This window comes from Schistocerca cancellata, chromosome 6 (assembly GCF_023864275.1).
Source record: "Schistocerca cancellata isolate TAMUIC-IGC-003103 chromosome 6, iqSchCanc2.1, whole genome shotgun sequence".
NCBI lineage: Eukaryota > Metazoa > Arthropoda > Insecta > Orthoptera > Acrididae > Schistocerca > Schistocerca cancellata.
Genome location: NC_064631.1, coordinates 209,800,148 through 209,944,326, shown reverse-complemented (window position 1 = coordinate 209,944,326; position 144,179 = coordinate 209,800,148). Strand labels below are relative to the sequence as shown.

Genomic DNA, 144,179 nt, shown 5'->3' with positions numbered 1-144,179 from the left:
TTGAGGAATCGTGTTTGATAGGCAAAGCATACATTCGAGTGGACGCTACACAAATTCTCCCCTGGGGTAATCCCTTGCACAACGCAATCTGACTTTGTTTACATAAATCCACTCCCACGCCCAACTCTTTTGAAACAGAATCAATTGCGATCAAGTATACCACAAGCTATGGTTATCATTTAACAACCCTACGTCAGTGCAGCAGCACTTTACCCTTTCAGCTTGAATTAGGCGGCAGCAGAAAATGGCGCGCTGTGGGCAAGGAGTGATGCACTGCGGCAGCTATAATGTTCTGAAGAGTTCACGAAAATATGCAAACTACGCGACTTGAAGTTCTCTTCATCAGAACGCAGGAGACTACCCTATCAGAGGTCTGAAGTCTCGGCAGATTGCAGTCTGAGGTGCATCCGTTCGCTGGTCTCACCAAACCAATTTGACTCTCAAGCACGAGAGTGCCTGCTGAAACTGTCAAACGTCAGACGACATACACGATATGTACGAGATGATATGCAGTTACAATGTCGGTACAGTTGGAAACTCCCACAGTCCCTTAGTCCGTCGCAAGATATAGACCACAAGCCTCACCCACTAGGGAAACACCTAAAGGTCTCCACCGGCGGAGAAACAGGAGGCGAAGAAAAATGGATAATAACCAGTTTCCATCAAGACTCGGTACAGGAGCCGAATTAGCAAAAAAACCGCCCTCCATTGCAAAAACCAATCGAACTATCCTCTACTCATTGAATCTCGCCTGTTGACTTTTCTGTTGGCCTGGTAGCCAATCCGGACACAGCCTCTACCTTGCATATCCTGAGAGGAGCCATCAGTGACTCCATATCTCTTTTGTCTGAAAAAAGAAGATTTTAGACTAGGTAGCCGTCTTTCTCACGGGAGGCACGACCATGTTTTAGCAAAAGACATCTACCTAAAAGGACCACGGTCTCTCATTTACGGAGTGATCTCATTTTTCCAGGCTGACCATTTCGTTTCTGAAAGAAGGCTGTTTAACTTCCCAGACAGTAGTGCCCATGAAATACATGGTTTCACCACTCGCCAAAGGAACTTTGTGACTTACTGGCGTCATAGGGGAGTTACAGTCCTACCTCCACTAAACACGTACACCAGCCGCTCTGTCTGTATCGTCCCAGCTTCTAACATGATAACGCTTGGAATTTTATGGACTTCCCACCATTTGCACAAAAGCTCTGTTTACAGCAGTCTCTCTTAAATGGCTCCCTCCACCCACTTTCAGCCCTCTGACCATCTTCGCAATGGACTAGCGCCTGGCCCAGGTAAAACGTTTTGCGAACCGGCGCCCTTCTGTCCGACCCTAAGCGGAAGTAGGAGAGAGCTTCAGCCAGAAGTCCCTCTGCAGGTAAAATCCACTGAGTCCACTGAATGCTGATTCACAGAATCACTCACAGAGCCAGGTCGATGCACTCAGCATTTATGGCCGAAATTCACGTCTCTCGCTGTCCTCTGTCACCTATTCTTAATATGAATGACAGTGTTGTTAAGGTAAGAGAGTGGCATGCCACCTCTCAATATTTCCATCGCACCAGAGATGATCGGGTCTCTGAAAAGTGTAATAATCGTAAATGACATCATGGTAACTCTTTGACTGTAAAATTATCAATTGTACAACTCAATGTTGTTATTTCAGCTGCCTGGCCATTCTCAACTGTAAATAATAGTGCTCTAGCACCTGTAAAAACCTAAAAATCACCTCACATGTACGTCATCGTTGGGTGTTTAATTTTACATATTTTACATGAATATAGTGATTATTAAATTAGTTAATTTGTTTATTAATTTGACTTCTGAAAGTCATAGGTCAACAAAAGTGCCATGAGTAACTTCATTAATTCACATAGAAAACTCATATGAGTAGCACACGATTTGACGTTATTGCCAAGATAACATTTTTCTTTATGTAAAGACTACAACATTTATCTTCACTATGACGTATATTTATGATTAAAGCAAGCGACAGCATGCAATAGTGCAATTCATCATATCATGACAGAATAACGCAGATAAAGTAGAATTACAACTTTGAAAGTAAAACTTGTATTATATATATTAGCCTTACCAAACAGTCGTCTGTTCAAAACATTGTTTTTTGATATTCATAAAGTTTAATATAGTTTTTCAGTGTACATGGCGAGCCGAAATACGAGGGCGTGCTGAGAAGTAATGCCTCCGAATATTTTGTGTGGAAACTCTTAAAGATTTTAAAGAAAACAAACGTTATGAACATTCTACACCTTTAATCTTCATGTTTACAAACAGGGTGACAATTATTGAATTACATGAAAAAAAAGTTTAGTTACGAACTACGGCATCCTCACACTTTATTCAACATGTAAACGTCATTACAGATACTCGGTTTTAAGTAAAGACGTGTTCAATATGCCTACCATCATTGGGCAACGATGTGATGCAGACGAATAGCGAAATTCTGCATGACCCGCTGAAGTGTCGGAACATCGATGCTGTCGATGACCTCCTGAGTGGCTGTTTTCAGATCAGCAATGGCTTTGTGATTGTTGTTGTACACGTTGTCTTTAATACAGCCCCACAAAAAGGTGTCGCATGTGTCCAGATATGGAGAATATAGTGGCCAGTCGAGGTCTATTCCAGTGGCCTCTGGGTACCCTAGAGCGAGAATGCGGCCCCAAAGTGCTGCTACAGGACATCACACACCCTCCTGCTTCGATGGGGTCGAGCTCCGTCTTGCATGAACCACATACGGTCGAAATCAGGTTCACTTTGTACAATGAGAATGAAATCATCTTCCAAAACCTCCACGTACCGATCGGTAGTCACCGTGATATCAAGGAATAGGGCACCGATTATTCCTTGACTGGACATTGCACACCACACAGTAACCCGTTGAGGTTGCAGAGACTTCTCGATCACGAAATGCGGATTCTCAGTCCCCCAAACGCGCCAATTTTGCTGTACCGTGACATTTTCACTTGCAAATGGCCGACAACAACAAGACGTGTGCGCATGCGCATACTGATTCCCGTCATACCCTGTGGCCAGCCTTCCAGTTTGAACGTCCTAACGCAAGCCGTTCAGAAGTTATGACGGTTTTATTTCATACATTTCAATATTTGTCACCCCGTATCAGCAGCCCTCTGCCAATTGCGGTTTCCGCATAACAGCTTGTGCCATATAAGTTGTGTGATGTAACATCTTCGGGGCATGAGGAACAGCGTTCTGTTACCGAGTTCAGAATTAGAAGAGTTCCTACACTTATGGAATTCCATCACCTTCAGCATGACAACGGCAGACCACGCATGAATGGTACGACAACAAGCCGAAGCCTTGCGTTTACTGTCATCGATCATCATCCATACAGTCCCGGCTTGGCCGCACCCGATTTTCGTCTGTTTTCAGAACTTAAAGAGCACCTTCGAGGACTTCACTATGACAGTGGTGAAGTGGTGCAAGTAGAGGTAAGGTTGTGGCTCCGTCAACAAAGTCAAACATTCTGCAGTGACAGTATCAACAAACTAGTTTCTTGTTAGAAGAAATGTGCTCGTCCCCAAGGTGATTTTGTTGACAGATAAATATGTAGACATGAGAATGAAAATGTAGAGAGTTCATAACGTTTATTCCATTTAAAAGGCTTTAGGAGTTTTCATATTAAAAAATTGGATGTATTACTTTTTCGCACTCCCTCATAATGTGACCACCTGCACACTGGCGTAATGGTCCGCGAAAAGCAGCAGCGATTCTACATGGTATGTATTTGACAAGTCTTTCTTATATTTATTGAGTTGTGTGGTCCAATCCATTCATAGTCATGCACTTCCCGTACGTTAGTAACCTATGTTCTGTGGTCGCGGAACTGGCGCCCGATAACGTCCCAATCTCTTAACATCAGGCGAATCAGATGGCCAGCGCATCATAGTGAGTTCACTATTATGCTCCTCTAACCACTGCAACATCATTCTGGCCTTGTGACACTAATAGTTATCTTGATGGAAGGTGCCATCGCCGTCTGGGAAGACATTAAACACGAAGAAATAACGTTCAAATAGTCCACAACTGTCATGCTCCATTTGAATAGTTCCACAGGTTCCATGGAATCCCAATTGAATTTTCCCTATAGCATAATGGCACAATCATGTGTGGTGTCACCGCCAGACACCACACTTGCTAGGTGGTAGCTTTTAAATCGGCCGCGGTCCGCTAGTATACGTCGGACCCGCGTGTCGCCACTGTCAGTGATAGCAGACCGAGCGCCGCCACACGGCAGGTCTAGAGAGATGTCCTAGCACTCGCCCTAGTTGTATAGCCGACTTAGCGAGCAATGGTTCACTGACAAATACGCTCTCATTTGCCGAGACGATAGTTAGCATAGCCTTCAGCTACGTCTGTTGCTACGACCTAGCAAGGCGCCATTACCAATTGATGGAGATTGCAGTTATGTATAATCAAGACCTATGTTCACCAATTATGGAATAAAGTTAAGTATTACTTCAACGACGTACTTTATTTGCTGTATTAATAACCTTGTAATGTTCCAGACCTCACGCCAGTCTGCGTGAGCTTAACACGTGCATTTCGGCCTCCTCTAACTACAAGGTGTTGGCACTTCTGCCAACACTTCATCATGCTCAGTGACAAAATTGCTCAACATTGTATACGAACAGTCGCGCCACATTTTATTACGACAGTCGGGAAACACCAATAAAACATCGCGGAACAGCCCTGTAGCTTGTCCTGCGATTCGTTTCCAGAACTTTGTTGCTATGTGTGCACTCGGCTTAGTACTGCTGCCCTCCCCCCCTCCCTCCCTCGCCCCCACCCCCACAACGGTCAGCATCCGCGACGAGGGACGAGTAGCCCATCTGAACATGATCATCCACTTGCTGTAACAAGAAAAAAGAGACACACATTCAGCAATGTATGCTGATGGGTGTGTTGAGATACACTTGTGTCTGCATCAGAATAATACTCTGTGCTCATATCAGCCACAGAACACGGCCTCTCTTGCTTTAAGAGCGGGCAACCCTTCAAGCTCCACGTTCTGTGGTGAAGCTTGGACGTCCAGCAAATTGTCGCTTGCTCATGACGTCACTGTCCTTCTACGAGTTTCCGTGCATGCCACCGTCAGGAACAACGGACCTGCGTCGCCATTCCCGAAATGCTCGTTTCTAGGCGCCGGCCCATAAAAATCTGCGCTTTGTCATAGCTGCTTATGTCAGGTGAATACTACACTTTCGACACATATCGTCACTAGAATGATTCCCCATCCATTTCTGCCTAGTTCAGTATCAGATGTTTCCCGGGTACGTATTTATTCCAGTCTTCTATTAGTCCACCTGCTCCCTCCCCCCCCTCTCATTCCATCTTCTTCACCGCCTCTGTCCACCTCTTCTACCACCTATGTCCACTTCCTCCACCCCCTCCCCCCAGAGGAGGAGAAGAATGAATTAGTGTTTAACGTCCCGTCGACCGCGAGGTCATCAGAGACGGAGCACATGCTCGGATTAGGGAAGGATGGAGAATGAAATCGGTCTTGCCTTTTCGAAGGAACCATCCCGGCATTTGCCTTAGGCTATTTAGAGAAATCACAAAAAACCTAAATCGGGGTGGGCGAATACAGGCTTGAGCTGTCGTCCTCCAGAATGCTAGTCCAGTATGCTACTCACTGTGCTGTCCTGCTTGTTTCCACTCGTCCCCTCCACCCCCCAAATCTCTGTCGATCTTCTGCTGACCCTCTCTCTGTGCATTTGCTCTTCACCTGTACTCTGTCCATCTGCTCCTCCCCTCTCTCTAACCATTTACTCCTACCCCTCTGCGTATCTGCTCCTTCATCCTCCTTCAGCCTCTCCCTGTCCCTCTCCTCTTACCCTCTCTCGCTGTTCATCTCCTCCTTCCTCATCTGTCTCTCCATCTCTCCTCTTTCCTTTTTATGCCCCTCTCTTCCCCTCCCCTCTCTCTGGCCATCTCTTCCCTTTCTTCGTCTGTTACCTCCTCTGGCACTCTCTGTCCAGCCCCTTTACCCTCTCTCTCTGCCTGCCTCTCTCTTCCTCCACCTCTCTAACTCGTCCTCTTTCCTTTCTCTACCCCACTTCCATTTCTTTTCCATTTACTCCTCCCCATTTGTTTGTTCATCTCTTCTTTCCCCATCTCTCTGCCCATCTCTAATTCCCTCTCTCTTTCCAGCTCCTCCTCTTTCCTTTCTCTGTGCATCTCTTCCTCTCACCTCCCATTGTCAGTTCCCCTCCACCTCTCTCTGTCCATATCCTCTTCCACCCATATATAGCTCCACTTCCGTTTCTCTGTCCATCATCTTCACACCCCTTCTCTCTCCATGTTGTCACATCCATCCCAAAAGGAGCCTGGTGGTTCTTACCGTCTCACACTTTCCAGGTAATGACTTATATGTGTATCAAATTTGACTGAAATCGTTCCAGAGACTTAGGACGATCTTTTTACCCACGGTTTTGCCCACATATGCATATATTTCAAATATATTTGACATATTTCATATGTTACTCTACCCGTTTCTATCCCATATCTTTAGCGAGTTTCGCCCTGCAGTATCATTTTCACGCAACGTCATTTAAGTGACTTATATCTCCTAAATTAAGTGCTGTACAATTATGTAATTTTACGAATGCTTCCAGCAGTATTTGCGGCCGCTGTCTGCGAAATGGGTTGCGAATAGAGGTAGTAGCAAAGAAGTAATAAATTTAAACATCAAGCATCATGCAGCAATTTTCCTGCGTTAATAGCAAAAACATAAAAAGCGATAAATATTTTTCCTTTCATTATTTTGTGGGGGTTGTCAGCGATAGCAAGTTTCGTAAAGGCTTGAAATTATGTATAAAGTTTGTCGCAAGTCACTAAGTGTTATCAAACAATGAATGATAAATTCTGAATATTCGCCCGTCTTAAGACACACTTCATTTCCACCTCCAAACCAACCCCTTTGATAAGTATGTGGTTCTTATCCCCACGTCCATTCCTTCCAGACAGTAAGTGATACATTTACCAAGTTTGACTGAATTGGTCAAGTGGTTTCGGAGGAGATGTGGAACATACATTGAAACACGTATGTAACATAGCAGCGATGGTGAGGCATGTTAAAATCTTTGACCAGAGAGCCTATAATCGTAGTTAGTCTGCGCTTGACCGCGCGAGTGTTGGGCTGTACTCAGTCAGTAGTCGTCATGCAGAGCAGTCGGTCAGTAGTAGCAGCCCAGTGCGGTTGTGTGATGTAGTCTGTCGGCAATTCTGGTCAAGATGCTGAATGAGGTATATTGTTAATTAAGGTAATCATCTGATAATGTAAAGTTTATTTATTGTAATTAATTTCCAACAAGTGCCCCAATAATAATTTTGATTTCAAAAGCAATTTTACAAAAAAATAATTTATTTAATTGAACTAACGATTTCGTTCCACTTCCCTTAAACAAAAGTTTCAGTTTAATTACAAAAAAAAAAAAGGAATATTATTATGTGCAATGCAGTTCCTCCAAGCTGTGCGCAAGAATAAGAGCAGAAATTTGACTAGCAGTTACAAGAGGTAAGGATTTAATTCTGATTTTTGCACAGGGCCAAAGACCGATATTTCGGTTTAATTGAATTATCATTATCACTGACATTTTCTTATCACTGAATGGACTTTCATTTTTTGTGAGGAGCTTATAGTTGGGTCAGATTGCGATTCTCACATTTTTATTGTCATATTTTTGTCTTTTCTTTTAAAATTTTGTGGGGAGGTTACACTTGGCGACACCCAGTCCAGGATCGTATTTCGTTGAGAGTCTTTTGAACAACAGTCAGATATCTGCTCTTATTTGCTTAGATATAATTAGGATTTGGCGCAACGCTTTTACTAATCTTGTGACTTTCTTTCTACAGGTCAACGGCAATTCGTTGCTCTGTTGTATTTGTGTGTTGTTTTTGCATTTGTGCTTAGTTTTGTGAATATTAGTGACTATTGTAAAAATGCCGCGAAAGACTATGAATAGTGTATCGCGAAGTATTATGAATGAAATTACCGACTCAAACAACGTTACCCATAGGACTTGTGACACGCAGTGTAATGATGGCAATCCTGCGTTTACTAACAATCAGTGCGTTCCAACCACTAATGATGACTTTCGTCTTAATGATGAACAAACGAACTCAATTGTCTCGTCTGTTAATTTGACGACAATTGATGTCGCGGAACGCTCTATTGTAACGAGCGCTGCCCAGCTTAACACACCCGGTTTGGAAAATTCAAGTAACGTTCAGACGAATTTTTATAATGAAAATGAACAGGATACACAAAGTACGACGGATCCATTTAATTCCGAAATAGTGACCGACAGTGTACATTCGACTGGCAAACCTTTTTGTAAGTCTCTGAATAACCAAATGGTTACAGAAAGCGAAACAATTTCAGATCCACCATTAATTAGCACAGAGAATAGAGCCGGTAATATTGGCTTGGAGCAAATGATGGCACTATTGCTACAACAAAGTAAAGAAAATTTCAAACAACTTAGTGAACAGGACAAAAAATTTAATAAAATTGATGAAAATTTCAAACAACTTAGGGAACAGAACGAACAGCTAAATGAAAAATTAGACGACAATTCCAGACAGCTTAGTGAACAAATTAGAGCCGTTGCCGCGCAGTGCCATGACACTAAGGAACAGTTGCGCGTGGAAATTGAGGCTTGTTCAAAAAAAAGCAGCGAAGAAATTAGGTCTGTTGCTCAGGAATTAAGGGAAATGCAAACTGCCGCAACAGAAACACTTAGAGCGAAAATTAGTACGGTCGCTAAACAATGCTCTGAAAAAGCTACACAATTACGCGACGAGTTTAAAGCAATGACAGCAAAACTTTCGCGCACAATGGATGAAAAGATCGACGCGAAATTCGACCAACAGAACACTCAGATTGACGAGCGCTTTAATCAGCACATACAGAACAGTGATACGCGTTTCCGTAAATTTATTCAAGATCAAAATAAAGTCAAACGTCAAGTCATGGAAACAATCACTGCACAGAGACAGGAAGACAAACGTAAAATGTTCGCGAAAGCGAAGACGTATGTAGACAATAATATTACTACAGTGTCCGACAAAATTAATACCATAGAACAGTTGAACGCGGAATTACGGGATGAAATTTCTGATCTTAAATCAAAAACAGATACACACACAGTAAATATTCAAACAGTGACAGACAGATTCGAACAATTACAACTAACACAGGATTGCGATGTCATCAAAGCTGATGTTAAAAAACTGAGCGAAACTACGCGTAAGTTGCAAAAACAGATTAATGCATCCGATTCTAAAACCGATGATCAGGCAAAAATACTGACTGAAAAATATGATGAATTGGCCAGTTGTATTGATGTTATTGAAAGTAGTAATGATAATAAATCAGACGATACTGCACCGATTTCATTTAACCAAACACCTGAATTTCAAAATTTGCAGCAGACAATTAATGAGATCGACTCGTCTAACAACACGTTGCGTAGAAAACTGTCGAGTTTACAGCAAGAAGTAACAGAGATTAAAAATATTTCAGTTAATAACACATCACAGCAGGCGCCACTTTTCGAACATCTGCCAGACTCACGCAACGCGTATAATTTGAGTAATCTACAGAGAGTACGGGACTTAGATTCCGAACAACCACAGTTCAATAGATACTCTTACGATCCTGAACCTGTTGCATCACACAGAGATGATAATTTTGATTACAAACATTTTCTGTCAGTGAGAAAGTTTAAAGTTTTTAAAAACGATAGAACGCAGATTCACCCACTGGACTGGATTCAACAATTTAGCTTTGCTCTTCCACCGACTTGGCCTGTAACGCATAAACTTGAATTTATTTGCAGCTTTTTGGAAGGCGAACCGGCAACACGTATGAGACCGATCGCGAGACAGTGTTACTCGGTAGAGGAATTTCAGAATGCTTTTCTGTCAGCGTACTGGTCGAAGACGACACAGCGCGGAATTAAAGATCAGTTAATTAGTTTGCCAAATTATGAGAACTCCAATTTTCCCAGTGTAACGCAATTTTTTGAGCACATGGTACAACAAAACCAATACTTGAGTGAACACTTATACAATTATGCATTTCCAAATTACCACGGTCATTACGAGTGTCACTTCTAACGGGCCAGCAAAAAGAAAGCATTTCAGCATTCAGAGATCTTTTGCAGCTTTTAGAAGTACAGCAATCTGATTATTCATTTGTAAACAAAAACTTTTCATATAATAACCAAGGTCAACAAAAGTACAGGAATTATGATCAGACACGTAATTTCAATAGAAGGGATAACAGACGCTTTAGAAACGATAACTACCAGAACTTAAATCACAGACAAAATTCAGATTATCAATATTGTCAAAATTTTCAGCAACAGGAAGCACATTTTGGTAACAATAGAAGTTTTCCACCGCAACAGCATGAAAGTCAACCGGTTAGCATACGTAACCAACAATGTAATGCACAAGGTCAACCAGGCTTTAATGTTCCGCCGCGAGCACGTATAGTCCCTGATTCAACAAATAGTAACACACGACAGCAAGGAAACAACTACGTACAAAGAAGACAATATTTCAATTCCTATCGCAATGCACCGTATCGGAATGACTATCACGACAGACGTAAAAATGATGAACACAATTATCAGCGTACATATAATAACAGCCGGTCTTACCAGCAACAAAGTAATCAACAAGAACATATTCTCATGAATGAACCCGACAGTAGGTACCATCCAGAGCGTAATACGTCTGGAAGAAGTAATAGGACAGTTCAAATCGTCGAAATGCCACAGAATCCTCCTAATAATAATAACACGTCAGATAGAATCTGACTAGATACTGTACAGGACGCATCTTCCAATAACACAAGCACTACGTTTGACACGCAAAATGTTGTTCACGAAAATGTAATTACTTTTGACGATATCAGAGACACTCTCTTGCAGGAAAGACCATTTGTTCAGAAAACTATTTCACATCCTGTCATCGAAATTAAAATTGGTTCATCAAAATTCTCAGCAGTAATCGATTCCGGATCACCTATATCAGTAATAAATGAGGAGACTTTTAACGAGTGCAACAAAGAAAATACTTATCCGACATTACCTTTAGGCAAAACAAAAGTGAAAGGAGCAGTATCGAGTAAAGGAGTAGGCGTTAAATTACAGACGCATTTATCATTTTGTATTGGAGGTCATACTTTCCACTCTAATTTTTGGATTGTTCCTTTATTGACAACAGACGTAATTTTAGGTACGAATTTTCTGGTACAACACGACGCAGTTATTGATTTTCAGAATTCTTATTTAATGTTAAAGGATGAAAATGTACAACTTGCTTTAGAATTTCAGCACTCATTATCTGCGGAAGAACAAACAATTAACCGCACAGAGGTCATTTCCGCAACACGTAACATAGACTGTAATCCCACATTGTTCACGGATACGTACGTACACAACTATAATACTCCAGACGAAGTTGACTACGACGTAATGCAAATGATTTCCGATAAAGTTAGACAAAGCAGTGCAACTACAGACGACGAACGAACGCAATTACACAAAATTCTTTTACAGCAAGCTCCAGTTTTTGACAACATTCCTGGTACTATGTCCGGATTTATGTATGAATTTCAAGTCAAACAGCACGATACATTTAAAGCAAAGCGTTATCCTATTCCATATATCCACAGAGAACAAGTTAAGAAAGAATTGCAGGATATGCTTGACCAAGGAATTATAGAACCAGCAGTTAGTCCGTACATAAACCCGCTACATATTGTTAAGAAAAAAGATGGCTCACTTCGCCTTGTACTTGATTCACGTCACATTAATGACATAATTATTAATGAAACAGATCGACCACAGACATTAGAGGAACTGCTACAGAAATTTCACGGTACTGCTATTTATTCTACATTAGATTTGAAATCGGGATTTTCGCAAATTCAACTTCATCCAAATTGCAGAAAATATACAGCTTTTCTCTGTTTTGGCGACTGTTATCAATTTTGTAAATTACCATTCGGCTTAACTATTTCTTCTGCAGCTTTTATTCGCGGTTTGAACACAATACTTCCGACAGAACTTAAGGACAGAATTACGACGTACGTAGACGATATTCTTATTGCAGAAGCTAACTGGTCTGAACACAATCTGATTCTTGAACAACTGTTACAAACTTTCCATGCACAAGGACTCACAGTTAATCTCAGTAAATCGCACTTTGGCAAAACTTCTATAAAATTTCTTGGACACGTAATTTCAGCGGAAGGCATTGCACCTGATCCGGAAAAACTTCAAGCTCTACGTGACATTACTGTTCCTACGACAAAGAAACAATTACGCAGCTTTTTGGGCTTAATTAACTTTTTTCGTAAATTTATTCATCACTCTGCTTTAGACACACCTAGATTATGTCAACTGACAGGTAAAAACAGTATTTGGTCTTGGGATAAGCAAGCACATTCTGAATTCATGAACCTGAAACATGCTCTGTTGAATGCACCACTTTTATCGCACCCAGACCTTACTAGAAATTTTTCCATTGCTACCGACAGTTCTAACACCGCTTTAGGCGTACACATTTTCCAGGAAATTGAAGAAGATGGTTCAATAGTAATTAAAAACATCGCATTTGCAAGTCGCATTCTGTCACCTGCTGAACGAAATTATTCTGTTACAGAACTGGAAACATTATGTGTTGTATGGGCTTTTACGAGATTTCGGCACTTTCTTTATGGCAGACATACCACCGTGTACACAGACCACAGAGCTATACAATTTTTACTTTCGGCCAAATTCACGCACGACAGATTAAGCAGATGGAAGCTTTATTTACAGGAATTTAGTTTTACAATAGTTCACATTCCCGGTACCCAAAATGTTATAGCAGACGCACTATCGCGTTCTCTCGGCAACAATCAGCAAGACGTAGCAACCAACTTCTGCAAAACAAATTTCAGTGTCATGTACATTCAGCAAGTAGCATTTGAAAATTTTATTTCATCGTCATTACAGGACATAGCACAAGAACAAAATAAAGACAACGTGTGGAAAGAAATTAAACACCTTTGGCAAGATAAGAATAATGTTACGATTAGAAACCATTACACTGTACGCAATGACATTCTGTTTCGCCGCTCTCATCCTGACAGCAACAATTGGTTATTATGCATCCCTGATGAACTTGTTAACAAATTAATCTGGTACACTCATTTAAGTTACGCACATTACGGAGCACGAAAATGTTTTCTTATACTAAGACAGAACTGTTATTTTAACAACATGGAGAAACGTATACGACGAGTTTTAGCGTCTTGTAAAATTTGCCAGAAAGCTAAATCAGACACCACTTCACATATTCCTCCTTTATATCCCATTGTACCTGTTAAATTAAGACACATGGCCGCAGTAGATATTTTTGGTCCGATTCCGAGAACTAACAGAGGTTTTTGCTACATCTTTGTCGCTGTTGAGCTCACTTCAAAATTTGTTGCTTTCACTCCGTTACGCAAAGCTACTGCTAAAACTGTTTCGAAAGCATTTGTAAAACATTTTCTATTTCATGTAGGGCATGTGATGAAAGTAATTTCTGACAATGGATCTCAATTTCGTAGTAGCATATGGACACGCATGTTACGAGCTAGAAACATTTCTCCGATCTATATATCCAAGTACCACGCTTCTTCGAACCCCTGTGAAAGATTAATGAAAGAAATTGGTAAGCTGTGCCGAATATACTGCCACAAAAGACATATTGATTGGGATACACACATACTCTCATTCCAAGATGTAATTAATTCCATTCCAAATGAATCCACTATGCTATCTCCGTCTGTTATACTGAAAAACGTTGAACCACCAAACAAAATTAAAGAATTTGTAAATTTTCCTACATCTCGTCGCTTACGACACCACGAAATAATCGACATTGCGCTGAACAACATCAAACGTGCCGCAGAGCGCCGGAGAAGACAGCAAAAACAGGTTTGTACACGCCGCGACTTTCACATTGGACAGAAAATATTAGTACGTACACACTATTTATCCAGCAAATTAAAAGGTAAGTGCAGTAAATTCGAACTTCTATACGCAGGTCCATATCGGATTCGCAGCATCCCTCACCCCAATGTTGTACACGTCGAAACTTTGAAAACCAGAAAATCGAAAGGCAACCACCATATCTCAAACATTAAACCGTTTATTGAATGAAATCACTTTATGATGTAACATGCTATGATGCCATTTACTAATGCAATTATATTCACCTGACTAATCACTGATGATTATCGTATTTTTTCTTGGCAAGTGCCCGGCAAGGTAAGGTTAGCAGGTCGCTTTTCTTGTCGTTACACATCAGACCATGCACATTTTCCACTTTTTTATGTACGATTGTATTCCAGTTTTGTCTATATGCACTGTGAAATAGTTAAGATATAACACATACCAGTCGACTTTGACATTTTTTGGCCTTATGACATCTCAACATCGTGACTTTTACATTTTTTGCTGCTGCATTGTGATATTCTCTGTACATTTTGGCTTTGAACACTGTCAATGTCTTTGACATATTACGTTGTCTGTAATGTTATGCTGTATGGTTAATTGTGTCACCATAAACCAGTCATTATTTAATGGGTATATGATTTAAATGCAAGACGTTAATCTCTGTTCATCAATTTCAGAAAGAAATGATGCGTGTAAGAAATAAATTCAACAGAAATTGGAATTTCACCTATGGAATAAACGATAGAAGATGCAATAACTTTATGAGGAAGAGTAAATGGATCAGGATTAACAAGCATTAACAAGAATATACTATACTCATCGTAGAATAGCAGTCTTAACTAATTTTTTCTTTCAGAATACAAGGTGATTGATGCAGGCTGTCAGACAGAACTACACATCTTAGTTTTAGTGATGAAATATGTTAGAGATAAGGAATAGTTGTGTAATGAGTAATGAAGTGATTTTTTGCAGATGATAATGAGTGATGATGAATAATGATGAAGAGTGTGCTACTATGGATAATGAAGTTTTTCTTTACAGGTGATGATAATGATGGAGTTATGAATAATGAAGTGATGAATAATGAAGTTTTTTTCTTTGCAGATGAGGATAATGTTGAAGTTATGTGTTTATGCTATGTAGTTATTTAAGTATTTGTTGCAGTTTGTTTTGACAGCAGGTGTTATATTGCATAGTAGGATGTTGGAAAGTTTTGGAAAGGACAGCTATGGAACACATGTTTATACACATTTCACTACTTGTTAATTCGAAGTTCACTACTTTTCAGCATAGTGTGCGTTTCTTCTTTCAGGTCAATAATCCATTTTGTATTTTTTCCAGGAGAAGTTTTTCGTGATACTTACTAAACCTGTTACTTATTATACCTGTTCTAGTACTTGCATTTATATTTTTTTTACCCATTTGTGTTTATCATTTATACATGTGATCACATTACTGCCTTGTTTCACAACCTTGCTACAGCTGACTCATGACGAATGACATTACACATTTTTCATTTACAGGAACAACCCAGAACCAATTTTTTTTCTTTTTCTCTTCTTGCTTTCCCTTATAATAACTCCACTGTTTATTGTAATGAGACTACTTATAATATGTATGATTATTAATGCTATGACTGTAATTAGCTGATTTTTAATAATGACTTCATAATGATCTGAATGTCACTCAATGAATTGTTATTACTTCTTAATGATCTGAATAATACTGAATGAGGAACAATGTTTTATACTATTCGATACTTGATGGCCACTGAATGCGAATAATTGTCACTCACTGAATTAGGTTATTAATTATGCCATTAATTAGCTCTTGTTTTCAATGTTGATACTTTGTAACTGGAAAAGAATATGATTCTTACTATATTGAAATGACAAATGATTAACTATGCTTTGTAACTGGAAAAGAATGTGACTGTTTAATAATGCTTTGTAATTAGGAAAAGGCTAATGATTCTTACTGTGTTGGAATGACAAATAATTAATTAACTATGCCATACTTTGTAAATGGAAAAGAATATGATTCTTACTATATTGAAATGACAAATGATTAACTATGCTTTATAATTGGGAAAGAATGTGATTGTTTAATAATGCTTTGTAATTAGGAGAAGGCTGATGATTCTTACTGTATTGGAATGATCAATTAATTATGCTATTCTTAATAATGCTTTGTAACTGGAAAAGAATGTGATTGTTTAATAATGCTTTGTAATTAGGAAAAGGCTAATGATTAATACTATATTGGAATGACAAATAATTAATTAACGATGCCATACTTTGTAACTGAAAAGAATGCGATTGCTTCATAATGCTTTGTAATTAGGAGAAGGCTAATGATTATTATTATTGAAATGACAAATAATTAATTAACTATGGTATACTTTGTAACTGGAAAAGAATGTGATTGTTTAATAATGCTTTGTAACTAGGAAAAGAAGGTTACTGATTCTATGTAAAACAATTAATGAACATTTTTCTGTAATACTACATACTTGGTACAGAAATGTTCAATCACTGGGCTATGAATGCCCCAAACTACTAATGAAGACTGTAATTGTCAATATTATGTGACTTAATGTCCTTCACCTCATGAGCTAACTACCCTGAATTACTGCAATGTCCATTTGTCCTGTCTATCCTAGTGATCATGGAGCACTATCTTTGGTTTTGCACTAATTCTACGTTGGTGTGCCTTGTAAGAGCGTGGTGTTGACACGACATGCTGTCCACCACCGTGAGCGATGAAGACGTTATTATGGTCCCACTGTTTGGTGTACCTAATGTACTGCCAAAATGAAAACATGGAACATTACTACGACAGTTCAGTGTCTTGACTACACTGATAGATTCTGATGGGAAAAGAACTGCAAATTGTGTCACTTGGTGTTGTACTTCTGTGGAAAGATATGGACTTTCAGAACAGCTGTGTGCAATCAAAAGTGCTAGAACCATGATGCAATCCTTCCCTTTCGTATCCTAATTCTTGTCACATAGTGAAAATCATTTTTTTTTGCTAACATTATTTATGTTCATGAGTTAAAAATTTTCTTTTTTTTGATTCGCTGAACTCCAGTGCGAGTACACTTATGTCACTTGTCGATATGATTTTTGCCATTATGTTTATTTATTGCAAAAATGCCTAAGACATTTTTTTTCGATTTGTTCTCAAGTACAGTATGTGCACTCTTGTCTTTTATATTGTATATACATTTTTTTTTATTTATTATTTTATTTTAATGATATGTTCTGAACTACAGTGCATGTGCACTTATGTTGTGTGTTAATATGTTTTCTACTGAACTTCAGTGCCTGTGCACTTTTCTCATTTTTCAATATGATTTGTACTTATTCTGTATATTCAATACTTCAGTACGTATGCACTTATGTCATTTGTTACTAATTGTATATACATTTCGTAAATTGCTAATATGTTCTCAACTCCAGTGCGAGTACACTCATGTCACTTATCAACACGATTTTTTGCCATTCTGTTTATTTGTTCTGAAAATGCTAAAGAATTTTTTCAGTGTGTGTGCACTTTGTTTCTGTCAAATAATTTGTATATACAGTTTTCTGATTTACTACTATGTTTTTTACTCACATCCTGTCTTTGTCTGATGTATTTTGTACTCGGTGCATGTGCACAACATTTAATTTATGTACTAAATTTGAATATTCTGTAAATTGTAAAAATTTCTTGCGATGGCAAGTCCAAATGACTCACCATCGCTGCCAAATTTTTGCCCCCCCAGTGGAGGGTTATGAAACACGTATGTAACATAGCAGCGATGGTGAGGCATGTTAAAATCTTTGACCAGAGAGCCTATAATCGTATTTAGTCTGCGCTTGACCGCGCGAGTGTTGGGCTGTACTCAGTCAGTAGTCGTCATGCAGAGCAGTCGGTCAGTAGTAGCAGCCCAGTGCGGTTGTGTGATGTAGTCTGTCGGCAATTCTGGTCAAGATGCTGAATGAGGTATATTGTTAATTAAGGTAATCATCAGATAATGTAAAGTTTATTTATTGTAATTAATTTCCAACAAGTGCCCCAATAATAATTTTGATTTCAAAAGCAATTTTACAAAAAAATAATTTATTTAATTGAACTAACGATTTCGTTCCACTTCCCTTAAACAAAAGTTTCAGTTTAATTACAAAAAAAAAAAGGAATATTATTATGTGCAATGCAGTTCCTCCAAGCTGTGCGCAAGAATAAGAGCAGAAATTTGACTAGCAGTTACAAGAGGTAAGGATTTAATTCTGATTTTTGCACAGGGCCAAAGACCGATATTTCGGTGTAATTGAATTATCATTATCACTGACATTTTCTTATCACTGAATGGACTTTCATTTTTTGTGAGGAGCTTATAGTTGGGTCAGATTGCGATTCTCACATTTTTATTGTCATTATATTTTTGTCTTTTCTTTTAAAATTTTGTGGGGAGGTTACAACATACATATATTTTTCTAATGTGTATGGGTACCATATGCCCATACTGCTAGCAAGTGGCGCTAGGTCTCGTGATGGGCAGTGTTTTGGCTGATCTGCGTATGTGCCCTATGAATAAATATAACTTGTATTTCTGTGGGTGCTGTTGTTGTATGGGAATAACTAGAAAGTATTTAACGTCAAATATCATACATCTCTATTTACACGGAATTTATGTATCATGGAAGTTACATAACACCTGTTCTTAGCAAAGTAGTGATAGTATTCAGAAACGTCGTTTATTAGTTCCCCACAACCTCCCAACTTGTTCTTTCTCCAGAGTCAGAGCCTGCTATATAGGTCTGGCGAAATGTCTCCTAACGGCAGATGGCTGTTGTTAGAACTCCATTTCTGCCTTCGTTCAGGTCTTGCACTCTTGCCTTTTTCCAACGTGCCGTGGGAGAACTTCTTGCAGAAGGGGGAATTCACCAACTCGGATCCTCGCTGTTCCTTCATTTGAGCGTTAGACTTCGTAAAAGTTTGGCAAGAGCATGAGATATTCCTTACTTCAACGCCTCCAGAAATCTTCTGCTGTTTTCCGATGGAGTCTCGTCAAACCTGTTACGATCAGTGGCTTGAATCCTATTGGCAATGTACTAACTCTCTCGACGAAGAGGAAGTGTGCTGGAATGAGGACTTCAGTTTGAGAGATGTGTGGTGTCACCGCCAGACACCACACTTGCTAGGTGGTAGCTTTAAATCGGCCGCGGTCCATTAGTACATGTCGGACCCGCGTGTCGCCACAGTCAGTAATTGCAGACCGATCGCCACCACACGGCAGGTCTAGAGAGACGGACTAGCACTCACCCCAGTTGTACGACGACTTTGCTAGCGACTACACTGACGAAGCCTTTCTCTCATTTGCCGAGAGACAGTTAGAATAGCCTTCAGCTAAGTCCATGGCTACGACCTAGCAAGGCGCCATTAACCATATTTAAAGTGTCTCATTTGTATCGTCAGGAGCGATGTACCACAAGGATGAATTAAAGTTAAGTATTAACGCAGCTACGTACTTTTCTTTATAGCATTCATTACGTATCCTGTTTCAGACCTCACGCCAGCCGGCGTGTGTGTACGCGTGCATTTCGGCTACTTCTGAGTGGCGTGGCTGTCTTGCAACGCCACAACAAGATGGACCTCGGCTTCAGGGCTGTTTCAATATTCACTTCTACAGTTTGCAACCATTCTTCGTCCGCAATGAACCGTCTGAACTTTTCGGAGACATCGTTTGGTTGGGCCAACCATTCTCTCCCAGAATCCTCTCCACTAAGCCGCACGTGGAGCCATAAAATTTCAAGTTATGCCTTGTTGATCCAGGTATTGATGTGTCTTATAAGCAGAGATGGCTGTCCTTAATTCTGTTATCTCTTTGTTGGCTGCGTGGAACGTTTGGGCGCTGTCATTGTAGACTCTGTGTGAATTCTGCGTCTGCCAATAAATATTTGAAGTGTCAACAAGAATCGATCCATTGATGCATTGTTTTATGTGAAGGGCTATAATCACAGCACAGGTAAATAGTACAATACAGCATACTGTTGTGATACTTCCGACTTTGGCATACAACGACAGTCAGTTGTAAGGCCTTGCGGTGTTGTCTGGTCGGCTGGTAGTGCAGCTTTTATACTCTAAATCAGAGAAAAATGCCTCGAAGGGATTATCTAAATGGGACGGAATATGGTAGATGTGATGTACATGTACAGACAAACAAATGATTACAGTTTCAGAAAAACTGGATGATTTATTTAACAGAAAGAGCTTCACAAATTGAGGCAACTCAATAACGCATTTATCCACCTCTGGCCCTTACGCAAGCAGTTATTGATATTGATTGATAGAATTGTTGAATGTCCTCCCAAGAGTTATCGTGACAAATTCTGTGTAATTGGATGGTTAGATCGCCAAAATCTCGAAATGATTGGAGGGTCATGCCCATAATGCTCCAAACGCACTAAATTGGGAAGAGATCCGGCGACCGTGTTGTCCAAGGAAGGATCTGGCAAGCACGAAGACAAGAAGTAGAAGCTCTCACGCGTGCCAGCGTGCTTATCTTGCTGAAATGTAAAACCAGGATAGCTTGCCACGAAGAACAACAAAACGGGGCATAGAATGTCGTCTGCGTACCTCTGTGCTGTAAGGGTGCCGCAGATGATAACCAAAGGTTTCCTGCTATGAAAACAAATGACAACCCTGATCGTTGTCGGGTCGTATGGCGGGCGACAATCAGGTTGGTATTCCACCGCAGTCTGGGCCATCTCCAGACAACGTCTCCTGCCTGAAAACTCATTGATTGGTATAGAGCTGTCTTCAGTGTCGAGTCCCACTTCCAACTAAGACCCGACGACCAGCGAAGATGTGTCTGGAGACGCCCCAGACAGCGTTGGCATACGACCCTGACTGTCGCCCCCCATATGGCCCGATAAGCAGAAGTGATGTTCTGGGGTGTCTTTTCATTTCATAGTAGGACCCCTTTAGTTTTAATCTGCGGCATTCTTACAGCACAGTGGTACGTCGACGATATTCTATGCCCCTTTTTGCCCCTTTTTGTTGTTCTTCGTGGCAAGCTGTCCTGGTTTTACATTTCAGCAAGATAAGCACGCCGGCACGCGTGAGAGCTTCTACTTCTTGTCTTCGTGCTCGCCGAACCCTACTTTAACCAGCAAGGTCGCCGAATTCTCCCCAACTGAGAACGTTTGGAACAATAGGGGAAGGGTTCTCCAATCAACTCGGGATATTGATGACATAATTGGACGTATATCCTGAGGTGGACTAACGCGATAGTGACTTGCTCAGTTTGTGAGGCTCCTTCTCATGAATAACTTTTTTTTCTCTGAAAGTCATCTGTTTCTCTGCCCATAAACACCACACTTACAGATTTGTGTCCCATTTGGATAATTCCTTTGTGGTGAGTTTTATTTTGTATTTTATTTATTTATTGATTTATCTATTTATTGTTTTAGAATGAATTTCTTGATCAGCTACACAGCGGGTATTTTCCATGGTGGGCGGCGCAAGAAGGAGATGCGAAGCTCTACAAAGCACAATTCTAATTTCAAGTTGATGTCGACGTACGTGACTGAGTTAAAGGCTTTGTGCAGTAATGGTGTCTCCGTCCAGGATAAGTGGATGTCGTTCTTACGTGGTAATTTTGGTGTAGACGTCCACCTAGACGCAACAAATTGGCATCATAAAAGATGATGATTCATTGGATGGTGGAGTGATGTCCTTCAGAGCTTTGACTTATTGGAAAAGCACTTGGGATCATCTGAAATGACGGCAAAATGTTGCATTCTAAAGCGCATGAGTGCTGCAGTTACATGGGCAAGAAGTTTATGCACTGTTTTCAAGCCGTCATTAAGCGAGGGAGAGCCCTTTCCGTGCGAACGTCTGTCGAATACTATTCGCCACATGGTGCTTCCGTGTCTCTTTCTCGTCATCAATTGATGATGGAAACATAAGGTGTCCGCTGAATTTGGTAGTGGAGCCAGTTCGACGAGATCATTTCTGATCTGATTTGACATCTGAGTGTCATATGCGGCACTAAGGACATCGTTCTTCTCTAGACGTCTCTGCAAAGTGAGGAGGCGTTTTCAGCATTGGGGATGTTATTTGGAAGAACGGCTGACGATTTTAGTGGGATTCTGACTATTCTTTACTGATCCTCACTGAGTGGTGATCGATCCTGGTCGACGCGTATTCTCTCACTCTTTTTTTTTTTTTTGGGGGGGGGGGGGGCTCATCAGTCTTCTGACTGGTTTGATGCGGCCAGTCACGAATTCCTCTCATGTGCTAACCGATTCATCCCAGAGTAGCTCTTGCAACCTATGTCCTCAATTATTTGCTGAATATATTCTAATATCTGCCTTTCTCTACAGTTTTTGGCCTCTACAGTTCCCTCTAGTGCCATGGAAGCCTCTAAGCCAGCTAACGGTTTGTCATTTCCTCTTACAACAGCCAAAGTCATCCATGAATTACCAGTCACAACCTCATTCGTAGTGCAAGAAAAATTAATCTTACAACCTACAAAAGTGATTGGACCAGTAAGAAGTTCCTGTTGAGCAATTCCATTTGGTGTAAAATCAAAGCTGTCAACTGTCTTGTACACAGGCATTCTTGAACGACGATATACCCTTCTCCTCCTGTAACGCATTGCTGTGTGCTGCGTGCGGCTGCCTCGAGTCGAATGAGCATACTGTTGCCTCACAAGCAACATATACAGTCGCCTGACGTCATAGCGATATGGTTATCTGGGCGTGGCAGGAAGTAAGCCCGCGCAGTAGCGCAATAGCGGCACCGGAAGCTGAGTTTTCGTGCGGGTCGCGCTCTGTTAAAACTAGAGCGCGATCCGCCGCGGAGCTGCGGCGGCTGAGCGAAGCTCGTTCAAGGTCACCCGCCAAGATGGCGGCGCACACAGCAATGAACATCATGTCTTAAACGATGTCCTATCATCCTGTCCCTTCTCCTTATCAGAGTTTTCCACATATACCTACCCTCTCCGACTCTGTGCAGAACCTCCTCATTCTTTACCCTATCAGCCCACTTAATTTTCAACATTCGTCTGCAGCACCACATCTCAAATGCTTCGATTATCTTCTATTCCGGTTTTCCCATAGTCCATGTTTCCTACCATACAATGCTGTACTCAAGACGTACGTCCTCAGAAATTTCTCCCTCAAATTAAGGCCTATGTTTGATACTAGTAGACTTCTCTTTGCCAGGAATTACCTTTTTGCCACTGCTAGTCTGCTTTTGATGTCCTTGCTCCGGACGTCATTGATTATTTTACTGCCTAGGTAGCAGAATTCTTTAATTTCATCTACTTCGTGACTGTCAATTCTGATGTTAAGTTTCTCACCGTTCTCAGTTCTGCTACTTCTCATTACTTTTGTCTTTCTTCGATTTACTCTCAGTCCATATTGTGTACTCATTAGATTGTTCATTCCTTTCAGCAAATCAATCACGTAATTCTTCTTCACTTTCACTCAGGATAGCAATGTCTTCAGCGAATTGTATCATTGATATCCTTTCCCCTTTCAATTTTAATTCCACTCCCGAACCTTTCTTTCCTTTCCATCATTCCTTCGTCGATGTACAGATTGAAGATTAGGGGGAAAGACTACATGCTTGTCTTACACCCTTTTTAATCTGAGCACTTAGCTCTTGGTAGTCCACTCTTATTATTCCCACTTGGCTCTCGTACATATTGTATATTACCCGTCTCTCCCTACAGCTTACTCCTATTTTTCTCAGAATTTGGATCATCTTGCACCATTTTACATTATCGAACGCTTTTTCCAGGTCGACAGATCCTATGAACTTGTCTTGATTTTCCTTGGTCTCGCTTCCATTACTAACCGCAACGTCAGAATTGCCTCCCTCGTGCCTTTACTTTTCCTAAAGCCAAACTGTACATCTAGCGCATCCTCGATTTTCTTTTCCATTCTTCTGTATATTATTCTTGTCAGCAACTTTGATGCATGAGCTATTAAGCTGATTGTCCGATAATTCTCGCACTTGTCAGCTATTGCCGTCTTCAGAATTGTGCGGATGATGCTTTTCCGAAAGTCAGATGGTCGCCAGACTCATATATTCTACACGTCAACGTGAATAGTCGTTTTGTTGCCATTTCCCCCAGTGATTTTAGAAATTATGATGGAATGTTATCTATCCCTTCTGCCTTATTTGACCGCAAAGCTCTTTTAAATTCCGATTCTAATACTGGATCCCCTATTTCTTCTATACGGACTCCTGTTTCTTCTTCTATCATATCAGACAAATCTTCCCTCTCACAGAGGCTTTCAGTGTATTCTTTCCACCTATCAGCTCTCTCCTCTGCATTTAACGGTGGAATTCCCGTTGCTTTAATGTCACGGAAGGTTGTTTTGGCTTGCCCGTATGCTGAGTCTGTTCTTCCCACTATCTAAAATGCAACTTATACGTCTACTTACATCTGTGGTTCCTGTTACATACACACGGGCCGTCTGCCGGTAAGTGAATCCTAAACATCCGGTGTTCACGTTGTCGTCTGAAATATCTTCAGTAGAAATAACCGACGAAGAAAAATGTTAATAAGTTCTGCAGGCTGTCTTTCTCGCAAAAGAGACAAAATAGTTGTCCCCTTTGAGCCGTGCTGAGGCTCACGTTGGTGATGTTTGTAGGTTTCCGTCCTCTCTTAGAGAACAGACGGTATCGTTTAGTTGGCATGGTGTGGCTGTTTGTCTTTTTTTCGTGTTGACTGGCGCCACTTGGGTACGCAATCGTGTCCCGTCCGCTAGTGGCAGAGCAGCGGCGGATATCGATATGTAGTAACTGTTCCCCTGTCTTTGGGGTGACGTAGTTGTTTTTCCAGGTCGTGTGAGTGTGCGAGTTCGGTTGGGGACTCAGGAGGAGCCAGGTCCGTGCAGTGGAGAACACGCATGGACTGCCGGATGGAAGGGCTGTGGTCACGAGGGCGCACGGCCTCGTCGTAAACCGGATCCAGCAAGCTTTACGATGGGTGCATTTCAATCCAAGTTGAGAAACCTCCACCACTGTGATATCTCACTATTCTCCAGTGACCTGGTTTCGTGTTGCTGCTCGTAATGTCGCCGAGGCAAAGAGTAGCGAGTGGAGTGCTTGGGGAAGGCGGATCTGATTAGCTTTCCTCGACTCTTATTACTATTTACTGCGTTCATCTTGTTACAATTTGTTCAACCAGCGGTAATGTTTCTTGCCTCATGTCCGCTAACGCCCCAGTTACCTGCCCTGGGGCCCGCATCTCGTGGTCGTGCGGTAGCGTTCTCGCTTCCCACGCCCGGGTTCCCGGGTTAGATTCCCGGCGGGGTCAGGGATTTTTTCTGCCTCGTGATGGCTGGGTGTTGTGTGCTGTCCTTAGGTTAGTTAGGTTTAAGTAGTTCTAAGTTCTAGGGGACTGATGACCATAGATGTTGAGTCCCATAGTGCTCAGAGCCATTTGAACCATTTGAACCTGCCCTGGGGGTTTGTGTATGTAACGGTAGTGTACGTTTCCTGGTTTCCTTCTTCTACTCTAGTGGTAGAGATTCCTTTCTCGTTCCGGGCGCTCTAAACACAGTATTCTGGGGACGTAGTGCAGACCGCCGGTTACGGCTTTGGCGTATTGTTCCATCCTTGCATTTGGTTTATCGGACGTCAGGTAGCTTCAGCAAGCTTATCAATAGTCATTCGTTAGACTGCCACTAGTCTGAGTTACCATCTTGTCCAGTGAATGAAACTCTTGGCTGCCTATCTCATTGCTCGCGAAAGTGTTTGTTGCCGGACCTTCTCAGAGGTCGATTCCTGGAGCACCATCTGTGGCCCCTTCGTTCTTGTAAGACATGTGTGTTCTAAAAGGAGGTCTGATGGCCAGTAGTTCAGTCTAACGCTCCTTCAGCTCACGCTTTCTGCAGGTATAATCTGCCTCAGTACCCTTTAAGGAACTTACGTACTGGTCCTTGTGTTTTATTATTGTATTTATTATAACAATACCTTGTAGTGTCTACATTGAAGGTTATGTATATCTAGTTAATAGTTCTGGTCGCCTTCAGGAATAAATCTAGCAGTGTACTGTTCAGTGGATGTTAAGGGCCGCGTTACAATGTTCACTATCATCTTATGTCACCCGTTTGGTGATAAGCTGCTTGTTTCTTAATGAACCTTTGGTAGTGTATTTGCTGTTTTACAGCAGGTTTCTAAATTTTTTTGTATTACTGCCGTTCCTGCCGTGTAAGGCCTTCAGCCGTGATTGTGGTCATTTGCCTTAAAATTCTTATTTGGTATTTGTATTTTAGCAGTAAGCCTTAAAACCTTATTTACTCCCATTCCTGGCCTGCTGTGTTTGTGGCGACGTACCTTTAATATTTAAATACCTGTAAGTTGTAAATTGCTGCGAGTTCTTAAACAATTCTTGATTTATTGCCATTCTTGGCGTGTAAGGCCTTCAGCCGTGATTATGGTCACTTGCCGTAAAATTCTAATTTGGTAGTTGCATTTACGCAGTAAGCATTTAAACCTTATTTACTGCCATTCCTGGCGTCTGATACCTTTTGCTGTGTTTCTGGCGACTTGCCTTCAATATTTCAATACCTGTAATATGTAAGTTGTAGCAAGTTTTAAAATATTCATAATTTATTGCCCTTCCTGGCGAGTAAGGCCTTCTGCCCACATCACAGTGGCTTGCTTTTAAAACATTATCTGCCGTATTTGTATTTAATGGTGGTTTGCTAACTTGTAACTCATTGAAAACACTATTATTTACACAGTTGTTTATTCCTTCATGGCCGGCCGGAGTGGCCGTGCGGTTCTAGGCGCTACAGTCTGGACCCGTGCGACCGCTACGTTCGCAGGTTCGAATCCTGCCTCGGGCATGGATGTGTGTGATGTCCTTAGGTTAGTTAGGTTTAAGTAGTTCTAAGTTCTAGGGGACTGATGACCTCAGAAGTTAAGTCCCATAGTGCTCAGAGCCATTTGAACCATTTTTTTTCTTCCTTCATTAATAGCGAGTGGTATTTTTTATTTATTGTTGAGTCTGAAAACACTATTATTTACACAGTTGTTTATTCCTTCATTAATAGCGAGTGGTATTTTTTATTTATTGTTGAGTCTGGAATTACTGGTTTAAAACAAATTGTGTGTAACTGAAAAAGGCAACCAATGGTAACTGATTGTGGCCCCGTCCCCAATCGTAACCGAATCCCGCCTTCTTTTGACTAGCAGGTTTCACCCTTTTTCTATAACTTTTTACTATGTGACCCTGACTGAAGCAAAGAAAAAGCACCGATTGCTAGATCGCAAAATCTTGAGGCTATCATGGACGTCCTTCACCTTCTCACAGTATTGAGCCCAGTGACCACACTGTTCGTAAAACACACAACAGGCTTCCACTTCCTGCACTGACTAACGTGGTCGAACGTTGACAGCTGCTGTAGTCAGCGCAGTTTTAGTTATTCCTTTCAGCTGTCATTGCACCATCTACCTCTTCTGACCACAATTGTATCAGTTTCAGGACATGCCATTCTGAAAATTGTGCTCTCTTCATATGAATTAGCCAGGGCATATATATATATATATATATATATATATATATATATATATATATATATATATATATATATATATATATATATATATATACTGCGAGGTACCTCTGGAACTGAAACTCGGCCATAAGCTCCTACGTTCTCCCTTAGTGCCTGTGGAGCTTGAATGGGTTTCTTACGTTGAGTAAATGTTAAGTTGATAATTCTGTTTCTGTCACCATTATGTGCACGTAATGTTTCCTTTGTTTGTTCATAAGCAGCTGTAGTTACAGTAATGCCTTGCACCAAACTCTCGGGTTCCTCTCGAGGTAGCCTGGAAGAAACAGCTGCAGAGGAGTGCATTTCAGCAAATAATGGGTGCAAAGATATTATTGTGCTTTTCGTGGGATGCAAAAACCGCAACAAAAGCTATCAGGGAAGAAACCGCCAGATGGGAAAACCATCAAACGGAAGAGAAGGCTAACAGATGGTGAAAGAGATAACATTCAGACATATTATGGCAAGGCCATAAGAACTAATACTGAAGTTTTCCACAGAGGAGAACCCAATACACGCATTGTGCCCAACAGGTTTAGATTCTTGGTGTGGATTCCGGACACAGAATACAGGAGATATGTATCACCAAAAACATTCCCTGCTAGCGGCTCTGATGGATGTAATAAAACGCGTATACTGAGACATTGGAAATAAAACTGTACTCTCCTAGCGCCCACATGCCTGCACACAGACTTAGAATCAAAACTTGAACCAGTACATTTGGAAAAGGCTACCAGAAACAATGTTTGTGGTGACAGAGCTCAAGCCACGAAATTTGTTTGGAGTAGAATAGGTGTAAAACCAGAAAGCAATTGCTCTTCATCACTTCTAGTCTTCGACCGACAACGCGTCTGAAATCAGAAACGGACTTTTTGCAAGCATCGAAAGTAGCAAGGATGCCAAAAACGGTAAATAAAAAGACCCCAATGAGGAATCAGAGGAGGCAAATCATTATGGTCTTGGAGCGTTTTAGCGGTATGTGAACATTGCATTTAACTTTAAAGTGATTCTCCCAAAAATCAGTTTTTGTAGCTTTAGAGACACATGATTATTGAAAGCATATTCCCACCAGACTGCAAGTTTCAGCAGTTATCAGATGTCAGAATGTGAATTCATAGCTTTAGAATTATTTGTTTTGATGAAGTATTTTGAGAAATGAACGTGATGATACCAGATGAAATGAATATTTTCATCGTACAATAACTTCAAATGCTGTTACAGACTCATTTACATTTGAATTAAAAACACTTCTAGATTTTAAGGCAGGTATGTATGTCATACATGTCCTCAGCAAAGTACATTGAAATCTGGTGAATAGTATTAAAGAAATATGAACCAAGGCAAGAGAGAACTTTTTTATTAGAAATATGTTAAAAGTTTAGTAAATAAACAGTCTTAACTAAACAACTGATTGATTTTTCCTAGTGAGAAATACCTGAGATCTCACTTCTAAGTGTTCCATTTTTCAGATTTGTGGCATTAAATTTGAGGAAAATATAATAAAACATGTAAGATAATGCGTTTATCTGCATTCTAGCGGTTGACGTCCTTATCCCCCTAACTTACAAAGACAGTGGTTTCTTTAAATATTTGTGCTCTATTATAGTTGTCATTGTAGTGTTACTAGCAGGTTGCAGCACTTGACAAGCCTTAATGTTAAACTTTCTCGCTAGAAATCACCTATGTGCCTGTTATGTAATCAAATTTTTCTTCTAAGTTCTACTCAGATGCTATTCAAACACCCAGTATACGGGCAGCAAGCTGATACGTGTGCCTAAAGAATGCAAATAAGCCAAACGTTACAATGCGTAGACTACTTAGCTGGGAGGGTGAGGAGTTCGTTACACACGAAGAAATTCTGTCGTGGAGGCCCTCGGAATCGAAGTGTAAGTACTCTATACGTATCGTGGACATCTCAGAAATGCCAACAGTTCCCATGCGCGTCATTTTTCCCGAGTTACAGCACCAGAAAATATGAGAGAACAATTAGAATGTATCTTAACGTCACGTAACATACAACTTCATTTGCACAGACGCCTGTCTCATGAAAGCTTTGTAACAACTATCATTAACATAGCAGAGGTACATTCCACACGTTTGGAAACGTTGTTTAGCGAGTCCCCACAGTTGTTGTGTTACTTATTAAGATTACTCTCCATTTAATTCAAGGATAAATTGCTGGATTAATTTCTATGCCTCTATGGGAAATTTGGCATTGTTTCAAGGTCTGTGGAGATGTGATACTGTGGAGGCGGCAGAATTTTCACAGGTTCTGTCCCAAGAACCAGTTCTTTGCTAATGTAAATTTAAAAAGAAATTGTGATTCATTTTTTATGTCAGCCAACTGAATTTCTTTTTTTTTTTTACTATTCACCACTAGCACCTAAAAACGTGTTTCCGTTTACGCTGCTCTTAGGCGAGAGAGAATCTTCGACAGAAACCTGTCAGTTTGCTTGAAACTGATCATGTGGGATTCAAGCAGTGTGCGATTTGCAGGGGGGGATGGGGGGGATTTCCCTCCCTCTGCGTCAGACCATCCCCTCCTCTGGTTTTAGTTTATGCATCCCAATCTGGGATGTTTATTTCCCACGCACTGGAGTAAAATTTTACATATAATTTAAATTTGTGGAGCCGAACACTGAAAGTTTTTAATAAGTCTTACTATTAATACTATTAATATGTTTGAGTTTTCTATCATCAGAATAAGTACAGCTTTTCACAAATGTGCCTCTACTTTTTGAATTCCCCTCGTATACCTGTATGTAGATGATTTTGTAAATAGGCTTTACCTATAATGTACTTTTTAAAGATATAACAAGGGATGGCTTTTCTGATGGTGCATACACGTGAATAGCGAGTTTCGGCATTAACATCTATTTATAAATAGCTGTTTAACCATGCGTAACACCACGGTCCAAGCTAGTAACATATATAAGTCTACTAACTCCCCCACTGGTAAAAGCACAAATCGCACCCTGGATTCAAGTATTAGTCTGACAAGACATATTCCATTTGTGTTATCGGTCCTGTCTTCAAAGACCCCTACTGTTTTACATTTCGTGTAGTCTATTACTTAAGATTGATCCAAATAACGATTTTTCTTTGCTCCAGTGACTTATATTCTCAATTTTTCCGGTTATTAGCACAACATTTATCGGAACAGGCTCTCTCATTGGTAACCCCGTACTTGCACAAAGTCGAATGTTACAACTAATATCATTCGATAAGTCAGTAATATTTAATACATGAGCAGCTAACAACTTCTCTTCACTGACTGTTGCCAGGCTGTGATTCACGGAGACGCAGCTCATTGCAGCGTGGTACTTGACGACTGACGCTGCTCCTTACGTTCGAGTCCTGTTCAATGACGCTACTTTCTGACACATACCAAGCTAAATTTCTACCGCGGTACGTAGGAGACGAATTAACGGCATATAGTACTCATAATTTTGAACAATTCATTCAGTGTTTTTTCGATTCTTATTATTTATCTTTCTTCGGAAAATAATTTTTGCGCTCTTCAAAATTCTTTAGTCTTGGAAATAAAATTGGAAAGGAAATTCAACTAAATTTTTTCTCGTAAAATTAAATTATTTTGGCATGAAGAGCTAAACTTGTTCCCAATTGCGAACAGGATGATCTTCTTCTTGCGAACTCAAACTTTTCCATCTTGAAAAGTTAAATCATCCCTCCATTAGAACTCTGATTCTTCAGCCGTTAAAACTTTTTTGTAAAATAAATACTGATGTATATTAGGAAACAAAGGAAAATTATTAAATGAAATTAGCTCGTCTTTGTACAACAAAGAAGTCGCAGAATGTGTAAAACATCTTATAAACGTACCTACGACGCAATCAAGGCAATTAACGTAGTTTTTCATAATTTTTTCCACAAGTTATCTTCAGCTTCATTTCACCTAAAATATAAGTCAGCGAAGACAGATTTTTCCGCGACTGTATGTGTGTGTGTGTGTGTGTGTGTGTGTGTGTGTGTGTGTGTGTGTGTGTGTGTTAGAGCCAGAGAAATGCTGTAGTGTTGCATCAGCTGGGCTTCGACAAAGGCACAGCTGGATGACAGCCAAGCAAGAAAATGAAAGCTTATAGAAGGACATCGCTAAATGAAACCAAGTTGAAACACAACTCTTGGAAACAAAAGAGAAGAACGAGATGGAAACAGTTAACAGTCCCATCGTACTTCCAGAAATTAGTTCCTATTGTCTAATATATAGTATACGAAACACATAATACTCATGCCGCTAGCGTCATATATTCCGCTTCAAGGGAAATAACAAATGACGGTGTAAAAAACGACCAGAGAACTTTGCATCAATATTTAATAGGCTTCTCGCCTGTACAACAGAAAATACATTTCATATAAACCGAGAGATACAATATAAATAAAGTTTATTAAAGAAAAACAATATTTTTTTTATTAAGTGCTCCCCAATAAATATTTTGTCAGAGTAATATAAAAGGAAAACACTTATTTCTAATGTAAACATGAAGAACACTCTTTCCTGTTACAAAATGTCTCTTGAACAGAGCTGTACAAACAATATAGATTATATCTACATTATTTTCATGGTTTGCCGCTCCTGATAGAATATATATGAAAAAATCTTTTACAGCAAAATGTTTCTTACCAAGAAAATAATCTGCTGACCTACTTTCATGCCTTGTGCGTAACAAAAAGTCACACATAACCTATTTATATAGAATAGTTGAAAATCATAACGAATTTACTCATGTTATCTCTATATAAGTAAGTTTAATCGAATTTCTGAATTTTAGACGTAGTGATGCTTTGCAAATTTACAGAAAACAATTACAAGTTCGATGTGATTTCTTGGAAGTCGACTTGAGAGTGATCCTGACTCTAAGCTGGGCAGTAGTTTAATAAATCAACAATATTCTCAGAAACAACGTAGTTCTTCATACAACTTCTTAAAATACGAATTTATGTTCATTTTGTTAGTTGTTGAATGAAGCAAAGCGTCCATTACTCGTACATTTTAGTAAATTTATGAAGGAAAAACAAAAAAAATTCTTCATCAGTGATGTGAAGCTATGCATGATTCGGTACAAAAAGGCTGTTATATGTTACATGCAAACTACTACTAGCTTCGTCCACCTGTCAGAAACTCAAGCGTAATCAGAAATACTTTTCCCTAACATTACCAAATAATGTGAAATACTTACGGAATTTTGTGCCAGAATGAAATGCACTGCTTACGTCCTGCGAAAATTACTTTCATTTGGAATAAGTGAAGAAATAAAGAACTGAAATAATTACAAGATGAAATGTTCTCGGTTCTCGAGCTACGGCAACTGAGATAAATTGCTGAAGTAATTAATTTCAGGTGAATTCATCCTGAACTTTATGTTACATGTGACAGAACTTGTAAGACGACGAGCGGTGCCTTAATCTAGACAAAGAGATTTCCACGGCCGCCGACTGTAGCAGATGTGGTAGAGTTGCAGCAACCATGTTTCTTTGTCAACGTACATGTCATTAAAAGTTCTTCTTGTTCGATAAGAACGTTGGTTTATGAACGTCACTTTCGTCAAAACCACTGTAGTGATTTGTATTTCATTTTGTACAGAATATGAAATTATCATTGGCGTTCAAGTGTGTAGAGAGTATTTCCAACAGGAAACCGTTTCTATCATAGATCATGTTTTATGTAAAAAATATGGTCTTTTGAAATTACATGTGACGCTCTCTACGGGAATGAGATCAATAGTAAAGACTTTTTCTTTAACGTGGCGGAGAGTAATATTTCATAACGTATTGAGATAAGATACTGTTGGTTTGTCGTAGCAACAACGTTTCAAATCTACAATTCAACAAAATAATTCTAAAAAAAAATCACGCCTATGAAACGAAATGTGTTGAACTGTGGCAATACTTACTCCGAAGCAGGACATACTGCCAGACCTTATCTAGGCTTATGAAAGTCGTTGGAAGTGAACGGAAACATTCAAGACAGTAGCTTTATACAGACTGGGTATACAGCCTTACGGGAACACAGAAAGCATGTTGTAAGTTAATAATAAAATGATATTATTATCGATATCGACTTAATTGCCATGATCAGATAAGCTGCTTAAAAAGAAACAAAGAGGGTGCTAGTAAAATTCTAGAAATCTAAATTACAAAGGAAACTAACGTCTGTGCACGATTGTATGCTTTTGTATAAGTAACTTATTGAGGTATGTATAGTTGTGTGTAGAGGAGAGTTCGATTTATTATTGTACCTCGGATTAGTGATAAACGTCACAGTAATTATCTTGCCTCGCTTGGCTACTGGAACCAGTGCTTGAGTTTCCTTCCGCCGCAGAAGAGCGCACCAGCGCCAGCAAAAATTGCTGCTTGCGGTATCAAGACGAGGCGTGGATCAGCGTCCTGTCACAGCGAGGAGCTGTCTGATGGACGGGAGAGAACTGGCAACAGCGACTTCGACAGCGACGGCAGAGACTTGGATTCGACGCCAGGCCACATACGGTGTGGCGGCTGAGCTTGTTTATGTCCTAGCGTGGTAGTCGAGGCTGTTGGCTACTGAGAAAACGACCTTGTGTGGGTGGACAGTGGCCACAGCCATCATCTGAGAGAGTCACAGCGGAGACGACAGTGGAATGATGTCCAGGTAGAAGGCAACACACGTAGGAACTTCCAAGTGGAGCAGCTGGCTGCACATAGCAAAGCAGGAAGTCGCCGAGCAAGCCTGGAGGACTTGGAGTCTGGGCTGGCTTCCTGTCAACATAGGAAATCATTCCGGTGTGGAGTGGTGGACGGCAGTTGGTTTCGTCGATCCAGGGAGCGCAGAGTGGACTGCAGTCTAGTATTCTTAGCTGCAGTGTACATTCAGCTACGACGGTGAATCCTAGCAATACCAAGGCACTTTCCGTAATGCGCATTACAAATGAGGGTTGGGTACTTTATGCCCACCAAAAAGAAGATTGTTAATTCTTGCTGAATTACATTAGCAACAACTTTTTAAAGAGGTTTTTTTTTGTAACTAGGGTCCAGAACCTGACAATACTTTGTAGCACACTCTTAGACTATCAATGTACTTTCAGTAACATGTTCTGCAGACTTCATGAAAACGACAAAAAAAAAAAAATAAGTTCCGTTCATTGTTGTTGACTTTCTCTGGGAATACTTTTTAAAGATGTGCAAGTTAGACCCTGAACCTCAATATATTGAATACGGTATTCGTTGGGGAAATGATATCTACTACAGAAACTTAAATTGTTAAGTTTAACAGAGAAGTTTAAAACATATGTGGAATGTGGTAGAAGAATTCATTAAGACAATAAATATTTTTTTCAAAATTATAAGGTATACTGCAGTCGTCTAGTGAAAGGAGTATGGCTGAGGCTGGCCAAAGTATGTTACCAACAGATCATGCTTTTCAACTACAGCCACTCACTTGTGGTTAGTGCAGTAACACTGGAAAAGTTATTTTATGTTGTTGTGTACAGTGAAATTTCAATCTCACCTTTTTGTCGGCATTCACTGCTTCATTTTTTTTTCATTTCTGACGTACAGCAGTGGGTAGCTTGGGCTAGTGTGTTCGACAGCTGATTTTAGCTCTCTCGTTAAACACTTGTGTATTGCTAGTTATGTTGTCAGCTTTAGGTTGGGTATATTCTAAGCTTTGGTATGCCGAATGAAGCTGATTATTGTGTTTTCCTGCTCTCCTTTTACTGTTGTGTTATTATTTTCGGTAAAATACAAAATTGGCCAACGTTATTGTAAAGTTGGTGAAATACAAGGGGGCAGTTTATTTCATCGTTTGCTTCATTGTGTTAGAAATTCAGCTTTTGCGTTTAGGCAATTTGAGCGCTGAGCACCTAGCGTCGGTCATCATGCGCATGCACTCGAAGAAGCTGAAATTGGTCAATAAATAAATGTAAACATTGTTAAAGAATTACGCACCCGCCAGGTTAGCCGAGCGCGCTAACGCGCTGCTTCCTGGACTCGGGTAGGCGCACCGGCCCGGCGGATTAACGACGAGGCCGGTGTGCCGGCCAGCCTGGATGTGGTTTTTAGGCGGTTTTCCGCATTCCTCTAGGTGAATACCGGGCTGGTCTCCACGTCCCGCCTCAGTTACACGGCTCGCAGACATCTGAACACTTTCGGACTATTCGATGGATTACAACGGTCGCAGACCGTTGGGGTGCACTAATTCCTTCCTGGGGGGTACGGGGTGGCGGCGGGAAGGGCATCCGGCCACCCCTTCAACTATTATTGCCACATCCGATTAACCATGCCGACCCTGCGTATCTACGGGAAAACCGGCATAAGCAAAAGAAAGAAAGAAAGAAAGAAAGAATTTTTAAAGAATTACGCATACCAACATCCTGTCAGTTGTCACTCTCACCATTTCCTGCGCCAGGTAATTTTGTTTCCTAGAATTTTGCTACACTTCCCATTTTATTTTTGTACAAACTTTCTTTTTGTACAAACTAGTAATGATATCATATTGGTGTGTTTAGAAGGGCGAGTAGACAACCTTGAGATATGCGGGTATCCAACCGCTAGTGAAAGCGAAGAATCGTGATTCTTGTTGAAGTAATTCTCATAAGGTTGGTGGTGCACTAGAATGTAAGCCGTCTCAGGTTATGAATGAGCTGGGCCGTGCCGGTAACTGGCTACAGCGGAAGCGAGCGTGGTACAGCGAGACAGCGGCAGAAGGCCGAGTGAGGCGCGGCGCGGCGCGCTCAGTCGATGGAGAGGGCGCGGAAGGAGCCCTCCATGCCGAAGACGTCGGTGGCGGTGAGACCGCGCCCTGGCCTGCGGGACTCGTCCACCCGCAGCGACTGCTCCGACAGGAACCACTCGCGGTGCTCCTTCAGCCGCTGCCGCGTCTCGTCTGGAACACAGCGGCGGACACTTGTTACAAAAAATGGGCATTCTAAGTAAGAATAAAACACGTTCGTTTCTTCAGATGTTTTTATTCTAGATAACGAAGTGAAAATACATTTTTTTAAATGTTTTCTATTGATGGAACTTTTCCTGATTATCGGACGAGTCGTGGCGTCGTGTTGCCGCAACGTTTCGACGAGTTTCCTACTCGACATCTTCAGGTGAAGTGTCAGGTTCTTGTCCAATTGGTCTGTTTGTAGCCGCCGAAGGCCTAATGGGTGGACCAGTCGCATACCTCCAGAAGAACTGTCGCAGCTGGCAGCGGGAACCTCACGATGGGCTGGAGGTGGGTTTGAGCATCAAGGACTCCTGTTGCTGCCTGTTTGTTTCGCCCGCTGCTTCTACAGCACCACGAATCGACGCCTGGACCCCTCACTAGCCCGCCGGGGGCCGATACTACCGGCATATCTCTTCCGGACGCAAGCTACTGGCCCATCCACTGACTCCTCGGAAAAGGATTCTGTAGTATAGACGCTCTAAAGGAATTGAAAATGAATCCGACACTTCGCCTAAAGAAGACGAGTAGGAAAATTGTCAAACAGTTGCGATAGTAGAACGCCACGGCTTGGCTGACATCCAGAAAAAACTGTCTCGATGAAATTCCACAAGAACCCCTGTGTTTACAAATCTTAGGTATTTTTCTACGTAGTCGCCGTTTGTCTCAGCTCTCCACAACATTTACTATGCCTTCTGCATACTCAGTGGCCACCAAATTGGCAAATTAGTCATTATTGTCCTATCTCATTTCTCTGTCGTTTCCATAGAGCTTTCTGCCCGAAAGATCCTTCAATTGGGAAAAAAGATAGTGATGAAATGGGACAATGTCTGGAGTACGTAGTGGATGCTCAGCAACGTCCAACTTACACTGCTGAAGACAATCCTCCTTCAAAGCATCAGAATGTGGGTGAGCGGTATACTGAAGAAGCACAATGCTGCTGGACAACATTCCACGCCCTTTGTTTTGAACGGCACGGAGTTGTCTCTGAAGGTTCTGACAGTACACCACTGCACTTTGGCACGGAAACACTGTGGCCATAACCTTTATAGCGCTAAGATTAGCCTGACTTTGTTTTTGTTTTGTTGGGTATCGTGAGTGACACCATTCGGACTAGGGCTTTGTTTCTGGACTTTTATGGGAAACACACGTCTCTCCACCGGTAACAATGAGAATCAAAAATTCCTCACTACCCTTGTCGTACCGAGTGCAAAAACGCAATGGAGCTCCCACTCGTAATTTTTTTGTGTTAGTCTGCCAAAAGTCGAGGAACCCACCTGGAACACACTTTTATCTAATCCCAGTCACCACCAACATTTTTAAAAAGAACTAATCGTGAAACGAACACAATACTGAATTTTTTTCTCAGTAATTGTTTTTCGTTGTCATAGCTGAAAGGTCGGCATGATCGTCCTAGACTGTTTTCGAAATGAAGCTTCATTCATAGCATTTACATAAACTACTATTATCTGTGTGTAAATTTCGGTATGGTAGATTCTTATTGTATTCAGAAACTGTGTTATACGACGATCCTCACAGTTGGTGGAATGTAATGTTTTGCCACACAGCCGCCGTTGTGGCGATTCTAGGCGCTTCCGTCTGGAACCGCGCGACCGCTACGGTCGCAGGTTCGAATCCTGCCTCGGGCATGGATGTGTGTGATGTCCTTAGGTTAGTTAGGTTTAAGTAGTTCCAAGTTCTAGGGGACTGATGACCTCAGATGTTAAGTCCCACAGTGCTCAGAGCCATTTGAAACATTAGACTAGGAAGGTCTATAAACCGTAACTTCCTGGGGGGGGGGGGGATTGTGCGGCTCATAGATCAAAACGTTCTTTGCGTCTAGAATGCCACTCGTATATTGTCAAGCTCACAGATGTTTGGGAATAAGTGCTGGTCACCAATATCTACAAGTAGAATACTTCTTATGTTTGGACGCTTGAGTACAGGAAGTGACGCTGTCCGTACTCTAATGCAAGGGAATCCTACATAACTACTAAAACTTTTTCACGTTTGATCAGTTTCCATACCATTACCAGGTAGCAATTGCAACCGGATAAAAAAATAAATAAAAAGGAAATGTGGGAAACATGAGAGAATAAAAATGTGTAAAAACAGGAGAGAAAGCTCTCTTAGGTGTAATAGAAAAAATTGTCTTGACTCTAAGACTTCAGACTGAGACACTTCTTACACGTCTTACATGTTTGCTGGAAGTTGACGATGGTATCTGAATCATGGAAGACAGCGAAGGTGATACTGCTCTGCAAAAAAGTAAGAAGAAACGTCTGTGAGAACCACAGAAGAATAAGCTTTCTAAATGCGTCTTACAAACGGTACGCAAGGAATGTTAAAAATGAAATGAGGAAGACAGCTAATGCCATCCTAAAATAGGAACAAAATGATCTTAGAAAGGGTGATCGTATAATAGGAGCTACTAGAATGCGCCAGTTAATTGAAAAACGACCAGAAATACAATCTGGAGACTGACATCGAATTCACAAACTGTCATGCAACTTTTGATAGAGTGTACAGAAGCAGATATTGAAAAATCATGGAAGAATGGACGTATCCGGGCTCGACGACACTCCGACATGCGAAAAATAGGCCACAGGCCATAGGACAGAGGTGTCAGAAGAAGGGGTGGAATGTTGGTAGGAGGGGCTGCAACGACTTACCCGTGGTGCGACGCATCCCTGATGGGTCAGAACAGTGGTCAAAATTGGTGCCAATGTAACATAATTCACCCACCTTACAGTTCACATGAACTTCTAAGCTGTGGTAGTTTCATGGCCTGTATCGACTCTTTGCTGTTGGAAGCTTCGCTGAGCCCGAGGGTGACGTCACAGGCGCCAAGCTTTTGCACCATTACAGAGGAGGATTGTAGGAACTTTTGGCCAATTTCAAACTAATATGTCCCAGTTGGAAGCAGTTGAGAGCTTTTGAAACAATGCGCCGTGTATCTCGTACGTAGACGATATTGTTAGACAGCAGAAACGGGAAGTTAATGTGTCACGTTAAAGCCAAGACCCACAATCAAATAAATCCTCTCTTCATTACCGATGACCAGCCATTCAGAAGACGGAACATGACTTCCAGTTTGCAATTCATAACTTCAATCAAATATGAATATCATTTAAGAATGTCCGTAAAGAGCTATAGTAGTGGCGTTGAAAGGGAAATTTCCAATACACTCAAAAACAGTACTAGATGAACAATAAACAGAACAAAATGTAGTAATACTATGCAAACAGAAGTTATTTTGGTAATATTTTCTTAGGCTACTAGTTTCGACTTTCCAAACACGTCATCTTCAGACCTGTCACATGAATGACACCACGTACCACCCGTGCATGTACAAGGCTAGGTACCAATATTAGAATCTGGTTTCGTAGATATCCGAACTTCATGAACATGTGTGCTCTACACACATATGAGCTGTTGCCGTATGTGTGAAGAGCACACATGCTAATGAAGCTCGTACATCTACGGAAACAGACACGAATATTTGTTAGTAAAAATCTTCGTGTTTCAGAAAAGAAACGTGTTGGAAAGTACTATCTTTATAGCCAGTCACACAAAAGCCCTTTAGGGTTATAGCTTACTTCCTTTAACAATCCTAGCCCGGTTCCTTTTCCAAATCATCCCCAGTCTGGTGGTTAGTGCAGATTATTAACACAGTCTGGCCTTTATGGAAGCAGTTATTCGGCTTTATTCGGTTGGGCATTGATTGATAGAGTTGTTGGCTGTTGTCCTGTCCAACTGTCGCGTCAGATCGTAAAATCATGAGCTGGTTGGAGGGAGATCTTTCTGGCAGACAGGGTCTGTCAGCGGTAAAAATGCTCGCCATGTGCGGGCGGGCATTATCTCGTTGAAATATAAGCTCAGGATGGCTTGCCATGAAGGGCAACAAAACTGCCTAGAATATCGTCAACGTACCACTGTACTGTCAGGAATCCGCGTATGCGAACCGAAGGGTTCCTGCTTTGTAAAGAAGTGGCACCCGAAACCATCATTCTGCTCGTCGAGCCATGTGATGGTTGGTATCCCACCAGTGTCTGGGGCTTCTCGAGACACGTTTCCACAGGGCATCAGGCTCATTTCGAAGCGGATCTCATCAGTGAAGAGAATCTTACTACAATCAGCGAGATTCCTGTCCTGTCATAAGGGCCAGATGTAGGTCAAAGCATTTCTAACTTGCTCAATTTGTGAGACTCTTTCTCTTGAGCAAATTACCCAGTTCCTCTGTATTTTTTTTTTAGTCTTATAGTATAGATTTGATGACGATACGATTTCAGAAAGTGCATGTTGTGCTTTAACAAACGGGGTGGTTAATTTTTTGCTGGCTGCCCTGTGTTCGTACCTTGAGCTAGTTAGCACGTGGGAGAGGGTTTTGAGAAGGGACCGGGCTAGGATTGTTAAGTGAAAGTAAGCTATGTTGGTACCATGGAACGTAAATTGCTATCGGAGAGTGTACTTTCTCAGTTGGTTTGTTTTCTGAGATTCGAGGATGATGCGAGGAAGGATGACGGAAATCAGTAATCAGATACCATTTTCGCTGACGTAGCTGTTTTTCCATCAGTAACTTACTATGGTAGACTTCGAGGCTGTCCAGTTCACCACCATAATCCTTGGGCAGAACTGATTTCGGCACGTGTTTGTAAAATTCTTCCATGTCCTTTGAATGGACAAAAAGCTGAAAAATTATTGCAAAGCATTATTGATAGTTTTTTGAATGCTTATCAATATGAAACTTTTATGTACAAAGCATTTTATAGTTGGTATTTACACGTTAATGTGTAATTAATGTAATATACTGTATAGAACACCAAAAGATCTGTTTTCACTGACATGTGTAGTTAATGTAATATACTGTATAGAATAAGTGAGGCAATACTGACCTTACGACTTATCTTAGAAGAAAGATTAAGGAAAGGCAAACCTACGTTTCTAGCATTTGTAGACTTAGAGAAAGCTTTTGACAATGTTGACTGGAATACTCTCTTTCAAATTCTAAAGGTGGCAGGGGTAAAATACAGGGAGCGAAAGGCTATTTACAGTTTGTACAGAAACCAGATGGTAGTTATAAGAGTCGAGGGACATGAAAGGGAAGCAGTGGTTGGGAAGGGAGTGAGACAGGGTTGTTGCCTCTCCCCGATGTTGTTCAATCTGTATATTGAGCAAGCAGTAAAGGAAACAAAAGAAAAATTCGAAGTAGGTATTAAAATCCATGGAGAAGAAATAAAAACTTTGAGGTTCGCCGATGACATTGTAATTCTGTCAGAGACAGCAGAGGACTTCGAAGGGCAGTTGAATGGAATGGACGGTGTCTTGAAAGGAGGATATAAGATGAACATCAACAAAAGCAAAACGAGAATAATGGAATGTAGTCGAATTAAGTCGGTTGATGTTGAGGGTATTAGATTAGGAAATGAGACACTTAAAGTAGTAAAGGAGTTTTGCTAGTTGGGGAGCAAAATAACTGATGATGGTCGAAGTAGAGAGGATATAAAATGTAGACCGGCAATGGCAAGGAAAGCGTTTCTGAAGAAGAGAAATTTGTTAACATCGAGTATAGATTTAAGTGTCAGGAAGTCATTTCTGAAAGTATTTGTATGGAGTGTAGCCATGTATGGAAGTGAAACATGGACGATAAATAGTTTGGACAAGAAGAGAATAGAAGCTTTCGAAATGTGGTGCTACAGAAGAATGCTGAAGATTAGATCACATAACTAATGAGGAAGTATTGAACAGGATTGGGGAGAAGAGAAGTTTGTGGCCCAACTTGACCAGAAGAAGGCATCGGTTGGTAGGACATGTTCTGAGGCATCAAGGGATCACCAATTTAGTATTGGAGGGCAGCGTGGAGGGTAAAAATCGTAGAGGGAGACCGAGAGATGAATACACTAAGCAGATTCAGAAGGATGTATGTTGCAGTAGGTACTGGGAGATGAAGAAGCTTGCACAGGATCACAGGATAGAGTAGCATGGAGAGCTGCATCAAACCAGTCTCAGGACTGAAGACCACAACAACAACAACAACAACAACAACAACTGTATAGAACACGAGAAGATCTGTTTGAGCTGACATCCAGGAATTATAAAATACATGAAAATAAAATATTTTAAATAAAAAATAAGGACTAGAAACGGGTCTTTTTCCACTTTTAACAAAAATGTTAAACTATTACCGGAAAATAAAATAATAACACTAATCTTCGCATTCTGAGTATATTGTATTTATGAAAAAGTTATTAGAACAAAAACGGTTAGAAAATTTAATGCTACCGCATTCAAACAGCAAGAAAATGTGTTGACAATGGGATTCTGAGCCAATAAAGATCCTTGAAAAATCTTGATAATTTCGGAAACCCCCGAAGTGAGACCCACAAGAGTGTGTTCACTGCTTCTATAGCTTAAGAATGTATCAAATCACTCCCATGTTTCTACAAAATATAGTCGACCTGGGCCTCATCTGGTATTCTTGATGGAATTTCTATGTGTCCTCCTCCTTAGATTCACATTTTAAAACGCTGCTACCAGGTGGTCTCGAATGATGTTGCTAAAGCTAGCTGGAGTTCCGTCACTCTGGAGTCATATTGTTGCACGGGTACGAAACATGTTGTTACTGATAAGAACGTAACTGGTTCTCTTGCAGATCTTTCCAATTAGTACTACCAACGAAGGGCTTCGGTTTCTGCGGGAAACGGTGAATGGCTAAATTAGTTTAGAAGCTGAGGTGAATTCCGTCGTCGTGCAGCACAAACAAAGTATCTGTTCGTGCGTGCGTCGTAACCATTCGATATTTTCGACAGAATTGAACAGTTATCTCTGTTATTGTATCGGAAAATGCTGCTACGCAGCAGTACTTGAAATTTAAATATTAAGCAACTGCTAACCTTAGGAATGAGTAATGAGCGTTTACTTTCAGTGATTCACATTTGAATGTACCTATGTATCAGGTAATCTTACGTTCTAAGAGCAATGTCTTCCATAGAAATAGGTGAATACTTTCGACGTTTACCTCCTCGTCTAAAGCATTTTGGTTTTATGTATCTTTATCTCTCGCATTGTATGAAACTATGTACTGACCAGGGTTCGTCTGTGATAAGTACGTTAGGGGATGACCAACCATTCACAGTAACAAAGTTGTCGCAGATAGGTCTCCTTGATCTCTGGACAGGAGTCTACAATCGTAGCGGTGATCATGACTACGTACTGATTTACTCACAGGATCACAATCCTGATCCCTTAGAGGACAACTATCTTCTAGATAATACCACAGTAAATGGATCTTAAGTCTATAATTCAGGCATTATCATTTACTTTTTGGTGCGGTACCCATCTTCCCCCCTTACTCCTTGACTTTTTCTCTGTAAGAAGATTTTGAGAGGTGGCAATTTTTGGGCATTTATTAATTTAATGTAGTCACTCCATTAGTTCTTTTTTCATGGACCTTGTCCTGTAAGTATAGACGCTTCATTCATAACTGATGCCGTTATTCATATTTCTATGCAATCTGCTACATCCTTTTACTGTCCTGAGAAAAGTGCTTCCCCCCAGTTGAATTCTAATCCCTTGTAAGTTTTGACACAGTATTTCCATACAACAATGTAGGAGTAAATGTGGGCTTACAAAATGTCAATCGTGTCTCTATATTTCACCTGTCAAGCCTCTGTTTGTTGTTACACGTGTATTGTGAATTTTGCTACTTCTTTCTCGTTGTTCTTTTCAAACTGATATGTAATATCGTAGCCTGCTTAATTAAAATGTTTTACTTACTCAACCATTTTATTATTATTTCTTCTTACAGAATCTTTTCGCTTAAAACTACAGATTTAGTCTGTCGCGTTAATGTGTATAGGTTGCGTCCTTTAGGTGTTCTGAACAATAATTCGTTCTTATAAATTATCCTCTTTTGCTGATTAAAGTATAATATTGTCTGCCATATAAAATAGTACGTCCTTTATTGGAATAGAGAGACAAAGCTGAGCTTTCAAATCTCATAGTCTATCGTCGAGAATTATTTAAAAAATGGGTGGTTCCCTGCGCTCTGTTCAGACTCCTTGCTTGCCAATGTACGTTAGTTTGGCACTTAAATTTAGTGAACAGGCTTCTGCGGACAACTATAAAATATTGTGGATCACCAAATTTTTCATTACGTTGCACATGATTCACGTTTAGAAAATATTTTACAATGTCTATACATGAAAACTGGTTTTCATATTATATTGCATCTATTTCCAGGTATTTGTTTCGTCGCAAATACTGCCTGTCGGTGAATCTCATCATTTCTAAAGCCAACTTGTCTTCACTTGTGTCATATTCAGCTACTATTTTTACCCTACTACTTAGAGTCTCAGGAAGGATATTGTATGCACTGTCTACCTGTTTCGACGACATAATTTTTCTATTAATTTGCCCATTAACGTTTTGAAAATGTCATTACAAATACATCTAAGAAATCACCCCCATAGTCATACATTTCAGTGCTGTTTCAACATACAAATAAGATAAAGAAGCAGCCAAATAACATGAGATGTAAGCTAGTATAATGACGACATGCTTCCAAATCCAGTGACTGGTAAAGTAAGAACTTTGCTCTTGCCCTCGAATAAGCCGAGATGTGCACTCCTTAAGAAAACTCATTACATTTTAGTCATGGGAAATAAACATTATCTTACAAAATTATACAAGTAATAGGTAAATGAGTCATCCCTTGTAAATAACATAAAAGACAGCAAATTTATTAGAGTTACTTGTGATATGAAGAGTCAAGTACAATATGTAAACAAACATGGAACCCGAACACAAAAAATGTTTAAGGCCGCTACTCACAGTCGGATAGTTCTCTTATTGCTAGTACACGGATTATTCAATTACTCCTGAGTTTGAGGTACTCATAAAACAATTATAGACTGCGATCGTGAAAAAGCATGATATTTAAGGGAGCCAAACAGTGGCTTACAAACCCATGCAAGTGTTCAGCAAGTCAGTCACTATTTTATTTCCACCACGGCTTTTGGAGGGTTAAACCTCCGTCATAAACCAGTTTCACGTTAGTTAACATATTATATGTACTCGCATCTTTCGTATGTACGCCATCTGGGTGCCTGGTAGCAGAAGACAAGAAAAAACAAAACACTAATTCAGTACAAGTTTCCAAGTTCTGTGGAGGTCTCTGACTGCAAGTAGAGGGTGACAATTATTGAACTATATGAAAAACAAACGTAAATTAGTTTAAACTACGGCCTACACACATTTTATTTAACATGAAAACGTCACTGCAGATGTTCGCATTTAGGTTATGACATGTTCGATATACCTGCCATTATTGGCAATGATGTGACGCAGACAAATAGCGAAATTCTGCATGACCCGCTGAAGTGTCGATGACCTTCTGAATGACTGTTTTTAGCTTAGCAATAGTTTTGGGGTTACTGCTGTATACCTTGTCTTTAAAGTAGCCCCACAAAAAGGAGTTGCATGTGCTCAGATCCGGAGAATAAAGCGGCCAATCGTGGCCCATGCAGCGGTCCCCCAGAACATCACTCCCCTGCTTCGACGGGGTCGAGTTCCGCCTTGCATGGACTACATCTTGTCGAAATCATGGTGACTTTGGATAATGGGGATGAAATCATCTCCCAAAAGCACAGCACAGCTTCGATAGTCACCGTGCCATCAAAGAATGTCACACGACTATTCCGTGACTGAACACTGCATACCATATTATTATTTTATTACTTTAATAATATATCTTCGTCGTTTACCAGCCATGGATGGACAGACTGCGTCACAAATACAATGTTTATCAACTAATATTTATACAACACCATTTACAAAATTTATATTACAAATAAAAGAGAATATTTATGCAGTGCACAAAAACACATAGAACAGAGAGAAAATGAAATATAACTAAACAGGAAAGTAAAACTTCATAGCAGCAAATGAAAATACCATAAAGCAAAATGTTTACAAAACCATGTAGATTACACACAAAGTTTCGTTTTGGCAAAAGTTTCGCTTACTTTAAGTGAAACACAAAATTAAATGTGCAGTTAACTGAGAACATAAAAAGAAGATTAAATTTAGGCAAAATTATATATAAAACATTACAATATTTATTATTTTGTCCATTCACTAGAACCACTGTTGAAAACCTCTTCCAAGGAATATAGTGGATGTTATTATGTCTAGCCTGGTGAAAATAGGCTTACAGTGGTCCAGTATTTTGCTAGAGGATATGATCCTGGTGGCTTTTTTGTAATAGCAACACATCTTTGCAGCCTGAGGAGTGTCCCCACAAGAACAGTCCATAACTAATGTGGCTGTGGAAGAGTGCGTGGTAGATTATTGTGAGAAACTGGTCAGTTATTACCCTCTTCAGGTTCCTCAGGAGGTATATCACATGAGAAAGTTTGGTGCATACATATGCAGTGTGGTCATTCATGGAGAGTTTGCTGTCAATCTTGAAGCCCAGTAGTCTGACAGTCTCCATGTTTTCTTGCTCTTCAATGTTGGTTAGGCTTCATATGAAATGTTGGTTTTTTTCTTCATTGTTCTTCATCTTATTTATGATGAACCATTCTTTTATTTCTTCAAACATCAAATTTGATGCACCAAGAGCCTCTGCGGCTGTATGTCCTTTGGCAATAAGGGTAGTGTCATCTGCAAACTGCAACATTTGACTATTACGGCTCGTATCATTGACATATATTAGGAATAGGAGAGGTCCTAAGACTGATCCTTGGGGCACTCCGTGTTCCAGTTTTTGTTCAAGAGAAGTTGCTCCGTGCACTGATACTACCTGTTTTCGGTTTTCCAAATAAGATTGGAGTGTTGATGGAACAACACCTCCAACACCATAGCATCTTAACTTGGCTATTAGTGTTGTGTGTGAGATGCAGTCAAAGGCTTTTCTGAGGTCACAGAGTGTCAGTGCCACACTCTCTCTCTTCAAAACTCTGTCTAATCGTTTTTAATAAGTCCAGTGTGGCTGTCACTGTTGATCACCCTTTGCGTTGAAGGTGAAGAGGATTCTCAATCGCGAAATGTAGATTCTCAATACCCTAAATGCACCCGTTTTGCTTATTGACAAACCCATGCCAATGAAAGTGCGCTTCGTCGCTAAACCAAACCATACATGCGCACACTAATTCCCATCATGGCCCACGGCCAATCGTGTAGTTTCAAAGTCCTAACGCAAACCGGACAGAAGTTATGACAATTTTATTTCATGAGGTTCAATAAGTATCACCGTGTATGCACAGTAATACAATTGTAAATAGCTCCAGCGGTCACAGGCGCCTTTTCCTATTGTGTCTATGTCACATATATTTTGTATACACTGAAGTAAGCAAAATGTGAATATTAATACCCAATAAGTGCAAAGAACGTGTGAAATACTACTGCCAACAGTGGCAGTACCACCGTTTATAATAATAATAATTATTATTATTACATTTAACTGATATTGTCTGTATGTATGTATGTATGTATGTGTGTGTTTGTATGAGAGACAAAGAGAAAGACTAAGAGAAAGAGCACAGTTTTGATTATAACAGCGCTGTGGGTTGTTAAGCATATTATTGCCATTTTTTCTGATAGGATAAATTTTTACATTTTAAATAATAGATCAGCTCCAAACACTGATCACATTAAGCTACAGCTCAAGAAAATTTTTGTCTTTCGGATTCCGCTATATTTATTGCCTGTTCGTAAGCATATTTATTTTGTCGTAAATGTGTACTCGTGTGTGTCTAATGCTGCCCATTTGTTAGAGAGCAATATATATTCAAATAAACACAACATTGTGGACGTGGAAGCAGCTGTAATGCCCCGCTCACAATATTCGCTTTGTATGCGTGATGGCGGGGTTCGGAAAGTGTGTTATGCAGGCAAAGAATCGTGTAGCGCTGCGGGGGCTGTTCCTAATACCTCAGGGATGGCTTGCTGTAGCTCTTTCATTAAATTAATAAAGCGCCGGCGACGTAGTAAAAGTGACGGCCCTTACCTTGTCGGAGAGCTCCTTCTTCATTATGGGCTTCATGATATTAATCAACGTCTCCGTCGCCGGGACGACGTTAACCATGTGGTTACCAATTACCTTTGACGGCAGGGCATCCTGAAACATTAATTAATTAAAACTTGCCTTTCGCTGCTCAGAAATTAAGTAGTCTCCTCTTTCGAGGAAGCGGGGTAAACCAGACGTGTACAAAATGTAGGTGCAGCGAATAAATATGATGAGTCTTTTCAGCAGAGCGAATCTGTTCCGCTGTATTTCCCAGTCTGAACTACAAGACTGGTGTTCCGTTGCACGTGGACTGTAATGAGCTGTATGCCTTAACGTATACAACAAACAAAGCGTACTGCCGCAGAGGAACTCTACGACCAGCCTGTAATTCTGTTTTGTTATTACTGTTTGGTTCCAATTACCCGGAAGACTCTGGTCTGGATCTGATCCGGATAGTCAAATATCCGGATAACTGCATAAATCATGGGAAAAAAAGCTAAATTTGTATGGACATACTGCTGTAATGTTAAGTTCATGACTGCAAAATAATGTTACTTAGATTCTGTACAGTACTTCCCTTAAACACAGTGTCAGTTCTTGGACATATCAGTCAGTGTCAGTTTTTCTGTATTCAGTCACTTTTGTGCAGCCAAGTTTCGCATCCGCTTTGCGGTGAGCAGCTGTATACAGGGTGAAAAGTATTAAAACCGACAAACTCTGGGAGGTTGTAGGGGACATTAAAACAAATATTTTTCCCTAATGTCATTTCTTCCTATGAGGAGTATTTCAACCGATGGAGGCCGTATTACGCTCTTCAGTTGTTAGAGGTCGTATTACGATCTTCAGTTGTTAGAGGTCGTATTACGCTCTTCAGTTGCAGGCAACTGCTGTCCACCAGTGTAGTAGTGCATTGTCTCTGTTTACTAATGGAGCGATACACCTGGAGTGAGTACACTGATATGCTTGGTGCGTACTACGTAGGGCACCACAACGGACGAGCTGCACAGCGGGTTTATCAACAACAATATCCTAATCGCCGTATCCCACGTCAAAAAATGGCTCTGAGCACTATGGGACTTAACTTCTGAGGTCATCAGTCCCCTAGAACTTAGAACTACTTATACCTAACTAACCTAAGGACATCACACACACCCTAGCCCGAGGCAGGATTCGAACCTGCGACTGTAGCGGTCGCGCGGTTCCAGACTGTAGCGTCCAGAACCGCTCGGCCACTATCCAACATCAAACGACCTTTGCTGCTGTGTACCAACGTCTGCGTGAGACCGGGTCATTTAGCAGATTACCTGGACAGGGACGCAGTCGCACAGAACGAACGTTGCAATTTGAGGAAGCTGTCTTGCAGCATGTGGAGTGGGATACTTCAATCAGCGCTCGTGCAACTGCACGTAACATGGGGACGAATCAGACGAATGTAAGAACAGTCCTTCTAGAGCAATTCTTACGTCCATTTCACTTACAGCGTGTCCGCAACCTGGAACCAGTTCATTATTAACCCAGGGCACAGTTTTCGCAGTGGTACCTGGGACACTGTGAAATGCATCCTACATTTCCATCCTCTGTGTTGTTTACCGATGAAGCAACTTTCGGGCGTGATAGAGTATTCAACATGCACAATTCGCATGTTTGGAGTGAGGATAACCCACATGCCACAGTTACTATCGCTCATCAAGTGCGGTTCTTCGTTAATGTGTGGGTCGGTGTTGTTGGGGACTGTTTAACTGAGCCGTACCTGCTACCTAGGGCATTAAATGGCAGGCACTATTACAATTTCATCATCAGAGCATTGCCAGAATTTCTGGAAAACGTCCCGCTCCTTACAAGACAACGCATGTGGTTCCAACATGACGGGGCGCCGGCACATTTCAGTCGTCGTGTGCGTCGATTCCTGGACCGAAGGTTCCCAGAAACGTGGATTGGCAGAGGTGGTCCTGTACCATGGCCTGCTCGATCCCCAGATATGTCTCCTCTGGACTTTTTTGTTGGTTTAATTAATTTGTCGCCAGAGAAATCTTCCTCTACCGGTTTAAATACTCCTCATAGGAAAAAATGACATTAGGGAAAAATATTTGTTTTGATGTCCCCTACAACCTCCCAGAGTTTGTCGGTTTAAATACTTTTCACCCTGTATACTCACACTCAGGCTGCCGCTCTATCCGTGTTAGTGCAGTGTCAAGACACGCAAACGCCATACCAGCTGACGGTTTCATATCTGTTTTAGTGGCCACATCATGCTCCTGGTTATCAGATTATTCTCGCACGTTTTGAATGATTTAATCGACACCGATATTTTGGAACCCATGTTCTGAAGAGTCACAGGCAAGCCACTCATCTACATCCTCTCAACTGCAGTCGGAACGTTCTGGGATTTTCAAAAGCGTCTTTGTTATACCTTCAAGCGCTATTACGTCCTCTGCCGCTTCTCAAATGGTTCAAATGGCTCTGAGCACTATGGGACTTAATATCTGAGGTCATCAGTCCCCTAGAACTTAGAACTACTTAAACCTAACTAACCTAAGGACATCACACACACCCATGCCCGAGGCAGGATTCGAACCTGCGACCGTAGCGGTCGCGCGGTTCCGGACTGAAGCGCCTAGAACCGCATGGCCACACCGGCCGGCTCTGCCGCTTCTCCTTCTTCGCCTTACTTTTCATTCTTCTTCTTTTCATCTTCGTCTTTCTGTACCTCATCTTTGATTGAAATGTCTTCCAATTTATTCCAAGCTCCTTGTAATCTGGTTGTTTTCACCAAATTCCATGTTCCCACCACAACGTAAGAGCAGTCTTAAATTCAAGTTATGGCGATGAGCCACCATGACTTCTTCATTTCCGCCTTCTGTCAGAAGCTTCCTCAACAATTGCCTTCAGTAATTCCTCTTCAAAGTTTCAATAACCGACTGGTCCATTGGATGCAGCAAATTCTTCACGTTTCGCGGTAGGAACAGTGTTTTGAAATGTCCGTCTTTTCTATCAAGAATGCTTTTTGTGGGCTGGTTGTGTGAGTGGTCTAGAGTTAACAACACCTCACTGCCTTCTTCCCTGTGACCTTTTCGTGTTTTTTTACTTCATGTATGACAACTGCCGCGCATCATTTTTCAAAACAAAGCAGTAGTCATCCAGGTCTTTGGTTGGTTCTTGTAAAACATGGGAAGTATTTAACATATTTGAAAGCCCGGGGTTTTTCGGTTATCCTATCAATAAAAGGGGTATTTTGAGTTTTCCCCGTAGAATTAGCAAATTTTGGCACGGAAACATGACTTATACTAATCATAACCACAGGAGCACTAGTTTCCCTTTTAGAAGCTAACGTTGTTTCAGGTAAAGTATTCCAAATAAGGCCTCTCTCAATGCGTTGTATAAAAATTCAGGATCATAAGATTATACTTCACTTTTGAATTTCTCAGTAAACTTTTCTGCTGCCGTAGCGTCTATTGATAGTTTTTCACAACTTAAATGCAATTCGCGATTATTGTGTCTTCCTTTAAAATGCCGTAGCCAGCCATTGCTCCTTTAAAAAGAAGACAAATTGATTATTTCCTCGTTTTTTGGCCATGAAAAAGGGTAACCCAATGCTCCCTGCTGCAAACCCATGCTCTTTGTTTTCCGCTGTTTTCATCGCTAGCCGCGCGGAGTGGCCGCGCGGTTTGAGGCACCATGCATGTCACGGACTGCACGGTACCTCCCACCGGTGGTTCGAGTCCTGCCTCGGGCATGGGTGTGTGTGTTGTTCTTAGCATAAGTTAGTTTAGGTAGTGTATAAGTCTAGGGACCGATGACCTCAGCAGAATTCACATACATTTGGACATTTTCTTTCATCGCTTTTCTCGATGAACTCCCATATTTATCCTAAAGGACAGGCACAAAGTTTAATGCACATTAACCGTTTTAGGAGGATCGTCGTTAATTCTATACCAGTAAATAGCAGTGTTATTGACCATAATTAATGCAGCTGTAGCCCTATTGTTAGATTTACTGAAGTATTCAAAGTAATCAAACTGATCTCGAAGATGCAGCTTCTAGTGTTGCGTTGCTGATATAAATTGCAGGTTACTCTAGCTACTCACTGCTTAAAAGCTTAAACTGTGATAATTTTAAAGAATTGTTAGTTAGAGAATATATGTTGACTTTTCAGTTAGACTGTGTAGTTGCAAACCTAAGTGAAGGCATTTTAAAATATTCAACTGAGGCACCAGTCATTTTGGTGCCATATACTACTTGTATCGTTTTAAGGAAACTATTAAAACATGAAAAAGAGAATTTTTTTCTGATTTTAAGCAGCCATTAACAGTATGTAACTGAATTTGTTCGTGAAGCTGTGCTGGAAACAGTAAGTTGTGTGGACAAAGTGACAACAGTGTGCAGGCCTCAGTGCTTTTATATGTAAACATTATTTGGAAATGTGTAAATGTTTTACAAAATAGTTACAGTACAATTTAAAATGCTCAAAATATTCTGAACATTTCAAACCCAGGAAAACAGCCTTTTGCAAAGATGTGAGCAACTGCGTTCATAAATGTGGTTTTTGTAATAGTATAAACGGTGATTCAGCTGTCCCTACCGATAGGTTCAATGCAGCCTGCAACGCCTTCAAAAATTATGTGTGAGATTTTCATAGTCTCATTGGCTAAGCACAAACTAGTAGTCCTACAGAAGAAAGGAACAGGACCTTTATATAGGAAATTTAACGCAGCTAAATTTTGTACCAGGGTTGCGTTTTTGCTGGAGTGCACGGTTTTCGATTAATTCAAGAAAAACGCATTTGAAGATCACTTTTGCATGTTTTCCTTGAATAATTCGAAAACTACAGCCTCTAGCGAAAACGTATCCCAGTAAATTTAAGTCATTAAATTTCCTATAAAAATATCATTTTCATTTTTGCTTAGGACTGTGGTTAAATGTAGTGAATGAGAAGACAATGTGAAAATCGTGTAAGTGGTATTTGAAGGCGTTGCAGGTTGCATAGAACCCATGTGTTGGGACAGCTAAATCACCCTGTATATGACATGAACAAAATAAATCGCACACTCCGTCTTCAGGCCACGAGTGGCCTACCGGGACCATCCGACCGCCGTGTCATCCTTAGGAGGATGCAGATAGGAGGGGTGCGGGGTCAGCACACCGCTCTCCCGGTCGTTATGATGGTATTCTTGACCGAAGCCGCTACTATTCGGTCTAGTAGCTCCTCAATTGGCATCACGAGGCTGAGTGCACCCCGAAAAATGGCAACAGCGCAAGGCGTCCTGGATGGTCACCCACCCAAGACCCGACCACGCCCGACAGCGCTTAATGTCGGTGATCTCACGGGAACCGGTGTAGCCACTGCGGCAAGACCGTTGCCAAATAAACCGCACTGCTCTTGTGTTTTCTTAACAGTTTTAGTCTCGTTTCTGCATAAACAACTGTATGTGTTGCCTCCGTTAACTAGCCTCATGCATATATCGAACAGAAACTCGCTCATTTTATGAGTCGCCCAAGTCTTTTGGTGTTGGCTCCTTCATAATCCGATCGCCGCTCGGCTGTGGCGTCACGGTACAGTTGTTTGGGCTCGCCTGTAGGTGCTGTTTGTTACACGGGGTTCCTGAGCACTCACCTGCGTGTAGACGAGGTACTGTCTGAGCAGCACGAGGTTGAGGCGCGCCAGATGGGGCAGCGACATGCCGCTCAGGTCGAACACGAAGAGGAAGCCGGTGTTGGCCGGGTGCTCGCGCAGGGCCAGGTCCTCGCACATCCAGTAGAACTTGAGCGCGTCCGCGTGCACGAAGCGGTCCGCCGTGTCCGGCAGCAGGCGCGCGAACAGCACGATGTAGCCGTCAGGGTGCAGCACCGGCGAGGCCGCCACGTGGCTGCAACGCCAACCACATTCACTGCCTAGCTGTTTGTCCTTCACCGAGCTCTTCTTTGCATGGTAGACGTTCAAGTCGGCAGAGTCCTAATCTGTACTACTAAACGGCTAAACCGAGCACCCTATGCAAGTTGCAGGTTGCCTACCTAACGGGTAACGGAGGCAACTAAAACACGATTTTCAGTGTATCATGTTGTTATTGGCCGAATTTAAAAATTATTAATGCTGTCATAATCTGTTCATTAACAGGTACAATCTTACGTTAAAGGTAGAACACGGTAAGTCAAATGTTAAAGTTGCAGACTTATTACTATCAACAATCAGTCTTAGGTTGCACGGTGTTACACTACTGCCAATTAAAATTGCTACACCACGAAGATGACGTGCTACAGACGCGAAATTTAACAGACAGGAAGAAGATGCTGTGACATGCAAATGATTAGCTTCTCAGAGCCTTCACACAAGGTTGGCGCCGGTGGCGACACCTACAACGTGTTGACATGAGGAAAGTTTCCAACCGATTTCTCATACACAAACAGCAGTTGACCGGTGTTGCCTGGTGAAACGTTGTTGTCATGCCTCGTGCAAGGAGGAGAAATGCGTACCATAACGTTTCCGACTTTGATAAAGGTCGGATTGTAGCCTAATGCGATTGCGGTTTATCGTATCGCGACAATGCTGCTCGCGTTGGTCGAGATCCAATGAGTAGAATATGGAATCGGTGAGTTCAGGACGGTAATACGGAACGCCGTGCTGGATCCCAACTGCCTCGTATCACTATCAGTCGAGATGACAGGAATCTTATCCACACGGCTGTAACGGATCTTGCAGCCACGTCTCGATCCCTGAGTCAACAGATGGGGACGTTTGCAAGAGAACAACCATCTGCACGAACAGCAGCTTGGACTATCATCTCTGAGACCATGGCTGCGGTTACCCTTGACACTGCATCACAGACAGGAGCGCCTGCGTTGGTGTACTCAACGACCAACCTGGGTGCGCGAATGGCAAAACGTCACTTTTTCGGATGAATCCAGGTTCTGTTTACACCATCATGATGGTAGCAGTCGTGTTTGGCGTCATAGCGGTGAACGCACATTGGAAGCGTGTATTCGTCATCGCCATACTGGCGTATCATCCGGCGTGATGGTGTGGGGTGCCACTGTTTACGCGTCTCTATCACCTCTTGTTCGCATTGACGGCACTTTGAAGAGTGGACGTTACATTTCAGATGTGTTGCGACCCGTGGCTCTACCCTTCATTCAATCCCTGAGAAACCCTACATTTCAGCAGGATAATGCACGGCCGCATGTTCCAGGTCCTGTACGGGCCTTTCTGGATACAGAAAATGTTCGACTGCTGCCCTGGCCAGCACATTCTCCAGATCTCTCACCAATTGAAAACGTCTGGTCATTGGTGGCCGAGCAAATGGCTCGTCACAGTACGCCAGTCTCTACTCGTGATGAACTGTGGTATCGTGTTGAAGCTGCATGGGCAGCTGTACCTGTACACGCCATCCAAGCTCTGTTTGACTCAATGCGAAGACGTATCAAGGCCGTTATTACGACCAGAGGTGGTTGTTCTGGGTACTGATTTCTCAGGATCTATGCACGCAAATTGCGAGAAAATGTAATCACATGTCAGTTCTTGTATATTTGTCGAATGAATACCCGTTTATCGTCTGCATTTCTTCTTGGTGTAGCAATTTTAATGGCCAGTAGTGTATTTATTGAAGGCCGGTTGGGATTAGCCGAACGGTCTCAGGCGCTGCAGTCATAGACTGTGCGGCTGGTCCCGGCAGAGATTCGAGTCCTCCCTTGGGCATGGGTGCGTGTGTTTGTCCTTAGGATAATTTAGGTTAAGTAATATGTAAGCTTAGGGACTGATGACCTTAGCAGTTAAGTCCCATATAATTTCACACACATTTGAATATTTATTGAACGACGCGTTTTAGCCGCGAAGAGCGTCACCAGCTTATCTCGGGAGATGGCGGTCAACAATCATGTCATTAGGGTGTATACATTGTGTGGATGCGGATCGGCGCCAGCACTTTGTTCCGGGGTCATGGTTATAGTTTACGAGCTTTGTCTTATTCTACAGTGCTATGACTGACGACCAACGTTGCACCAGATAACTTGTGATGCCCAAATCGGATGAAACGCGTCGTTCTTGAATCAGTAAAGAACACTGTACGACTGAGGACTGTCTTTTAATATTAATCAAAATACAAGGTTGCTGTGGCACCTTGCCACAATGGATTGAAATAAATGTTAGAAACTATGAATATGTCTTGAGGTAGGGTACCTCACCACATAGAAATTACTCTATTCTTCCAGCATCTGAAAATGAGGGCTCCTAGCGACTAACCAGCAAACTTAACAGATAATATGTTGAACACTGCTGCGCTTCAGCAATGGGTAGAGATCAATAAATGAATCCAACACAGCCAACCAGTTGCAACAAAAGGTTGTTTTGCTCTCGTTACCGCGTGTTTTACTCTATCAATGACTGATGCACTCATCTCTTTCATTGTCACGTACGTTTATCACAACGTGTTCATGCATTGCGTTTTTTACTGTTCATACATGTACCTGTGGGCTTACAAGGGCTTTAATGTAAGTTAGCTTATTACTTGATAATAGCGTCCTCTAACACTCTGTATTTCCCACTGTTCTCTCACTGACCTCCCACGCCCTGAATGCATTTTCACTCATTAGCCATTTATCCAGCAGCGTACTTTGATCTCTGCACATGCATCACCTGCCTTGTTTTCCTGGTGCCCACATTGTCCATTCCTTGTCAGATGGTGTCCTGCTCATAACATCACCTGACACTTTATTTCATTGGCTTTATTTCTGGATTTTAATTATTCTTATGTGACAAGCCCTCATCATAGTGGCCAGCACATTTAATAATGTCTACAATGATCTGCACTGACAGTTTATTGACATTAGACAAATGTCAGATGGCACTAGTGGGACAACTTAATACGGCTCCACTCTGCATTGTTGCCAAATTTATTGAAGACAGCGGTGTCAGATGTGCAACATCACAATGACACTATGGTGGGAAGTTCAAATTTTGGCGGGAAAATGGTTCAACTGGGCTGCCTTCAGTAACCTAACCCCTCCCCTCCCCCTCGGCTCCCCTCCACTTCCCCTCCAGAAGAAAATGGTGGGAAGGTCAAATTTTGGCAGGGAAAAAAGTCACTTGGGATACCTCCACTAACCTAAGAAAAAAGCGAGAAAAAAGGTCACTTTGGCTACCCCCACTTACCTAAGTCATTCGACCACCACCGCTTTCTTGGAATTGGTGGGAGAAGGGCTCAGCCTGTGCTTGGCTGCTGGATATGACAGACATAAGTCTTTATTTTGCTGGCAGTCTTTATTTAAACAATTTCAGTTGTCACAGGCAGTGGCTCCATCCAGGGTGTTCACCATGAAGTCAGAACTGACCTACTACACAATACTGCCACAGGAAGCGCTGTGGTCCTGTGGCAGTTCAGGAAAAAATGGCGGGAAAGGACTGAGTATGTGTCCAGCTCCTGGCGAGGGGAAGGAGTGCACTTTCATTATTTTGAAACAATTTGTTGAGGGGTGTATTTCACATAGTATATTTATGAGACTGATACGCCACTCGCTCTGACCTGCTTGGGGTCACACCACGTAGCCTGTAGACCTGCAAACTACTCGTAAATCACCGAAATAATGCAGTACACTGATGCGCAGACACGCAAACAACTCCTAAATTGTCAAAATAATGTGAGATATGGTTTCTCAGGATGGGGCAGGATAAGGTTATAATTGTGGATGGGGCCGTAATCAGTTACTCTCGGATGCACAACTACTACGTAAACTTTACTTAAAGAAATTAAAATTTTAAAACAATCACCAAAAAAACCACAATTGACTCTATGACAGCTGATGTCCTTATCACAGAATAAAAATTCCACAATTTTAGGGCTGAAAGCCACCAACAATAATCTCAAACAATAAACGGCTGAAGGCCTGATTTAGAAGTCAGAAGAACAATTCCAAATAGCATTTCCAAAATAAATCCCTTGCTTTTAAAACAAGTTTCCTTAAAAAAACTTACTATAACATGGCTGAAGGCTTTATCACTAAAGAAGTGAAATTATTGCTCAGCTGAAGGCCACACCGACCATAATTAGAAAATTACAAATATCCTTACAACAAACATCACAATCTAAGGAATCAGGACAAGCGGTACTCAGAAAGTGTTCCAATGGTCGGCCTGGGAAGGTAACTCAAACACAAGGTATGGTGAGACAGGCAGCCAAGAGTTGTACTCACGTAACAGGATGTCACCTCAGACTAGGGGCAGCTTAAGCGCCGACCGACCGACTAACCAATCTTTCTAATGTCCGATCACCAGTACAAGGATGGAATATTTTTAGGCAAGGACGAAGAGACAGACAGCACTATATCTTCAGAAAACAGCCAAGGCCGAAGGTAGACCTCCACCCCCCCCCCCAAAAATGCACAGTATAACACATGTCAAACTACATGCCGTGTGGGACAGCATCAACACAACGAGGAAAGGTACGCTGACGGAAAAGTATGCTAACCCCCAGGTCAGGCAACTCGGGCGTTAGCGGCCACAAGGCCGAAAACACCGCCGGTTGCACTTCACTAATAAGAATAATACTAAATTCAATGATGAATAACATATAGAGAGAGCCTGCAATATTTCACTGCCTCGAAACACTTCACTCATTGCTGCCAGGCTCAGCAGCCCTGGAAGCAACAGCCCGCCGACCAAAGGTGAGATCTCAGAATAGGCGAGGTTGCATTAGCAGTTAACTCTTCACTGAACTTAAACGTCCAGGTTTCGGTGTGCGACGAAGTCGTCGCTCTCGCAGCCACCCCTCCTCGATCCGGCAGTGGCAGCACGCCATCAGCGGCCCCGGCTTGCCCTTGTGTGTCACGGACCTGCTCACTGCTGCGAACCCAACCGACGTGATGTCCGTTAGCCACTAACCTCCCCACACAACACGACCCGGAAATACTAGCGGTCGTTCCAAAGATAGTACCACAGGACTCGTATCGGTAAGTGCTGCAGCTGCCACTCACGGGCAGTTTAGCTAGCAACTGTAGTGGCGCCAGACAACACACTAAGAAAATAAGACACCACTATCGCTATTACAAGATGCCAAGCTATGAACGGCATCAATGCGAGCTGCACATGGCTCATAATGCATGTAAAAGGGTCTGCAAACACGCTTACTAATTGTAAAATGTCGAAATGACGCATTGCAATGACTATAGACCAGTTCACCGAAATAATGCAGAACACTGATGTAAATTGTCAAAAAATAATGCATATTAGCGCTCTGCAAACACGCTCACTAACTGTAAACTTTCGAAATAATGCATGACACAGCCCACAGACCTGCAAACTACTGGTAAATTACCGAAATAATGAAGCACACTGATGTACAGACAACTTGTAAAGTGTCAAAATAATGCATGTAAAAGGCTCTGCAAATACGCTTGCTAACTGTCAACTGTTGAAATTATGCATTGCACAGCCTGCATACCTGTTCATAAAATAATCCAACAGACACGAAAACAGCTCATAAATTGCCAAGAAATAATGCATGTGTAATGCTATGCAAACACACTCAGAACGGTTAAACAGCCGAAAATAATGCAGTGCACAGACACTCATTGCAGGTAAAATACTATTGTGAACTATCGGCGACCATCACGTATCAGCAAACTGCTTCCTACAGAGGCTTCAACACACACACACACACACACACACACACACACACACACACACACACGAACACACACACACACTCACACACACGCGCGAACACACACACACACACACACACACGAACACACACACACACACGAACAGACACACACACGAACACACACACACACGAACACACGAACACACGAACACATGAATACGCCAGCCAGATGTGGGCCAGCGCTGGCGAGATGAACGCCGGGGAGCGAGCCATTGCTCTGATGCTGCTGCCGCCAGCAGCCAGCATGTGAAACCTATGCCTATTTTTGGGTATACAGTTAGAATTCTTCAGGTGTTACACTGATGTCTCATGTCTATGTAAATAAGAGTTAAGTCACCCTCTGGACGTGCTATAGAAATCTGTTGCAATGCTTCCCAGAATAATAGAGGGTGCATTCTCCCCAGTGAACCTAACAGGACAGTTGTCCCACACTTGAGACATGTCTAACTGTGTGTACGTGTATACCAGCCCAGCATAGCTGTTGCATCGCCGTAAAATTTTCGTACAGTGGCTTGCCATTGCAGGTGCAGCTAAAAGGTTCTCAATGCTAAACTGATGTCACGTGGCTGTGTAAATAAGAACAAAGTCTACCTCTCAGAAATAGTAAAGTGCTGCAGAAATATTTAATGGTCGCTATTGTTGGGGCTTTCGTCATGTCTCGTGGAGGGCCACCAGAGACACATGGATATACACAGACATACAGAAAACAGAGCAAGCGTCCTGCAAATGTAGAATATGTGGGTGGAGGGAACTGGACGCGATCGAGTACAACGCAATACTATGCCACCTGATCAGAAAAATAGTGCTTTTGTGCTAGGTGTTGGTAGCTGTACTACATTTACAAGCAATTTTAGAACACGGAACGAGACGTATTGTCATGAGTGCATGGACAGAAGAGACATAAAATCGATAAAGTTACGAAAAATGATGGAAAGTACGAATACATTGAGGGAAAATACAGCGAAAGCGGTTCTAGGCGCTTCAGTGCGGAACCGCGCGACTGCTACAGTCGCAGGTTCGAATCCTGCCTCGGGCATGGATCTGTGTGATGTCCTTAGGTTAGTCATATTTAAGTAGTTCTAAGTTCTAGGGGACCGATGACCTCAGATGTTAAGTTCCATAGTGCTCAGAGCAATTTGAACCATTTGAACAACGAAAGGTGGGGAAAATGAGGATATACTTGCGTGTCTTGTGGTTAGTGCTGAAGAATTCTTGTACTTGGGGGCTACTGTATGTCTATTGAGTTAATAGTGATACACATGAGTTGACTGCTGTTTTTTATGCTTCCATGGAAAAACAGAACGATCTGCCTCTAAACTTACTTGCATCTGCGTTAAAGAATGACAGAGAGTGGATGGAATAGTTGGTTGAGGTGGAGTTGTAACGAGGTATGATTTAATGGTAGACCGATGATGCATTCTATAGAGAGAGACAGAGATGTTGCTGCAGGTCATTTGACCCTTTTTTCAGATGTTCTGTCAGGACGCGTAAGTCGTGTGACAGAGCCTGCATTCGACTCGTATACACATGCGTGTGCTGTGTGCGTCTTAGAGCACTGTCTACTTGCGATCGTTAACAGCAAACCTCTCGGTCATCAGAGGACTTCCATCTCATGTGTGATGAAACGTGACCATCGTGTTTCGACACATTCTTCTAAACGAACGAAGATTTATGTGATGTACTCCATTCCCCTGTCGGATCTTGAGCATAAAATCGAGACTTCGGTTTCATAACTAAGATGATTCTAAGTTAGTGATAGATGTTTATGAGGCATTGTAATACCGGTGTATATGTTTGCTAGACTGATGTCTTGTTTTCAGAGTTAGTGGTGGCATGAAATGTAATTTCACATGTCAAACGGCGCTGCTATGTGTATATCTGTTTGCTTCTAAGAAGTATTCTCCATTACTAACGAATCATTTTATATAGGTCTGATGCAGACATAGTTTAATTTCTGAACTGTGATCAGATGTGAAAAGTGGACAATATACATCTATGGAAAGCTATATTGTGCTTGTATCGTGCAGAACTGGTGTTTTAAGGAAGTAGTTTTTTCATTTTATAGTTTCTTACTATAGTTTATCATAGAGAAACCTGTAAGAAGGATGTGTCATGTTCTGGAAATATATTTCTTACACTGGGATATTAACAGCACTTTATTCCACATGACTGGTAGATTGGAAACTGAAGCGATCTAACATTATAGCCTGTTTTAAGTGCAGAACCGTGTAGCCTTACGAGTGCATGTTTTATGTTCTCTCTTACTAATACCTTCCTGGTACTGATCCCAGACACTAGAACAATACTTTACAGTTGATAGAGTGGTTGATTTACATAAAAATACTTCGAACTCCATCTGTCTGAGGCTCCATGATGCACAAAAAACACCCGTTTCTTGTTCTTATTAACCTTCTGCTATTACATCACAACATTTTCAAATCTACTACTGCTGCTAACCTCCTTAACATGATTGCATCTGTAGAAATCTTTTGCACTTGGGTGGGTGCAGCAAGCTCCATTCATTCACGAGACGTGGAATGTAGCGGTACCTCTGGTCAGCTGCAGATTAAGTCGGTAACGGTGCTGTAGGGCGGATTGCTCAAAGACAGTGTGTGGGTGTGTGTGTGTGTGGGGGGGGGGGGGGTAGGGGGTCCTGTGACTCCCATCTGCATAGAGCAAGATTATAAATTATGCTCTGTGCCGAAGGTGTTAGAAATATTTAGAGCACTGTCTGGTATACTTTGGTGATGTATATGTCCAAGAATTAACGATGAATGGACATACTGCACAGTCATCTATCTACATGTGCAGTGGTACTCGCAAAGTATAGGAGGGACGGTTTAGCGATGATACTGAAACTGGGAAGCATGCTGTTACATCATTGGTCATTGTTGAAATTACTGTAACATTGCTAAAATTGTTCACATGATCAACTGTGATGCTTATAATTACAGTACATCGAGAGTGTCTTTTCCATCCCATTCATCCACTGGTATGCTGTTAGTTACCACATAATGATTGACTGGCATCGCTTGTTTGAGATGGAAAAATAGTTTTGATGGAGGGGCAACAGCTTCTGGGGAGGGCTAGCACCAGAACAGTGATCACATACATGACTGCAATGTGAGGAATCAATCGATATGGAACACAGAGTCATCAGCTATCCCGTCATTGTGACAGATGAGTTTAAATGTCAATCACCTTTGGACAGCAATGACTCGTGCCATGGCGTTCATCTCATGGGCGCTAGCCCGCATCCAGCTGGCGTCGGCATGTGTGCATGTTGAAGTCTCTGTAGGAAGCAGTTCGCTGATACGTTGCAGTCGACAATAGTTCGAAAGTGTATTTTACGTGTGATGAGTGTTTGTGCACTGCATTATTTTCGGCTGTTTAAGTGCTGTGAGCGTGTTTGCAGGGCATTACACATGCATTATTTCTTGGCAATTTATGAGCTGTTTCCGTGTCTTTTGCATTATTTTGTGAACAGGTGTGCAGGCTGTGCAGTGCATAATTTCGACAGTTGACGGTTAGCAAGCGTGTTTGCAGAGCATTTTACATGCATTATTTTGACAATTTACGAGTTTTTTGCTTGTCTGTTCATCAGTGTACTGCATTATTTCGGTAATTTAAGTGTAGTTTGCGGGTCTGTAGGCTATATAATACAGTATTTCGAAAGTTTACAGTTAGTGAGTGTGTTCACAGAGCGTTAAATATGCATTATTTTTTGACAATTTACATCAGTATTCTGCATTATTTCGGTGAACAGGTGTGTGGGCTGTGAAATGCATTATTTCGACAGTTTAAAATTAGTGAGCGTGTTTGTAGACCCTTTTACATCCAGTATTTTGACAATTTAAGAGTTGTTCGCGTGTCTGCACATCAGTGTACCCCATTATTTCGTTGATTTACGAGTAGTTTGCAGATCTGTAGGCTATCTAGTGTGACCCCAAGCATGTCAGGTCGAGTGTGTTGTATCAGTCTCATAAATATACTTTGTGAAATCCGCCACTAAATAAATTGTTTCAAAATAAATAAAGTACACTCCTTCCCCTCCCCAGCGGCTGGACACACATTGAGTCCTTTTCCTGCCATTTTTCCCCAGACCGCCATGGGATGACAGCTCCCTCTCGTGGCAGTACTGTGTACTACGTCAGTTGGACTCTGGACCTCATGGGGAACACAGTGGATGGAGCTACTGCCTATGACAACTCAGCCTGTTTAAATGAACACTGCATGTAAAGTAAAGTACACTCCTTCCTCTCTCCAGCAGCCCAGCACAGGCTGAGTCCTTTTCCCGCCAATTCCTAGGAAGAGATGGCGGTCGGATGACCTAGGTTAGTGGAGGTAGCCCAAGTGACCTTTTTTCCCGCCATTTACTTAGGTTAGTAGAGGTAGCCCAAATGGTCTTTTTTCCCCGCCAAAATTTGAACCTCTTCCCAGTTTCATAGGTGGGGACGGAGGAGAGGAGGCGGTTAGTTTAGAGGAGGCAACCGAATTGACCTATTTTCCCACCAAAATTTGAACTTCCCGCCATGATGACATTGTGATGTGCCACATCTAATGACAACATCTTGGATCCGCCATCTTGAATAAATTTGGTAACAATGCAGAGCAGGGATGTAAGAAGGCTGTCCCACTACTGATGGCATCATTATCTAATGTTTTTCCATAGATTTGGTCTTTTGGTTATGTTTTATGATGTATCAGATATTCCCACCTCTTTGTGGGTATATAGTCGCTGTGTGACATAATTTTGACATGTATGTTTCCGGGTTTGGAGTTATTGCTGTTACATTGTCCTCAGGTTACATGTATTTCTGAAGAAGAAGTCACAGTTTGAATAAAACTACCTTCTGTTGCAACTGGTCGGCTGCTTTGGTTTCTTGTACTTAACACACAATTTCAAACCTTTACGAAACCTTTCCTGGCTTCACCCCCCCCCCACCCCTCTCCTCCAATCCTCCCGCCACACAGACACACACACACACACACACACACACACACACACACACACACACACACACACACACCTGTGCACACACAACATACACAAAATAATGAAAGGAAAAACACAAGTTAATCATCTACTACATTTTCATGCAGTAAAACTTCAACGTCAGGCATGACAGTTTAATTTATTACTTATTCACTGCTAACTCTATTTTTAACACATTTCATGCAGACCGTATCCACACATAAACCTGCGTAAACGAATGGCACTTTCCCCAACATCTGCCTAAAACAATATTCATGAAACTGCAGTTAAGACACCGGCTATGAACAGAAGTGTCAGTACCTTCATAGACCTCTAGCGGAGAAACGATGCATACATGATATGACGTCACACAAAAAAATGTTTCTATTCTTATCGCTATATGAATTTGTGTGGTACTCTGTAATGGCGCGTTGAGACTAATGCACTTTTACATTAATTATCTCTTATATCTGAGACACAGACAACCACATAGGCTCAATGCACAGAAGCAATGTTTCGCGAAAAATAGATCTTTGTGAAAATAAAATTTATTGACAAAGCACTAGTCTCATAGGTCGAAACTGTTTTTTAACTGTGTTTCAGGATCCTATACTTCCAATGAAAAAATAATGTACGCATCTTGTTATAAAATATTAATGAATATTTAAGATTATATTTATTATTAAGCTCAGGTGACAAAGTTTCCATCTGCAGGCTAGTATATATGTTGACTGTTGTAAAGTGTATAATAAAGTGATATTAGAATCAGAACATTGTCCACGAGGAATGTTCTAAAAATTACTAGTAGACAATTCATATTAAAAGCAGCACACATGTAATTCTGACCTGTTTCCACTCTTAGTGGTCCTCGTCATCGTCTCCATCTACATGGATACTCTGAAATTCACATTTAAGTTCCTGGCAGCGAGTGCATTGAGACACGTTCATAATAATTCTCTATTATTCCAGTCTCGAGCAGCCCACGGAAAAAACGAACACCTATATATTTTCGCGTGAGCCTTGATTTCCCTTATTTTAATATGTTGGTCATTTCTCCCTATGTGGGTCCCCCGCATTCGGAGGAGAAAGTTCATGATTGAAATTCCGTGAGAATATTCCGCCTCAACGGAAAACGTCTTCGTTTTAATGACGTCCACCCCAAATACTGTATCATGTCAGTGACTCTCTTCCCATTTCTCGATAGTACAAAACCTGCTACTCTTCTTTGAACTTTCTCGATGTACTCCGTTAATACTGTGTGATAATGATCCCACACCACGCAACAGTACTCCAAAAGACTGACAAGCGTAGTGTTGGGAGTCTCTTTAGTAGATCTGTTGCAACTTCGTACTCTGCCAATTAATTGTAGTCTTTGGTTTTCATTCCCCATAACGTTTTCTATATGTTCTTTTCAATTTAATTTGTTCGTAATTGTAATTCCGAAGTACATATAAGTCCGCGAACACTTTCAATTATTTGTTACACAAGAACCAAACGTTGTACAGATATCATACATACCTCATTTTGAAGAGAAAACCTGAAAGTTTTTTTCGTGTATACCACCACCACAGCGTAGTTTGGTAATTTGCCGATAGTCAGCGCTAATCGCCAACATGGCGAGTTCAGGTGCGGAGTGAGCCGTTTCATGAAATAGTGTCCCCGATCACCTGAACTCACTCCGTGTGACTTTTTTCTGTGGGGACACATTAAAGATCTGGTGTATGTACCACCTCTACCATGTGATGTAGCAGAGCTCCGGGAGAGAATACGGGAACGGACTGCCACAGTCGACAGTGCAATGTGGGACGGGTTTCGATATCGTATTAACGTCTGCCGGGTCGCTCATCGTTCGCATATCGAATGTTTGTAAAAAAGACTTTCAGAGTTTCTCTCTAAAATGCAATATGTGTGACATCTGTACAGTGTTTAGTTCTTGTACAATAAATAATTGAAAGTGTTCCCGAACTTTATGTACACCCGGTATTTAGTTGAATTTTCGGCCTTTAGATTTGACTGATTTATCATGTAACCCAAGTTTAACGGATTCCTTTTTCCACTCGTTTGGGTGATCTCACGCTTTTCATTATTTAGGATCGAGTACCAATTTTCACACCACACAGATATCTTTTCTAAATCGTTTTGCAATTTGTTTTGATGTCTGATGATTGTACTTGACGATAAACGACAGCATCATCTGCAAACAACCTAAGACGGCTGCTCAGATTGTCTCCCAAGTCGTTTGTATACAAACAGATAAAGAGTAGCAGAGCGCCTATAGCACTGTCTTGGGGAACGCCAGAAATGCCTTGTGTTTTACTCGATGACCCTCCGTCAACTACTACGAACTGTGACCTCTCTGACCGAAATCACAAACCCAGTCACACAACTGAGACGATATTCCATAAGTACGCTATTTGATTACAAGCTGCTTTTGAGGTACAGTGCCAAAAGTATCTTGGAAATGTAAAAATACGGAATGAATTTGGAATTCTTTGTAGATAGCACTCAGTACTTCGTGTGAGTAAAACGCTAGTTGTGTTTCACAGTAACGATGTTTTCTAAGCCCGTATTGACTGTGTGGCAATAGACCGTTCTCTTCGAGGTAACTCATGATGTATGAACGCAATACATGTTCCAAAATCCTGCTCCATATCGCCGTTAACGATATGGGTCTATAATTTAGTGGATTACCCCTATTGCCTTTCTTGAATGTTGTTGCGACCTGTGCAACTTTCCAGTCATTTTCATTAAGCTTTAGGTTCAGAGAAAACTGCCGATGCACCTACGATTGTGAAGTATTACTGCTATATACTTGACGTACGCACTAAATCATGTCGTCAATCCTAGGCAACAACTGAGCGGCGGAGAGCAACGAAATTATTCTCTTTGTTTTGGATCCTTATGAAAATGAATAAGTGACAAAGGAGTGTGACAGCTTTTCGTGAATGTTCATATATACAGTGGTTGGTTACAGATATAGATAAAGCTGGACCACCACAACATCAACAGCCCTCAGGAGAATTCATACATGGTACAGTCTCAAAATCGATGACTGTGTGCTTCAGGCTCTTACGGTTCTAAACGCCTCAGTTATTTCCTTATTTTTATATAATTTTCTCGATGCGTCAGGATGCGTCTCATCAGCGACCCTACTTTAAGCAGAGTTGAGGGAGAAATTTCTTCCCAATTTCGATGGATCGTTAGTTATTCGATCTACCCACCCAATCGTCAGCATTCTTCTGTAACACCACATTTCACAACTTTCTCCTTTCTTCTTGTTCAAATTGCTTATCGTACACGTTTCAGTTTCGTACTAAGCTACACTCCAGACAAACACTTTCCTAAAAGACTGCCTAACACTTAAATTTATACTAGATGTTAGTACCTAGTTTTCAGAAATGCTTTTCTGTATTTTATATAGTGATCTTCTGCCGTCACCTTTATTTTGCTGCTGAAATAGCAAAACCCATCCACTAAATTTAGTGTCTGATTTCTCGCTAGCAATTCCCTTAGTATCGCCTTATTTAATTAAACTACATTGTGTTATCCTTGTTTTACTTTCATTGATGTTAATCTTACAACCTCTTCTCAGGATACTATCTATTTCGTTCAAATGCTTTTCCAAGTCCTTCGCTTTGTCTGACAGAATTACAGTACCATCACCAAACTTCAAAAATTTAGTTTCTTCTCCTTGAACTTTAATTCCCTCTAATTTCTTCTTGGTTGCTTTTACTGTTTTCTCAATGTACAGACTGAATAACATTGGGGATAGACTACAGCCCCGCCTCACTCCCCTCTCAACTGCTGCCTTTCACGCCCCTCGACTCTTATGACTGCAGTCTGATTTCTTTGCAAGTTATAATAAATTTTCGCTCCCTGTATTTTATCCGTGTTGTCTTGAGTATTTCTAACAGTACATTCCAGCTGAACATGGACAAAAACTTTATCTACGCCTGCAAATGCTATAAATGTAGGTCTACTTTTCTTTGAACTAAGATGAGTCGTAGGGTCGGTAATATTGTATTGACTCGTGTAATCCTACGTTTATCTCGCACCTGACTAAAATATTCCGCGACAAACGTGCAGTTCTTATTTGAATCACTTGTATCTCTGTCGTTAACAACATGACGCACATGCTAAGCAAACATCGTGCTGCATGTAAATACGGCCTCGACTGTCTAGAGCGACACTGTCAACGAGGAAACGTAAACTGTAACCGATAAAAGCTCGATACATCCGACCCGTCAGAGTGCCCACGAAGTAGTGTGGACATACGATACCACCTCCAGCGATTCACGAGCACACGTTAAGGGACCACCTCCTTTGACGATCGACTGACGCACCCACCTAGGATTTTATATGGCCCAGTAATGCATATTATGATGTTTTACGGCACCATAATTTTGAACGTGTATTCATCAGTAGCATATACAAGTCTGAAACAAGTGATTCTACTGGCTTCTTGTAAGCGACCTCTGGACCGCGATGTATTACATGAAAAAAAAGCTATATCTACAGCCTAGCTTCTTGCTGATCTTCGTCTATTGCCGACGCGTCTTCTCAAATTCCTTGTTTCTCGAAACCATTGTCCAGCACGCAAACACGTAATGGCTGATGGAGCTGAGGCACGTAGATATCTCATGGAATGAGTCATGGATGCTTTATTGTCACCGTATCTTCAGTCGAAGATCATCAGTAACATGTCAGCCTTCTCGCCGGATGTGTGCACGACGTTCATTCGTTACCCAATCCCGGCTGTTTGCGCATTTCGATCTTCGTAATATGCGGCAGTGTAAGTGTGCAGTGTATAAAACAATCGAACACGACTTGAAACTACGCGGCAAGGAAGATTATCGCTCCGGGACAGCAGTAATTTTACATCTCATCCATAGGTCGTTTAGAAGGTGGACTCAGCTGTGCATTAATGAAAATGAGCACACTCATGAACACCTCTCTTAAATGAACATTTCGCCACAAGAAAACCTATTTGAACGCAGGCTATTACGTACAGCATGTTACATTCACGTCTGAAAGTTTGAACGTTTGTAGCTCCTTAAATAAAATCGATAGAAATTTGGTTTTATTTGTACAGAGTTTATTCAAACACATCAGCTATAGGACAGATAAAAATAATAGTCTAGCTTTTGTATAGTACAACATAATACTGGGTGGAGATTCTTGTTATCATATTTATGCTATAGCAGTCACCCTGAAATTTGGTAGAAAAAGTTTTCAAAGTGCTTCCCAGTGTGTAGTGTCTTGAACTTTCTGTGATGACTTACTGAGGATCACGATTTGTCTGTAAATTGAAGTGAGGATCCTGGAGTGTTACAGTTTTCGAAGACTCTGCCCTTTAGATAATCTCACAGTGGAGATCAGGACTAAAAATGGGGGGAGATGGGGGGAAGAGTCAGGGAGGGGGGGGGGGGGCATTCCACACCATCTTCAGCAGCTTTAACCTTTGGATACACAGAACCCACGATGCTGTAATCGTTGACATCCTTTTAGACATGTAAGTGTGCCTCGTCACAAAACCAGATGATTAACAATTGTTCCATTTTCAAAGGCATCAATCATCTCATTCCAAAAGAATATCGCTGCTCAACGTCATTGCCTTGCGAAAGTTATCACAGTTGAATTTTTAAGGGAAAATGTTAAGTTTCTGTTTCATTATCCACGGTAGAGACAGTTGTGACATCTTGAGTTGCTGTGCTGAATGTTTTCTTTGATGTAGTAGGCTCTTCACTGAATACGGTCCGTAATTGTTTCATATTGTCCTGGGTGCAAGCTGAGGCTGGACCTTCTATGAGTCATGTAGGAATCCAGATTTTCATAACGTTTCATCAACCTGTTAAACAAAACAAGGAACACTTCCACAAAGTCCACAACAGAGGATGCTTAAATTTTGTCATCGTAATTGGATTTACTCTCAGTACTACAACCTTGAGGAAAAGTATTCATCCCGCATGGTGCTCTTCCTGGATTAACTGTACCTTGGATGTAGAACAATACATCCGGAAACAAACGCTGTTCCAATGTTCGTGCTTCCTTTCTGAAAGGTGAAATGAGATACTGTTGAGTGAGATACAGAATTTTCGAAGCTACAACACAACATTACAAGGAGACCCATTTATGGCTTACGATTGAAGCACAACAGACAAACACTTCGCGCCACACTGTGCTATGTTATGAAGAAAAACATCCCACCTGAGGCAGTTTGTTAATGATGTCACTACAAATACATTTCTTGTGTTTTCAGAATACGGTGCACCTAACGGGTGGTACGTATTGTGAGAGTTGGATCGTGGTCTGAATGTGTAGAGCGAAAAGTTTCCAGATGACAAAAAGGACAGGTGACGTTTGTGATCGCAGTGCCGCGTCCGGCATTATCGACGAGTGTGATTGCAGCACAGTGTGCCCCCCCCCCCCCCTCCTACCCGCCGTAACCTTGCTGCCGGCGTTGCCGCGGGTCCGGTTGAGGGGGGTGGAGAGAGGGACGGGGGAGGGGAAAGGGGAGGGACGCGCTAATGGGGAGGCGGTACGACCCCCGACCTTTGGCGCGGTTTCACGCCGCGAGCCGTCCTCTGCCAACAGCGCGGTTCGCCGACCTCTGGCGGAGCTTGGCGGCCGATTGAAGGGTCGCCAATAACGAGGCCGCATCGGGCCGCATCCTCACCGCGCTGCTGACAGCGGCCACGAGCCACGTTATCACTCTGGCTCAGAGCGGCCGTACAGTGCTCAACGGTTACCATCAACTCTTCCGTCTGTGAACCACTGCTCGTGTACGTTAAGCGCTCAAAATCGTGTTAATATGTAGAGGGTGAAACTTAACAGTATCACCACACTCAAATATTGTATACCTGCATAAAACACAAGTGCTCTGCTACAATAACATGTTAAGTAGGAATGTGACAATGCATCATAGGCTTAAATGAGACAAACCTGAGCAAGCAACGTTTTAGAAGAAAACAAGACGTGAAGAAAATAGCGACTCACATAATATTTATGTAAAGTCTCACATTGATTTTTCGTGTTTAAGAAAGTACATCAAATACATAGAGAGTGTAGTATAGAGTATTTCTGTGTCTAAAATGCATGTGAAAACCGCGTCAACAACACGTAAAACATTTATGTCTCGTGTTAGAATGGTATGTCCACGTCCATAATAATGTTACTGTCTCCCTGTGTCGAAGGCTGTCCAGCTATTGGCCATGTTGTATTTAAATCTTATATTATGACCATTATGACGTTATGTTTCCATATGACAGAAATATGTAAGATTTCGACAAAATGCCGTTTTTCCCATAAACAGGACTTGGTCAGTTTGTTTGTCTGTGCTGTTTTGTGTTTTTACATCTTATGTTTGATTCGTTGTGATTGGATTTTGGAGTTATTTAGAGGTTGATTATAGTTTTAGAGAGCCTTAGCACCACAGTTCCGATTGGTAAATTTCTAAGCCCTTCTCAAAAGTTCATATTTGTATATAAATAACCTAGGTCAAATGGGAATCTGTAGAGTGGTTCCCAACAGGTGGTCCGCGGACCCCCAGGGGTCTGCGAGCTACGCGAGAGGGGTCCGCAAGATGCTATTAGAATAAAAAAATATTAAATATATTTCGTATGATAACAGATTTTTTGTTTTGGCCGTTTCCTGCGTGAGCAGAGCTTTAGCGAACGCTAACTTCTGCGTCTGGCGTCTTCCTAGAGCCAACTGACCCCAGCACACTATAGCGCAAAACTAGAATTAGATAGAGGCAAATAGTTCTGCTATATGCCGTTATACTGCGCGCGGGGCCTCTTTGCGACTGACGACTGACAGTCATCTCATTAAGAACTGAAAATTAAAAATAACTGTATACTGAAGGAGTACTTTGCTGTAACTGTATTTTTCAAATAGTGTTTTCTTATTTTTCACACATGTCTACTCAATGCCATCTCAAGTGAAGTACACTTGAAAGACCAATATACTCAGTTTTCATTTTTTCCTGTCATTTTCAGTTCATACTCAATTTTTATTTTTTTAAGGAGTTTGTTATGCTAAGCACTCAGATTTGAAGACAAAGATTTTGAGCAATAATAAAAAATTTAACAATAAATATGATGGCTAAATTGAAAAAGTTTTAAGCTCAATATTTTTTCAGTAATGAATGTCAATGATTTTTGTAAGTACCAAAAATAGAAAACGTATAAAAAGACGCTTAATTTGGCTTTTTTAGGTACTTGATACTATGATATGACAAGGTACCAATCATGCTCGATGAGGAGGTCCTCGAGAAAATTTTGTTGGGAACCCCTGATCTGTACTATACAATGATAATCTATGCTATCTAATCAGTATCATCGATTACATTTTTATAGTCTAGAATATTATGTGTTGTCTTCTTCCCCCTAAAATGTCGCTTGGTCAGGTCTGTCTGCTTTAGTCCTAGCCCTGTTTAGCATGTTATTTTAGCAGAGCCCTTACGTTTTGTACAGTTACAGAACAATTTAGATGTGAAGGCACTGTAAGTTGCACCCCTTGCGTATTTTATGCATGAAAACAACCTTGGGATTCTTGATGTAAACATTGTGTTACTGACACGTTTTTCGCATACATTTTACTCATGGACATATTTACACTTTGAACATGACACTAATTTACGCAATTTAGATGAGGCTTACATGTCCTGATAAATATTATGTGTACTAAGATGGTATCTGTTATTTCGGACATGTCCGAAAGAACAGATACCATCGGTGACCAAGCAGCTCGTTAGAATGAAATTACAATGAAATGAACACCCTTATCTGGTTACAGGCGTTGACATACGTCAACGGGGACAGATGAAGACCTGTGCTCCGACCGGGGCACACATTTTCATCTGTAAGCAGCTAAGGGTGTTCATTTCGTTGAAATATTATGTTGTTTGGAGAATTTATAACATGGCAAAAATTCATGTGGTGTGTGTGTGTGCGTGTGTGTGTGTGTGTGTGTGTGTGTGTGTGTGTGTGTTCTGTGTATTTAATTTGAGGGTCCATTGTGCATCACACCAAGCGTAGTACATTAATCGAAATAAGCGCACTGATAAGTGGTGCTTAGCCCTTAAATGAGACCACGAGTCCCAAATTACACTAGTGTTATAAATATTCTTACGTCTTTTTCATAAATAATCAAATAATTTTGAACACTGTGCCAATTTACTTAAAATTGAGGTGAAGTTTATGTATTTTTGACACGGGAATATTGCAGTACTGTCGGTACCTTTACATATTTTAAAGATGACGCAAATTTCATATCGTTTGGATACCTTTGAACAAGGCGCTCTAATGTAAACTACCATAAGTGAGCTAATTCCTCCATCTTGACTCTTTCCAGTTTTTCAGTTTTTTCTAATTTTTCTCTTTTGTCGCTACCACAACTGTGTTTGAAGTTTTGAACTTTCCTTCACCACCATCTTGCATTTTGAAGTTTCGTACCAGTGCTATCTTGGATTTCTGAATTACTTGCCAGTGCTGTCTTACAGGCTGGCCGGAGTGGCCGTGCGGTTCTAGGCACTAAAGTCTGGAGCCGAGCGACCGCTACGGTCGCAGGTTCAAATCCTGCCTCGGGCATGGGTGTGAGTGATGTCCTTAGGTTAGTTAGGTTTAATTAGTTCTAAGTTCTAGGCGACTGATGACCTCAGAAGTTAAGTCGCATGGTGCTCAGAGCCATTTTTGAGCTGTCTTGCATTCAGCAACTGGAAGGCCATGACTGCAGTGCGGACTTAGCAGTCGACGCTTGAACCGTGTGCCATAACAGACAAAGACATAATTCTGTTATCAAAAATGGTTATTTAGTCATAGTATCAAATAGGACCTACTTTAGTCCACACACGTCTCCAGCTGTTCTTTCTACTATACAGTATCTATGATAGTGCAAGGTGGCTCTACCTTTGTGCCTTCCAGCGAAACGTATATATTGCCATTCCCATTGCCAGTCAGTGGATCGATTTTTACGAAACTTATCACAGAGTAAGGATACTGCTGTAGGTCAGTTAACAGTAGTGCACTAACATGTGAGGTTAGGACTATTGCTTGAAGGTCCTCTTCTTCTCTTGCACCCTCTGTACTGAGGAAAAGATTTGAAATTGGCAGGAGAATATCTGAAGAAACGATCACAGTATGAAAAAACCGCCATTGATTCTCAACATACATTGTTACAACGTGACACGAACACTGCTAAATGCTGTATTTCAGATGTGGTACAATGTACAGCGGCAATTATTTTACTACTTTGAATAATACTCGTAAATTCTTATCTCCCGATGTTATGTACAAAATATAGTATTTAACAGAAACCAAGAACTTCTAAAATGACTATAATGTCACTCATGTAAGTGTTTAGAGAGCAAGTTTTAGAAAAATAGAAATAGTTTAAGTGGTACCAAAAACAGTGTATGACATTTTGAACAGTGTCCGAAGTATTGGTGCTTACTTCTCTTAAGTTAATCTGTATGCGATTTTTTTTGTAACCACGTTTATTTGTCAAAATTATTTGCAGCTTTCACATAGTAGCGAGGAAAATATGTACTCGTTTAACTGCTGCGTACCGCGGTTTCTAAACAATCATCGATGCGACTGGGCTCGAGTGGTTACATCGAGCGTGATGACAGAGTGGTGAATCACCAGCCTCGCTTTTGGAAAGACTCAGACACAGAACTCCATTTAGTCAGCTACATTACGTTCAAGTGATTTACGTAAATCAATTAAGGTAAAAACTGGGATGGTGAAAGGTCTCTGTTGGATTCCTTTCATGTTAATTTCTTAAATCTGTTGTCATTTACGGCATACATCCCACTTCTAAATTTACTGTGGTGTTTCTGACTATCTGGGAGGAGACTGAGCAGTGAAACGTGTTACTTTCACACATAAACAAGAACGATCTGTCACACTACTACACTTTAAAACACAGTTCATATGTAATTCATGTCGCACAGTCTCATACGGAAGCTACATCCGCTTTCTTTTACATACTATATATAATAAGATACTGTCATCCCCCTTCCCTTCTGAGTGAGAGGATGAATGAGCAAATGTATTTCTAGTTGCATGCTTGATGGTAGCAGACAAGCCTGTCTGCTAGATAACAGTAGGACCAACGTCGGAACAGGTAGCGACGCTTTCTAGAAGGAAAGAGGTTTCTATTCTTAGTATGGTCCTGTCCGTCCCTTGTCATGTTGGTGTAAGGAGCTGGCTCTCTGGTCACTTCCGTTTGTATTTGTGAAGCACGCTCGGTAGGAGCCCAGGAGTCTGTCCGCGGCGAGCGTCTGAAGTGGTAAGATCTCCGGCTAAGCGCGTGTCTCCTAGGTCCATTGGACAATGGATTTCTTAAGTTCAGCCTAACTGAAAATTTGATCACCTTTATTTCAGGTTTAGCTCTAAAATATCTAATGCTATGTTAAATTGCAACGCATTGTATTTAGAGTGTGAAGTTCAGAATATCTTACAGTAGTTCCTTTGTCACTACTTGGTGAGGAAAGTGGAACCACGTGTTGATCAGTAACTCTAACTAAGATCATCAGTCTTAAATGCGAAAGTGCGTGAGATTATAACGTCTCGTCTTGACAATAGTTTTTCTTTACGTTCAACCCACGTGGGGTGTACTTTGTGAGACCAGTACCACGTGCTTATACAATTGTTTGACCCATCAGGTTAATAGTAAGACGATAGTAACCAGTTTGAGGTTTTTCTTTTGTAAGTTGCTTTTCGATCTAATTTATTTTAATTATCAAAATTATTGTGGAGTTACACTCTTTGTGTAAACCAAGTTGACCGCGTGAAGCGTGTGGTGTAATCATCAAAGTAGCCCTCAGCTATTCTTTTCGGGAAGATTTCACACAGAATTAGTATGAATTTAGTATAGGTAATTACATGATGGACAGGATTGCGCTACGAACGTAACTTCTTTTGGTGAAAATTGAATCGGTTGGTTGTGGTTAATTTCCTCTTGCATATGTTTCAACGTTCTTCGTGTGTTATTTTATGAATGCAGCGTTGTATGCAGTCTCACAATCTTGGGTCCATATTTGATGTGATCCGTAAGATTACAAACTTACATTTTCACAATCCTAAATAAGGCACCAGTTTAGTTATGAATCAAGTTTAATATGCTGAAATTTCAATGATCAATGTTAAAATAAATTTCCAAATATAAACTGATTTGTTTCTTTTTATTTAAATTCTCTTATATATATATATATATATATATATATATATATATATATATATATATATCACCGGTTGTCGTATGACTATTAAAAGATTATAATTAATGTTAGTCTGGTTGGGAATTTGGTAAGCTAGATTGGATACCTGGTGAAACAGTTGCTCAGTAATGCAAGGTTAACTTCCTCAGATAACTCACAGCTTATAACCCACTTTTATGGTCTTGAATATCAGCACCGCTTTCAGAATAAATAAAAGCAACAACATTACAATGGTTGCTTGGGAAAGAATACAACCGAATTCCTTCTGCAATCCGGTCATGTCTTCTATGTCTAAGGACATCTTCGTTGATGGTACTTTATACCACAACTTTACCTGTACGAGTGTTTGTCTACTGTTGTGATTCCACGGCAAGCAGCCAACTTTCCAACAAGGCTACGGTATTACAAACAAGAAAATAGGGTGGCGAGTTTTAATATTAAATAATAGCAACTTGCAGTCCTACGCTTGTCTGGGATTCAGGCAGGCGTCATTATTGAAATCGCAGTGATCGCTAAAGGTATATAGGGTGGTCCATTGATAGTGACCGGGCCAAATATCTCACGAAATAAGCGTCAAACGAAAAAAAACTACAAAGAACGAAACTTGTCTAGCTTAAAGGAAGAAACCAGATGGCGCTACGGTTGGTCCGCTAGATAGCGCTGCCATAGGTCAAACGGATATCAACTGCGTTTTTTTAAAAATAGGAACCCCAATTTTTATTACATATTCGTGTAGTACGTAAAGAAATATGAATGTTTTAGTTGGACCACTTTTTTCGCTTTGTGATAGATGGCGCTGTAATAGTCACAAACGTATAAGTACGTGGTATCACGTAACATTCCGCCAGTGCGGACGGTATTTGCTTCGTGATACATTACCCGTGTTAAAATGGACCGTTTACCAATTGCGGAAAAGGTCGATATTGTGTTGATGTATGGCTATTGCGATCAAAATGCCCAACGGGCGTGTGCTATGTATGCTGCTCGGTATCCTGGACGACATCATCCAAGTGACCGTACCGTTCGCCGGACAGTTACGTTATTTAGGGAAATAGGAAGTGTCCAGCCACATGTGAAACGTCAACCACGACCTGCAACAAATGATGATGCCCAAGAAGGTGTTTTAGCTGCTGACGCGGCTAATCCGCACATCAGTAGCAGACAAATTGTGCGAGAATCGGGAATCTCAAAAACGTTGGCGTTGACAATGCTACATCAACATTGATTGCACCCGTACGATATTTCTATGCACCAGGAATTGCGTGGCGACGACTTTGAACGTCGTGTACAGTACTGCCACTGGGCACAAGAGAAATTACGGGACGATGACAGATTTTTTGCATGCGTTCCATTTAGCAACGAAGCGTCATTCACCAACAGCGGTAACGTAAACCGGCATAATATGCACTATTGGGCAACGGAAAATCCACGATGTCTGCGACAAGTGGAACATCAGCTATCTTGGCGGATTAATGTATGGTGCGGCAGTATGGGAGGAAGGATAATTGGCCCCCATTTTATCGATGGCAATCTAAATGGTGCAATGTAGCTGATTTCCTAGGTAATGTTCTACCGATGTTACGACAAGATGTTTCACTGCATGACAGAATGGCGATGTACTTCCAACATGAAGGATGTCAGACACACAGCTCGCGTGCGATTGAAGCGGTACTGAATAGCATATTTCATGACAGGTGGATTGGTCGTCGAAGCACCATACCACCGCCCGCACGTTCACCGGATCTGACGTCCCCGGATTTCTTTCTGTGGGGAAAGCTGAAGGATATTTGCCATCGTGATCCATTGACAACGCCTGACAACATGTGTCAGCGCATTGTCAATGCATGTGCGAAATTACGGAAGGCGAACTACTCGCTGTTGAAAGGAATGTCGTTACACGCATTGCCAAATGCATAGAGGTTCACGGACATCAGTTGGAGCATTTATTTAATTCATGTAGTATTTACAGGTTATCACGCTGCAACAGCATGCGTTCTCAGAAATGATAAGTTCACAAAGGTACATGTATCACATTGGAACAACCGAAATAAAATGTTCAAACGTACGTATGTCCTCTATTTTAATTTTAAAAACCTACCTGTTACCAACTGTTCGTCTAAAATTGTGAGCCATATGTTTGTGACTATTACAGCGCCATCTATCACAAAGCGAAAACAGTGGTCCAACTAAAACATTCATACTTCCTTACGTACTACACGAATATGTAACAAGAAATGGGGGTTCCTATTTAAAAAAACGCAGTTGATATCCGTTTGACATATGGCAGCGCCATCTAGCGGGCCAACCATAGCGCCATCTGGTTTCCCTCTTCAAGCTAGACAAGTTTCGTTCTTTGTAGTTTTTTTGTTTGACGCTTATTTCGTGAGATATTTGGCCCGGTCGCTTTCATACTACACTGCTGACCATTAAAACAGCAACACTGGGAAGGATAGCAAACAACAAACTGTTACTAATTGTCCATATCCATTGTGATAAGGAGCGTACATTAATTTTGTAGGTGATTTGGTGATTTAAGTGATGCAAAATTCAGTACAAGCAGCAGCGAGACCTCCATCCTGGTTGGGCATCGAATGGAACTGCGCTTGGATGACAGATGTAGGTACATCATACCATGTTGGTTCATCGCTATGACAGTGTAGCTGGTGAATAGGGGAAAGTGAGAGAAATGAGGGAGAATCCATGTTGAAATGTTTTCAGTGGTTGAGAGATCTGTAGAATACAGCCAGAGGAGGGCCACAGCAACAACAATGCAAAATACTCTGTATTGAGGTAGGTGAGTACAAAATAGGCACCAGGTAGTCTTCTGTTGCTTTGTTGAAAGCGTATTCAATGGTAATGCATACCGTCGCGCCAGTGCTGGCCCGTACGACGGTGATAAAAGTAATCTGGCAACATTCGCCCTCCTGAGAGCACAATAGCCTCATTAAATCCCAACTGAAATCCGGTGTTTCGACAAGAGCCTGAGTCGTCTTTATCAGAAGTGAAACGTACCGGGTGATGTCATTATTCTTAGACAAGAAGATCATGTTATAGTTGAAGCGCCATAAAATTTCGATTTTGCGGTGCCTAACATAGCAAAGAGCATTTAAATATTCTCTGTTATTCTCTGAATAGCTGTTGTTGTGATAACATTATTCAATGTCTTTTAAAATCTTCGTTCAAATTGATTTACTGAGAAAATTTGGTTGCAAATGGTTCAAATGGCCCTAAGCACTATGGGACTTAACATCTGAGGTCATCAGTCCCCTAGTGTATGATCTACTTAAACCCAACTAATCTAAGGCAACACACACATCAATGCCCGAGGCAGAGTTCGAACCTGCGACCGTAGGAGAAGCGCGGTTCCGGACTGAAGCGCCTACAACCGCTCGGCCACAGCTGCAGGCCATTTGGCTGCAGTTGCTCTACAAATTCTACAGGGAATATTCGATTATTTCGTTCTTTTGGGCAAAAAAGAAAGATTAGAACTCTGAATAACTTAAAGTCTTAAATCTAGAGTTATATGTCGACTGGCTTGCTAATATGAGAACCAACATACGCCCACATGAGTGAGACGGCGAAGTAGTTATTACAGCGACAAAGCGTTAACAGAATAATCAGATACTGCGTGTTGCCATTCTGTTTGAGGAGATACACTTGTTAGATTAGGGCACTACATCGATTTTGTCAGTCAGGTTCAATAATTTGAATACTTCAAGTAGCTTTGAGGATTCAGTTTCCAGAAGAGATATAGCTGTGAATCTGACCGAGTCTGCACCATGGTTCTTACGTTACACGGGCATTGTCCTTAACAATGTGAGTCTGGTAGGGATGACTCAAGTTGCAAGACAGTTCTGTCTTTCTTTCTTTTACTGGTCCCATGTCCGGCACTGACGCAGGGTCGGCATTGTTGGGAATGGATTTGGCAAGGTTAGTTTTAAGGGGTGGCCGGATGCCCTTCCTGCCGCCACCCCATACCCCCCAGGACAGAATTAGTGTACCGCTACTGTCTGCGTCGAGTGTAAGTAATGGAATAGTGTGAGTGTGTTCAGATGTCTGCGAGTCGTGTAACTAAGGTGGAACGTGGGGACCAGCCCGGTATTCACCTAGCGGGATGTGGAAAACCGCCTAAAAACCACATCCAGGCTGGCCGGCACACCGACCTACGGTAGTAATCCGCAGGGCGGATTCGATCCGGGGGCCGGTGGGCCTATCCGAGTCCCGGAAGCTGCGTATTAGCGCTCTCGGCTAACCTGGCGGTACAAGTAGCAAGATAGTTCTCCGCTATTAATCCAGGTTTGACACCCTCCTCCTCTTTTCCCTCCTTCTCCTTCGCTGCAACACAAATTTCGATAGCACTACTATTTATAACACGTTTCATCGTTCCGAAGATCGCAAGATGGATTCTGAAATTTTTGACGGTTCGGTAAGAAACATTGTCTTTGAGACAGCTTTGATTTCCGTCACTGCTACCGGAGAAATGCTGAGATATGTTCCTTAAGCATTTTATTCCCTCCCAAGTGGAACTCTATGCCAAACCTGAAGTGGTAATGCTCTCTAAAAAGTGGCGCTGACTGTTACAAAAGCATCCCCAGTCAGCGACAACGAAACGGTTTTATGAGACAGGCCGCGCAGCACTCTTTCCTCGCGGCAGACGTCGTTCCAAGTAAGAAACTTTACGGTCGACAAAAACTTGCGAAACGGGAGAGGACAAAATGGGATTTACGTAGCACAAGAAGTTAAATATTCAGCGTTGAACAGCTGCCAGGCCGCATATGGAGCGGCGCGGACGGGCGATTTGCTCTGTGGCCGCGTGTAAAGAGCGGCCTGTTTACGACCGCAGGGAGTGGACGGCGGGCGGGGCGCGTGTTACACATGGATAAAGCGCGGTTTTGTTAGCCCTCGGCTGAGCGTGCCAAAGCAGCGAAAGGGACGTGGCACTGGGACCTCGGTCCTTCCAAGCGGCCAAGACGGATGGTTTTGTTTTCTTCGCCATCTGCGGGACGGGTTACATTGCTAGAAAAGGCGAGCATACAAATCGCATTTTCGGTTTGTCAGATGCCTTATTATAGTTTGCTTACAGCCTATTAATCTGCACTGCGGGGTAACTTACACACACCGTAAGTACATTGTGGAGGGCTTGTCCTAGAGTTTTAATTATCACCTCGAAAAAGTATGTATTGAGTACTTTAGCCGTCTGGATTGGTCTGAAAGAGCTGAAAAAAATCCTCTGCTGGCCCAAAAGAATCACTGCACTATATCAATGGGCTTCGCCGTTTCGTTGGCTCCCGTTGTGGCGTGCTACGGTGCTGTCGGAGGCTATTTCGTTTTGTACCAGGACTGCAGACACTAATCTAAGAAAATAAAATAAAGTAATAACTACCTACTTTATTTCTCGCGGTGATAATTAAGACTCTTTATGTCTGTCCCCCCTGCAAATCTCAGAATGCTGGCTTAACCAAAGTATAATCAAGTATTTAAATATTTTCTCGTAGGTTAAACTCTACGTACTAAAGACGCAGATATTTCATTATTTTACTTCCTGAGTTCTACATATTCAGAACCGTCGTTTCTGTCGACTTTTTTTGGTAAAGTGAGCTGTGTCTCAAAGACTGCCCACAGTAAATGAGTGCTCTGGCACGGTAACATCGAATAATCACGCCTTATGGCATTTCTACAAACTTAACATTTTATTAAAATGAGAGGTGTATTAAGAGATAGTAGGTAAGGGGCTGGAACTTTGCTGTATGATTACTAATAGCAACTTTACTACCTATCTAAATATTAAGAAACAACAGATTTTGTAATGAAAAACATCAATTTTTCCCCTGTACTTCTCTTGGCGTCTATTTGAATGACAATTAGCCTATAGATATGTAATACATACTAGTATTAATAAGTACCTGAACTTATAAATCTAAATGTTTGAGGTATTTGGCCAAGCAAAATGTCAGCTCCAGTTTATAATGTTTGTTAGAATGTAGGAGAGACTGTTACATTTCGTTAGCTTTGGTCTCCACTTGGAATCAATGTCTGGTTTAATGTGAAGAAAATGTCCAGTCACTGACATGAGTAATCTGTTTGCGCTTCTCATTAAAAAATTCGAATGCAGTTAAAACGGCGAATCTCTCCTATGAGTTCACTCCTACCACTTTTCGATAATCTTTATGCGTATCATTATCATCAGCTAAATGACTGTGCACATCTCACTGCCACAGCTCGACGTTGTTGAAATGCTTTGAAGGCGAGATATCCGTATCAGAACCACAGGAGACTGAACTCGGTTTATTAAAAGAACTTAAGGCTATTTGTATTATTCTGTTTGTTATAATGTCTATCCAGTAAATGGGTTCGACATCACTAAATCGAAAATTCGTCAGCTTTTTCCGAGAGTTAATAGTTGATTTGTTCAATTTTGTTTCGATGTGTCAGTGGAGATAGGTCCTTTTGTGTTACTTTTTCTCTAGCTTTGCCGGCCGGAGTGGCCGTGCGGTTCTAGGCGTTACCGTCTGGAGCCGAGCGACCGCTACGGTCGCAGGTTCGAATCCTGCCTCGGGCATGGATGTGTGTGATGTCCTTAGGTTAGTTAGGTTTAATTAGTTCTAAGTTCTAGGCGACTGATGACCTCAGAAGTTAAGTCGCATAGTGCTCAGAGCCATTTGAACCATTTTGAACCTCTAGCTTTAATGGAGTACATTGCAGTGCCATTGACTCCACAGTCTTTTCCGTCTTCAAACCCTGAATGACTTTATTTTAATCTGGCATTACTTCGAAAATTTCAATTTATCTATTATTAACTACCTGTGCTTCTCATTAAGTTCTTGGAAATAAATATTCTAATGTTTGTATAATCTCTTCCCCAGAGCTATTTTCAGCTGTTTCTGTTGTCATATTTTCATCGTACTTTTCACATCCACTCGGACAGATTTCGAATAGATTTATGTAGCTGAGCCAATAGCCTTACCGCAGTGGTAACACAGGTTCCCGTCGGATCACCGACGTTAAGCGCTTGGAATGGGTGACCATTCGGTCTGCCGAGCGCTGTTGGCAAGCGGGGTGCACTCAACCCTTGTGAGGCCAATTGAGGAGCTATTTGACTGGGAAGTAGCGGCTCCGGTCACGAAACTGGCAACGGTCGTGAGACGGTGTTCTGACCACATGTCCCCCTACACAACCGCATCCAGTGGCGCTCTTGGGGTGAGGATGACACGGCGGTCTATCGGTACCGTTGGGCCTTCAAGACGTGTTCCGAAGTAATTCTGTTTAGTTGAGCAAGTTATATCATGTTGCCCTTACCATTTACCGCAAATCTATCCTCAATAGTTACTTTGAACAGTTTGAGATTTTCTGTCCAGTTGCGTTCTTCATATCTGCAGCAGCTTCGAATGTTCCTCTAAGTGCCTATGTTAAATAACCTTCTTCTATTTTCATTTTAAGACATTGAACTTGTCGCTTAATTTGATGTCGCATTGTTGAACAAACCGACCAGAGTGACCGATCGGTGCTAGGCGCTACAGTCTGGAACCGCGCGACTGCTACGGTCGCAGGATCGAATCCTGCCTCGGGCATGGATGTGTGTGATGTCCTTAGGTTAGTTAGGTTTAAGTAGTCCTAAGTTCTAGGGGACTGATGACCTCAGAGGTAAGTCCCATAGTGCTCAGAGCCATTTGAACCATTTTGTTGAACAAATTGCTATAATTTGTATTTATTATGCGCTGTCGGATGAGTGTGTTTATTTCAAGCTTTCTGTCACCTTTTCTCTCTGCGATAAGTCTAAGGCTACTTGAAATTTTAAAGTAGTTTAAGATCGTCTTATGCTATAAGACTTCTTTGCTGTATGATAAAATATATGCGCTCTGTTAATTTGCTGACGCAACCCATGTTTTCCAGCGGTGAATTACTCTTTAATTTTAAAGCGAAAATCCCCATTGTTATCTTCTAATGGTATCTGCTGTCATTAACATTTTGTGTAATTCTTTGTCGAGGCATTCTACCTCTTCATGATAAAGTGCAAACGATGGAGCGTAGACCTGAATGATGGACACCAGTATATAATAAACTTTCGAAATGACGGATTGATATGGCACTGCCATTAACGAATTGTGAGACTTCCTACAGAACCATACAAAACGTTGTACTTGCAATAAGCTGCGTTCACCGTTCTGCGAGTTACTTACAACAAATACACAGCCACCACTGTCAAAGAACGTAAGAGTGCGTTATTATTGTCTGAAGAGTATTTTCATTTTAGTCTTTATGATCTTAATTTCGGCAGTTTTTGTTACAAATCTATATTTGTAAACCTGTATTTGTATATCTGTGCTTCATAATTATCTTCTCTGTGAAAGGGGAACTCTAATCATCTGTATTGCCACACAACTGGAAGTAACTGGAAGACAACGATCAAAGCTCCGTGCTATTTCCACGCCCTCAGGTTCCATGCACTATAGCTTAGTCTGACACCTACGACTCCACATGGACCATCGTACTGGCAGCTGAATTCACGCTCTCCTATCCGTGGGATACCCTGTCCTGACTCCATATAGACAGCGAGATGTATCAGCACCTCAGTGAGAGGCATAGAACTCGTTTCGCTGCGAGCACTGGGTATTGTGGACATGACATGTTCTCAAAATTATGAGTTTGTATTACTTACCGTCTGCTAAATTCTAAAACTCCTGGGTACATGGTTGTTGTCAAGATATTAAACACATGACAAAAAATGTTTTAGAAAATTTAACAACAAACTTACAACGTAGCATGTATGTGTGCAAATTCTACGATAATAATAAAACTAGAAGTTCAAGTTTAACATAAACTTGATAATAAGGGTTCCGGAAATGCCGTTCAACAGCAAAACGAAAAAGAGGTAACTAAAATATAACAAGGCATCACATGCTAACGTACCAAATGTAAATATGAGTTTTGTAGAATCCAAGAAGACAGACGATCGTTTTCAGGTCCTTTATTCAGAAACGCTTCTTCACGAAAAATCGTTTTCGATAACAATGGCGACTCTTACTCAGTGTGAAATTCTGAGGATACTTTTCTGCTGAAATCATAATAAGAATTTTTTGTTTCTTTGCTTACTGGAGGACCGTATACAAGAGTGATTGATATGTTACGAAAGATGGTATTATTCGAACCCTGAGTGAGGGCTGGGACAAAGAAGAAAGGAGTGCAAATGTGACAAAGCGCTTAGAAAAACGTGGTCCTGGGGACAAAGAATTTTGAAATTACATCCAAGTAAATTATTGCACTGAAAGGAGTGACGAACAAGCAGATGTCGTAAGAAAGGCGAACGTTATATATCGTAGGTATCTTAAGAAATTGAACACTACCTTTAAGCTACTTTAACATATTTCTAGAAATGGCATCATATAACACGGTAATATGCTGTTTAATTTATTCATTAGTGTGCAGCCGGTTTCACTCTAGCACCTGCTGTACTTACATCATGGATACATGAAAGTAAAAAGGTGAAAGCGATGTTTCAAAATTGTAGTAAAAACGCAAGCAATACTTACAGCGTTTGTTAACAGTAAGAGCAGCATACACACATGAAATATCACACTTCCAAAAATACATTTATAAATGATGTTTAGTCATGCAGATGTAGATGTTTGGAGAGGAAGCTATAGACGGTCATCCAAGGACGACAAAAAATAAAACGGTAACGATTCATGAACAAACGTTAGCTTCAAACATCGCTGATATCAACTTGCAGTAGACTTACTTTCGTCAGCTGGCGCTCATTTGTCGAAACTGGATATACTTGTCGGCAAATAACGATCGGCGATCCTTTTTGTAGAGAATATTTTCCGAGTGCCAATCACTGTTTTTGTTATTTGAAAGTCACCTATTTCGGGCAATGTTGCCCACAATTTTTGAAATATTTTTTATTTTCTTTTCACAGATAGATTTAAATTTGTTTGTTCAAAATAGAATTTGGTTCTTTGGCATAATCAGAAAAGATTTCCACTTTTTATGAGGTAAACGTTTTGAGTGGCAAGTTATAGACAAGCATCCAAGGAGCACAAAAATAAAACATCACATATTCATGAACAGACGTCACCGTAAAACGTCGCTAATATCCAAATGAAATAGACTGTTTCAACCAGCTGGCGCTCATTTATCGAAACTGGACATAACTGTCAGCAGAGAACTATCTGGGAAAAAATTTGTAGACGACCTATTTTCCGTGTGTCAATCACTGTTTTTGTTATTTTAAAGTCACGTGTTTCGGACATTATCGTCAAAATTTTCCATACGTTCTTTTTTTTTCAGTTCAGTTTTTTCGTTCATAACAGAATTTGGTTGTGTAGGATAGTGAGAAAAGGTTTCTATCTCTTCCATGAGGTAGATGTTCGGAGTGGCAGTTACGGGCAACATCCAAGGAACACAAAAAATAAAACGCCAAATGCCTTATGTAAAATAATAAATGGTTCAAATGGCTCTGAGCACTATGGGACTTAACATCTATGGTCATCAGTCCCCTAGAACTTAGAACTACTTAAACCTAACTAACCTAAGGACAACACACAACACCCAGTCATCACGAGGCAGAGAAAATCCCTGATCCCGCCGGGAATCGAACCCGGGAACCCGGGCGCGGGAAGCGAGAACGCTACCGCACGACTACGAGCTGCGGACTGTAAAATAATAACACTGTTTTCAGTTTTCTGCATTATACGCTTTTCTTCTCTTAGACGCGTAGCAAATGTCAAAGGACTACTTTTGCCAGTGTTACAAAGTTCTTTGTATCGTGTAAGTATTTTTCTGCTGGTTTATCCAAAGTAATAATTACCGCAATGGTTTCACCGCATTTTATGTGTGTCCAGTGTCAGATTCTATTATCAGTCTATCATAGCATGAGAACGTGAGGTATTGTCGATTATCTCGTCACATGTGGTCGATTTCCGGAAAAAATTAAATGCATTACAGACTGAAACATCTAAAAAGATTATACTGTATTCATTTTCATATTCAGTGGTACGTTTTCTAGTTTTTTACAGTTCATTGCATTTCTGATGAAGTGTGGATGCCTCCTCTTTTGTTCCAATGAACAAAATAGCCATTTATAAAGCGCTTGTAACACCTTGCCTGATCAGTTACCATTGACTACCTTACAAGAGGATTTTTCTATGTGGTCCAGGAAACATTAGCTAACGCTGCCGCCAGACTACAGTCCTAGGCTTATAGCTTATTTTGCTTGAAGTGTTTTCCTTTAAAACTCAAATAGTAGTAGGATAAGATCACTAGTAATAAGTTCAGTAGGTTCGACAATTCATACTTCACTAATTTTCCTGAATTACTAAATATATTCCTTAGAGTGCTAATTGTTTTATCTACACGGCTAATGACATAAATTTACCCTCTGGTGGGATGATAATCTTTTTAATCAGGTCGGACATTAGAGACGACGCTGCTGTCAGGGAAAGTCTTGAAGAAGTTGTTGTATATGAAGCAGACACGATCGTCTGCGAGTATCATACAATATTGGAGGTCCTGAGAACTAAAAAAATTTGTATTTGTGGGGTACACATCCTCTAGATACTTAATAAACGTGACCATGGTCCGTAGTAGGCTACAATGCGACGTTTATTTAATCGTGCTATTAGCTAATTTCAACTAAGCGACAGTATCAAGCACATTTGTAACACGAAATACAGATGTTACAAATGTGCTTGAAAACGACGCTTAGCTAATCGCACGATTTAAGTAAACGTCGCATTACAGCCTACTACTGACCATGTTTATGTTTATTAACTGAAAAAAATGAAACCGACACCTGAGTTAAAATAGACAGATGGACGCGATGATAAATTCTGAAAGGTGATGGGAAGACATTTTACGAAAAGTTAAATAAGCAATCACCAGAATGAATAGCGGGGCTATTATCGTATTCGTCATTAAGAACACCTTATACGTAACCGAGTGCAACAAGTGATAAACCCGGATCTTGTGTGCCGTACATACTTACAAGAGTGCGGCGACGTTGTCTATCTCGGGCATCAGGGGGTCCCTGTTGGAGAACGCCTCTGGGGCGTGGGTGCGCACCGTGTAGTACAGGTCGACGCCCTCCTTTGCCTTCTTCAGGTCGCCGTCGGCTGTCCGCAGAAACAGTGGCAGCTGCTCCTCTGCAACAACACCCGTACTCTCAGTGCCGACACAACTGCACTGTCCACCGTAGAAACTGCCATCTTGGCAGCTTTTTTCTATCTCGTAGTCTCGAGGTTGCAATTACTGTATCCAACAGATTATGAGAAGATGTTCGTAAAAAAACGTAATATGATAATCAGCTAGGGCTTAACCCACCCGTATTACCTCGAAAGACGCCACTGTTTACGATACAAAACTGAATAGAACTTGTGAGACATTTCCGCAATTTTGTCCATATTTGTTACTGATTTGATTTTTCCGCTTAATCTGGTATCTATTTACTAAACCAGACCATATATACTGAAGTGCCAAAGAAATGCGTTACCTGCTTATTATCGTGTAGGGCCCCCACGAGCACTCAGAAGTGCCGCAAGACGACGTGGTATGGACTCGACTAATGTCTGAAGTAGTGCTGGAGGGAACTGACGCCATCATTCCTGTAGGACTGTCCGTAAATCCGTAAGAATATGAGGGGTTGGAGATCTTTTCTGAACAGCACGTTGGAAGGCTTTCCAGATATTCTCAATAATGTTTGTGTCTGGAGAGTTTGGTGGCCAGCGGAAGTGTTTAAACTCAGAAGAGTGTTTCTGGAGCCACTCTGTAGCAATTCTGGACGTGTAGGGCGTCGCATAGTCCTGTTCGAATTGCCCAAGTCCGTCGGAATGCACAATGGATATGAATAGATGCAGGTGATCAGACTTCAGCGTGCTAACGTATGTGTCATCGGTCAGAGTCATATCTCAGCGTATCAGGAGTCCCGTAATCACTCCAACTGCACAAGCCTCACACCATTACAGGGCCTCCACCAGCTTGAACAGTTCCTCGCTGACATGCATGATCCATAGGTTCATGAGGTTGTCTCCGTACCTATACACGACCATCCACTTGATACAATTTGAAAGGAGACTCGACCGACCAGGCAACATGTTTCCAGTCGTCAACAGTCCAATGTCGGTGTTGACGGGCAGAGCCGAGGCGTGAAGTTTTGTATCGTGCAGTCATCACGAGTGGGCCTTCGGCTTCGAGAGGCCACATCAGTGATATTTGGTTGAATGGTTTACACGCTGAGACTTTTTCACGGCCCAGCATTGAAATCTGCAGCATTTTGCGTAATGGTTGCACTTCTGTTACGTTGAACGATACTCTTTAATTGTCGTTGGTCCCGTTCTTGCAAGTTCTTTTCCGGGCACCAGCGATGTCTGAGATTTGATGTTTTACCGGATTCCTGATACTTACGGTACACTCGTGAAGTGTTCGTAAGGAAAACCCACACTTCATCGCTATCACGGAGATGCTGTGTCCTATCGTTCGTGCTCCGACTATATCACTACTTCATCTTGATAACCTGCCATTGTAGCAGCAGTAACCGATCTAACAACTGTGCCAGATACTTGTTGTCTTATATAGTCGTTGCCGACAGCAGCACTGTATTCTGTCTGTTTATATATTTCTGTATTTCAATACGCATGCCTATACCAGTTTCTTTGGCTCTTGAGTGTATCTTCTACCCTAATAATAAATCTGTTAAACTGTCGCGTTTTTCTGTTCGTCTCTAAACACGATGTTCTCCAAAACTGCTAGACCAACTTTTACGGGGTTTTTGCAGGTAACTTGAGCATACAAACCGTGATTTTAAGTTTTACCAAGACTTTCTCTTCTGTTTGTCTATCTGCGAAGCTACTAGATGGATTTTAATGGGGCTTTCAGTGGTAAGTTTAGCATGGGGGCAACGTGTAGCCTATATTTAGTCAAAATCGCATTAAAAGGAAAAAATTTTCAAACGTATTACAAAAATGTATGTACGTTTCGCATCTACTCTGAAACCAGTGGACCGCTTTCGACAAAAATGGTGCAGTCATCGCCTACTGTTTGGAAAGAATCGCTGTGGGAGTAAGGACGACCAACCTATCAAATTGGTGAGTGTGGGAGTTAAAAAGAAGTGAATGCCGAGATTTAAGATTTTATTCATCCAGAATTTGAGAACGAGAGCACTTAGTGACTAGCAACAAAGTTAACACATAATTTCAAATCTTCACGGAACTTTTTCAACCCCCCCCCCCCCATCAAAGGAAAAAAAAAATTTCCTGTTCATTTTCGCATTAGGTATGACTCATATTGCAGACAGTGATTATAAATATCAATGAACATACTTGAGAACTTATACGTATGTATGATACATAGCTCAGCATATATGACATCATAAACACTCAGATGCGCGAAAAACTGTAGCATCATACACCGACATTTAAATCTATTATTACGAACCCGCTGAACCGATTTCGATTAAATCTGGTAAGAAGATAGCTTGAGTCACGAGGAAGTAAATAGGCTACTTAAGAAAGTGGGTAGACAGATACTTATTGATTTGTAGAATATTACGCGAATTAGATAAAAGCATTTACTCTTTGAAAAACCTATTTACCCTTTGATATATAAACTTTATCATACGTATTTACGAAAAAGCTTTTCTTGGTTGATATGTGCTTATGTGATAAGATTCATAGTGACGACTTTAGTGCTTAAAAATCTTCGTTGTGTCTATTCCATACTTTCACACTATTTGCTGCATAGTGTACAAGTTGCCTAATGTACAGCTACTATGTGCACTTCCAGTATTTGAGAACGAGAGAGCTTGTGACTTGCAAAAAACTTCCACATAATTTCAGACATTCACTAAACGTTTTTTCGCTGACAACCCCTACAAAATGCCGAAAGGAAAACAGGCCTTCGTTTCCTACATTTTCGCTGTTCATCCAGCAAAATTGTCACCTCAGCCATGAAGTCATGACGTTTACATTTATTGCTTCTTTGCTACTAACTATTTGCAAGACATTTCGCAGACAGTATCCACCTAAGCTGCTGAAAGTACCTACAAAATTATTGTATCACACATAGTTAAAAAGAGAGCCCTGTGACGTGACAGAGAGAAAGGCAGGAGGAGATGGAGTAATAGAATTGAATAATAAATACCAGGCTACGCCGGGTACTCAGCTAATTACAAATAAAACAGTGTATGTAACATTTAACAAATATATCTAATTTTATAAGAGTTATAAAGAAAGGAAAATTGAGAATGTGTTAGATGACGATCAGATCGGTTTTAGGACAGGTAAAGGCACGAGAGAGGCAATTCTGGCGTTGTGATTGATAATGGAAGCAAGACTAAAGAAAAATCAAATTCGTAGGATTTGTCGATCTCGAAAAAGCATTCTACAATGTAAAATGGCGCAAGATGTTCGGAATTCTGAGGAAAAGAGGGGTAATCTATAGGGAGAGACGGGTAATATACAATATGTACAAGAGCCAAGAGGTAATAATAAGATTGGACGACCAAGAACGAAGCTCTCGGATAAAATGGGTGTAAGACAGTATCGTTCTCCCACACTGTTTAATCTGTACATAGAAGAAGGAATGATAGAATTAATAGAAAGGTTCAGCAGTGGAACTAATATTCAGGGTGAAAGGGAATCAATGATACTATTTGCTGATGACACTGCTATCCTGTGTGAAAGTGAAGAAGAATTACATGATCAAAGGAATGAACAGTATAATGAGTACAAAATATGCATTGAGAGGAAATCGAAGAAATGAGAACAGCGGGAAACATAACATCAGGATTAATGGTCACGAAGTAGATGAAGTTAAGAAACTCTGCTATCTAGGAAGCAAAATAACCAATGACGGACGGAGCAAGGAGGACATCAAAAGCAGACTAGCACTGGCAAAAGTCTACTAGTATCAAACAAAGGCCTTAATTTGAAGAAGAAAATTCTGAAAATATACGTTTGGAACACAGCATTTTATGGTAGTGAAACATGGACTGTGGGAAAACTGGAACAGAAGAAAATCGAAGCATTTGAGATGTGGTGCTACAGAAGAATGTTGAAAATTAGGTGGACGGATACGGTAAGAAATGAAAAGTTCTGCTCAGAATCGGAGAGGAGAGAAATTTGTGGAAAACGCTGACATGGAGAAGGGACAGGATGATAAGACATCTGTTGCGATATGAGGGAATGACTTCCATAGTACTAGTGGGAGCTGCAGAGGACAAAAACTGTAGAGGATGCGAGAAATTGGAATACTTCCAGCAAATAACTGAGGACGAAGGTTGCAAGTGCTACTCTGAGATTAAGTGGTTGGCACGGGAGACGATTTCGTTGCGGATCGCATCAAACTAGCCAGCAGACCGATGACTTCAAAAAAAGTACTTCACATGACCCTCCCGAGAAACTGTGGGCTTTAGCACGCCGCTTCCAGGGTTGAATGGGGCCAGACAGTCCTGGATCGAATCTGCCCGGCGTGCCGGCCTGCCTAGGTATGATTTTCAAGCGATTTCCCTCATCCGACCAGGTGGATACCGAGCTAGTACCCTCGTCCCACTTCAGTTAAACGATCCGCAAACATTTAGAAAAACGTTCTTACCCTTTCACATTAGGTAACGCTAGATAGACGGTGTGCACCAATTCCTTCCTGAAAGAGCGCAGGAGGGGATAGGTGACAGCAGGAGACAGGAGGGGCATACTGTCATCTTCTACAACAACAGTGCCGAACCCAACAACATGTCGATCCAGTGTAGACCTGTTTGTCATCTAACGCATCCCCTAGGGTGGAAGACGTTATATTATTTTTATTTATTTTCTTGTTATTCATCTGTCTTAGCAACTGAGGCCTATAGCCATTATTTATAGCAATATTCTAAAGTGTGACCAGTTCAGTTTCTACCGCATCTGGTGCAAGAGGGACAGCTGTAACTCGATGAATACTAGAATGAAAAAGGGTCATCTTGGCGGCGTACGGATGGGCCGAGTCTGCAGGTATAATATTGTCGGAAAACGTATTTTTCCGAAAAATATTAAATTCAATGCGGTTGTTAACCACAGTTAAAGTGAGGTCCAAAAAATTTAGGGACCTAGTATCGGAGTCTCGCTCAATTGTAAAACTGATATTATGGTGAAGCTGATTAAAAATCGAAAAATATGGTCTACATCATTTTGAGAACATACCGTGATTATTAGAATGTCGTCAACATATCTTTTGTAAAATTTTATTCTCCTAAGAATCTCTCAGTCACTGGCAAAAAATTCAGACTGTAAGTACTTAATAAAAATTTCTGATAAAATCCCAGCAAGGGGGCTTCCCATAGCAAAACCTGCTGGTTGTAAGTAAAATCTCCAATTAAATGTAAAGTAGTTGTGTTTTAAAACGATTCGTAGCAGCGTTTCCCGGCGGGGTCAGGAATTTTTCCTGTCTCGAGATGACTGGGTGTTGTTGTGTCGTCTTCATCATCATCATTCATTCCCATTACGGTCGGAGGAAGGCAACGGCAAACCACCTCCATTAGGACCTTGCCTAGAAAGGCGGTGCGGGTCTCCCGCATCGTTCCCTACGCTCTGTAAAGAAGCATGGACTTCATTTCCATTTTTTTCCATGTTATTCTTGATGGCAGAATCTCAGCAGTTAGATGCATGATGAAAAATATTGTCATAAACAGAAATTTACACTTGTTTAGAAGATTGAACTTAGAAACCACCGCTTTCTCCGGCACGCAAATTCAATCCGTCGGTACATTTCAAAACAACGTGCACTCTAATGCAACGTAAAATATTCACTTTGGATTTTTTTACATTTTTTACATTTCTGTTTTTCTGAAGAGCACTAACATAGTGCCTCGTTTCCCAGTCATTCACTCAAAGTACGATTTTCACATCTCTAATCTGGAATTTCAAGGGATCACTGGCAAAAGGCAATGCAGCTACATATTTAAATACATTTAAAACCATTTTTTTGCTATTCCGGGTGATGGACGATCTGCGCGCTGTATTACGTGTTTGTTTGTAATAGACATAAAAAAATGGTTCAAATGGCTCTGAGCACCATGGGACTTAACTGCTGTGCTCATTAGTCCCCTAGAACTTAGAACTACTTAAACCTAACTAACCTAAGGACATCACACACATCCATGCTCGAGGCAGGAGTCGAACCTGCGACCGTAGCGGTCACACGGTTCCAGACCGTAGCGCCTAGAACCGCGCGGCCACTTCGACCGGCGTAATAGAGATAGTAGCCGAGTAGCAACAACGTTGGGTTTTAGTTCAACAACAATTAAAAAACAATTATTTTCCCTTCATCACCATCCTGTACATGTGAGTAAAAAGGGGGCTTTACAACTTTGGAATGATATAGAAAAATTAGTGAGATAATTTACAGAATCGGTAGATGTGCCATTTTGTAGCAAATTATCTCAAATTTCACATAAAAGTGTCAGGTGTCATTTTGGTTCGAAGTGACTACCATTTGTGGTGTGGCAAGCATCCCACGGGTAATCAGTTTCATCCCGCAGTCGACGCAGGAAATTGGTCGCAACTTGTGCAATGGCAGCGTAGAATCGATTTTTCACATTTCGACTAAATTGTTTGATTGAGGAGGAACATAAAAACGGTCTTTCATGGAACCTCAGAGAAAGAGATCCAGTGGCGTCAAGTCTGGGGAGCGAGGTGGCCATGCAGTTGGCCATTCACGGCCAATCTATCGACAATGGGGAGCGATTATCGAGGAAACTTCGAACTTCCGTGAGGTTCAAAAATGGTTCAACTGGCTCTGAGCACTATGGGACTTAACTGCTGAGCTCATCAGTCCCCTAGAACATAGAACTACTTAAACCTAACTAACCTAAGGATACCAAACACATGCATACACAAGGCAGGATTCGAACCTGCGACCGTAGCAGTCGCACGGTTCCAGATTGTAGCGCCTAGAACTGCTCGGCCATCCCGGCCGGCCAAACTTCCGTGAGGAAATGAGATGGTACACCTTCCTGCTGGTATTAAACCATCTCTTCTCGGTCATCTTCATCGATCTATGGAATTAAAAAGTTTTCGAGCATATCCATATACACAAAACCAGAATCATCAACATGCAGGCGACCTGCTGATTTTTATCATCTCGCAGGGATCAACCCGTTTCAACAAATTTATTGTGCCAAGACTAAACTGTAGCCTGCTTGGAGGTTCTTCAGTGTATTCGGTGTGAAATTTAGGCCGAACAGTAGTTGCTGAGTTGGTTTTATGAAACCAAAACACAGCGAGCACGCTCCCTGCCAGTGAAACAAGCCATTTTAATTACGCACTACGCTAGCGTTACTGGTGGCGGAATGGGATAATGATGTACTACATGAATCAAACTTGAGGTTGTTTGCTACAGAATGGCGCACCTATTGATTCTGTAAGTTATCTCAAAATTTTTGTATCACTCCGAAGTTGTATAGTCCTTTTTGTTTCACAGCGTATTTTGTGATAAAGGAAAGATGACCAAATCATGACTCAGCAAAAGAACTGAGACGGATTAAGGGAAGCAGACATTCGTGAATTGCAACCCTAATGCGAATTGCACGCATTCTGCCACCGACATTTCTTGGGACTGCTGGTGATTAGCGAAAATATTTCAATTTTGTCGTTCGCGTCGTCGCCAAGATCTATAATCGCCCGTACTGCTACCCCTGTGTTGAAGCCTACGTTGTATGACATCGACTGTACGTTCGTCTTCCGCAGTCTCATCGAACTAGATGGCCCAGTGGTTAGCACATTGGACTCGCATATCTTTGGACGATGGTTCAAATCCTCGTCCAGCCATCCAGGTTAGGGTTCTTTGTGATTTCCCTAAATCAATTCAGGCAAATGGCTAGAACTTTCTTTGGAAAGGGCACGTCCGACTGGCCTCGTACAATCCTAACTGGAAGCCGAAAGATATCATCATTTCTCTTGAAACAAGTAAACCTTCACCCTTTCCCTACAGTCCAACTATCCTTATCACATTGTGTGCTCCCTGCCGCCGTTGGATAAGCAGTTGCAGCAGCAAGTCGTGTACCCCTAGCTTACTTATTTGCTACATAGTTTAATTATTAATTTCTTTGCGTGTTTTTTGGGTACTTGCATTGTTTAATTCATAAATTTCGGGCGTATTACATTATTTGAGAGTTGTAGCATCGCGCTTTAGTGTTTACTTCGAAGATTCTTACTTAAATTGCGTGTGAGTTTCGTATAGGAGGTGTAATTACGAGTTTTAGTTACTGTAATCGTAAATTCAGGCAGATTTTAGCGCAGTCGTTAGACATTCGTACAGGTTAGTTAATACATTCTTTACGTGTTTCCCTTGCATTATCTAGGCACGGACTCGTGTTTCAGTAACTGTTGTTCAACATCGATTAGAATGGACAGGGACTGTGACTGATGAGTTCGGATGAGGGCTGAGTTGGCATCCCTTCGCTCACAGCTGCAAGCGGCGCTGACTTCGGTAGCGCAGCTTGAGGCTGTTGCCAATGGGCACCACTGTGGGGAGCCGGACTTGGGTATCACGGGGATGTCAACCCCGTCCCGTCTCTCCCCAGATCGGTCTGCCGCTGTGGTTGCCCCGGTTGCTGCCCGCAGTGGGGCTGAGCCCTCGCCTTTGGTTGATTGGGAGGTCGTTCCAAGGCGTGGCAGGCAGCGAAAGACGTCCCCGGAGGCTGATCAGAAAGCCTCCCCGGTGCGTCTGACAGACAGGTTTCAGGTACTGTCTCTGGCTGAGCCAGATGCAGCTGCCTGCCCTGTTTCAGAGGATGCCTTCAAGCGACTGCGGACCTTTGGTGCAGAGCCGGGTGGAGGGTCTGAATCAGAGGCTCAGACGGTTTTGCGACCGTGTTTGCTGCAGATTCCTTGACTTGCGCCATAGGCTGGTGGGGTTTCGGGTTCCGCTGAATAGGTCAGGAGTTCACGACACTCAGCTGGCGGCTACACGGGTAGCGGAGGCTGTGTGGCGTGGACTGGGCGGTTTTTTAGGTTAGAAGGCCTCGGGAAAGTACGGGGTGGGCTGCAATCTCAAAGGGTGCATGGCAAATACAGGACGTGCTTGGATCAAGGAACAGTCGGAATTGTAATTGTAAATTGTTGTAGTTGTGCTGGGAAAGTCCCTGAGCTTCAAGCGCTAATAGAAAGCACAGAAGCTGAAATCGTTATAGGTACAGAAAGCTGGCTAAAGCCTGAAATAAGTTCTGCAGAAATTTCTACGAAGTCTCAGACGGTGTTCAGGAAAGATAGATTAGGCAGAATTGGTGATGGAGTGTTTGTGGCTGTCAGTCGTGGTTTATCTTGTAGTGAAGTCGAAGTAGATACTCCGTACGAATTGGTATGGGTGGAGGTCATACTTAACAGCCGAACTAAGTTAATAATTGGCTCCTTCTACCGACCCCCAGACGACGATGATATAGTTGCTGAACAGTTCAGAGAAAATATGAGTCTCGTAACAAATAAATACCCACTCATACGGTTATAGTTGGTGGGGACTTCAACCTTCCCTCGATATGTTGGCAAAAATACTTGTTCAAAACCGGTGGTAGGCAGAAAATATCTTCCGAGATTGTCCTAAATACTTTCTCCGAAAATTATTTCGAGCAGTTAGTCCACGAACCCACGCGAATTGTAAATGGTTGCGAAAACACACTTGACCTCTTAGCCACAAACAATCCAGAGCTGATAGAGAGCATCATGACTGATACAGGGATTAGTGATCACAAGGTCGTTGTAGCTAGGCTCAATACCGTTTCTTCCAAATCCACCAGAAACAAACGCAAAATAATGTTATTCAAAAAAGCGGATAAAGTGTCACTAGAAGCCTTCCTAAGAGACAATCTCCATTCCTTCCGGACTGACAATGCAAATGTAGACGAGATGTGGCTCAAATTCAAATATATAGTAGTAACAGCAATTGAGAGATTCATACCTCATAAATTGGTAAGAGATGGAACTGATCCCCCGTGGTAAACAAAACAGGTCGTAACGCTGTTGCAGAGGCAACGGAAAAAGCATGCGAAGTTCAGAAGAACGCGAAATCCCGAAGAGTGGCTAAAATTTACAGACGCGCGAAATTTGGCACGGACTTCAATGCGAGATGCCTTTACTTGGTTCCACAACGGAACATTGTCTCGAAATTTGGTAGAAAATCCGAAGAAATTCCGGTCATATGTAAAGTACACAAGCGGCAAGGCGCAGTCAGTACCTTCGCTGCGCAGTGCCGATGGTGCTGTTACCGACGACTGTGCCGCTAAAGCGGAGTTATTGAACGCAGTTTTCCGAAATTCCTTCACCAGGGAAGACGAATGGAATATTCCAGAATTTGAAACACGAACAGCTGCTAGCATGAGTTTCTTAGAAGTAGATACCTTAGGGGTTGCGAAGCAACTCAAATCGCTTGATACGGGCAAGTCTTCAGGTCCAGATTGTATACCGATTAGGTTCCTTTCAGATTACGCTGATACAATAGCTCCCTACTTAGCAATCATATACAACCGCTCGCTCACCGATAGATCTGTACCTACAGATTGGAAAATTGAGCAGGTCGCACCAGTGTTTAAGAAAGGTAGGAGGAGTAATCCATCGAACTACAGACCTATATCATTGACGTCGGTTTGCAGTAGGGTTTTGGAACATATACTGTATTCAAACATTATGAATCACCTCGAGGGAAGGATTTATTGATACGTAATCAGCATGGTTTCAGAAAACATCGTTCTTGTGCAACGCAGGTAGCTCTTTATTCGCACGAAGTAATGGCCGCTATCGACAGGGGATCTCAAGTTGATTCCGTATTTCTAGATATCCGGAAAGCTTTTGACACCGTTCCTCACAAGCGACTTCTAATCAAGCTGCGGGCCTATGGGGTATCGTCTCAGTTGTGCGACTGGATTCGTGATTTCCTGTCAGGAAGGTCGCAGTTCATAGTAATAGACGGCAAATCATCGAGTAAAACTGAAGTGATATCAGGTGTTCCCCAGGGAAGCGTCCTGGGACCTCTGCTGTTCCTGATCTATATAAATGACCTGGGTGACAATCTGAGCAGTTCTCTTAGGTTGTTCGCAGATGATGCTGTAATTTACCGTCTAGTAAGGTCATCCGAAGACCAGTATCAGTTGCAAAGTGATTTAGAAAAGATTGCTGTATGGTGTGGCAGGTGGCAGTTGACGCTAAATAACGAAAAGTGTGAGGTGATCCACATAAGTTCCAAAAGAAATCCATTGGAATTCGATTATTCGATAAATAGTACAATTCTAAAGGCTGTCAATTCAACTAAGTACCTGAGTGTTAAAATTACGAACAACTTCAGTTGGAAAGACCTCATAGATAATATTGTGGGGAAGGCGAGCCAAAGGTTGCGTTTCATTGGCAGGACACTTAGAAGATGCAACAAGTCCACTAAAGAGACAGCTTACACTACACTCGTTCGTCCTCTGTTAGAATATTGCTGCGCGGTGTGGGATCCTTACCAGATGGGATTGACGGAGGACATCGAAAGGGTGCAAAAAAGGGCAGCTCGTTTTGTACTATCACGTAATAGGGTAGAGAGTGTGGCAGATATGATACGCGAATTGGGATGGAAGTCATTAAAGCAAAGACGTTTTTCGTCGCGGCGAGATCTATTTACGAAATTTCAGTCACAAACTTTCTCTTCCGAATGCGAAAATATTTTGTTGAGCCCAACCTACATAGGTAGGAATGATCATCAAAATAAAATAAGAGAAATCAGAGCTCGAACAGAAAGGTGTTCGTTTTTTCCGCGCGCTGTTCGGGAGTGGAATGGTAGAGAGATAGTATGATTGTGGTTCGATGAACCCTCTGCCAAGCACTTAAATGTGAATTGCAGAGTAGTCATATAGATGTAGATGTAAAGCATGGTCAACGAATCCATGCTCTCTGAAGATATTAGAGCACATGAACTTTACTGAAACCAGTGTAGGTTCTCTCCCAACTTTTCTTCCAATGATCAACTCTTGTACCTCGACCATCTATACAAAAAACCTCAGCAACCAAAGGTCTACCAATTTTGTGTCTCTCGATCTCGACAATCCATGTGACCGAGTACTGAATCCTGGTCTTTGAAACTCCAAGACTGAATAGTGCCATTTAACTGTGTTTTGCAGACTGTGTCCTTCCTATTCCATCTTCCATTCCTCTTAACCATTCAAAACACCAATTCCTAGCCTACCATATGTCACAATGAAGATATTTTCAACTCTTGACTCGTACACTAAAAGTACGCCTAAACAACAATGACACACCTTAATCCTCTACCCCACTCTGCAGAAATCAGACTCTCTCTTCCAATTTCAACTCCAGTTCAATGAGTTTACGTGCTGCTACAAGCAATGGCTTCTGAAGTTCAATCCTTACAGTACCTAGGTACTGATTCAGTGGCGGGCTGGTGGATTTGTTAACGGTAGGCTCGAACAACGTGCAAGTATCATGGAGATTCTCTGAAATTCAAATGGCTATTCCAGGAGAAAAGGCTAAGTACTTTTCAAGGAAAACTGTTGAGAAAATTTCGGCATGCAGAACGGACTTACTGCAGCCACCGTATATTTCCCGTAAGGACCACAAAGACAAGAGAAATTAGGGCTCGCACAGAGGCATATAGATAGTCTTTTTCCCTCGCTATATTTGCGACTGGAATAAGAAAAGGAATGACTAGTAGGGTTACAGGGTATCCTTTGCCGCGCACCGTAAGATGGCTTGCGGAATATGTATGTAGATGTACATTATGAGAAGAACCACAAGAATTTACAAATTTGTGACTTTAATTAGCCATTTTCGATAGTCGTGTCGAATTAATTAACTTGGAAAAAATTCGATCATCAACTTACATAGAAACATCACTTAATAAGGAAAAGAACGCCCACAACTGTATAGTGCATACCTCTGCTGTTATCTAGATTTTTACACTTCGGAGTACTCTGCACATTCCGCATGCTATAGTGCAACCACTCATCCTTCCACCTCTAGTTCCAGTTCTGACATGCTTTTCGAATCACGACCAACCTTTCATCAACCTAACACTATATCCTATCCCAGGGCAACTTCAGACCCCCATTCCCACGCAATGGAATATTCTCCAATCAGATCGAACCCTTCTCCTCCATACTTCTTGTAGTTATCATCGTCTCCCGTCCTTTCCTCCTTACGAGCATTACCCGTCTCCATCCTTGTCTGTCCCAGAATGTATGTTTTCTCATCCTTGTACATTATATTCATTCCCATACAGTAACCTGCTTGACCCATCAGTTTCTTCACGTCTTGTGATACCACAAAATCAAATAGTATCTTTCCCATCGAACGTGTCTTTTACTGCCACGCAGAATTAGCCGAGCGGTCTGAGGCGCTGCAGTCATGGACTGTACGGCTGGTCCCGGCGGAGGTTCGAGACCTCCCTCGGGCCTGGGTGTGTGTGTTTGTCCTTAGGATAATTTAGGTTAAGTAGTGTGTAAGCTTAGGGACTGATGACCTTAGCAGTTAAGTCCCATTAGATTTCACATACATTTTTTGTCTTTTACTTTGTACAGTATAATGGAGTGTCACACATTGTTACTTTTAATATGTCTTCCACATCAGCAAAATTGGTTAAGAAATTCAGACTTTTCACCTCGTCTGAAAACCATCTAGCAGCTTTACAGCTCATGAAAACATCTCCATGTGGTTATCAGTGTTTGGTGCCGTTGTGCAGCTCACGTCTTTCTTGGACAGTACCGAAGACGACCCACTAACCCGCTGCAGCCGTACACGCGTCAACAATAAGTGAACGCGGCAGGAGAAGAACAGCTGGTAGCCTAAGTCGTAAGGATGCTTCATGACCGTCAGGGGCTTCGGATTGATTTGGATTATAGCTCCTGACCCACTTCCGTTTCGAGCTGCAGACCAGCGTTAATAACAAGTTAATGCGGACGTAGTCCTACGTGAGTATATGAACGCGACGATATATTGTAGCGAGTATTCGCCCTATGCGTAATTACCGGTACTAAACCACACATTTTGATTGATCCATTATGATGTTAAGACACTGATGATCGTTCACACTAAAAACAAGAGACTTCTATTTTGTGCAATTTTTACTTATGTATATTACAAGTGTTGCGTAATATGTGATCATCTTGTTACTATGAATATTGTACAAAAATAAAAAAAAGAGCAGAACTTTTCTTCCAAGCGAACTGCTTTAGACTTGCATACGAATATTTTGCCTGCGTTTAGTCACTTAAGCGCTTTAAATGATTTGACATATGCGGTTTGCCTGACTTACTATTATTCTTTTTTAAGCTTACGTAAAACGCAGTCCAATAGTGTCACTTTGTGTACTAATTTTTTGGAAACATTCTATATTATAAAAGATATAACAAGTCGTTCGAAGTATTTGTGTTGCCGATAAATACGATCCGAAGCAGTTCAGAAGCGGGCCCTAGATTTGTTACCTGCATATTCGAGTATTGTTGAGATCCTTTGTGAACTCAAACTGAAGTCCCAGGAGTGAAGACGACATTATTTTCGCGAACACTACCGAGAAGTTGCATAGGCAAGATAAGAGAAACTAGGGCTTCGTGTAGGCAGTTCTTTCTTTCTCGCTGTGTCTCAGAGTGTAATGGGAAAGGAAATGGCTAGTGGTGGCACATGTTCCATCCTCCAAACACAATATGGTGACTTGCGGAGTCTGAACGCAGACGTAGATGTAGTGTCTCTCTGTGACCAGTAGTGGTACGTTATACCATCCTCCAAAAACGGTATGGTGAGATGTGGAGTATGAACGCAGACGTAGATGTAGCGTCTCTCTATGACTAGTAGTGGTACGTTATACCATCCTCCAAAAACGGTATGGTGCGTTGTGGAGGATGAACGCAGACGCAGATGTAGCGTCCTTCTGATGACATATTTTTTGAACGAGCAGAGCAATCTCAACCTGATGATTGTGCTTAACAGTTAAGTAAAAGGAATACGTATTTTATGGTAATTATCAAAATTCTCGCCACAGAATTCCTAGAAGTAGAGTTGAACAAAATTTGTTACAATTGTTTGATAGATGTTTGCTACGGTATTAAAGCAAACTAGTAATAACCGCATGTCTGATGCGTTTGCCGCAAGTGCGCAGAGACTGTAATTTTTGCCGTAGGAAAACACCGTCATTTATAGAAAAATTAAGAAGCTCGAGATTTGCACGAAACTGTACAAAAATGTCCGAGCAAAAAGCGAGAATATTGCAGGGTACACCATCTTTTGAAACGCGAAGGGAAAGCATGGCATCGTATTCGTGGTGCTGGTTTCGAAGACTTACTTTATCGGCTAAGCACAATAAGCTTGCTTAATTCATCAGTGTATCATCGCTATTCTCTATAAAAGTCAATGTCGATTCATAATCCGTTTTAAATGACGAGGAGATCCTGAGAGGAAGCAATCATTGTCACCATTAAGGTTTCCTCTACAGATATACCTTTCTTTGTTGGTAATTTTAACATTACCTCAACAACAAATAGGTAACTGCAGTGCTGATACACTATTAGCTCTTGGTGTTCTGACCAAAATCTGTTTATTAATATCACATTCTCTGCAAGAAAATTTCAAGGCAATATGAATGAACCCAGGATGCAACATTGACGTCTTATTTAGTATAAAAACATCTAGAAATACTATAAGCGATACGTCCTCTTCGCAAAGAAAGCAACGAATAATTACGCCCGTTGGATGGAACACAAACTTCTAGTCAGTCGTCCTTGGTTTGATAGCCAATAAGAGCCTCATATTCCTTTCATGAACACAGATAGGAGATAATGTGTTACCTTACAATTTCAAACTGAAGCACTTTCCGCAGAATACCAAATTCTGTTTCAGACCGGCTCACCATCGAGTAAGTGAAAAAGATACAATTCGACAGCTGAAATTCAAATATTAATCAGAAATTTTGGTAATTAATGATAAATAGAGACAGGAAATTTCCAAAGGAATGTAAGGCAAGAACGAAAGTGCTTTACAGATATCAACAGAAGCACTGAAGAAATTATGACCACATATCATCACTGAACCGCTGCTCTTGGCAAGAAAAGGCTTTCTTTGGCATGATCAAAAGATCTGCCCTAACCAAAAATTAACGCAGAAGGCATCTTAATATTATGGAATAAGTATTCCGGCTCCAATAACAAGTGTAGAACCCATGCGGACGTTTGCCACTGTAGACAAGAGTCTTCTCTCTCATTCTTTGAATGTGGAACATTAAAAGCCATCAGATAACTTCTTAAGAGTTAACATACTCATCATACTGAAACATTTAAGCACAGTGTTCATGAAAATTATCATATCTAATTCCTTTGTAGAGGTTAAAATATTTGTTTTAGAATTCTGTTGAATGTGCTTCTCTCTGTGAGGAAACAATTACAGAATCCCAACATATGTGGGTGTTTCGTTCAGCGAAAGATGATATCTCTGTGAACTTCTGCGAATGACATCTTATAGAACAACCATTAAAATCACATTTTCAGAGATATATGACCCAGAAAATGTTTAGAGACAGTACTTAGAGATGGAATGAGAATGCCTGTAAGGTAATTTGGTTGTCGTCCGAAGGAACGAATTTTACCACGGCATGAATAGTCAAGTCTAGTATCAACGTCACATCTGACAGGAGAGACTTTGAAATTCAGAATACATTCGTTAAAAATGTGATTAAAAATAGCAGCTACTAAATTTTTCCACGTCGAAAGCAAAAGAGTCTGCGTTCAGTATGGCTCTGCGAATTTTGTCACTAGCTTTTTCTCAAGATGAAGAGTCAGTAGTGCCGTTACATTGTCCCAAGAGGCTACCTATAACCAGTCATGCTCACAGTCTTTGTATGTACTCAATAATTCCTGTTAGGAAAACTTTATACTGATTCCATACACTAGAAGAGTATTCCAGTGTAAGTCGTAGACGGAAGACTATGTACATGAAAGAAAAGCTGCAGCCTCCGGAAAACATAAATATGAATTAATTGTAAAAATGTGAAATGTAGAAATATTTAAATGAATTAAAATTTTATATCCACGGGAAAAAGCCAAAGTTCAAAATAAAGCTAAATTAGATATTTGTGTATATGCTGCTTGACGCTGCGGCACACCAGTCTATCAAACTACGTAGAAGACTTTCGGTGAGCTACGAATAGAATTATTGGGAGAAAGTCTTGCGAGGGAGGCTACACACCGTTAATAACGTCTGAAGCTAAAAATAATCGTTACACATTCATGGTTTTAATAATGCGGTAAAAGAATTGATTGTTTTCTGTAGTCCGAAGACTACTAAGTTACAACTCTACTTTGAGTTCCAAACGTTTGTGGAAAATAGCTGAATGCGAGAAAATGTGGCTGGTGTCTAAAACTAATTACGTGGTAAGAGAATAGGTAATGGCAACCACTTGCCTCTTCAAATTGACACTCATAAGCCCGGCTTTCTAGGCACGATAAGTTAAGATCAAATGGAATTGTATACCACACTGCAACTCGGGTAACGCAGCTCTCTTTGAAGCTGCTGAAAATATGTGACAGTCGTAGCCGTGTAGCAATAATGAATATGACGTTTGTGTGGAAAACACAAACAATATTTTCTCTCTCCTTTATATATCACAATTGAGTTACTAATTAAACTGTAAACAATGATAAATAATGTCTGTTGGTTCATCTACTTAACTTGACACAAAACTCAATTTTAAAACTAGTCCATTTCGCGAATGCTAAGCGAGATTACAGTGAACAGATATGTAAATAATAATTATACTTTATTTCTTGTGCAAAATAGACTACCACTGACCTGCAGGTGTTTTACCAAATGCTAGAGCTTTATAAAGGTCCCATTTCATATTTTCATAATTAATGAGCATTGATTTGTGTATAAGAAGAGTGAATAGAGCTTTTATGAATTAATTTGGTAACTGATAACATTGTTGGCAGAAGTATATTCTAAGGGTTACGCACTTCAATGAAAAATAAGTTTTCTTCAAATAACTTGCGGCAATGCAGCCGGGTGAGATCATCGACAACAGCCGATATTTGAAAAGGAGCACACCCTGCCATTTACAAAGCAAGATTACCTTGAAATATGGCAGGGTGTCCTCCTTGTCAAATATCGGCTGTTGTCGACGGTCTCACCCGGCTGCATTACCGCAAGTTATTTGAACACTGTGTAACCCTGGGGGGGGAACTCGGGTATCACAAAGGCTTTCTTTTTCACACATTTATTTGCGAAGCGTTGATTTTCTGTCTTAAGTCTGACCGGTTATTACAGGTGACTGGGATGTGGATGTGTGTGCGTGGTGTGTGTGTGTGCGTGGTGTGTGTGTGTGTGCGTGGTGTGTGTGTGTGTGTGTGTGCGTGGTGTGTGTGTGTGTGTGTGTGTGTGTGTGTGTGTGTGTGTGCGTGGTGTGTGTGTGTGTGTGCGTGGTGTGTGTGTGTGAATGGTGTGTGTGCGTGCGTGGAGTGTGTGCGTGGTGTGTGTGGAGGACAGTGTCGCGTTTCCAGTTGATAATGAGGATGATGAGTATGATGATGCGAAAGGAGAGACTGTGACATGGTGCCAGTTCACAGTATAGTCCATGAGAAAATCTAGAGAGGTTTGGGATTTAACCTAGGATACTTGCGCAAAGCCTGGAGATCAGGGACTTAATACCAGCTTCTCCCCTTTAATTGATAGCCACATCTGGCAGTGCAAGAATTTTCTCACTAACAATAAGCGAACCGAATACACAAAAGCTGACAGTTGCCGTGCGATAGCAATATTTACTGCACTAGGAAAAAATAAAATGAGAAAACATATCTCTGTATTCTTTTCACCAGATATATCACCAGTAAAACATGGATATGTCAGTTATCTTTGTCATAGTGGGTAATGTCATTTACGGCCACACAGGTAACTGAAATTAAGTAAAGTTGTACGGTGCTGTCTCATGTGCCTGAAGCATACTAATATTCCATCCTTGTTTGTGGATCAATATCCACTGGAAATAAAATGCTGCAACTTCCTGCTAACAGAACATTAAACCAGTGGCTTTTTGTTGTGAGATACATCGCACAGCTGACGGTAGTGTGGAACTTGAGCAAACGCTTTTGGGAACCAACAGTTTCATTACATCTATTTCTGACTTTAGATAGCATACGCAGCGTTCCAGCCTATAGTCAAATGGCAGAACCCCAGTTGGAAACGAGAGAGCACAGAGGGCTGTGAAGAAGATGTCCAGTTGCACGCTGATCGACCCCTCTCTACGACGACAACGTGACAGTAACGGCCTCTAAGTGAAGTCAAATTCTACAGCAGCATCTAGATTAGGCGCTTCAAGACAAGCGACTGAGGATTGTATATACTGAAGAGATTTCTAATTTTGTCTGTCGCCCTTTGCTTGCGACACATGTGTGTAAATACAAAGTTAAGTATTGTAATCGTTCCCTTTTGTAATAAAATTAATTAATACGATATGTTTGAATGTTGTCTAGTGATCCGAGAAGGCAGGCTTTCTAGATTCTACATATTTGACGACAAGGCAGGATTCAACATTGGCGACGAGTAATAAAAAGAACACAGTGCCTGACGTTCATGGATTTTCTTTTGTGTTTTGCTGGCGCCTTTAATTCTACGTTGCCTTTTCTTTGAAAGTGTGTATTTCTTTGCTTCAACAGTATATCTTATAGTGTTTTTGCTAAACAGTGTTTTCGGTGGGCATTGTGGAAATTTTCTTTGCTTGTGTGTTTATTTTTATTGCGTGCCTTGTCTGTTTATTGCATAATTGTCTCTTCTGATATGAGAAACCCACCTCTTCCACCCCCCTGCTCAGATGCCTCAGATGCAAGTGATAGATGCAACGCAGCTAACACAGATATTTCAGTTTCAGACCCAACAAATCGCATCTCTACTCAATACAGTACAGCAGTTACTGGTGAACGCTGGACGCCTGACAGAACAACAAACTACGCCTGTCGCTTCGGGTGCCGTAGCGCCGTTTCGCTGGTTTAATGAGGAAGTAGAATGGCTCAAGTGGTTGCAGCAGTTTAAAGCCCGCGTAATAGCTCACAACGTACCAGGTGCTGCGTAACTCCACTACTTTTTGTCAACAATAGGAAGTGCAGTGTTTCGCCTCATTCAGGAATTGTTCCATAACGTCACTTCGTGTGAACTTTCCTATGATTGGGTTGTATATTCGTTAACTAACTATTATGACTGACAAGTGAATGTGGTCACAGCGTATCAATTCTTTCATTGCGAGAAACAGTCAGAACAAACTTAGCTCGAATGGGTAAAAGATTTGCAGGGTATGACGAGGAAATACAATTCGAATGTGCTTGTGGTGCTTTATATACTGATGTTATGTTGCATCATGCAATCGTGCACAATGTAACTGATGTCAAACTTAGAGAACAGATTTTGAAACAGTCCAGTCCATCACGTAGTGCAAATTCTAGATCATTACGATTCAGGTGCTGTGTCAGACGATAAATTTAAGCAGCCACCAATTTGTCGGTTCGAGTCATCCCTTGCTCGTGACTGACCCATTGGGCAGCAACAGCCTGCGAGTTCCGTGCCACATGAACAGTTCTCTACACAGGTGAACAGAAATAAGTCATACTCTTTCCTTTTCACGGCATAAACGCCAAGACTGTCCGTCAAGTCAAGCACAGTGTTACGCTTGTGACAAGCAAGGTCAAGCACAATCCGTCTGTTTGCAACGAAACAAACTTACATAAATCTAGTCACAAGGACAATGTAATAAATTCAGTGTATTGAAAGCCTGCAGCAAGCATTAGCTAAACTAGCAAGCAAACAGTTTCTTCTGTGCTAAGCCAGTCCAACAAACTTTTTGTTCATTTGCATATTAGTGGGAAACATGTGATATTACAGTTGGACACAGGCAGCTCTGTTACATTGATGAATAGTAACACGTATGAACTGTTAGGCTCCCTACACGTGTGTAACTAGTACGCACCTGACGGCTTGTTATAGACATGACATTCCCGTTCTCGGAAAATGAACTTTGCCTGCTATGTATCGCTCACAGAACATATTTGACCTTGATTATTTTGATTTGCTTGGCTTTCAAATTCAGGACAATGTGTTGTCAGTGACTGCATTCAATCCAAAAGAGAGTGTGAAAGACTTCCATAAACTTTTATCTGAAGGTTTAGGTAAGGCTAATAATTTTGTTGCACATATTACTATGAAAGACGATGCTCAGCCGAAATTTTTCCGCGTCAGAACTTCCCATTGTATTAAGGGACAATGTGGCTGCTGAACTTTAAGAATTGGAAGACAGCGGAAATATTGCGCCCATACAAGTAAGTCAGCGGGCAAGTTCACTGCTTTTGCTCCCCAGACCTTCAGGTCGTATTCACCTCTGTGTTGACTTTAAGTCTACAGTCAATCCACAAACTAAGGTTGAAACTTATACATTGCCATTCACGGAGGATCTCATAGACAGATTAGGCGCTGTTCTATGCTTTTCAAAAATGATTTTCGCGACGTATATCTTCAAATACCTCTATATGAAGAATCTCAAAACGTATGTGTTATGAACACTCATTTGCGGTTGTTTAAATATGTGCGTTTGCCTTTTGACAGTGCTTCCGCACCACTATTTTACGATGGTATTTGGAACAGCTGACTCCTCAAGTACCAAATTGTTCAAACTATTTGGACGATATTGTCGTAGCAGGTCGTAGACCTCATGAACACATTGCAATTTGCGTGCTTTGTTTCGTGTGTTATCTGATGCAGGACTGGACAAGTGTGACATTTTAAACGCGAGTGGCAGTATCTTGGACAGTCAAGGTGCACATTCTCTACAGTCACATACGTTAGCCATATGTGATCTGCCAGTTCTTCTCAGTGTCACAGAATTGTAGTCTGTCCCGGGAAAAATGAACTATTATATTCGGTTCATACCGAATGCTGCACAAATCGCAGCTCCATTTCATCGCTTAGGTCGCGAGAACGTCCCCTTTGTTTGGACAGATGACTACCAAGAAGCTTTTCAAAAACCTAAAGATGCATTGCTCAGTGATCGATTCTTGGTTCACTTTGATCCTGACAAACCGGTTGTGTTTAAGTTGATGCTTCATCTTACGGAATCGGTACAGTGCTTTCACACAGAATTGGTGATAAAGACAGGCCTATTGCTATGGCATCAAAAGTGTTGTCCAAAGCTCAGTGTAACTATTCAGAAATAGAGAAAAAAATTGGAAATTTGTGGTAAGGTATTGTGGTACCAAACTGCTGAGCTCATCGGTCCCTAGGCTTACTCACTACTTAGTCCAGCTTAAAGTAACTTATGTTAGGGACAATACATACACCCATCCGAGGGAGGACTCGAACCTCCGACGGGGAGAAATAGAGAAAGAGGCATCAGCTACTGTATATGGTGTCACCAAATTCCACCACTATTTGTATGGCAGACAACTCTACTTAGTAACCTATCACAAGCCATTGCAGTCCTTATTTCACCCGACGAAGCCGATTCCTGTACAAATTGCAAATATTGGATTTGTTGCTGTCTCAATACCAGCACGAGATTGTGTTTCGTCCGACGGTGATGATGATGATGTTTGGTTTGTAGGACGATCAACTGCGCGGTCATCAACGTCTGTACCAAGTCCCAATTTTTACACAGTCCATTTTCTTTCACAATCAAATATAGTCACTGTCACAAATGATGAAGATGATGATGATGATGAAATGATGAGGAAAATACAAACACCCAGTCTCCGGGCAGAGAAAATCCCCAACCTGGCCGGGAATCGAACCTGGGACCCCATGATCCAGGGGCAGTATCGTTCTACAGCTCAACATGGTAAAGCGGACGCACTTTCACGTCTTCCGATAGGCCCTGATACAGGCATCGACGCTTCTACTGCATCTTGTTGTCACTTCGATCTTCAGGATTATGCTTCAGTCCCTTCCTGTGAACGGTAGGAAACTTGCACAGGTGACTGAAGCTGGTTCAGATTTGAAGATTTTGCTAAAATACATTTTCACACCTTGGCCTCGCACATTGCTTAGCATAACGAACTCTGTAGTGCGCCGATACTTTGCACGTTGGCATAGCCTCGTTCTTCAGCAAGGAGTTTTTCTTGTTGGCCGGCCGGAGTGGCCGAGCGGTTCTAGGCGCTTCAGTCTGGAACCGCACGACCGCTGCGGTCGCAGGTTCGAATCCTGCCTCGGGCATGGATGTGTGTGTCGTCCTTAGGTTAGTTAGGTTTAAGTAGTTCTAAGTTCTAGGGGACTGATGACCTCTGATGTTAAGTCCCATAGTGCTCACAGCCATTTGAACCAGTTAGTCTTGTTCAAAATGACAGTGGACAGTCACGTGTGCTGATTCTCAAAGCTTTGCAAAAAGAAATGTTGCACTTACTTCACCAAGGACACTGGGGGATCATTCGTACGAAACAGTTAGCGCTTCGACACTGTACTTGGCATGGTGTGGACACCAAATAGAACAGGTGACGTCACAAATTCAGGCATGTGTGGAAAATCGCTCCGCCACAAAAATTCTCTGCTTGGCCTAAGTCGCAATCACCATGGCAACGTGTGCACATAGACTTTGTGGGACCTTTTTGGAACACTCGTTGGTTGATTGTGGTAGACGCTTATAGCAAGTTTCCTTTTGCTGCGCCAATAAACTCGAGAATGTCACGTACCACAATTCAGATATTGTCCTCTACTTTTTTCCTCAAAGGTTTGCCTGAAGTCATAGTGTCGGACAACGGCCCTCAGTTCACGTCAAATGAATTTTGAAACATTTTGTGAACGCAATGGCATACTACATCTAACTAGTGCACTGTTCCATCCACAGTCCAACGGCGAAGTTTTGTCAGAACGTTCAAGCAGCAGATGACTAAACTTCACACCGAACACACCAGGATTCAAACATTGCAACTGTTTCTCACGTTCTATCGTTCGCATCCATGAGTTCGACCATCGCCGGCCGAATTGCTTCACGGCCGCCGCCATCGGACACTACTCCACCTGCTCCACCCTCCTCAGCATCCGGCGCCGAAGGAAGGCCGCAAGTATCGCTCCGCGCCGCATGATATTGTGTTTTACAGGGTTTTTAGAGGCAGCAGACGGTGGGTGCGAGGCGAGATCCTTCGTTGACTTGGCACATGCGTGTATTTCATTTCAGACCCAGACGGATTGCAGCGCCGCCATCACGCCACTGTCATGTGCATGGTGATCCTTCTGTGTCTCTTCCCCCAGATTCAAGGATCCCGGGGACAGGCCGGCCATAGCAGCCGCCAGAGGGTGTCATCACGACACCATGGGACGACCCTGTGGAGACGGAGTCTTCATCTCCTGCACCTCCTCTCGTCCTATCGATGGAGCTGGACCCGCCCATGCCGCAGCAGCCGACACTTTCTACATTTTATGGGCCTCAGGAGGTGGACGTGTACCCTTCTGGGGGACGTTTCCTCCAGAGCGAAGGCCAGATGGTACGACCGGAAGCCTGATGTCACCTGCAGCCACAGCTTCCGGTCCAGCGCAGCGTCCATGATGCTGCCTCCCTTCTCCTTGTCGAGCTCCTTACGACGACTGTTGGTCGCTTTTGGGAGGGGAGGGGGGGGGTTGGGGGAGGAATGTTCTAGCGTAAAGTCAAGCGCCGGAACGCCAATCGGAAACGAGAGAGCACAGAGGGCCGTGAAGAAGACGTCAGCCAATTGCACGCTGACCGACCCCTCTCTAGGACGACAACGCGACAGCAGCGGCCTCTTGTGAAGAGGACATAAGCGCCGCGCCGACTAGTCGCGACCACATCTACAGTAGCATCAAGGTTAGGTAGTTTAAGACCAGCGACTTAGGAATTGTACACGCTGAAGAGATTTCTTATTTTGTTTGTCGCACTTTGCTTGCGGCTCGTCTGTGTAAATACAGAGTTAAGTTTTGTAATCATTTCCTTTTGTAATAAAATTCATTAATACGATCTGCTTGGATGTTGTCTAGCGATCCGAGAAGGTGGGATTCAACACAGAGAGAAAACAGCTGGCTTTAAAATTAATTATGTTTATGAAACCTATTCAGATTTTCACAAATCAGGTAACTTAACTGAAAATAAATTATAACGTTAGAATGATTATAATTTTACAATTACATTACAGATATAGGATGGCAATTTTATTGTTCCAGTAGCTGACAGGGGAAGAGAGTAGCTAACAGGTATGCAAAACTATATAAAACATGACGCTAATACCACCAAGACCCACTGTGGGGTATTGGTTCCAACGTTTGATTCCTATTATGGAATACTAACATGACGAAAGATACCCGTCTACTCCTTGCCACTTCAGAGAACAAAAATAAAATTAGCTTTTAGGTTCTTTGGCACAGAGAGTATTAAGTGCAGAACAGGGAATCAGTGATCATAAGGCCGTTGCAGCATCCCTGAATATGGAAGTTAATAGGAATATAAAAAAAGGGAGGAAGGTTTATCTGTTTAGCAAGAATAATAGAAGGCAGATTTCAGACTACCTAACAGATCAAAACTAAAAGTTCTGTTCCTACACTGACAATGTTGAGTGTTTATGGAAAAAGTTCAAGGTAATCGTAAAATGCGTTTTAGACAGGCACGTGCCGAGTAAAACTGTGAGGGACGGGAAAAACCCACCGTGGTTCAACAACAAAGTTAGGAAACTATTGCGAAAGCAAAGAGAGCTTCACTCCAAGTTTAAACGCAGCCAAAACCTCTCAGACAAACAGAAGCTAAACGGTGTCAAAGTTAGCGTAAGGAGGGCTATGCGTGAAGCGTTCAGTGAATTCGAAAGTAAAATACTAGGTACCGACTTGACAGAAAATTCTAGGAAGTTCTAGTCTTACGTTAAATCAGTAAGTGGCTCGAAACAGCATATCCAGACACTTCGGGATGATGATGGCATTGAAACAGAGGATAACACGCGAAAAGCTGAAGTACTAAACACCTTTTTCCAAATCTGTTTCACAGAGGAAGACCGCACTGGAGTTCCTTCTCTAATTCCTCGCACAAACGAAAAAATGGCTGACATCGAAATAAGTGTCCAAGGAATAGAAAAGCAACTGGAATCACTCAACAGAGGAAAGGCCACTGGACCTGACGGGATACCAATTCGATTCTACACAGAGTACGCGAAAGAACTTGCCCCCTTCTAACAGCCGTGTACCGCAAGTCTCTAGAGGAACGGAAGGTTCCAAATGATTGGAAAAGAGCACAGGTAGTCCCAGTCTTCAAGAAGGGTCGTCGAGCAGATGCACAAAACTATAGACTTATATCTCTGACGTCGATCTGTTGTAGAATTTTAGAACATGTTTTTTGCTCGTGTATCATGTCGGTTTTGGAAACCCAGATTCTACTCTGTAAGAATCAACATGGATTCCGGAAACAGCGATCGTGTGAGACCCAACTCGCTTTATTTGTTCATGAGACCCAGAAAATATTAGATACAGGCTCCCAGGTAGGTGCTATTTTTCTTGACTTCCGGAAGGCGTTCGATACAGTTCCACTTTGTCGCCTGATAAACAAAGTAAGAGCCTACGGAATATCAGACAAGCTGTGTGGCTGAATTGAAGAGTTTTTAGCAAACAGAACACAGCATGTTGTTATCAACGGAGAGATGTCTACAGACGTTAAAGTAACCTCTGGCGTGCCACAGGGGAGTGTTATGGGACCATTGCTTTTCACAATATATATAAATGACGTAGTAGATAGTGTCGCAAGTTCCATGCGGCTGTTCGCGGATGATGCTGTAGTATACAGAGAAGTTGCAGCATTAGAAAATTGTAGCGAAATGCAGGAAGATCTGCAGCGGATAGGCACTTGGTGCAGGGAGTGGCAACTGACCCTTAACATAGACAAATGTAATGTATTGCGAATACATAGAAAGAAGGATCCTTTATTGTATGATTATATGATAGCGGAACAAACACTGGTAGCAGTTACTTCTGTAAAATATCTGGGAGTATGCGTGCGGAACGATTTGAAGTGGAATGATCATATAAAATTAATTGTTGGTAAGGCGGGTACCAGGTTGAGATTCATTGGGAGAGTCTTTAGAAAATGTAGTTCATCAACGAAGGAGGTGGCTTACAAAACACTCGTTCGACCTATACTTGAGTATTGCTCATCAGTGTGGGATCCGTACTAGATCGGGTTGACGGAGGAGATAGAGAAGATCCAAAGAAGAGCGGCGCGTTTCGTCACAGGGTTATTTGGTAACCGTAATAGCGTTACGGAGATGTTTAACAAACTCAAGTGGCAGACTCTGCAAGAGAGGCGCTCTGCATCGCGGTGTAGCTTGCTCGCCAGGTTTCGAGAGGGTGCGTTTCTGGATGAGGTATCGAATTTATTGCTTCCCCCTACTTATACCTCCCGAGGAGATCACGAATGTTAAATTAGAGAGATTAGAGCGAGCACGGAGGCTTTCAGACAGTCGTTCTTCCCGCGAACCTTACGCGACTGGAACAGGAAAGGGAGGTAATGACAGAGGCATGTAAAGTGCCCTCCGCCACACACCGTTTGGTGGCTTGCGGAGTATAAATGTAGATGCAGATGTAGAACTGCATCAGGATCCACTGCAAGTAGTATGACAGTTAGGCGGGAGGTGAGAAAACTTGGATTTCATGGTCAAGCGGCTGCTTGTAAGCCTTACATCACTCTGGTAAATGCCAAACGACACCTCGCTTGGTGTAAGGAGCGTAAACATTGGGCGATTGAACAATGGAAAAACGTTGTGTGGAGTGACGAATCACGGTACACAATGTGGCGATCCGATGGCAGGGTGTGGGTATGGCGAATGCCCAGTGAACGTCAACTGCCAGCGTGTGTAGTGCCAACAGTAAAATTAGGAGGCGGTGGTGTTATGGTTTGGTCGTGTTTTTCATCGAGGGGGCTTGAACTCCTTGTTGTTTTGCGTGGCGCTGTCACAACACAGGCCTACGTTTTAAGCATCTTATTACTTCCCGTTATTGAAGGGGAATTCGGGGATGGCAATTTCATCTTTCAAACGATCGAGCACCTGTTCATAACGCACGGCCTGTAGCGGAGTGGTTATACGACAATTACATCCCTGTAATGGACTGGCCTGCACAGAGTTCTGACCTGAATCCTATGGAACACCTTTGGGATGTTTTGGAAAGCCGACTTGGTGCCAGGCCTCACCGACCGACATCGATATTCCTCCCCAGTGCAGCACTCCGTGGAGATTGGGCTTCCATTCCCCAATAAACGTTGCAGCACTTGACTGAGCATAAGCCTGCGAGAGTGGAAGCTGTCATCAAGGCTAAGGGTGGGTCAACACCATATTGAATTCCAGTATTACCGATGGTGGGCGCCACGAACTTGTAAGTCATTTTCAGCCAGGTGTCCGGACACTTTTGATCACATGGTGTATGAACCATTTAATTACAGAAAGACGCCCTGTTAGCAGAACGGCGTTCCTCTCGCCACGGTGACGGTTTACGTCAGCAGCGCGGCCATACGCTATCTGGCAAGACGGGTGATTTTAGGGCAGTTCGCTGTGGACAGACATTTGGGTTTCTTCATCTCCGAAGTCGTGCGGGCACGTCGCTAATTACACTGCTTGAGAAGCACCCGGAAGGGAAGTTTCAAGGCCCTGAGAGGGTATATAATATTATTTCAGAGATAAAAAAGTCGAATCAAATTTACTTATCAGTATGACGCTAGAACCCTTCCGGTCACAAGTCGTGCACTATTTCTTTTGGGTAGGGGTTGATAAAATGGTTGTATCCTTTCCTGAGACAAACTGACCCTCAACCACTGTAAATGGTCCTCGATAGCCCAGATACTGGCACTGGGACCAAGTTGACGACCCTGGTGGTCCCAGGCAAGTACCGTTAGAGACAGATCTTGAGAATACCTCAGCATCATGCCGAAAGTTCATAGAGACACACGGCACGTGTGGACGAGCGTTAGCCTGCTAAAAAAATGCACCTGGACAGCGTCATATGAAAGATAATGCATGAGGACGCATGATGTCTGTGACACACCATTGTACCATCAGAGTTCCCTCAATCACTACGTGACCTGAAGCTACATCCGATGGCTCCTCACACCATGGCTCCAGGCGTAAAACCGCAGTGCCTCTCCAAAATATCGGAGCAATGGGCTCTCTGCCCAGGTCGCTAACACACGATAACGATGAAGATGGTCATCCAGGATGGTGCGGCACCACGATTCATCGCGGAACACAGTGCAATGACGTTCACCAGCAGTTCATGCTCCTCAGTCGTGGAATCAATCAAAATGCAGCCGTTTCTTTGCGTTAACGGCACTCTACGCTTGAGGCGGTAATTCTCCAGTCTGGTTGCTGCAGTCTCCAGCCAATGATGCTGGGATTTCTCTGCCAGTTATCGGACGCTAGACGCAGATACGAAGGGGCGGCGTTGTGTTTGATGCAGAGTACGGCGGTCTTACCTCGTGGCTGTCAGACAAGGTCAATCAGAACGATCCCATGTAGTCCAACACTGGGCTACTGTCACATCCGATATGTCCCACAAATCTGGACACTGTACTAATTAGCACGCTGGTCAAATGCAGACCTCTCTTATGAGGCGTCGCACGTGGCGTCTTCATCTCTTTCACAGTGCTCACTCAACGTCTGACGCTGTCCACACCCCTTATACAGTACACCCTACGAGATCTAATAACACAGAACGCAAACAACACACTTTCACTCTGGCAGCCTTCATACATCTGATATCGTGTCTGTCTGATTTGTTTACCCTTCAGACGACCCCCATCTTCGAAATGAAAATGCACCACTCTGTAGTTACCACATCATGTCAAAATGTTCCAAGGGACACACTATGGACATGAAACCTGCGGGTTGCATGCTCTCAATCTTAGTGAATACCTAAGAGACTTCAATGGACGAGAATGCGTGCCTGGGAACAATCTCCAGCAATCTCCCTGAGTCTGGACAGTGGTTAAGGTTCTTGAATCGGTGGTGTTACCAGTTACTTCACGACCCACAAAAGGTGTAGACATGCTACTTCCTCAGGGATGCATAAATCAAGACAATTGAACGGAGATTCGATGGCTAACCACAGCGTTACCTCTCTGAAAAGTGATTACAGAACTCCTTAGTGTTACGAAGACTAATGAAAGTGCAGGGGGATTTTATGACGCAGACAGGGAATCTGCTGGCAACTGGTACCTGGAGACCAGAGTAGAGTAGTCCGTACCTGGCACTGGCGGCAGGTGTGGCTGCTGCTCCACCCACTCCTTCAGCTGCTGTATCTCATCCGCAGACATCTGTAACACAGAGGAGACCAACTTGAGAAGAGAATATTTTGTTGTTTTGTCCAACTTGGTGTTTGGTGCACTCCAATGGACGTAAAAGCTCCTGTTGTTCAGTTGTGAACACTTGAAAATCGCCTAAGGGTCGAGACTGACAGAGGAGAAAAATTTTGAGCAATTTGTGTCGAGATTCAATAAAAAAGGAAAATAATTCAATGATTTAAAAGCAATGTTCGAAGGAACTATTGGCCGTTTACTAGGATTTATTAAAAACAATCCGAATTCACGGCATGAGGCCAGTTAGGTCTGTGGAGGAGAGCTGTGACCTTCGTCTCGAAGTACATTACATAAAACAAAGTCTTGATCACATGTTACCTTACTAAAACTCAGCACCCGTTTCGGCTTTGCAGCCATCATTGGATCTAAAAATCACAGGAGCCGAACATAGGTGCGTTGTCAGTACTTGATTACGCGCCTACGTGACGCTGCTTTACTTTTTAGATCTGATGATGGCTGCAAAGCCGAAACCGGTACTCAGTTTTAATACAGTAGCAAGTGACCAAGACTCTGACATACACAATACCATCCAAATTAATAAATTTTTACAGTAGGCGACCTTCAGACGTTACAGTTATTGTCTTTTAAAATACCAACTCCTTTCGTCCGACTGTCTAGGACACTTCCTTTATTTTTTGCTGGTGTTTATTCGAAAATGCAAGAATATGTGAGAAGTGCATAGTGTCTGTGCGATAGGGAAGCACCCGAGAGACTACATTTAGTCGAAATTCGTAGCATTCATATGAACGGTATTTTCAGGAAACGATTATGGTTCGCTGTCAGCTAAGGGAAATCCGTGACTTATCAGTTGCCATGTGCTCTAGTAAACACTCCTAAGAAAAACTGTTTCCAAAACAGGAGCTTTGTTTCCGACACACTTTGTACTTCCAACTCGATAAAAATCTGTAAACTAACTTAACAATAAACTTTGTTCAGACAAGGAAAGAACAAGCGTACGCCATTTCTTAACGGAAATAGGAAGGAAGCCTTGGGTATAACATCCTACTGACAGTAACTTATTGTAGAGCATGATCTGATCTCGATATGGATAAGAAATCAGCCGTGTCATATTCAAAGGCATCTATCCCGGCATTTATCTTTAAGGATTTAGGGAAATCACAAATGGCCTGAAGGGAATTTTGACCGTCTTTCTCTTCCTGAGGACTTCTTGTCGTGGAACACTTCTCGCACCCATCACTTCCTCTGTCAAGTGGTACATAAAAAACGTGCTGCCGAACCTCGCGGCCTTTGAGACAACTGACTCGATCACACTTACAGGTGTGAATCCAGTAGTGGGTTTGGACAACGATGAATCAAAGCTGACTCATTAATTGAAATATATTCTCAAGAAATTTTTACAAACAAAGATGAAAACGAATGTTAAGCTCTGAAGCCAAGAGGAAAGACAGCACTAGTATTCAATACCAGGTTCACTTGTGCTCAAGCATCGATTAAAAGTTACGCAGAAGGTGGCCGTCGGTTTTTTTTCTATGAGATCGCTTAGGTACTACGAACAGTAAACGTCATATTCGATTTTAAAGGGCTCTAGGTACTCCTGCAACTGGGTGTAGCCTTATAGACAGACTTTCGCCAACATGGTACCTATCGCTAGTTTTCCTGTGATAAACAGTGACTACGTGGGCGGTACATAGTGACTGCTCCAGGACACCAACAAAAACGAAGATGAGTTGTTATGCCAGGCCCTAATTGAAATCTCGATGCCAGAAAGAAAACAGCTGTCAGGGTAGTCACTCGTTTCTATTGCCACCATGAACGGCCGTTCATACGGTAAGTTACGTTCGTTTTACATGCGAGTTGTGGGGGAATTCGATAGATACGTTGGAATACCTGACTATTCATAATCACTGTCTCTCGTGAAGATATCACTGCGCCCCTGACGGCCTTCTACAAAGTAAGGGGCCTCTTTAACGGTCACAGCCATCTTGGTGACCATCACAAACTACAGCTTGAAAGGTGTTGCATTAAATATACCTGGCTCAGTGTTACCCCGCAACAGAGGGAATGATGACACGTAATTTCTGTGTGACTCTCCTCTGGGGGACACACAAAAAAATGGGGAGGTAGGCATTTTTTATTTTAATTATTATATTAATTTCCTTACAAAATGAAAGTAGTATCAAGCATAGCAGCACTATGTACTTAGAAAGAAGCGGCTTGCAATCCAACGTTAGCATTAATGATTGAAAATCAACAGCTGCTATAGTAGTGTAGTGAGATAACAACTGTCAGAGGAATAAGAATATAGCGTGATATACCATACTGTGCATCTCATGTAATTTTAATACTGAATATGGTGACAGCATTAGTTACTTTCTTACAAATGTAGTGCTAGGTCGGTGTCCAACAAGTCTGCCTGCCAGGGGGTCTCTTTAGAGATGTGGAGGAAGTTCTGTTGGCAGCGACTGAGCACACTGAGTACATTCGACTACAAGACTTGGCTCGTGTCGACTTGGCTCCTGCCGCCAGGATTCATAGGTCTTCCTAGCTTCCTACCGGCGGCTGGCTGATTTGGCGAAGAAAGATTGCTTCATTCGCAGGGCAGAAGCAGGGCTATCGTTTGGAGCATCGTTCCCGGAATCTATCGCGGCTCTCTCGTGTGGAGCGGAGTGGAAGGTCTAAACAAAAGACTCAGACGATTCTGCGACAGAATTGGATGCAATTTTCTCGACTTCCGCTAACGGGTGAAGAATTGTAGGGTTCCCCTTAGTAGGTCAGACGTGCACTACACGCAGGCTACGGCTAGTAGGGTAACAGAGTAAGTGTGGCGTTCACATGTTGCTGTTTTAGGATAGAGAAATCACTTCACAGGTCCCATAAGATACTCTTTGAGTCCAGGCGTCGTAGCATTCGTCATAACACATCGTAGAAAGAAAATACTAATGCAATATTAATTAAATGCAGGAGCATATAGGTCCTGGGACCAATCTCGATTATGAACGATAACAATGCCAACGTAGTACTAAGGTAAGAAAGCTGGTTGAAATAGCAATGAAATTCCAAACTCCGATTGGGATGTATATAACAAAGATAGGTTGAACCCTGGTGATGGAAGCGTATTTATAGCCACAAAAAGTACAATAATATCTAGTGAGATTATTACAGATTTGGAGTGCGATAATTTTGCTCAAGACTGGATCAGACGTGGTCATCGGACACTTTATAGACCCCCCGCCACAGTAACAGTAGTGACGGAACAGTTGAGGGGAAGCTTGGAGAATATTTCACGTAAATTTTCTGGTCATTTTGTAGTTTTAGGAGAAGATTCTAACCTACTAGCTACAGACAAAGAGACTCAAGTGATTAGGACGTGGAGTACGGATAGAGAAAAATGTGAAGTTGTTCTAAATGCTTTATCCGAAAATTACCATCAGTACTTAATGAAAGCACCGACACGGAAGCCAACATATTAGACCTGCTGCTGACAAACAAACTTAAATTTTTCGACTAAGCGTAGAGCTGGGAATCAGTGATCATAAGACATCGCTGAATACAACTGTAAATACGAATACAAAGAAAGGCAGGAGGATTTTTCTGCTTAGCAAGAGCGACAAGAAACAGATTTCAGATTACCTGAATGGTCAGCACGAAAATTTCATCTCCAGAAATAACAACGCTGAGCATCAATTAATGAAGCTCAAGAGTGTTGCACAACATGTGTTGGACAAATATGTGCTGAGCAACGTTATGAGCCAATGTTGTGAGGGTGAAAAAGATCCACCGTAGTTCGGCAGCTGTGTTAGAAAACTGATAAAGAAGCAGAGAGAGCTCCACTGCAAACTTAAACGTACCCAAAGTCTCAGAGATAAACAAAAACTAAATGAAACAAATAGGAGTGAAAGGAGCACCATGCATGAAGCGTTCAGGTAATTGGAAAGTAAAATTCTGCCAACCAACTTGACAGAAAATCCTAAGAAGTTTTTGTCTAATTTAAAAGGACAGAAGCCATCTGTCCAGATACTCTGTGACCATAATGGGACTGTAACATAAGACGGTTGAGAAAAGGCTGAAATATTAAACGTAATTTTCCAAAACTCTGTCACACAGGAAGATCGCACTGTAGTGCTTATTTTAAATTGTCACACGAACGAAAAAATGGCTGATATCGAGTAAAGTGATCATGGAACAGAAAAGCAACTGAAATCGCTGAACACAGGGAAGGTCACTCGACTTGACTGGTTACTAGTACGACTCTACCTAGAGTATACGATAGAATTTGCCCGTCTTCTATCAGCAGTGTCTTTGGTGGAGCGAAATGTTCCCGACAGTTGGACACAAGCACAGGTCATTCCAGGTTTCAAGAAGGGGCGTCAAGCAGAAGCACAAAACTATTACTGCCTTTTATCCATCAGTCAGATGCAAAATTTCGGAATATGTTTTATGCTCCCGTATTACGACATTTCTGGAGGCCGGAAGTCTAGGTAGAAACCAACATGGGTTCCGAAAACACCGATCGTGTGAAACCCAGCTCGCTCCGTTCGTCCAAGGGACACGGGAAGCGGTAGATACCGGCGCCCAGGTTGTTGCCGTGTTCCTTTATTTCCGGAAGGCATTCGATACAGTTCCACACTGTCACATAATGAAGAAAATACGAGTGACTGGATTGAGGAGTTTCTAGCACACAAAACATTTAGAAAGGAAAGATGTCTTCAGGCACAAATGTAAATTCGGATGTGCTCCAGGCGAGTGCTATAGACCCTTTACTTTTCATAATATATCATAGATAACGTTGGAAGTTCTATGAGACTTTTCGCAGTTGATGCTGTTGTGTACAAAGAAATTGCGACTCTTTAAAATTGTAGCGAAAAGCAGGAAGATCTGCAGAGGATCGATACTTGGTGCAGTGAGTGAAAAATTGACCGTCAACATACAGAAATAAATGTACAGCGAGTACATAGACAGAAAACCCCTTTATTGCATGATTACACGATTGTGCGACAATCACTGGAAGCAGTTACTTCCATAAAATATCTACTACGCATGTGGAGCGATTTCAAATCGAAATAGCATAAAATTAATCGAGGATAATTCAGACATCACTAAGATTCATTGGAAGAATCCTTAGGGAAATGCAGTCCCATCAACAAAGGAAGTGGCTTTCAAAACAGCTGGTCAACCAATACTTTAACACTGCTCGTCAGTATGGGAACCGTACCAGGTAGGACGGATAGAGGGAATAGTGAATATCCAAAGAAGAACAGGACATTTCGTTACGGATTTATTTAGTAAGCACGAAAGCGTCCCAGTAATGATCAATGAACTCTAGTTTCAGGCGCTCCAAGAGAGGCGTTCTGCATAATGGTGTGGTTTGTTGTTAAAGTTATGAGTGCATACGTTCATAGAAGAGGCCACAAACGTATTACTTCCTGCCATGTACGTATATATCGCGAAAGGCCCATGAAGATAAAATGAGACAGACTCGAGCCCACGTGGAAGCATCCGGCATACGATCTTCCCGTGAACTGTTTGTGACTGGAGCAGGAGGGAAAGGAGGAAAGGAGGGAAGTGACAGTGGTGCACAAAGTACCCTCCGCCACACACCGCAAGGTGGCTTGCGGAGTATAGACGTAGATGTAGATGTCATTGTAATTACCGTCTTCCGTTGTAAGTCGTGTATATTTCTACTGTCTATTGTCAAACCACAATTTATGGAAGATGTTTATATTTTATTAATAGGATTAAGTAGGAATAATTAATATCTGTCATTTTGGAAATAATTGTGCTAGCAGGGAATGTCTGCACCAAAGTATTGTTGGCGGGAGAGACCGCACATTGATATAATTTTAAAAAGGGCGGGAGAGACCGCGTACGGATACATTTTAAGAAAAGAGTGGGAAAGACCGCGCATTGATAGATTTTGTAATGGTAGCAGGGATAGTCTGCACCAGAAAGCATTGTTGGCGGGAGAGACCGCACTTTAGCGTTCGTAGGAAGTCAGCAGTAAGCGAGATATGAAGCGAGTCGGTAGCAGGTCTGAAGCGAGAGTTTGAGAGAAGCGGTGTGCCTGCCAGCCACCAGCTATGATTTACAAGAGATTATGAACGGATGTACAGAGACATCAGCTAACTATTATCATAAGATGAACTAATATTATTGAATTATTTTTTTGAGAAACTCAAGACTACTGAAGGCATGTTTGCGCAATGTTAGTTGTAAGATTATTGTAAAAAGTAAGTCCCATTTGAACGTTTGTAAAATCATTTCATTCAGAATATCATTAATTTTTGCCAGCAATATTGCATTACTGATTCTAATCCATCCCAAAAACCATCAACGTAAAACGTTGCAAAATTTTATTGTTGCCAAGAAAAAGTTTAACTATGAATTACGTAACTTTAGTCAAATTAATTAAAGAATAACGTCAGCTTAGCTATTAAAGAATAACGTAAGCTTTGGTAGTAAATACAGCCACTTATTATGACAGCCCACCAGCAGCCATAATAGAGTATAGTAAAACAGAGTAAGTATATTCATGTCGCAGTTCGATGTATCAGTCAGATGGCGATCCAGTAACAGTAAAAAAGATAAGGAACAGTTTTGGGTTATTGCAGGTAACGACTGAGGGCCACGACGACGACACATTCTATGTTTCGTCGAAATAATCAGAAAATCACTTTTAATAAGCAGGATCAAATTTGTATGCGAAGACTGAGAAAGAGAATTAATTTCAAAGGGAAGATTTCATTTGTTATTATTAAGCAAGAGATAGAAATCCTAAGGGAAGGTTTCATACATTATTGTAGAAGAGAAGGTTGCGTAACAAAAGAGATATAGAGAAGACGGGAAGGTTTCACCATTCACTAAGAAGAAGCTGGATATTGGGACATTTCGTTTGTTCCAGTGACAAACGTTTACTCTTCGGATCTCTGTTCCTGTTCCTCTGTTCCTTAGGTTTTATTAAAAGAATCTACAGAAATCCTATATTTAATGACTTACAATGTAACACCTGTTGTGATGTCCACAGCTCGTGGTCTAGCCGTTACCGTTCCTGCCTCTTGGCCCCGAGTTCACTTGTTCGATTCCCGGTCGGGTCGGATATTTTCTCTGCTCGGAGACTGGGTTTTGTGTTGTCATCATTTCATCATCGATGTGCAGGTAGACGAAGTGGCGTGAAGTAGAATGATTTGCACTAGGTGGGTACTCGCGGCCAATAACGTAGCACTATCATTTTATTTTTCATAACTTGTGATCTTACACTCGTCGCAGATGACGCAGTTATTAATGACAAAATGATGCAATCGAGACATGCTAGTAACAGTCGTTCAGATCTTGACAAAATGACAGTCCTTCCGGAGATGGGCATCGTTGCTCGAACAGGTTAAAGATTAACTAATTTTTGAACATTTCACCAAGAGAATTGTTTTTCCATCGTTCTAAAATCGTGAGGTGTAGCTCATATCTTACGTCCTGCGACATGTACAGCACGTTAGCTACCGGAGTGGTACGCAGATGTATTGGTGGCTCTGAAACTTTGCTTACCTCAGCTAAGTGCGCAGGACTTGGACAGCTGGGTGGGAGAGTGGTTCGCTAAGCGTTCTCGTGAGTAGCGACGGAGCGGCGGCCGCCTCCGGGAGGCCTTTATAAGGCGATTTGCCGCCCCCTCCAGGCACGCCGGCACCTCCAGGAGGCGACGGTCACGTGGCGTGGCGCGGCGCGCGCCTCCGCCGCCTCGGACACCCGACACTGCCTGGATCGCCCGCAAGGCCGCGAGGGCGCCAGGTTTTCTCCTGTCCTGCCTCCGTCTTTAAAGATTCCTTGTGGTCCGCAATGTGCCACGTGTTTCCCGTCTCTGGAAAATCTGTCCTCTCGCAACGCGACGACTGTTTCCATAACTGGCATAATATTATTACGAATCCGAGATTCGTTCACATTCGTACCTTGTACTACGGTCGGTTTTAGCGTTCCATAGCTTAGTCGTTTAAAAGGGAACCATTACAGCAATACTTCGTTGTCTGCCTGTCTGTCCGTTCCACTGTTTAAAGCCGCTTTTCTCAGGAACTGGTAAATGAATCAAACTGAAATTTATGTCGCATATCGAGGTAAACAGTCCCTTGGCGGTGAAACTGAATCATCTAAGTCAATGCAATCAAAAGATACGGATATTTATACCACATACTTTGATATTCGCAAACTCTCTCATTGTTCCTGATCTACTGAGTGATCAAAAAGTCAGTATACATTTGATAAACTGAATAAATCACGGAATGATGTAGATAGAGGTACAAATTGACACACATGCTTGGAATGACATGGGGTTTTATTAGAACCAAAAGAATACAAAAGTTCAAAAAATGTCGGACAGATGGCGCTTTATCTGATCAGAATAGCAATAATTAGCGTAACAAAGTAACACAAAGCAAAGATGATGTTCTTTACAGGAAATGCTCAAATGTCCACCATCATTCCTCAACAATAGCTAAAGTCGAGGAATAATTTGTGAACAGGCATTGTGTTATGGTGAGCACTGGCGTCGGATGTTGTCTTTCAGCATCCCTAGAGATGTCGGTCGATCACGATACACTTGCGACTTCAGGTAACCCCAAAGCCAATAATCGCACGGACTGAGGTCTGGGGACCTGGGAGGCCCATCATCACAAAAGTGGCGGCTGAGCACAAGATCATTACCAAACGACGCGCGCAAGAGATCTATCACTCGTCTAGGAATATGTGGTGTTTTCTTTGGTTCTAATAAAACCCATGTCATTCCAAGTATGTGTATCAATTTTTACATCTCTATCTACATTATTCCGTCGTTTATTAAGTTTTCAAATTTATACTGACTGTTTGATCACCCAGTATATTAACGACATAGGAGACAATCTGAGCAATCGTCTTAGATTGTTTGCAGATGATCCTGTCATTTACGGTCTTGTAAAGTCATCACATGATCAAAACGACTTGCAAAATGATTTAGATAAAATATCTGTGTGGTTCTAAAAGTCGCAATTGACCCTGAATAAGGAAAAGTGTGAAGTTATTCACATGAGTACTAAAAGAAATCAGCTAAATTTCGATTACGCGATAAGTCACACAAATCTGAAGGCTGTAAATTCAATTAAATACTTAGGGATTACAATTACAAATAATCTAAATTGGAACGATCACTTAGATAATATTGTGGGTAGAACAAACCGAAGACTGCAATTCATTGGCAGAACACTTAGAAGATGCAACAGGTCTTCTAAAGAGACTGCTTACACCACGCTTGTCCGCCCTATTCTGGAGTATTGCTGTGCGGTGTGGGATCCGCATCAGGTGGGACTGACGGATGACATCGAAAAAGTACAAAGAAGGGCAGCTCGTTTTGTATTATCGCGAAATTGGGGAGATAGTGTCACAGACATGATATGTAAATTGGAGTGGCAGATAATTAAAACAAAGGCGTTTTTCGTTGCGACGGGATCTTCTCATGAAATTTCAATCACCAGTTTTCTCCTCCGATTGCGAAAACATTCTGTTGCCCACCTACACAGGGAGAATGATCATCACAATAAAATAAGAGAAATCAGGGCTCGCACAGAAAAATTATGTGCTCATTTTTCCCGCGAGCTGTTCGAGAGTGGAACGGAAGAGAGACAGCTTGAAGGTGGTTCATTGAACCCTCTGCCAGGCACTTTATTGTGAATAGCAGAGTAACCACGTAGATGTAGACGTAGAAAACCTACAGGGTACTTCCAGTTGACCTAGAAACATGAACAATTGCAGGAAGTAAGTAACCAGGAATAACATAAACTTGCACAAGTTTCAAAATGACAACAAAATCTGGTGATGTTTCTCAATCGACAGCATTCCCTATTAATAGTGCATTAACATCGGCAGAACCTCTATATGTGAGCACGTGTTGTGATTCTCCAAGAAAGGTGGATAAATAAAAACAGAAATCAGAAAGTTAGTACGCGGAGTTGTACTTCGATACTACAACAGAGCAGACTGTCCGACAGCTTGAAAAACACAGGATGATCTCTGTGAAAACAATAATTATTTTGGTTCAGGGAGCTACGTTATTTGTGCTCTCCGTTCACTTGGTTTCTGATTCCGAAAGCGTAAAGACAAAAGAAAATTTCCATTGGAATACAAACCCATTGCTGCAGCAGGAACGATGTTCTGTGTTCAATGCAGTAATCGCGTTCAGAGGTCAATAGTTTTACGGTAGACTTCCATAAAACTTGAGTTTCATAAAATCATTCGCACAAATTCGTTCGCAATTTTGCTCGCCTTGAATGGAAATAGCGGCCTGAATCTACCTACGGTTACTTTTGTACAGCGTAATCAGCGATTTGAGTGATGTGTGCAGTGACGAATGGTCAGTAACAGATAAAATAAAAAATTTTCTCGTAAATAAAATGCGTTCATACGTGACACGATACAATAATGATATCTTAGATGTTGCCAAAACTAATTTCATAGTTTTTAACAAATTTCTCGCTGGAAGTTTCTACAAATTCTACGAAACGCAAATTCATCATCGATGAAATTTTATGTTGTAAAAGTGGCACAGTTTCATATTTCACAGTACTTTATTTTTTTTGTCTCGGAATACTGTTATGTTTTTACAAGAAAATATGTATCACTTGCGTCTATAAACTTTGAGAATATTCATACATATTTTTCAGTCCGACTGTGTCAGAGGTTCTGTTTTTCCCACAGGTTGTAGTAAAAAAATTATATGTCTAACATTTTTTTCTTAATATTTGAAATATGACCTTGAGATGAATATTCTACTGACGGCCGCTGTAATTGTATCAGACGGGCAGTTTGAATTTGCGTACGCAGGTGCCTCAGTGGCTGACTTCAATGATAATCAGTTCGAAAATGGCGCAGCGTATCTAATTGTTGTTCTACACAATCTACCCTGCGACAGCCTCACAAGGTTTTCAGACTGTTTCTGTCCACTCCGCGTGCAGAACAAAAGCGGTCTAGACGATAACTACGTCTTTGATGAACATTTACCGTCGAGAACAGTGTTCTGGGTTCCATTACTTAACCATCTGGACATAAATGTCTCACGACAGGTTATCGGACAACCAGTGAGAATTTGCTGCGCTTACTACTCTCTGTCAGCGTCCCACTAGTAAAGCTAACCTGGTAATGGTTTACAGAATTCTTATAATTGCAGATTGCATCTGTAGGTTGAGCTGTCTTTAAATTTCGGTGTTAACCCTCTGCTTCCTATTGTTGCATCGAATTAGTTGTGCCTGCAAATAGGGAAACCAATAAACAGCACCGCAAAGCAGGTTCCTGTCGCGATTTCCGGGACAATTCGTGTCAGAGAGCTACACACACTTATGGACGTTTGTCCCGTCAGAAACGGTGTCAATATTGAGTGACCACCTGTAGTGTGAGTTACAAATTTGGAGAGATGCTCTAGTCATCTACGTGTGTCCGTTTTCTGTATGTCTTGCCGTTTTTGCGCCGTCGTTTTGTCAAACCCTGGAGGTACACTCCTGGAAATTGAAATAAGAACACCGTGAATTCATTGTCCCAGGAAGGGGAAACTTTATTGACACATTCCTGGGGTCAGATACATCACATGATCACACTGACAGAACCACAGGCACATAGACACAGGCAACAGAGCATGCACAATGTCGGCACTAGTACAGTGTATATCCACCTTTCGCAGCAATGCAGGTTGCTATTCTCCCATGGAGACGATCGTAGAGATGCTGGATGTAGTCCTGTGGAACGGCTTGCCATGCCATTTCCAGCTGGCGCCTCAGTTGGACCAGCGTTCGTGCTGGACGTGCAGACCGCGTGAGACGACGCTTCATCCAGTCCCAAACATGCTCAATGGGGGACAGATCCGGAGATCTTGCTGGCCAGGGTAGTTGACTTACACCTTCTAGAGCACGTTGGGTGGCACGGGATACATGCGGACGTGCATTGTCCTGTTGGAACAGCAAGTTCCCTTGCCGGTCTAGGAATGGTAGAACGATGGGTTCGATGACGGTTTGGATGTACCGTGCACTATTCAGTGTCCCCTCGACGATCACCAGTGGTGTACGGCCAGTGTAGGAGATCGCTCCCCACACCATGATGCCGGGTGTTGGCCCTGTGTGCCTCGGTCGTATGCAGTCCTGATTGTGGCGCTCACCTGCACGGCGCCAAACACGCATACGACCATCATTGGCACCAAGGCAGAAGCGACTCTCATCGCTGAAGACGACACGTCTCCATTCGTCCCTCCATTCACGCCTGTCGCGACACCACTGGAGGCGGGCTGCACGATGTTGGGGCGTGAGCGGAAGACGGCCTAACGGTGTGCGGGACCGTAGCCCAGCTTCATGGAGACGGTTGCGAATGGTCCTCGCCGATACCCCAGGAGCAACAGTGTCCCTAATTTGCTGGGAAGTGGCGGCGCGGTCTCCTACGGCACTGCGTAGGATCCTACGGTCTTGGCGTGCATCCGTGCGTCGCTGCGGTCCGGTCCCAGGTCGACGGGCACGTGCACCTTCCGCCGACCACTGGCGACAACATCGATGTACTGTGGAGACCTCACGCCCCACGTGTTGAGCAATTCGGCGGTACGTCCACCCGGCCTCCCGCATGCCCACTATACGCCCTCGCTCAAAGTCCGTCAACTGCACATACGGTTCACGTCCACGCTGTCGCGGCATGCTACCAGTGTTAAAGACTGCGATGGAGCTCCGTATGCCACGGCAAACTGGCTGACACTGACGGCGGCGGTGCACAAATGCTGCGCAGCTAGCGCCATTCGACGGCCAACACCGCGGTTCCTGGTGTGTCCGCTGTGCCGTGCGTGTGATCATTGCTTGTACAGCCCTCTCGCTGTGTCCGGAGCAAGTATGGTGGGTCTGACACACCGGTGTCAATGTGTTCTTTTTTCCATTTCCAGGAGTGTACTTACAAATAACCCTGTAGGTCCCAAACCTTCGTGCATTGTAAAATGAAACTGTGGGAAACAGTTGTTTTCACATTGTTACTTCTAACTACGACAGTAATGAAACCGTACATTAATATCTTTCACTCCGAAAACAGTGTTCGGAGGGTTGAAATGTCTTCGAGCCACTTAACGTTCACTGTAACAATCTTCCAAAAGCCATCACGGACCACTGCGAGATGTGCGAGAAGTGACAAAAATGGCTCTGAGCACTATGGGACTTAACATCTGTGGTCATCAGTCCCCTAGAACTTAGAACTACTTAAACCTAACTAACCTAAGGACAGCACACAACACCAAGCCATCACGAGACAGAGAAAATCCCTGACCCCGCCGGGAATCGAACCCGGGAACCCGGGCGTGGGAAGCGAGAAGTGAGTCAGTGAGGTTCTGGAAGATACCGGCAGGGATCTGGAGCCATGTGCCGTGGCCAGTTGCGCTAGGTATGTCGGTTGTGGATCCATCACGCGATTAACCCAATCGAAGTGGTCCCACAGATTCTTCATTGGGTTCAAATCCAGGGAGTTTGGTGGTCAGGTTGTTAAATTTATTCTCGTGCTCTTCGCAACACGCGTGTACACGTTGCATTGTTCTGCTGATTGATGCCACCGTGCCGAGGAAAAACAGACTCTGTATAGGGACTAACACGGTCCATAAGCATAGATGCATACTTGTGTTGATCCACTATATCCTCAAGAACGACGAGATCATCCTTAACGCTCCTTCCTCCAGTCTGAAACCTACCGACTTGGTTGCAGGGTGTTTGCTTTCAGATGTTTCACGCCACTCAGATCATCGCTCATCTGTCCTGTGAAAAGGCCACCTATCGTCACTCAGGTCCAGTTGTGGTACTAGTGGGCGAATTCCATCCTTCGTAGCTGATGGGTGCATGCACCAGGAACCTGCTGCGGAGTCCCATGCGCAGCAACGTTCGCTGAACGATCGTTGATTAGACGGTATTGGTAGCCCCTTGGTTCATTTGAGTGGCCAGCTGTTCAACAGCTTCACGTTTATTCGCCGAACACATTTCCACAGCTGTCGATCACCCCTGTCATCTATGGCCTGTGGTGCACCACAGTTGCCTCAGAGCCGGCTTTTGATAGCGCCATTTTGCCATGCACGGTATACTTTAACCACAGCGGCACCATAGTCACTTCTGAAATGCTTCTACTTTTGGCCGGAAAGCCAATGATAATGCCATCAGATAAATCGTTCCGTTTCCAAATTACAACAATGACTATACTGTTTTCCGCATCCCACCGACACGCTTTATATTCCCTACACTGCTAATGCTTCAACGTGCCGTCAGTGAGAGGTTATTGCACTTTGACGTAGAAGATTGGCGTTGGTTACGTCAATGTGACTGGACCTTGTGCATAAGAGCCTGTTTGGTATGCTTGGACCTTTGTTAACAGGCTGCAATGGGACACTGTGTCAAACGGGTTACGGAAATCAGGGCGAATGGAATTTTCGTCTTGCCCTTCATCTGTGGTTCTCAGGACATTTTAGGAGAGAAGGGCGTTCAGAGATTCACACGAGATATGATTTCTAAATCAGTGCTGGTATGTGGAAAGAAGCTGTTCTCTATCAAGGAAGTTTATTATATTCGTAATAAGTACGTGCTAAAGAATTCTGAGGCAAACCGACGATAAGGATATTGGTCAGTAATTTTACGCTACGTATATACAGGACTCGCCTCCGTTTTTTGCCAGTCACTTGGAACTTCACACTAGGCGAGAAATTCACCATAAATGCAAGCTACGTAACGGGCTAGTGCCAAAGACTACTCTCTGTAAAACTAAACTGAGATTCCGTTTGGACCTGGCGATTTATTTTCCATTGTTTCGGTTGCTGTTCAACGCAACGAATGTCTGCAGCTATGTACTCCGCACGGGAGTTTTTGCCACGACCAAAGGATGGTACATCAGTACGATGCCGGCCTTGTGGCTGAGCGGTTCTAGGCGCTTCAGTCCAGTAGCTGCTGCTACTGTCACAGGTTCGAATCCTGCCTCGGGCATGGATGTGTGTGATGTCCTTAGGTTAGTTAGGTTTAAGTAGTTCCAAGTCTAGGGGACTGATGACCTCAGATGTTATGTCCCATAGTGCTTAGAGCCATTTGAACGATTCTGTACGATGCTCCTGCATGAATGATATTCTTGAAAGCAAAATCTAAAACTTCAGCTTTCCTTTTGCTGCCTTTTATTGCACACCAGACTGGTCGGCGAATGACTGAAATAAAAGACTTTGACCCACTCAGCAATTTCAGAAACAATGGTATCTGCAGATCAATGTGCGATCTCCCTTTAATATGGTCTGATATAAGAGAACGTAGACACAAGCTTTTGAAAGGTACTGGTATAAGGCAGGCAGAAAAAAATGTCACAGCATGCCACTGGAAAAAGAAACCTGTGCGGCAGTTTACTCGTGTGGTAGGGCTGTTAGCAGATCATCAGCGGCAGTTCATGCAAGGATATAAGGATCGTTGGTGGCAGGGAAGTTTTCGGCAATGCTGGGCACCGACGGTTTCTCCGGAGCCAACCGCAGCCGTCTCGGTACTTTAACAAATTGAGCTGATCATCTGAGAAGTCAGTATGATTATATAAGTGGCAGTCAAATGAAAACGAGACCGACAGAGAGAAGCAAGTAAACAGTTTATCACTGCAAAAGAAAGCGCCATAGCTGTTACCACATTTATCGCGCTCTGAGGCAAGGTGGTCAGTGTCATGGAAAAATGCTTACGGTTGCCTTCTATAATGCGGACCCCTTACTTATAGTCCATATATTACGAAACACAATCATTACGTTGTAATAACTATCAAAAATTCAAATGGCTCTGAGCACTATGGGACTTAACATCGATGGTCATCAGTCCCCTAGAACTTAGAACTACTTAAACCTAACTAACCTAAGGACAGCACACAACACCCAGCCATCACGAGGCAGAGAAAATCCCTGACCCTATAACTATCACATAGTTTAATAAATTTGAAATACAGGGTGAGTCACTAACTATTGCCACCTGGAATAACTCCGAAAGTATGACAGGAGCTGAAAAGTTTATGGGACAAATATTGCATGGGACAACGGGGACATAATATGACGTTGGTTTTTTTGTTGCTAGGTGGGGTTGCGTTAGAGATATGAAGGTCAGCTTTGCTTTTTTAAATGGGATACTATAGCTTGGTACTTATTTTTTGATAGCGGCTATCGAGACGAATCCAATGATGTGTAGCAGTAAGGTCTTTAAAGATCAACGGTCACAATCGTGGCATGAACGTCCATTTACAAAAGGTGTTTGAAGTGATAACCATTGGTATAAGTGCAGTGCTGCAGTCTTCTTATCATGGATTGAATGGTATTCCTTCTCACTTCGGCACTTATCGAAGTACATGCTCTGATAATTCTCTCTCGTATATTCGCCGAATACGGCGTATTCATCTAACGTGCCATTGACATGTAAACACCATCCGACGGTTTCGCAATACAACAGCAATAGGAACGGTAAGACTAGAGTCGTCGAATCACGCTAATGTGAATGATGTATTCCCTCGAAGAACAAGTCGATATGCTTCTCATTTACGAAGAATTCCAACGAAATTCAGTGAGAGCTATAGACTTATACGCTGAAAGATATCCTCAACGTACTCACCCTCTGCGCCGTACATTTAAATATGTGTATGATAAATTGAGAACAACTGGATCTTTAACACATCGGAAACATATCTAACAAAGGAAAGTTACTAACGAGGAAACGGAAATTGGTACTGTTGCACTGTAGTTCGAGATACTTGTGTTACTTCGCGTCAAATTTCTAGGGAATCTGGCATGAGCCAGAGTAGTGTCGTTCGCGCTCTGCAACGCCATAAATATCATCCTTACCATATCAGTCTCCACAAAGAATTAACTGGTACGGATTGTTTACGTCGTATTGAATTCTACCGAAGAGCTCAACTTCAGATTCAGAGGGACGACACATTTTTTAATTTAATTTACTGACGAGGCTACATTCACAAACCATTAAAATGTTAATTTGAATAACATGCATTGTTGGGCAATTCAAAATCCATGTTGGCTGTTGCAAGTTGCTGAAATTCAGAATAAAATGAAGCAGGTTACTTTTGATAAATTGACCCAGAGAGGTCCTGGCAAAAAATGTTCTGGAAAATGAAGCAAATAAATTATTATTAAAAAGAAAGAATAATTTAGTGTGAAACAAAGTGTGAAACTATGTGCTATTAATAAAATATCCTTTAAAATATTTGTGAAACACCTGTTTAAGAAGGATGTACATTTTACAGAGGATAGGATATCATTATTAAAAATTAATTACGTACTTATTGAATAAAAATATCCATTTTACAGGGTCCAAGGTTTTGAGACCATTCCTTTATTCACAATGTGGTCTTGTGCACTATCAAATATAGAAGTTACTAGTTTAAATATCATAACTGTGAGCCATGCTGGGGCTCGCGTTGGCGCTGTTTGTAGGTTTCCACCCTCTGTTGGAGGCCAGACGGAATCGTTTAGTTGGCGTGGTTGTGGATGTATGTCTTCTTCTCAAGTTGACAGCTGCCACTCGGTTTCGCAAGCGTTGCCAGTCCGCTAGTGGCAGCAGCGGCGGTTATCGATATGTAGTAACTGTTGCCCTATCTTTGGGGCGACGTTATGTTTTCTCCGGGTCGTGTGAGTGGGCCAGTTTAGTTTGGGACTCAGGAGCGAGGTCTGCAGAGAGCGATAACACGCCAGGACCGCTGGCGGCATGCATGCACTGCCGGATGGAAGGGCTGTGGTCCAGAGGGTGCACGATCTTGTCATAAACCGGATCCAGCAATGCTGAAGATGGGTGCATTTCAATTCGAGTAGAGATACCTCCACCATTGTGATGTCTCGCGATTCCCCAGTGACTTGGGTTCGTGTTGCTGCTCGTAGTGTCGCCGAGGCGAAGAGCAGCGAGTGGAGTTCTTGGGGATGGCGGATCGGATTAGCTTTCCTCGACTTCTTATTACTGTTTACTGCGTTCAAGTAGTTAAGTTCAACCAGCGGTAATTTTTCTTGCTAGTGGCCGCCAACGCCCCAGTTACCTGCCCTGGGGGGTTATTGTATGTAACGGCAATGTACATTTCCTCGCCTTGCCGCTGCTGTCCGGTAAGACGTGTAGTTATGAAGGCTTTCTTGATTGTAGTCCGGTAGGTGATTCTTCTACTCTGCTCGTAGTGATTCCCTTCTCGTTCTGGGCGCTCTAAGCCCACTATTCTGGGTATGTAGTGCAGACCGCCGGTTTCGGCTTTGGCTTATTGTTCCATCGTTGCATTTGGTGGATCGGACATCAGGTATCTTCACCAAGATTATCATTAGTCATTCGTTAGACTGCCACTAGTCTGAGTTACCATCTTGCTAAGGGAATGCAACTCTTGGATGCCTATCTCATCGCTCGCGAAAGTGTTTGTTGCCGGACCTTCTCAGAGGTCGATTCCTGGAGCACCGTCTGTGGCCCCTTGGTTCTTGTAAGACATTTATGTTCTAAAAGGAGGTCTGATGGACGGTAGTTGAGTGTAATGCTCCTACAGTCCACGCCTTCTGCCGGTATAATCTGCCTCAGTACCCTTCAAGGAACTTATCTTCGCCTTCTGGAATAAATCCAGCAGTGCAGTGTTCAGTGGACGTTAAGGGTTGTCTTACGAAGTTTACCATCTTATTTCACCCGTTTGGTGATCAGTTGCTTGTTTTTTAAGTAACCTTTGCAATTGTGTTTGCTGTTTTACAGCAGGTTTCTAAATGTTTTTGTATTATTGCCGTTCCTGGCGTGTAAAGCCTTCAGCCGTGATTGTGGTCATTTGCCTGAAAATTCTAATTTGGTATATGTATTTTAGCATTAAGACTTAAAACCTTATTACTGCCGTATCTGGCCTTCTTCTGTATTTGTGGCGACTTACCTTTAATATTTGAGTACCTGTAAGTTGTAAATTGCAGTGAATTCTTAAACAATTCTTAATTTATTGCTTTTCTTGGCGTGTAAGGCCTTCAGCCGAGATTGTGGTCACTTGCCTTAAAATTCTAATTTGGTGTTTGTATTTACGCAGTAAACCTATAAAGCATTATTTACTGCCAGTTCTGGCGTCTGATGCCTTTTGCTGTGTTTGTGGTTACTTGCCTTTAATATTTCAATTCCTGTAATTTGTAAGTTGCAGCTAGTTTTAAACAATTCTTAGGTTATTGCCATTCGTGGCGTGTAAGGCCTTCTGCCCAGATCACAGTGGCTTGCTTCCAAAACATTATCGGCTGTATCTGTATGTAATGGTGGATTGCTAAATTGTTACTCACTGAAAACACTATTATTTACACAGTTGCTTATTCCTTCATTAATAACGTGTGTATTTTTATTATTGAGTTAGAATTACTGGTTGAAAATAAATAGTGTGTAACTGTAAAAGGCAACTAATAGTAACTGATTACGGCCCCGTCCACAATTGTAACCGAATACTGCATTCCTTGACTACCAGATTTCAAACTGACTAATGGTGACAATTATTGATTTAAAAAATGCTGGAACATCCTCTCAAAAATTAATTTGTCGTTTTGCTATTATTGGACTCACACTGAATGACACTTCATAGTTAAGATTTCAAAATGAGAATATCTGTAAACTACACACGTTAAAAATGTTTTGCATCATCTCGGTTCCGAGAGTTCCGGAACCTGTACCGAAAATTGGAATAGAGATCATCATCAACATCATTTCCGCCCTTCTTATTGCTCGTGAAAAGCACACATTGCATGTTGTACCCCCCATACAGCGAGACATTCAGAGGTGATGCTTCAGATTGCTGTTTACAACGGTACCTCTAATACCCAGTAGCACGTCTTCTTGCATTGATGCATGCCTGTATACGTCGTGGCACACTATCCACAAGTTCATCAAGGCACTGGTCCAGATTGTTCCACTCCTCATCGGCGATTTGGCATAGATTCCTCAGAGCTATTGGTGGGTCACGTCGTTCATAAGCAGCCCTTTTCAATCCATACCAGGCATGTTCGATAGGGTTCATGTCTGGAGAACATGCTGGCTGATCACTCTATTCGAGCGATGTTATCATGAAGGAAGTCATTCAGAAGATGTGCATGATGTGGGCACGAATTGTCGTCCGTGAAGACGAATGCCTCGCCAATATGCTGCCGTTATGGTTCAAATGGCTCTGAGCACTATGCGACTTAACTTCTGAGGTCATCAGCCGCCTAGAACTTAGAACTAACTAAACCTATCTAACCTAAGGACATCACACACATCCATGCCCGTGGAAGGATTCGAACCTGCGACCGTAGCGGTCGCTCGGCTCCAGACTGTAGCGCCTAGAACCGCACGGCCACTCCGGCCGGCTGCTGCCGTTATGGTTGCACTATTGGTAGAAGGATGGCATTCACGTGTACGCGACACTCATCGGTGAAGAGATCCTGATGCCAATCGTAAGCGGTCCATTCAGCATGTTGTCGGGCCCATTTTTACGGCGCTGCACAGTGCCGTGGTTGCAAAGATGGACCTAGCCATGGATATCGGGCGTGAAGGTGCGCATCATGCAGCCTATTGTGCACAGTTTGAGTCGTTACATGACGTCCTGTGGCTGCACGAAAAACATTATTCAACATGGTGGCGTTGCTGTCAGGATTCCTCCGAATCATAATCCGTAGGCAGCAGTCATCCACTGCAGTAGTAGCCCTTGGGCGGCCTAAGCGAGGCAATTCATTGACAGTTCCTGTCTGTCTGTATCTCCTCCATGTCCGAACAACATCGCTTTGTTTTTTACTCCGAGACGCCTGGACCCTTCCTTTGTTGAGAGCCTTTCCTGGCAGAAAGTAGCAATGCGGTCGCGATCAAACCGCGGTATTGACCGTCTAGGCATGGTTGAACTACAGACAACACGAGCCGTGTACCTCCATCCTGGTGGAATGACTGGAACTGATCGGCTGTCGGACCCTCTTCGTCTGATAGGCGCTGCTCATGCATCCTTGTTTACATCTTTGGGCGGGTTTAGAGACATTTCTGAACAGTCAAAGGGACTGTGTCTGTGATACAATATCCACATTCAATGTCTATCTTCAGGAGATCTGGGTACTGGGGTGATGCCAAACTTTATTTGATGTTTGTATAATGACACTGATGTATTTGTGGCGAAGCAAGCTCTGTGTCATTGTGAAAGATACAGAAGTGATGGGATTTAACCCAGTTCACTACTACCAGCGCATCATTACAACATGTCTATGCATTACATACGAGTACAAAGAATTGCACCATAATCTAAGAGTGAAACTAAAAATTAAAATAGTTTTTCCAAACTTTGTCAATGTATGCTTCAGTATATTAATGTTAATATTGTGAAGTCTCATAACGATCTAATGATTACAGTTCGCTACATAGATTATTATTGGAAAAATATTTGGCGCTAAACAATGAAGCTAGAAAGCTAAAAATTGTTTAGAATGTGCAACTGTATGTCACAATCAGAGGTTACAAATCTGAGGCATGGGACTTAGGGAAGGCAGGAAAAGGTGTGGACGGGGCTAATCCGTATATTTAACGAAATAATTTTTTAAAAAACGCTCTGACTACACTGACGGCTGATGGCCTTATTAAGAAGAATTCAAATTATTTGTCGGCTGAAGACCACAAGCAATAGGAATAATTTAAACAGATATTCTTTTTAATATTGAAAGGGTAATGCAGTATGTAAAGGGGGACGAAAATCTAATAGTCATGGGCGACTGGAATGCAGTTGTAGGGGAAGGAGTAGAAGAAAAGGTTATAGGAGAATATGGGCTTGGGACAAGGAATGAAAAAGGAGAGAGACTAATTGAGTTCTGTAACAAGTTTCAGCTAGTAATAGCGAATACCCTGTTGAAGAATCACAAGAGGAGGAGGTATACTTCGAAAAGGCCGGGAGATACGGGAAGATTTCAATTAGATTACATCATGGTCAGACAGAGATCCCGAAATCAGATACTGGATTGTAAGGCGTACCCAGGAGCAGATATAGACTCAGATCACAATATAGTAGTGCTGAAGAGTAGGCTGAAGTTCAAGACATTAGTCAGGAAGAATCAATACGCAAAGAAGTGGGATACGGAAGTACTAAGGAATGACGAGATACGTTTGAAGTTCTCTAATGCTGCAGATACAGCAATGAGGAATAGCACAGTACGCAGCACAGTTGAAGAGGAATGGACATCTCTAAAAAGGGCCATCACAGAAGTTGGGAAGGAAAACATAGGTACAAAGAAGGTAGCTGCGAAGAAACCATGGGTAACAGAAGGAATACTTCAGTTGATTGATGAAAGGAGGAAGTACAAACATGATCCGGGAAAATCAGGAATACAGAAATACAAGTCGCTGAGGAATGAAATAAATAGGAAGTGCAGGGAAGCTAAGACGAAATGGCTGCAGGAAAAATGTGAAGTCATCGAAAAAGATATGATTGTCGGAAGGACAGACTCAGCATACAGGAAAGTCAAAACAACCTTTGGTGACCTTAAAAGCAACGGTGGTAACATTAAGAGTGCAACGGGAATTCCACTGTTAAATGCAGAGGAGAGAGCAGATAGGTGGAAAGAATACATTGAAAGCCTCTATGAGGGGGAAGATTTGTCTGATGTGATAGAAGAAGAAACAGGAGTCGATTTAGAAGAGATAGGGGATCCAGTATTAGAATCGGAATTTAAAAGAGCTTTGGAGGAGTTACGGTCAAATAAGGCAGAAGGGATAGATAACATTCCATCAGAATTTCTAAAATCATTGGGGGAAGTGGCAACAAAACGACTATTCACGTTGGTGTGTAGAATATATGAGTCTGGCGATATACCATCTGACTTTCGGAAAAGCATCATTCACACAATTCCGAAGACGGCAAGAGCTGACAAGTGCGAGAATTATCGCACAATCAGCTTAACAGCTCATGAATCGAAGCTGCTTACAAGAATAATATACAGAAGAATGGAAAAGAAAACTGAGAATGCGCTAGGTGACGATCAGTTTGGCTTTAGGAAAAGTAAAGGGACGAGAGAGGCAATTCTGACGTTACGGCTAATAATGGAAGCAAGGCTAAAGAAAAATCAAGACACTTTCATAGGATTTGTCGACCTGGAAAAAGCGTTACACAATATAAAATGGTGCAAGATGTTCGAGATTCTGAAAAAAGTAGGGGTAAGCTATAGGGAGAGACGGGTCATATACAATATGTACAACAACCAAGAGGGAATAATAAGAGTGGACGATCAAGAACGAAGTGCTCGTATTAAGAAGTGTGTAAGACAAGGCTGTAGCCTTTCGCCCCTACTCTTCAATCTGTACATCGAGGAAATGATGGAAATAAAAGAAAGGTTCAGGAGTGGAATTAAAATACAAGGTGAAAGGATATCAATGATACGATTTGCTGATGACATTGCTATCCTGAGTGAAAGTAGAGAAGAATTAAATGATCTGCTGAACGGAATGAACAGTCTAATGAGTACCAAGTATGGTTTGAGAGTAAATCGGAGAAAGACGGAGGTAATGAGAAGTAGTAGAAATGAGAACAGCGAGAAACTTAACATCAGGATTGATGGTCACGAAGTCAATGAAGTTAAGGAATTCTGCTACCTAGGCAGTAAAATAACCAATGACGGACGGAGCAAGGAGGACATCAAAAGCAGACTCGCTATGGCAAAAAAGGCATTTCTGGCCAAGAGAAGTCTACTAATATCAAACACCGGACTTAATTTGAAGAAGAAATTTCTGAGGATGTACGTCTGGAGTACAGCATTGTATGGTAGTGAAACATGGACTGTTTTTAAAGAGTTGACACATTCAGACCAAATAAAGAAGAGAGTGATCCACAGATAGTGCTGCAAGGATCGGTCTGAGAAAAGTCCATACAGTTGGGTAAGCGTTGAGACAGACAGCCGAAAGTTATGCTCACTTAACAGAATGGTACTAGAGGGAGCTGTAGAGGGCAAAAACTGTAGAGGAAGACAGAGATTGGAATACGTCAAGCAAATAGTTGAGGACGTAGGTTGCAAGTGCTACTCTGAGATGAAGAGGTTAGCACAGGAAAGGAATCCGTGGTGGGCCGCACCAAACCAGTCAGTAGACTGATGAACAAAAAAAAAATTATTTTTAAAGAGTTGACACATTCAGACCAAATAAAGAAGAGAGTAATCCACAGATAGTGCTCCAAGGATCGGTCTGAGAAAAGTCCATACAGTTGGGTAAGCGTTGAGACAGACAGCCGAAAGTTATGCTCACTTAACAGAATGGCAACTCAAACTAGGGACAGCTTAAACGCGGACCAGCACACTCGCAAAATCCACCTAAGATGCGATAACCAATACCACGATAGAATGACAGTTAACATCGCCAAATGACAAGCATTTAATTACATAAGTTGGCTCCACCAAATCCTAGTACGCAGACAGGGTTAAGGCCAAACTGCCTATTCAAAATCCGACTAGATGCATATGGAACCGCAAAAGACAATTCAACCAACAACTCAAACAATGCTGAAAAGGTCACTATACAGCAACAAGACGAATTGCACGTAGACATGA

At 42.0% G+C, this 144,179-nt stretch overlaps 1 protein-coding gene and 1 pseudogene across 1 annotated transcript; both read right to left on the bottom strand.

Moving 5' to 3' along the window:
* Positions 1–34,545: 34,545 nt before the first annotated feature.
* Positions 34,546–127,261, bottom strand: LOC126190860 (alpha-tocopherol transfer protein-like). The gene is made up of 7 exons (XM_049931455.1): positions 127,187–127,261; positions 119,578–119,647; positions 89,385–89,541; positions 54,167–54,419; positions 48,556–48,666; positions 41,130–41,235; positions 34,546–36,497 (listed from the first exon to the last, which is right to left on the bottom strand). The coding sequence occupies exons 2-7, from the start codon at positions 119,645–119,647 to the stop codon at positions 36,346–36,348; spliced, it is 849 nt and encodes a 282-aa protein (XP_049787412.1). The 5' UTR covers positions 127,187–127,261; the 3' UTR covers positions 34,546–36,345.
* On the bottom strand, positions 53,797–53,914 carry LOC126089948 (5S ribosomal RNA; annotated as a pseudogene).
* Positions 127,262–144,179: the final 16,918 nt, after the last annotated feature.

Excerpts from the sequence above, each read along its gene's own strand:
- LOC126190860 (XM_049931455.1), bottom strand. The coding sequence starts at position 119,647 with ATGTCTGCGGATGAGATACAGCAGCTGAAGGAGTGGGTGGAGCAGCAG. Across the intron at positions 48,667-54,166 it reads AGTACCTCGTCTACACGCAG|GATGCCCTGCCGTCAAAGGT; the intron begins GTGAGTGCTCAG and ends TTAATGTTTCAG. Across the intron at positions 41,236-48,555 it reads AGAAGGAGCTCTCCGACAAG|CTTTTTGTCCATTCAAAGGA; the intron begins GTAAGGGCCGTC and ends ATAATTTTTCAG.